Here is a 144,179-nt window from a genome sequence, read left to right as displayed (position 1 = left end):
GTTAGAAAAGCTTTGGGACCACATCAAGTAAATGCATGGATATTAAAAGAATGCAGAGAATAAATGGAAGAACCCATATGGGATATAATTAACAGCTCATTGAGAGGAAAAGTACCAAGGGAATGGAAAAGAGCTAACATAGTGCCAATATACAAAGGAGGAAATAAAATGGAACCATTAAATTATAAAACAGTATCACTAACAAGTGTTACATGCAAGCTTTGTGAAATAGTAATTAAAGACAGTTGGGTGCAATATCTAGATGAAAAGATAATTACAGAAAAGTAATTTTAATTCAGAAAAGGAGATACTGTGTCACAAATCTACTCAGCTTCTATATGACACTAACAGATGGAGTGTAAGAGAGGGACGGATGGGTTGATATGGTATACCTGGACCTCAAAAAAGTATTCAATAAAGTTCCTCACAAGTCTTATGTGGAAGATAGAGAATGGAGAAGGACTCAAGGGAGCAACAATGAGATGGATGGAGGATTATTTACAAGGGAGGGAAATAAGAACAGTAATCAGAGACACTAATTCAAGTTGGCACAAAGTGACAAGTGGGGTATCGCAAGGATCTGTGTTGGCACTGATTAAGTTTCAAATATATGTTAATGATAATTATGACAGAGGATCTAAATAGTTATATAAACCTGTTTGCTAATGATGCAAAAATAATGAAAATAATAAAGGATGAAAATGACTGCAAGGAGTTACAAAAGGATATTGACAAGATAAGTGCATGGAGCCAAAGAAGGAAAACAAAATCTAATGTCAGAAAATGCCACGTGTTGGAAATAGGAAAAAGTAAAATGAGACCTTCAGGGAATCATAAAATGGAAGGGGAAATAATAAAGAAAAGTAATGAAAAAAAAAGATTTGAGAGTAATGATTCAGGACACATTATCACCTGAAAGCCACATAAACTGGGTATTTGACTATGTACAGCTTGTTAACAAACATTAATGTGGCATTTAACTACTTAGAAAAAGAAATGATGAAGAAAATTATAACAAGCATGATACGTCCTAAATTAGAATACACAGCAGTAGTTTAGGCTCCACATTAAAAAAAAAAAGATGGTTGTGAGCAAATAATGTACACATGCTTAAAGAGAAACTGAATAAATATGGTTATGGAAACAGGACAAAATGAGCTGTGGCTCATGCTCTGTACAACACAACTAGGTAAATACACACACACACATTGTTCCTCAGAGTTCTCAACTAATGTCACTGCAGCCTCAGTGCAGAGGCATCTCAGTACACATTATGTTCTTACATATCAATCACAGACAATCCAATCCACCTTGGTGTAATCAACAAGTAAGGAATAGTGGTGAGTAGATATGGAAAATAAGGGAGAGAGAGAGAGAGAGAGAGAGAGAGAGAGAGAGAGAGAGAGAGAGAGAGAGAGAGAGAGAGAGAGAGAGAGAGAGAGAGAGAGAGAGAGAGAGAGAGAGAGAGAGAGAGAGAGAGAGAGAGAGAGAGAGAGAGAGAGAGAGAGAGAGAGAGAGAGAGAGAGAGAGAGAGAGAGAGAGAGAGAGAGAGAGAGAGAGAGAGAGAGAGAGAGAGAGAGAGAGAAACCATGAGGTTAGACTCCATGGAAGAGGGAACACCTAGACAGTGAGGATGGAGGTTTGGAGCTAAGTTAAGGTGCTGACCTTTGTTAGTGTGATTCATTGAATGAGGAGTGGATGGAGGACTTTTTGAAAGACAGGAAAATAAGAACAAAAGCTAAAGATTGAAAGTCACTCTTGAGAGAGGTCATCAGTGGAGTACCTCAGGGGTTAGTGGTGGCCCAAGTCATGTTTGCAGTGAACATCAACATGACTGAGGAAATAAAGTTACATGAATTTGCTGATGACACTAAACTATTGAGGAGGATGGAGAGAGACAAGGATTATAAGGCATTGCACCAAGACCTGGATAGGATATGGAAGTAGAGTTGCAGGTGATAAGTGAAATTCAACACCAAGAAGTGCAGTGTGATGGATTTTGGAAAGAGGAAAAATGGAATAACAGACAACTATGAAATTGGGCATGAGATTACTGGAAAAGAACAGAAAAGAATATAGATGAGGATGATAGACACAAGGAGAATTTGTGAATTTAAGAGTAGATTGGATAACAGTAGTCAATACAGAGATGGGAAAGCATAAGCACAGCTCCTTTCCTGCATGTCACAATTATGTGAATACACACACACATAAACCAGATGGAATGGCAGGACATGGGAGGAAGAGGACAGGAGATGCCTTAGAGAAAATCCAATGACATTTTGAATAATACCCCATCCCTAAACTCCAAGAGATTAGAAATGAGAGAGAGAGAGAGAGAGAGAGAGAGAGAGAGAGAGAGAGAGAGAGAGAGAGAGAGAGAGAGAGAGAGAGAGAGAGAGAGAGAGAGAGAGAGAGAGAGAGAGAGAGAGAGAGAGAGAGAGAGAGAGAGAGAGAGAGAGAGTTTCTAGGTGACAGATAGCCAGGTGTATGTTGGGCCTCCTTCAGATACAGGGGCAGGAAGGGGGAAAGAATGGTGTACAATCGGTGAACCTGGGCACCCCAAGGCAGCTCATTTTGTGCCTGTGGTCACCCGTTTTTTATGAGCTTTCTTTCCCTCACTAAATGTCTGGTATAAGATTATGAATATCTGGTTGATTTTGATATTGCAAGGTAGTAAATTCTTTAATGTTTATAGTTTCTTGTTGTCCATGATGTGTTAGACTGAATGTGACAGAGATATTAGTGAAATGCTGTACAATGCTTGCTTTCCACCAAACTTAGAAAATCTGCAATCAGATTATCTGCCAACCAATTAGAAGTGGTGGAAAGACAAAGTCCTTCCTGTGGGGAGGGCTTAGGCCATGATGTAGTCTCATTTTAGGGTAAATGGAGAATACAGTCAGCACCAAAAAAAAAAAAAGATCATAAAAACATTGTGCAATGTCAGGGACTGTTACATCATAAAAACTTTAGAGGCACATCACCAAGAACACAGCAGTTCTTTTCTTTCAATTCCTTTGTTGTTAGGTGAGGATTACATTCTATTTCACTTTATCAATGTTAAAGGTTCATTCAGCAATTTTCTTTCCTTGTCCAAGCCTTGCTGGTGCACAGCTCTCTCTAACTCCAGTAATGTTTTTTTTTTTTTGTTACTATTCATCAGTAATAGTGGTTTCGTAGCCATTGGTAGGTGACATGGAGAGATATACAACAGTAACTTGTGGAAGTTAACTCAGGAATGCATACACAAAAACATCTTGTCACTCAACTGTCATATTTATATTAAAACTGTTAATGTGTAAGGGTACCTAAGGCCCAGTACCCTAAGAGTACCATCTGTTTTGAGTTGCCAGATCAGATAATATCAGAGCTCTGCTCTCCTACACAACTGAATGAAAGTAAATGAATGGTACACATATGCTGACACTGATTTGGTCTTTTTTTTTGTAGTGACTGTAGCTTTCCTACATTTCTTGTTATAATTATGGCCTGATTTTTAAAAGTGGTGTTAGTAGTTACTAATACCAATGTAGATGATTCTTAGAACGTCTCATTTTTTTTAAACCGTGGTGTTCGTGTCAACTCATTGGAGACATCACATGTTCCTATAATAATTGTTGGTGTGTCCTACCCCTCCCCAACAAGAAACACCAATGATATTCACGATTCATATGCAATTGAAAGTTATGTTAAAAATGTGATAATATATCGATATACTTCTGTGCTAAAGGAAAATAGTACCCACCATCGTAAGGAAAAGATTAAGGGGTTTATAAATGTACACATTCAGGCGCCTTTACCCATGTGAGTTATGATTCATCACATTGAAAAAGTTGTCGATTTCTATCATCTCTCCAATGTTTACAGCATCTTTATGATAATTGCAAAAATTAAGTATTTTTATTGCATTAAACATTATGTTTTAGTTATTCTTGGTCAGAAAAATGTTATATGCTCCAACTGGGCTTTATCAAGCTTGAGCTAGCAAACATTACCTAGTAGAGAGAAAAATCTTATTTATTTAACTGTATATAGCACATCATGTTGAGAATGTGAAACTGGATCATCAAATAAAAACAAGGTAGGCCATATATACTACAGGTATAGGAAATTGTAGTTTACGTGGTAGCTGGCAAGTTGGTTATTATCACCAATTTCAATGTGAAGTCACTATGGTAGTATTATAGAGACCTTTCCCCTCATTCTTACTGAGTGTTTTAGTTCCATTCTTTCACAGACATATTTGAATAGTGTTTGGGGGTTACAGGAGAGGTGACATTTCCCCCCACTCCATTATGTTTTACATTTATTCAAATGTGTCTGTGAAAGAATGGAACTAAACCAACCAATAATAATAGTTGGAAAGGTCTCTCAAGTATTATCACCACTTTTTTCCAGATTGATTTTTATACTCTTGTCAATTAATTTCATAATCACAAGCACAAGACTCCATAACCTGATTCCAAACTAACTATAGTAGTTGGTAACTAAGAAACATTTCTTGTATGTTTTGAAAACTCTTGAAAACAACGATCTCATTGCATACATTTGCAGCATATCTAGAACTCCTTGATCTTGTGCATCAAGCTGAGGAGGTGAGGCTTCCCAGAGTTGTTACCGGAGACCAGCAAAATCTCTCTGAGGAGAAGCTCTCACCTGCCTGTACACTCCAACTACTTGAGATTTGAGAATGTACAGCCCCAACTACAAATAGAAAAATTATTGCCATGGCAACAGACTTCCATCCTCTACTCCACAACCTACTCAGCCATCCTCACCCACATCAGCTGTTTTACTGGACATTTGGGTTCAAGGTCACAATTGACAAGTTCATCACCAAAGCTCTGCATACATGCTATCCATGAAATTAGAAGATAAGGAGAGAGAGAGAGAGAGAGAGAGAGAGAGAGAGAGAGAGAGAGAGAGAGAGAGAGAGAGAGAGAGAGAGAGAGAGAGAGAGAGAGAGAGAGAGAGAGAGAGAGAGAGAGAGAGAGAGAGAGAGAGAGAGAGAGAGGAATGAAGGAAAAAGATCATTGTAACAGACAATACTAGGATTACGATGACTCAGAGAGAGAGAGAGAGAGAGAGAGAGAGAGAGAGAGAGAGAGAGAGAGAGAGAGAGAGAGAGAGAGAGAGAGAGAGAGAGAGAGAGAGAGAGAGAGAGAGAGAGGAATGAAGGAAGAAAGATCATTGTAACAGACAATACTAGGATTACGATGACTCAGAGAGAGAGAGAGAGAGAGAGAGAGAGAGAGAGAGAGAGAGAGAGAGAGAGAGAGAGAGAGAGAGAGAGAGAGAGAGAGAGAGAGAGAGAGAGAGAGAGAGAGAGGAGGAATGAAGGAAGAAAGATCATTGTAACATATAATAGGATTACAGAGAGAGAGAGAGAGAGAGAGAGAGAGAGAGAGAGAGAGAGAGAGAGAGAGAGAGAGAGAGAGAGAGAGAGGAGAGAGAGAGAGAGAGAGAGAGAGAGAGAGGAGAGGGAGAGAGAGAGAGAGAGAGAGAGAGAGAGAGAGAGAGAGAGAGAGAGAGAGAGAGAGAGGAAGGGGGGGAGACAGGCAGCAGCCAAAGACGTCAATAAAGTGGGTGGGGGAAGGCCAAGGGGCCTAGTTAGCTACCCTCCCACAACATAAAAACCTTGTAACTTTTGGTAAATGTGCACTGCAGTGTGCAGGCGAGAGCTTATCAGTTAATGTGACTGGGTTGCACTTACTGGATGTATGATTGCTTAGTGCTTACAACGGACTCTACAGACACAGTCCCTGACTTTATAGACAACCCTGATGAAGACTTGGAAGATGTGATAGGTGATGAAACTGGTCTTGCCATGGAATATGAAAGTGACGAGGAAGTGGACAATGACATAGATTATGAAGAGTGGCCCCTATGGAGAAATAGCAAGACATTAGTAATTATACCTTCAATTTCCTGATTAGTATGGTGCACAATATTGGAAAGCATATCAGATGTTACAAACAAGTCCCTTGCCATTTCTGAATCTACTGATCTCGTATCTCCTATCAAACATTCTACAACACTGGATATGTTCACAGTTGGTTTACCTTCCATACTACTGGCCCATGTTATGGACTTCTCTACATCTTTGTTTCTCAGTGGTTTCTCTATTATGATTTTATATTCCCATAGCTCACCTGGTAATACATAACTATCAAGCTTTCATCTTAACAACTGGTCAGTGAATTAACTAACCTGTTTCTTAGTAGTATCTCACTATTTCTATGTAGGAGCCACTTTTCAAAATTATTATGGAGTGGCTCCTACGGAGAAAGAGCAAGACATTAGTAAGAAACAGGTTAGTTAATTCACTGACCAATTGTTTAGAGATGTAGTCAGTAAATTCAGAAGAAATGGCATGGGACTTGTTAATAAAATCTTATATGATTTCCAATATTGTGCACCATATTAGTCCAAAAATTGAATGTACAATTAAAATAATAATAAACTCCTATCAGGGTAACAAATTGCACTGAAAAGCTTTTTTTTTTTTTTTATACATGTGGTTTATTATGCCAAAACAAATATAAAACACTTTTCTGGGAAGAGTTTGGTCACCCTGTATTTGGTGCAGTAATGTATGTGAATAGATTTTGATTTTTACATGCAAACCTAACTTTTGACAACATTGATACTAGACATCAGAGATGGCTACATGACTGGTTTGCTGCAGTAAGGGATCTTTTTGAAAATTTTAATGACCACACCTGTTCAGTGTTAGAGCCAGGTGACTTCTTGACTATTGATGAAACTTTATATTCTTGTAGAAATCAAATAAAATTCAGGCGTTTATGTGCGCAATGACTTAACCTGCTCTCGTGCCCACGCTCTTGAATCTTCCGAGTTTTCCACCATCTGGCTACGACTACAGAGTCATTCTCATACTAAATTTATCTGTGCTGTATACCTCTCTCCTAACTCCTCTGACTATAAGAAATTCTTTGACTACTTAACTTCCAAAGTGGAGCACATTCTGACCCTCTTCCCTTTTGCAGAGATCTCCATTCTTGGAGACTTCAATGTTCACCACCAGCTTTGGCTTTCCTCTCCCTTCACTGACCATCCTGGTGAACTAGCCTACAACTTTGCTATCCTCCATGACCTAGAGCAATTGGTGCAACACCCTACTCGTATTCCTGACCGTCTTGGAGATACGCCCAACATTCTTGACCTTTTCCTGACCTCTAATCCTTCTGCTTATGCTGTCACCCTTTCTTCTCCGTTGGGCTCCTCCGATCACAATCTCATATCTTTATCTTGTCCTATCACTCCAATCCCTCCTCAGGATCCCCCTAAGCGAAGGTGCCTCTGGCGTTTTGCCTCTGCTAGTTGGGGGGACCTGAGGCGGTATTTTGCTGATTTTCCTTGGAATGACTACTGCTTCCGTGTCAGAGACCCGTCTTTGTGTGCTGAGCGCATAACAGAGGTGATAGTGTCTGGCATGGAGGCGTACATTCCTCACTCTTTTTCTCGTCCTAAACCTTCTAAACCTTGGTTTAACACAGCTTGTTCTCGTGCTATACATGATAGAGAGGTGGCCCACAAAAGGTACTTAAGCCTTCCTTCACCAGAATCTCATGCACTTTATATTTCTGCCCGGAACCATGCCAAGTCTGTTCTCCAACTAGCCAAAAACTCCTTCATTAACAGAAAATGTCAAAACCTTTCAAGATCTAACTCCCCTCGTGATTTCTGGCATCTAGCCAAAAATATCTCCAATAACTTTGCTTCTTCTTCTTTCCCTCCTCTACTTCAACCAGATGGCACCACTGCTATCACATCTATTTCTAAAGCTGAACTCTTTGCTCAAACCTTTGCTAAAAACTCTACCTTGGACGATTCTGGGCTTGTTCCTCCCTCTCCTCCACCCTCTGACTACTTCATGCCTCGTATTAAAATTCTTCGTAATGATGTTTTCCATGCCCTCGCTGGCCTAAACCCTCAGAAGGCTTATGGACCTGATGGGGTCCCTCCTATTGTTCTCCGTAACTGTGCCTCCGTGCTTGCACCTTGCCTAGTCAAACTCTTTCAGCTCTGTCTGTCAACATCTACCTTTCCTTCTTGCTGGAAGTTTGCCTACATTCAACCTGTTCCTAAAAAGGGTGACCGCTCTAATCCCTCAAACTACCGTCCTATTGCTTTAATTTCCTGCCTATCTAAAGTTTTTGAATCTATCCTCAACAGGAAGATTCTTAAACATCTATCACTTCACAACCTTCTATCTGATCGCCAGTATGGGTTCCGTCAAGGCCGCTCGACTGGTGATCTTCTGGCTTTCCTTACTGAGTCTTGGTCATCCTCTTTTTAGAGACTTTGGTGAAACTTTTGCTGTTGCCTTGGACATATCAAAAGCCTTTGATAGAGTCTGGCACAAAGCTTTGATTTCCAAACTACCCTCCTACGGTTTCTATCCTTCTCTCTGTAACTTCATCTCAAGTTTCCTTTCTGACCGTTCTATTGCTGCTGTGGTAGACGGTCACTGTTCTTCTCCTAAATCTATTAACAGTGGTGTTCCTCAGGGTTCTGTCCTGTCACCCACTCTCTTCTTATTATTCATTAATGATCTTCTAAAACAAACTTCTTGTTCTATCCACTCCTATGCTGATGATACCACCCTGCACTTTTCCACGTCTTTTCATAGACGTCCAACCCTTCAGGAGGTAAACATATCACGCAGGGAAGCCACAGAACGCCTGACTTCTGATCTTTCTAAAATTTCTGATTGGGGCAGAGCAAACTTGGTATTGTTCAATGCCTCAAAAACTCAATTCCTCCATCTATCAACTCGACACAATCTTCCAGACAACTATCCCCTCTTCTTCAATGACACTCAACTATCCCCCTCTTCTACACTGAACATCCTCGGTCTGTCCTTTACTTATAATCTGAACTGGAAACTTCACATCTCATCTCTAGCTAAAACAGCTTCCATGAAGTTAGGTGTTCTGAGACGTCTCCGCCAGTTTTTCTCACCCCTGCAGCTGCTAACTCTGTACAAGGGCCTTATCCGTCCATGTATGGAGTATGCTTCACATGTCTGGGGGGGTTCCACTCATACTGCTGTTCTAGACAGGGTGGAATCAAAAGCTTTTCGTCTCATCAACTCCTCTCCTCTAACTGACTGTCTTCAGCCTCTCTCTCACCGCCGCAATGTTGCATCTCTAGCTGTCTTCTACCGCTATTTTCATGCTAACTGCTCTTCTGATCTTGCTAACTGCATGCCTCCCCTCCTTCCGCGGCCTCGCTGCACAAGACTTTCTTCTTTCTCTCACTCCTATTCTGTCCACCTCTCTAACGCAAGAGTTAACCAGTATTCTCAATCATTCATCCCTTTCTCTGGTAAACTCTGGAACTCCTTGCCTGCTTCTGTATTTCCACCTTCCTATGACTTGAATTCCTTCAAGAGGGAGGTTTCAAGACACTTATCCACCAATTTTTGACCACTGCTTTGACCCTTTTAGGGACTGGCATTTCAGTGGGCATTTTTTTTATTAGATTTTTGTTGCCCTTGGCCAGTATCCTTCCTACATAAAAAAAAAAAAAAAAATAAGAGCAAACCTAAACAATATGGTCTGTTGTATAAATTTGTGAATGCGGTAAGAATTCCAATCAACTTCAGGATGATAGTATACTCAGGTAAACCTTCTGGAGAGCCTGGACCTCACTACTTACATGGCTCACTTCCAACAGTGAAGGTTCTTGTAAGTCAGACAGACTGTGTACCAGCCTAGAATTGTCTGAGTGCCTTCAAACATAAGGTATTGTAGGTAAAGGTGCTGTAGATTGCATGAGATAAAGCATACCACCAGAGATAATGGCAGTCATTGGAAGGGAGGAGCTCATACCAGGTGTACCAGACCAAAGATAATGAGGAAATAACTGAATTATCATGCAGTACCCACCAACAGTAATGGTAAGAAAATAGTATTGCTTCTCAGTACAGTCCCCCCTATAATATTAGGAATTACCAAGAATGATGGTGCAAGAAAGCTAGCCATATATAAATTGTATGGTTTCACTAAGGGAGGAACTGACATGATAGATCAGAGAATAGATTTTTATATAGTGCACACTAAATCTTGCATATGGACAATGAATACTCTAGCATTATTTGCAAAGCTTGTTAGCCTGCATTGTTACATGGATATATAATATAGCCAGTGCAAATGTATATTTATTACACTTTTATTTGCTGACAGAAGCTATTAACATGTAATGCTTTATAATGTATATATAGTTTATGTAAACGTATATCTGTTATACTTTTCCAGCTTATCACAGCCAGGCAATATGATAATTTGTTTTTGTAAAACTAAGATTTGCTTTCTTGATAAAGTTATAAGTAAATGTATAAAGTCTGACATATATATATATATATATATATATATATATATATATATATATATATATATATATATATATATATATATATATATATATATATATATATATATATATATATATATATATAGATAGATAGAGAGAGAGAGAGAGAGAGAGAGAGAGAGAGAGAGAGAGAGAGAGAGAGAGAGAGAGAGAGAGAGAGAGAGAGAGAGAGAGAGAGAGAGAGAGAGAGAGAGAGAGAGAGAGAGAGAGAGAGAGAGAGAGAGAGAAAGCAATGTAATAAAAATTTTAAAAAGCACATTTGATTTACAGCAAACATCTATTTCAAACTTTATTTTGATATCTAAGTGGTTACAAATTAAAAAAACTACCTCTTCAAGCATCTGATATATACCGAACAAGATAGTGGTGGCAATAGCATAGTTGATGAGGTATACACTACCATGATTAATAAATGTTAGCTGCTCGCACAATAGAGATACGATCACATTAATGTTATTTCTAAGAAGTAGGGGAAATTATATTATTAACTCCATTTCATGGTAGCTAGTGCTTGACCCCTTGTTGCACGCAGATACTTATATGAACAGTAGGACTTTATAAACAAGTTGATTGTTAGTCCAAGTGCTAACATCATTTATATTGGTTAAAATTTCCTGAAGTTAAGCTAAAGCAGAAAATCCCAGTCAGATCCCATATATTGCCTAAAAACAAATAACAGAAGAACAAAAGTTTTAGTTATGAATTACCTGGTAATTACAAGATTCTACTATGCCACATAGTAATTAGTTGGTAATGTATGAGTAAATGAAGAATTCTTTCATAACCTTGTGACTTTAGACAAAAGCAGGGAAACTATCATGAAAATTACGGCAATGATGGAATTAGAGAAAAAAAAAACCACAAACCTTTCTTTCATTGCAGAGTTTCTTCATCTTGAATCCATAGAAGTTGGGTCGATGCTTCCTCTCCAGCTTGGCACTTTGATATCTCTCCTCCTTTAGGTCCCCATCATCACCCTCTGGTTCCTCATATAGGGGACTCAAGCTTCCAAAGTTTCCCTTTTTTTTCACAGGCTTGTGTAATGTTTCTTTTTTACTGGAAATATCAATTGCATCTTTCTTTAAAGATTCCACAGTCTTCTGAGATGAATCTTTCCCACCCTTATCCCCAGACCTAAAGGCACTCCTAGAGACAAAGTAGTTATAGTCTTCCTCAGCATCATCCTGCTGATCACTTCCCCACCTGGCTTGAGTCTCTTGATATTTGTCATTCCTGAATTGATGCCACTTCTCAAGAATATCTTCTTTGGAGAGTCCTGATAAACTCCTTGATGAATCAGAATGAGCTGGTTCAAGAAAGCTTCTATTATGTTTGGGGAGTTTTCCAGATGAGTTCGAATGAGCTGACTCAGGAAAGCCTGTATTATGTTTGGGGAATTTTCTAGAGGAACCATTATTATCTTTCTTCAATCTGTTTTCTTGTCTTCCTGCTGCAAGACGACCAAACGAGTTCCCTTGGTCAGTACTGTTCTCCAACTCTGATTTGGCTAGTGAAGAGATGACCAGTCTATGGTGGCAGTAATACTGGCGGAGTGAAGCCAGACATCTCCAGCCTTTGAGTTGCTGAGTTAGAGGAAGCATTCTTCAATTCTAAAAATAGAAGAGAAGGAAGTTGAAAAAGAAAGTTTTATTTATAAGTACTCGTAATGTAGTACCATAATCATTCCTAGCAAGACAGCAAGAAACTGAATATTCACCAAGTTAATTTTTTTTAAATAATAAATGTTCGTAAATAGAACAGATTTTTTAATAACTTACATATGTCAAATACAGGGTGCAACAAGTAAGTTTTCATCCTCAGAAAACTAAGACTGGGAAAATAAATTTTGTCTATAATCTGCCAAATAACATTCTTGTTTTATTATTTTTTTTATCCTAACATAATACGTTTTCTTTTTGGCACGTTCTCAAAATGTACGTGCTTGACAGGTACAACAAAAATGGAGAAGTTCAAGCACAAACACCCCTCCCTGCCCTATAAGATAGCAACCACTAAACTATCACCATGACAGTTGCTCTCCCTGTCTCCTTGCTCTTTGGTCACCACAATGTGAAAAAAAAGACCTGTAACTGACTCTACTCTTTGTAGTTTCAGTCAGTGGATCACACATCACCCACAGGCAGAAGTGAAGGAAGCTGAAGATGAGAAAGATAAATGATCAATCATTACACTACCGTCACTTCTTCCTCCAAACTGCCCAGAAAAACCCGGCAGACACTACCTGAATCACCTCAGGTTTCTACTTCAAGTCCAATGATAACTTCATTAGCCTCTGAAAAACCACAATCCCCCATCCACCAATGTCACTGACCTCACAGACCAAACTACTGAAGCCATAAATGATCACTTTGCCACCCTGTGTCAGTCTCCTGCCCTTAAACCTCAACTACCTGCCCCCTTATCTTCAAGCACCAAACAAAAATTCCTCAGTAGAAGAATGAGTCATTGCCAAGTGCCTAAAAAAATCTCAAATAAAAAAACTCAACCCCAACAGAATTACCCATCCCCCTTTCCTCCATCATTAATGCTTCCATGTGACAAGAAAAATTCCCTAAAAGTGGAAGACATCCTATATTTCCCCTACACCTAGTCATAAATCCAACCACTCTGAAGCAGCTCCACCCCATCACCTTCACACCCATCCCTCTGCCTTGTCTGTGAAGGATTTTTAGTGAGCTAATGATGACGGTCCACTTACATTTCTGGGCCCACAGCAATTTCACAATGGCAAATTCTCGTCCATTATTCAGTGCCTGATCAGCCTATACTAGACTATGTTTACAGACAATTATACCAAAGAAAGACAGGAGCAACTCTCTCCTTAATTAACTTTACCAAAGTCAATGATTTTATTATTCATATTATTATCCTACAGAAAGCAATGAGACTGGGTATGCAATTTCCTTCCCTTACCTCATGGTTGCTGGATGACAAGTAAAAAAACAAAAAATCAAGATGGGATGATGAGAGATGTGGTATGAGCAAATGAACAAGTGGTATAAATTATGGAATGGTAAAATGGATGAAAAGGAACATCTGAAGATGGTATGGCTATACTGAAATGATGAATACTGAAGAGTTTATAAAAAAACAAGTGTATGTGAACAATGTTAACAAAACCATTAGTAGGTTGGGGGTGAGGGGTGAGGTTAAAAATTGAGGTTAAAAATGTCATTTTATTTTATTTTATCTATGAGCATATGAACAAGTGGTATAAATTATGGAATGGGAGAATGAATGAAAAGGAACATCCTAAGATGGTATGGCTATACTGAAAAGATGAATACTGAAGAGTTTATAAAAAACAAAAGTGTATGTGAACAATGTTAACGAGACCATTAGTAGGTTGGGGGTGAGGGGTGAAGTTAAAAATTGAGGTAAAATCATTTTTTTCTGAGAAAATCATGGGCATAGGTACATCATCTGGTAACACTCTGAGAGAGTTTTACAGCAATACTCACAATAATAGTTGAATTATGGCCTGAAATATGACCCCTTGTGTGTTAGCCTTTTTTCTGTTTTGCATGGTTGGATTCAGGTATGTACTAGTCTTTCTATGCTGTGAAAAGTGTTAAAATTTTGATAAGGCTTAAAAGTATAGTGCTATTTGTTAACTTAGACTCACTAAGCCTGTGTGAAGATGGTAAGCAGACCAGAGAGAACTATAAGTCTCAGAACTCTAAAGAGAGTGGTGCATATAGCATTTCATCCACACTCTCCCCTTCTCTATAATACCTTTCATGCTACTGGCATATCAGTCATATCAAGGGCTCAAAAATGCCTAAATGCCAAGACAAAAGATACAACTTTCTCTTGCAAGAGATACACTGAAAAAAACAGAGACAGAAGAAATGAGTGACACATCTTGCATGTCACATCTCTATTGTCCACCATGACACACCCGTGCTCTGTGAATCTGTCTCACCTGTTCCCTCTACTTTTCAGGAGCATGATTCAAGATCTGACATACAAGCATCATTATTAGAAGAAATAGAAAGGAGCCTGACAGTGAAAAAGAAATATTTATAACAAGCCAAATGAGACTGAAAAACTTAATATATCTTAACATTATTTGTGCAAGAATGAGTGATAACTGCATCTCCTATCAACCAAATGCATTTAAAAAAACAGTAAGACTGCTGTGAATAACCTATGAAGCTCCAATATCCTTTAAATATAATACCCGAAGAGAGACAGAAGCATGAAGACCAGAAGCATGAAGCAAAAAAGTCCCTCTTTGAGTTCAGTGAGTCCTTCATGTTTATAACAAGAAAAATCTGTATATATTAATTTTTCTGGAGTTATTTGAAAGAATTTTGATTACTCAAAAAAATAATTCTCAATAAATCAAACCCAACATAAAAAAAAAAATTACAGTTACACCCAGCACCATATCATGAAAGACATTTATATACAATAAAAACTGTAGGAGATAGATGCATGCAAAAGTGACAGAAGTATAGGGGATTTTTGGACCACAAAACTTATCTAGATCTATCTAGTTTTTATTTCCCATAATATTTTAATCTCAATACAATCAATAATAATATTTTTCAAAAATAAACCAGACACTCCTTAAAGATGGAAATAGGAAAGAAAGGCCACTTGGAAGAAGTAAAGATGGGGTAAAGGAGTACATGTGAGAGATGTTAATAGAGAGAACCAAATGAGAATGTTTGAATGGGGAGAGGTGGCTATCCTCTTGAGTGATACTCAAGGAGAAAATAAGGCATCAGATAAATATATATTTAGGCACACTTTTGTGTTTGCCTACATATATCCTTTATCAGAAAACTGATAGGGGATAGTACAATAGATGAGACTGGTGTACAAACATGGTAAAAGATTTTTTTTTTTTTATGTAAAAAACACTGAGATGCCAGCCCCCGAATAGGGTCCAAAGTGGCATTAAAAAATTGAAGGATAAGTGTCTTTTTTTTTTTTGTAGGAAGGACACTGGCCAAGGGCAACAAAAATCTAATGAAAAAAAAAAAGCCCACTGAAATGCCAGTCCCATAAAAGGGTCAAAGCAGTGGTCAAAAATTGATGAATAAGGGTCTTGAAACCTCCCTCTTGAAGGAATTCAAGTCATAGGAAGGTGGAAATACAGAAGCAGGCAGGGAGTTCCAGAGTTTACCAGAGAAAGGGATGAATGATTGAGAATACTGGTTAACTCTTGCGTTAGAGAGGTGGACAGAATAGGGGTGAGAGAAAAAAGAAAGTCTTGTGCAGCGAGGCCGCGGAAGGAGGGGAGGCATGCAGTTAGCAAGATCAGAAGAGTAGTTAGCATGAAAATAGCGATTGAAGACAGCTAGATATGCAACATTGCAGCGGTGAGAGAGAGGCTGAAGACAGTCAGTTAAGAGGAGAGGAGTTGATGAGACGAAAAGCTTTTGATTCCACCCTGTCTAGAAGAGCAGTATGAGTGGAACCGCCCCCCGGACATGTGAAGCATACTCCGTACATGGACGGATAAGGCCCTTGTACAGAGTTAGCAGCTGGGGGGGGTGAGAAAAACTGGCGGAGACGTCCCAGAACACCTAACTTCATAGAAGCTGTTTTAGCTAGAGATGAGATGTGAAGTTTCCAGTTCAGATTATAAGTAAAGGACAGACCGAGGATGTTCAGTGTAGAAGAATGGGACAGTTGAGTGTCATTGAAGAAGAGGGGATAGTTGTCTAGAAGATTGTGTCGAGTTGATAGATGGAGGAATTGAGTTTTGGAGGCATTGAACAATACCAAGTTTGCTCTGCCCCAATCAGAAATTTTAGAAAGATCAGAAGTCAGGCGTTCTGTGGCTTCCCTGCATGATATGTTTACCTCCTGAAGGGTTGGACGTCTATGAAAAGACGTGGAAAAGTGCAGGGTGGTATCATCAGCATAGGAGTGGATAGGACAAGAAGTTTGGTTTAGAAGATCATTAATGAATAATAAGAAGAGAGTGGGTGATAGGACAGAACCCTGAGGAACACCACTGTTAATAGATTTAGGAGAAGAACAGTGACCGTCTACCACAGCAGCAATAGAACGGTCAGAAAGGAAACTTGAGATGAAGTTACAGAGAGAAGGATAGAAACCGTAGGAGGGTAGTTTGGAAATCAAAGCTTTGTGCCAGACTCTATCAAAGGCTTTTGATATGTCCAAGGCAACAGCAAAAGTTTCACCAAAGTCTCTAAAAGAGGATGACCAAGACTCAGTAAGGAAAGCCAGATCACCAGTAGAGCGGCCTTGACGGAACCCATACTGGCGATCAGATAGAAGGTTGTGAAGTGATAGATGTTTAAGAATCTTCCTGTTGAGGATAGATTCAAAAACTTTAGATAAGCAGGAAATTAAAGCAATAGGACGGTAGTTTGAGGGATTAGAGCGGTCACCCTTTTTAGGAACAGGTTGAATGCAGGCAAACTTCCAGCAAGAAGGAAAGGTAGATGTTGACAGACAGAGCTGAAAGAGTTTGACTAGGTAAGGTGCAAGCACGGAGGCACAGTTTCGGAGAACAATAGGAGGAACCCCATCAGGTCCATAAGCCTTCCGAGGGTTTAGACCAGTGAGGGCATATAAAACATCATTGCGAAGAATTTTAATACGTGGCATGAAGTAGTCAGAGGGTGGAGGAGAGGGAGAAACAAGCCCAGAATCGTCCAAGGTAGAGTTTTTAGCAAAGGTTTGAGCAAAGAGTTCAGCTTTAGAAATAGATGTGATAGCAGTGGTGCCATCTGGTTGAAGTAGAGGAGGGAAAGAAGAAGAAGCAAAGTTATTGGAGATATTTTTGGCTAGATGCCAGAAATCACGAGGGGAGTTAGATCTTGAAAGGTTTTGACATTTTCTGTTAATGAAGGAGTTTTTGGCTAGTTGGAGAACAGACTTGGCATGGTTCCAGGCAGAAATATAAAGTGCATGAGATTCTGGTGATGGAAGGCTTAAGTACCTTTTGTGGGCCACCTCTCTATCATGTATAGCACGAGAACAAGCTGTGTTAAACCAAGGTTTAGAAGGTTTAGGACGAGAAAAAGAGTGAGGAATGTACGCCTCCATGCCAGACACTATCACCTCTGTTATGCGCTCAGCACACAAAGACGGGTCTCTGACACGGAAGAAGTAGTCATTCCAAGGAAAATCAGCAAAATACCTCCTCAGGTCCCCCCAACTAGCAGAGGCAAAACGCCAGAGGCACCTTCGCTTAGGGGGATCCTGAGGAGGGATTGGAGTGATAGGACAAGATAAAGATATGAGATTGTGATCGGAGGAGCCCAACGGAGAAGAAAGGGTGACAGCATAAGCAGAAGGATTAGAGGTCAGGAAAAGGTCAAGAATGTTGGGCGTATCTCCAAGACGGTCAGGAATACGAGTAGGGTGTTGCACCAATTGCTCTAGGTCATGGAGGATAGCAAAGTTGTAGGCTAGTTCACCAGGATGGTCAGTGAAGGGAGAGGAAAGCCAAAGCTGGTGGTGAACATTGAAGTCTCCAAGAATGGAGATCTCTGCAAAAGGGAAGAGGGTCAGAATGTGCTCCACTTTGGAAGTTAAGTAGTCAAAGAATTTCTTATAGTCAGAGGAGTTAGGAGAGAGGTATACAGCACAGATAAATTTAGTATGAGAATGACTCTGTAGTCGTAGCCAGATGGTGGAAAACTCGGAAGATTCAAGAGCGTGGGCACGAGAGCAGGTTAAGTCATTGCGCACATAAACGCAGCATCCAGCTTTGGATCGAAAATGAGGATAGAGAAAGTAGGAGGGAACAGAAAAGGGGCTACTGTCAGTTGCCTCAGACACCTGAGTTTCAGTGAGGAAAAGATGATGAGGTTTAGAAGTGGAGAGGTGGTGTTCTACAGATTGAAAATTAGATCTTAGACCGCGAATGTTGCAGAAGTTAATGAAGAAAAAGTTGAGGGGGATGTCAAGACACTTAGGGTCGTCGACGGAAAGGCAGTCCGACCTGGGGACATTTATGGTCCCCTGCCCAGATGGGGACTCCGAGGCTGGTGTAGGAGTCGCCATGATTTTAAAATTTTTGAGTGAAGGGTGTGTGTGTTATTAGGTGCTTGTAGTTTTGTGTGGAGGAAGAGAGTTGTCTTTAGAGGGCAGGCTGTGACTACCCCCTTGTGTTGTGAGACACAAAGGGAAACGTTCAGTGAGGTCACAGCTGGATTTAATGATAAGTTCACAGCACCCCCTGAACAGTGCTTTAGACCTCACTGGGAGTAGAAGAAAGTGTTCTACAGATTGAAAATTAGATCTAAGACTGCAAATGTTGCAGAAGTTAATGAAGAAAAGTTGAGGAAGGTGTTAAGACACTTAGGATTGATACCAGAAGAGCTGTCTGACCTAGGGACATTTGTGGTCTCCTCCCCAGATGGGGACTCCAAGGCTGGTGTAGGAGTTGTCATGATAGTTTTTGAATTTTGAGTGAATGATGTGTGTGTGATTAGGTACTTGTAATTTTGTATGAAGGGAGACAGTTGTCTTTAGATGGCATATGTAAGTTTGTGTTAGCTGCTGGGGAGTTATTTTCTACATTATCATGAAAAAAAAGCATTTTCCAACACTACTTACCTATATGTGACATGACTAGATGCCATGAATATTCTAAAAGTGAACTACTTACCTATATGTGACACGACTAGATGCCATGAATATTCTAAAAGTGACAGAGTTATAATGACTTGATTAAAGGACAAAAGTAAATTTTGTCTGATTTGGGATCTATTACCTATATTTTTTTATTTTTTATGCAAGAAGAATTCACGCTACAAGCAAGAAAGAAGGCCCACTGAAGGTGCCAACCCCTTAAAAATACAGGCAAAAGGAATATCTAAAATCATGATAAGTGTCTTGAAACCTTCCTCTTCATAAAAAAATTCAAGTCATAGAAAGGAGGCATGGAGTTCCAGGGTTTACCAGTAAAAGGGATGAAACAATGAGAATATTGATCAACATTATGGAGGCAAAGAAAATAGGGATATGAGAAACTATAGAGCCTTGTGCAGCAAGGCCAAGGGAGGTAGGGAACACATGCAATTAGCAAGATCAGACAAGTACTTAGCATGAGTGGTGCTGAAAAATACCAAGAGATGCAACCTTACAGCAAGGAGAGAGGTTGAAGACAGTCAGTTAGAAAAGAGGAGTTGATGGTACAAAATGCTTTTGATTCCACACTGTCCAAGAGACCAACATGAGTGAAAGCCCCAGCACTCACGGAGTTGTGTGGTCTGTGTAGTTCCAGGCTGGTTGGGCACATGTCCTGCCAGTGTGAGTTGCCAATTTTGCATTTTCTCAGTGTTATCACATTGGGTGAGCAAGGATACTGCTTGCTCTCTCTCTCTCTCTCTCTCTCTCTCTCTCTCTCTCTCTCTCTCTCTCTCTCTCTCTCTCTCTCTCTCTCTCCAAACAAGAGATATGATCACTTTTACATCACTAGATGGGCAGTGTGTGTGTGTGTGTGTGTGTGTGTGTGTGTGTGTGTGTGTGTGTGTGTGTGTGTGTGTGTGTGTGTGTGTGTGTGTGTGTGTGTGTGTGTGTGCTTACCTAGTTGTTTACATAGTTGTGAAATACAGGACAAGAGCCACACTAGGCTACTGCCATCTCATCTCCATATTGGCTTTTATCTAGATTTTCTTTAAATTTATGAATTGTTTTTGCACACACAGTCTCATCCTCAAGTTCATTCCACACTGTTATACTTCTGTGTGGGAAGCTATGTTTCTTGATGTCTCTTCTGCGAACACTCCTTTTCACTTTTCTTCGATGTCTTCTTATGTCTCTCGTATCTGGTATCATGAGATCTTCTCTGTCCAACTTTTCCATTCCTTCCAATATTCTATATATTGCTATCAATTCACCTCTTTCCCTCCTTTTTTCTTGTGTAGTCAGGCCCAATCTCTTCAACCTTGCCTCACAACTATACTCTCTTAAGCTTGCAGGGATTTTAGCTGCAGCTCCCTGGATTCTTTCTAACTTTCTTGTATCCTTTTTCAAACTTGGTGACCACACTAATGCTGCGTACTCCAATCTCGGATGTATCATCGTTGTTATCAATTTTTATATCATATCTTCATCAATATAAGAGAATGCTATCTTGATGTTTCTCAGCAGATTATATGTTTCTCCTATAATTTTGTTTATGTGTTTCCCAAATGACAAATTATCAGTAATAATTACTCCTAGGCCTTTTTTCTTCTCATCTTACAGAGATTTCCTCATTCCCTAAGTAATAGTTGCCAACTGGTCTTCTCGCACTTTTTCCAAACCTCATCACACTACATTTTTTAGCATTAAGCTCCATGTTCCACCTTAATGACCATTCATTAATCTTAATTAAGACCTGATTTAAACCACTGCAGTCCTCTTCATTTCTTAGTTTCCTCATAATCTTAGCGTCATCAGCGAAAAGGTTCATTTAACTTTCTACACCTTCTGTCATATCATTTACATAAACTGTGAACATAATAGGTGCAAGTACCAAACCTTGTGGGACTCCACTTATTACCATTCTCCAGTTCAACCTGCTGTCTTTAATTACTGTACTCATTTCTCTGTTTGTCAAGTCAGTCATCTGCTTTAACAGTGATCCACTGAGTCCAATTTTTTCCAATTTCCATATTAGTCTTCTGTGCAGAACTTTATCAAGTGCTTTTCTCAGATCTAAGTATATGCAGTCGGCCCATCCATCTCTCTCTTTCACTATATCTATTACTCTTGAGTAGAAACATCAAATTCGTAACACAAGATCTTCCTTTTCTGAAACCAAACTGTTTCTCTGTTATCACCTTGTTGTCTTCTAGGTATTTCACCCATCTGTTCTTGATGATCTTTTCACAAATCTTTGCCACCACACTTGTGAGCGATACAGGTCTATAATTTAATGGATCTTCTTTACTTTCGGTCTTGTGAATTGGAGTAATATCTGCCCGTTTCCAATCTATGGGTACTCTACCTTTTACCAGGGTGGTGCTAATTATATTGTGCAGCGCTGAAACTAATTGTGAGCTACACTCTTTTAAAATCCAACTCGATACACCATCAGGACCATCCAGGTCTTCCAACATATTCTTTACTTCTTCTACTGATGTTTTAATCTCCTTTAGATCGGTCCCTTTTTCTAACACTGTCCTCTCACCTATGAAATAATTTTCCTTAGTAAACACAGAGTGGAAGTATCTGTTAAACACTTCAGCCATCTCTTTTGGGTCTTCCACTGTCTCTTCTCCAGCTTTTACCGTGCTTGTTTCATCTTTACTCTTTAATTTTCCACTGATGAATTTATAAAATAATTTTGGTTGGTCTGTACATTTCTCAACAACATTCTTTTGAAAAATTTTCTGCTCATCTCGGCGAGTTTTGACATATTCATTCCTCTTCCTTATATAATTGTTCCACAGGTCCAGTCTCTTGTTTTTCTTCCACTTGTTCCATGGCTTTTCTCTCTCCAATCTAGCTGTTGCACATCTCCTGTTGTACCAATCCTTTTTAAAAAGGTTCTCTGTTGATCTTCCGGGTACCCATTTCTCTACTCCCTTATTTTAAATGTCCAGGAAAGCTGTCCATTTCTCCTCTATGTCCTCCTTCTGAATAACCATTTTTCAATTCACTTCGCTGAAATACTTCCTAAGTTGTCCAAAGTTAGTCTTGCTGTAGTTTAGCCATTCTCTTCTGTGTTCCTCTTTTCTTATATTCAGGTTATTTTCCATAACTGTGAACTAAATCAGCACATGATCACTTTTTCCTATTGGGTTTATGTATTTAAGGTCTTCTACTATTTCTTGTTCCTTGATGAAAATTAGATCGAGCCTTGAAGGTGCTTCATTTCCCCTAAATCTTGTGTCATCTGTAACCCATTGTGTCAGGAAATCCAATAGCCAGGTCTAGTAGCTTGTTCCCCCATGATGACTCACTACCTTCTGTAGTCCAATTGTCCCAAGATACCTCTTTACAGTTAAAGTCCCCCATCATGAGTATATTGTCATTTTCCTCAAGTAGCTCTGCCAAACATATCCTTGTGTCCTCAAGCATTTTCTTAAATTCATCCTCTCTCCAAGAGTTGAAATAGGGGGGAACATAAGTCACCACAACATCATGGTATCTTCCAATATTCTGTCTTAAGCTTATTTTCAATACTTCTGCCTACTCCATCCCATATGTGGCAGATTCCACTAATGAATCCTTCCTAACTAGAAGCATCACACCTCCTCCCCGTTTATTCTTTCTATTTCTCTTCCAGAGGCTGTATTTTCCTTCAGTATTTAATATATCCCCTTCACTTGCCAGTTTAGTTTCAACAATTCCCATGATGTCTGGTTTCTCCTCTTTTAAATAGTCTTCTAGTTCCAACACTGCCGACATCAGTCCATTTATGTTCATGTATGCTACTTTTAGTCTTCCCTTTCCACATTTACTTCCCTCCTGTTCCACTTTCTCAACCTCATGTCTACGACCCTCCAAAAGAACAGTTTTTTCTCCACCTCTGATAGTTTTTTTATTTTTTTTCATTTGCTTCTTTTCTTAGTTCATTTATAGTATCTCTCTCTTCTCTGGTTCTATCTTTTTTATCCACACTTGTTTGTATTCTTCCACCTTGGCCAGTTTCCAGGATTTACTCAGTGTTTCTTCAGCTGCCACTTGTGACCTAAACCTTATTTTCATAGGACACTGTCCACCCTCAACATATCTACCCAATCTTTTAATTTCTTTGATCTCTCTAGTCAGCTCTTTTTCTTCTTGTAATATCTCCACTAATTTTTCCACACATCTCTTTTTCCTTCTTTTCTCTTTCAGTCCTCTGAGGTGTACACTCTTCCTTCAGGCCAAATACCATGACAGTTTTTTCTTATCCACAGTGTCTCTCACCAAGTTTTCTTTCTGTTTTATAACTTGAACAACTTCTTCTGTTAGCTTGGTGTCGTTTGCCTTGGTTTGTTCCTCCACAATTTTCCTAAAATCGATCTTTTCTTCCTCTTGTTCTTTCTTCCAATTTTCCTGTTTTGTTTAACTCTTCCACTTTGCCTTCATATTCCATTGATTTCTTTTCATATAACATTAGTTTTTTATGTAGATCGTTGTATGCACCTTTCCACAGCCCCCTCTCAGTGATCAAAGTTTCAACCATCTTCAGGATGGTCCCCGTTGGTGTAAACAACATAGTGGAGACTGAAGTAGCCCCCTCTTCAACACTCATTATAACAATTTAACTACTTTCTACAAAACACTTTTGGAGATAGGACAGCAAAGAGTAAAACCAGCGTGAACTCTCACCTCTGCATTTCCAATAGGGCAGCTCTCAGCGACGTAGAAGACTGGATTTTTAGAAGCACCTGTTTGCATTGACTTCTCTGTCCGCCATATTTGAGGTGTGTGTGTGTGTGGGTGTGTGTTGGTGGGTGTGTGTGTGTGTGTGTGTGTGTGTGTGTGTGTGTGTGTGTGTGTGTGTGTGTGTGTGTGTGTGTGTGTGTGTGTGTGTGTGTGTGTATGTGTGTGAGTGTGTGTGTGTATTTACCTAGTTGTGTTTTACAGGAAAAGAGCTATGCTCATGCTGTCCTGTCTCCATATCTATAAGCATCCAGCTTAACTTTAAATTCATGAATATTTTTTGCTTGTACCACTGTTTCATCTAAGTTGTTCTATATTTCTATGCTTCTATTTGGGAAACCATATTTCTTGACATCTCTTCTACTCGCTGTTTTTTTTCAATTTCACTCCATGTCCTCTTGTATCTCTAGAGTCCCACACAAATAAGTCTTCTTTGTCAACTTGATCCTTATCTTTTAAAGCTTTGTATATAGCAATCAGGTCTCCTCTTTCTCTTCTCTCTTGTAATGATGGAAGCTTCAATCTCCTTAATCTTTCTTCATAGGTTAAATCTCTCAAACTTGGTACCAATTTGGTTGTAGCTCTTTGGATCCTTTCTATTTTGCTTATTTCCTTTTTATTATGGGGTGACCAAACAATTGTGGCATATTCCAGTTTTGGTCGAATCACATATTCCATCAACTTTTTCATCATCTCTTCATTCATGTAAGCAAATGCCCCTTTCATCTTTCTTAGTAACTCATAGGTTTCCCCAACTATTTTGTTTACATCTTTTTTCTGGTGATAGGTTATCACTTATTGTAATTCACAAGTCTTTTTCTTCTTTGGTTTTCTTAATTTCCACTTCTCCCATGGTGTAGGAACTTGTCAATCTTCTTTTGCTTTTTCCTAATTCCATCACATTGCATTTTTTTGCATTGAATTCCATTTCCCATTTCTTACTCCATTCATATATCTTATTTAGATCTTTCTGTAATATTTCACAATCCATATTGTTTTCCATTCTTTTCAATAATTTTGCATCGTCTGCAAACAGACTCATATAACTGTCAACCTCATCCACCATATCACTGACATACACCAGAAACATTATGGGGGCTAAGACTGTCCCCTGTGGTACTCCACTTGTAACTCTACATCATTCAGATTTTTCTCCCTCTATTACTGTTCTCATTTCTCTATCCCTCAAGAAGTCTGTAATCCAGTTCAGTGTGTTTCCTTGCAAATTCCCAATATTTTGAATTTTCCATAGCAGTCTTTGGTGTGGTACCTTATCAAATGCTTTTTTTTAGGTCTAAATAAACACAGTCTGCCCAACCCTCTCTCTCTTGAATTATATCAATTGCTCTACTATAAAAGCTCACTAAATTCGTGACACAAGATCTTCCACTTCTGAAACCAAATTGTCTGTCAGTCAATGTATGTGTTTCTTCTAAATATTCCATCAGTTTTTAACTATTCTTTCCGCTATTTTTGCCACCACACTTGTTAGGGGACACTGGTCTGTAATTCAATGGATCTTCTTTATTACCTCCTTTAAAAATGGCCACAATATTGGCTCTCTTCCAGTCTAAAGGAATTTTTCCTTCCTTAAAAGAACATACTATGGTATTGTGTATACATTCTGCCAGATGTTCACATTCCTTAATTTAAGTATCCAGTTGGACACTCCATCTGGTCCTTGAGACTTACTTACATCCAAATCTTTCATAATCTTAATTTCACTTATGTCCACCTGTATCTCTCTCATCACATTGTCTCTGTGCCATGCTCTTTCTCCTTCAAATTTGCTTTATTTGGTAAATACTGACTGGAAGCACTTGTTCATTAATTCGGCTTGTAACTGTGTATCTTTGTATGTAGTGTCATCTTTCGTTAATTTATCTATTGTTTGCCTGTTTTTCATCTTCCCATTCACATATCTGAAGAATAACTTCGGCTCATCTTTGCATTTGTTAACTATATCTTTCTCATAATTCCTTTCTTCATCTCTCAGAATTCTGATATATTAATTTCTTGCCTTCTTGAAATCTTCCCATTTCTCACTTCCTCCTTTTTTTCTCCATCTATTCCATGCTGCTTCTTTTTCTTTCCTTACTGTTATACATCTCGTATTAAACCAGTCTTTTTTTCCTTTTCACTTCCTTTGTTTTGATCTTTGGTACATATCTACTGACCCCTTCATGATAAATTTCCATGAATATGTCCCACTTTTCCTGCGTACTGCTTGCCGTGAACAGTTGTTTCCATCTAGCCTCTGCAAAATATTACCTCAACCTGATAAAATCTCCTTTCCTGTAATTATATCTCCCATTCTTGTAAATTTCATTCCTATTTTCTATTGGATAACTGCCTATACTGAATTTAATTACCAGATGGTCACTTTTACCTAGTGGGCACTGAAAATTTATTCCTTCAATGATGTCCATTTCCTTTGTAGACACCAAGTCTAGCCTTGATGCCTCTTCATTACCCCAAAATCTTGTATTTTCTCCTGTCCACTGGGTCATAGTATTTGTCATTATTAAATTTAGAAGCATATATCCGTGGTCCACTCTTCCCAGCATACCTCCTTGCAATTAAAGTCACCCATAAGTGTTATATTGTTACTCTTTGCCAGTATTCTCTCCAAACAATTACTAGTATCTCTTAACAATAATTTATAATCCTCTTGTGTCCATGCATTTGTCTTTGGGGGTACATAAGCCACTGCAAAATCTCTTCTTTCTTCTCCTTTCCTTTTTTGTTTGAATTCTAATTACTTCCGCCATTCCTTCTCCTATTTCAACCTCTTCCACTGTTATACTCTTTTTTGTAAGTAACATGACTCCTCCCCCTTTCTTATTATTTCTATGTTTTATCCACACATTATAATTACTATTACCAATTCTTACATTTTCTGTTGTCTCATTTAGTTTAATTCAGTAATACCCATGATGTCGGGCTGCTCTATCTTAATGTAATTATTCAATTCTCGCAATGTTGATATTAAACTGTATCTTTCTCATAATTCCTTTCTTCATTTTTCAGCATTCTGATATATTCGTTTCTTGCCTTCTTGAAATCTTCCCATTTCTCACTTCCTCCTTTTTTTCTCCATCTATTCCATGCTGCTTCTTTTTCTTTTCTTGTTGTTATACATCTCATATTAAACCAGTCTTTTTTTCCTTTTCACTTCCTTTGTTTTGATCTTTGGTACATATCTACTGACCCCTTCATTATAAATTTCCATGAATATGTCCCACTTTTCCTGCGTACTGCTTGCCATGAACAGTTGTTTCCATTTAGCCTCTGCAAAATATTCCCTCAACCTGATAAAATCTGCTTTCCTGTAATTATATCTCCCATTCTTGTAAACTTCATTCCTATTTTCTCCTATATTTGTGTATACCATTGTCCACTTTATATTTTTCCATATATTATTTACATTTTATATTCTTTTTTTTTGTCAGATACCACTTCCCGAGCCTCTTGTCTTTTACCTTCCAATAGAACTTTTTTTCTCTTCCTCTGTCCTGTTCTCGTTTTTTTGTCTTTGCTTCTTTTATTATATTGCTTACCTTGAGTCTCTCCTCCTCATTCATGTCCCTCTTTATCCATACTTTCCTGTAGTATTCTCTGTCTTGTTCAGTTTCCACACATTCAATATCACTTCCATGGCTGTTGTTTGTGCCCTAAATTTTACTTTCAGTGGTTACTCTCCTTCTATATACTTCTCCAGTCTATGTATTTCCTCAATTTCACTTACCCAGTCCTCCCCTTCTCTCTGTATATTTTTTACAACGTCCTCTGCTACTTTTTTTTTTTTCTCTTTCCCTCTTGTATCTTACTGGGTCTGTTTCCTCTTTTAATTCATATATAACAATACATTTCTTTTTGTCCACTGTGTCCCTTACCATCGATTCCTTCTGTTTGATCACTCTCACAATTTCCTTACTTAAATCTGTCATTTCCTTCTTTTGTGCTTTTATGATTTCTGTAAAATTAACTTTTCCACCCTCTTTTGCCTTCCTCCAGATTTGATGTTCACTTTTCACCCTATCACTTAATTTTCCTGTTTTTTTAACAATATCATTGTTTTTCTTCATTTTTTTTTAGATCAGCGTATAGTGTTTTCAATTCTTTGTTTTCCTCTTTCAGGTCATGTTGTTTTTTTTCTAAATTTTTTACTCTTTCAGTGAGGTCACTGATCATCCCTTCCATCAAAGCCACTTTCCTTCCTTGCATTTTATCATGTAGTTCATTATCTTCCTCAAATCCTGGGAATGGTGACCCCGTTGGCAACACTCCACTCCCACCTATGGCGTCCGCCTTGCTAGAGCTTTTACTCATTTTATTACTTCTGTTATTACTTAAATTTTCCCTTATTTTTTTTATTTCTGGAGACAGGACAACTCTACTTGAGCACAGCTTCTACCTGGGAACACATTCTAGGCTCCTAATGGTGGCCATGGTCAAACAAAATCTTTCTCTGCTGGAGCTTGGATTGGTGCTTGTTTACTCGACAACGACAACGTGTGTGTGTGTGTGTGTGTGTGTGTGTGTGTGTGTGTGTGTGTGTGTGTGTGTGTGTGTGTGTGTGTGTGTGTGTAGTTGTATTTACCTAGTTGTAATTTACAGGGCCTGAGCTACACTCATGTGTTCCTGTCTGCATATCTACACTTGTCCAGTTTTTCCTTAAAATTGTGCACACTTGTTGCTAATACTACATCCTCACTGAGCTTGATCCAAACTTCTATATTTCATGGTGGGAACTTTATTCCTCTATGTTATTCAAGCATCTTCCTTTTCCTAGTTTTTTGCTGTGGCCTCGTGTGTATCTGGTATTTTCTACTTCTCTCTGCAGCAGTTTCTCATTATCAATTTCTTCCACTCTATTCCACAATTCATAAATCAATAGTAAATCTTCCCTTTCTTTTCTTTGTTCCAATGTTAGCAGGTTCATTTCCTTTAACCTGTCTTCATATGTTAATTCTTCCAGTTTTAGAACCATCTTCATTGCAATCCTTTTTATCCTTTCTAGTTTTTCGACATGTTTCTCCTTGTAGGGAGACCACACTGATTCAGCATATTCCAGCTTTGGTCTAATCATAGTGGTAATTAACTTTCTCATATCTTTATCCATGTAGAGGAATGCTGTTCCAATATTTCTCACCATTTTATATGTATCTCTGAAAATGTTTCCTACATGTTTCTCTGACTGTTGACTATCATATATTATCATTCCCAGATCTTTCTCTTCTTGTACTTTTATTATTTCTTCATTCCCCATTTTATAAGTCCATTCTGGTCTCTTAATTTTTTTCCCATTTCCATTACATGACATTTTTTCACATTAAATTCCATCTCCCATTCCTTACTCCAGTCCCAGATTTTATTCATGTCCTCTTGCAGAATTTCAGTCTTTGTTGTTTCTTATATGTTTTTGTAATCTTGTATCATCTGCAGACAAACTCATGTAACTCTTTACTTCTTCAGGCACATCATTTATGTAGATCAGGAAAAGTAATGGTGCTAGCACTGATCCTTGTGGTACTCCACTATCTACATTTCTCCATTTTGATTTTGCATCTTTTACTACCATTCTCGTTTCTCTTCCCTTTAAGTAACTTTTCATCCCCAATCAGAAATTTTAGAAAGATCAGAAGTCAAGCGTTCTGTGGCTTCCCTGCATGAAGTGTTTACCTCCTGAAGGGTTGGACGTCTATTAAAAGATGTGGAAAAGTGCAGGGTGGTATCATCAGCATAGGAGTGGATAGGACAAGAAGTTTGGTTTAGAAGATCATTAATGAATAATAAGAAGAGAGTGGGTGACAGGACAGAACCCTGAGGAACACCACTGTTAATAGATTTAGGAGAAGAACAATGACCATCTACCACTGCAGCAATAGAACAGTCAGAAAGGAAACTTGAGATGAAGTTACAGAGAGAAGGATAGAAGCTGTAGGAGGGTAGTTTAGAAATCAAAGCTTTGTGCCAGACTCTATCAAAAGCTTTTGATATGTCTAAGGCAACAGCAAAAGTTTCACCAAAATCTCTAAAAGAGGATGACCAAGATTCAGTAAGGAAAGCCAGAAGATCACCAGTAGAGCGGTCTTGACAGAACCCATACTGGCGATCAGATAGAATGCAGTGAAGTGATAGATGTTTAAGAATCTTCCTGTTGAGGATAGATTCAAAAACTTTAGATAGGCAGGAAATTAAAGCAATAGCACGGTAGTTTGAGGGATTAGAACGGTCACCCTTTTTAGGAACAGGCTAAATGTAGGCACCAGGGTGGTTAGTGAAGGAAGAGGAAAGCCAAAGCTGGTGGTGAACATTGAAGTCTCCAAGAATGAAGATTTCTGTAAAAGGGAAGAGAGTCAGAATATGCTCCACTTTGGAAGTTAAGTAGTCAAAGAATTTCTTATAGTCAGAGGAGTTAGGTGAGAGGTATACAACATAGATAAATTTAGTTTGAGTGACTCTGTAGTTGTAGCCAGATGGTGAAAAACTCGGAAGATTCAAGAGCGTGGGCACAAGAGCAGGTTAAGTTGTTGCACACATAAATGCAACATCCAGCTTTGGATTGAAAATAAGGATAGAGAAAGTAGGAGAGAACAAAAAAGGGGCTACTGTCAGTTGCCTCAGACACCTGAGTTTCAGTGAGGAAAAAAGATAAGGTTTAGTACAGGAGAGGTGGTGTTCTACAGATTGAAAATTAGATCTTAGACCATGAGTGTCGCAGAAGTTAATGAAGAAAAAGTTGAGGGGGGTGTCAAGACACTTAGGGCCATTGACAGAAGGGCAGTCCAACCTGGGGACATTTGTGGTCCCCTCCCCAGATGGGACTCCGAGACTGGTGTAGGAGTTGCCATGATAATTTTGAAATTTTGAGTGTATGTGTTATTAGGTGCTTGTAGTTTTGTGTGGACGAAGAGAGTTGTCTTTAGAGGGCAGACTGTGACTGCCCCCTTGTCTTGTGAGACACAAAGGGAAATGTTCAGTGAGGTCACAACTGGGTTTCATGATAAGTTCACAGCACCCCCTGATCCAGTGCTTTAGGCTACGTTTACACCAAGCGCGTCGCATCACGTCACGTCACGTCATGTGATTCAGCTGCATTTACACCAAGCGTATCACATCACGTTACATCAAGTTAGGTCTGTTGATGCATTTCAGATCTCAAGACCTGCCAGATCTCAAGGGGAATGGATACATCTACGCTCATTCCAATTATTCAAACTCTAGCCTGACAGTAACAAGAAGCAATAGGGCCACAGCAGAGGCTATGGGAGTTTGGGATATTTTGAAAGAATATTTTGTTTCCCCAGGTGGAGCTCTTGAGTGGCAAGACCAAGTGATACAGGCTAATTTTTAATTCATAGACTACTGTATAGTACATATTTTATTTCATAGCCTATGTTTAGTTCATTGTATAGTTTAGGTCATAGCCTATTGTATTGTTCATGTTACATTTCATAGTTTTATATGTTAGTTAATATTGTATTTCATAGCCTGTTATTGAGTTCATAATACAGTAGCTATACAGTAGGGCATAGGCCTACTATGGTTGGTTGTATGGTGAATAAAAACTGTTGTCTTACCTGGATATTTCATTTCATCAACAATCTCTCTCCACAGTCTAGCAACGGCATAACGATCTCAGTGGCTGCGGTCTGTGGGATCGTATATAGCAGGGCACTCTCGAACTAAGCTGATAAGGAGTTCCACATCCATATTCACACCACAACTGACACCCTGTGACTGGCTTGAAAAATAGAACCAGCTCTATCTTTGACTTGACGCGACGCAACATGACGTGACGTGACGTGACTGGACATAACTAGTGTAAATGCATTTTTCAAATATCCATACAAATCAGTGTTAAACTGGGGTGGCAATTCATGACTTGACGTGACATGATGTGATGTGACGTGACGCGACGCGACACGCTTCGTGTAAATGCAGCCTTAGACCTCACTGGGAGTAATTATTGTTTCGGCAGGTGCCTACTGCCTCCTCCTCCTGATAAGACTGCAAGAAAAGTCCAGCCAGCCCAGGACCACATGGACCACACAACTCCATGAATGCCAAACCCCCATGTATGTGAACTGTACTGCACTCATGGACAGGTAGAGCCCCTGTACTGAGCAGTATTATTGGAGTTTATGCCCAGTCACTCACCTCACTTTTTTGACCAGTTTTTATGATAACTGACACTTTTGCAATACATATTTCTTATATAGTCTTTCTGTCACAAGCTAATAGTTTTTGAGCTAGGAATTTTTCTATTATTATTTGGTCCATGTGGAAGGGCTGTCATGGTGGACCAGTGCAGCTCACATCTCTTCACAGTCAACACTGCTGCCACCTCCTGATCTTCTTCAACAGTAATATTGAATGCTCCAATCACATTTGATTTATTATTTGATACCAATCATGTGTGATCACCTCCTATGCCGCGTAAGCATAAATGCCACCCTATGTGGAGGCAGATTTGAAATATCAGTTATATGAAGGCCAAACTCTGTGTGGAGTGCACTCCTACTCCACATGATATAGGCCAATTAAGCTATCCTACAAGGATAATGTGTCCTCATTGAAATTTCTAAGAAATCATGGGTCCTACCAGCCCATCCCTTATCTCCAGCCGACGACTCCGGCAATAATGAAAACTAATAAATTATGCATGTCACTAGGTTAGGTTTGGTTGGGTTAGGTTAGATTAGTTAAGTTTGGTTAGGTTACTTAGGTTAAGTTAGATTTGGTCAAGTTTAATGTTTTCTTGACAATTTTATTTTTTCTGGATTGTTTTTATGATTCATTTGATTCAGGCCTCATTCTTTCAGAATTCCTTTGTTTTCCAATCCTCCCTATCTGTGGGTTGAGGGGAAGGGAAGGAACAGGAAAACTAGGCATTTTCAATGGAAATGGGCCTCAAATTCGTGTGAATCATATAAAAACAATCAAGCATAAGGAAGGACTGGTATAAAGTAAAAATTTACCAAGTCAGCAGCTAAGGGGATGAAAAAACTGTTGGAGACAGATGAGAATGCCTGACTCACTGTTTTAGCAAGAAACAAGATGTGAAGTTTTCAGTGTAGATTATTAGTAAAGGGCAGACAAAGGATGTTCAGTGTAGAAGAGTGGTACAGTTGTGTGTCATTAAAGAAGAGAGGATAGTTACCAGCAAGACTGAGTCTAGTTGATAGATGGAGGAACTGGGTTTTTGAGGCAATGAACAACACACAGTTTGCTTTGCGGTTGTAGTGCAGTTTAACACAATACACCCATAGCACTTCCTATCACACTCAAGTTGTAGATCACATCATATCGAGCATTTCTAACGGTTACACAATGTGGTGCAAATAACAAGCAACGTGCAAATGAATTTTCAAAACTTATCTCAATTTCCTCGCTCTCGTCCTTCCTCTCAACCCTGCACTGGCTCAATCAGTACTGTGTGTGTGTGTGTGTGTGTGTGTGTGTGTGTGTGTGTGTGTGTGTGTGTGTGTGTGTGTGTGTGTGTGTGTGTGTGTGTGTGTGTGTTAGTATGTTGGTATGTGGGTATTGTGACCTCATTACATAGCCACAGCAACTAGTTCCGTGGCAGATATTTTATTCACCATTGTATTATTAAATTATATTTTTGTTGCACTGGAAGCAAATTAGTTGCCACATTAATATATAATCAAATAAGGCTTTATCCATGACACATTTGTACTGCACAGTGCCACTAATTCAAATACCTTGTGTAGTTTTTAATTAGTCCATGTGTAGTCCTCTACAAGGGTATAAGAGGCAACATGGGAGCTGCCATGTCAATTCTACGTTCATCATGGTGTCAGACAAGTGTATGGATTGCAATATGGGTCTACTTGACTTTTTCCTGCACTACAGTGGGAAATCCAAGGGTCTGTACATCCAAATTTTGAGTACTTCCAAATCATTCTTGTTAGTGTGATGTACTGGCGTAATAGTAGGTTAGATTAGATTAGATTAGATTAGGGGGTCCAGCAGGCAAAGCCTCCTGGCTAGTTTAGGTTAGGTAATGTTAAATTCAGTTAGGTTTGGTAATGTTTGGTTAAGTTAGGCTACATTAGAATCCTTAAGGGCAGTCCAGGGTGGGCAAAGCCCCCCAGCTAGCTTAAGTTAGGTTAGGTTAGTAACTTAAAGGGGGATCTAGGTGGGGGGGGGCTTTTTCCATTTACTGTTTTCAAAATATACCGTTTCTCGTCCTTAGACTTTTCCATATAAAAAATGCCTCATTTGGCTTTTTCCATTCAAAAACCCCACTTTCCCACAAGGTCCCCAAGCTTGTTGAGGAAAGGGGAAGAGAAAATTAAGATAGGGTTTATTATGTTAAACTGTAATTTTACCTGCTCTGCTACTAAAGTCTTTCCTACATCACTGTATAAATCTTTTCATTCGAAATGTTTTGATGTTGAACATAGCTGGCAAATCTAGAAATAAATGTGGCATCAAAAATTTTAAATGTTTCAGAGGTAAATGGGTTGATGCCATCAGTTGGGAATTATATTAGGTGGTAGGACAGTTCAACCGTTGTGATATTAGAAATGGAATTCGCAACATTATTTTAGTGGGAAAAAAAAAAATATGGCATGATAACAAGTCACAAAGTAATATTTAAAAAGTTCTCTGATAATAATAATCTCCATACGAAAACATGAAATATTATGAAGTAAGACGGCTGGATGGTGGTACAGCCCACCCAGATAAGCAGAGTTGATCCAAATTAAGTTGTTATACTATTCTTCCTTACCTAGAGACGCACCTCATTTACTTATTTAGATATAGATACTGTAGAACTGCAATACCAATATTTACCTTCAGAATCCTCGCCAAGAAAGGTGGACTTACTCCACAATGTTGATTTTGATCTTGATCTTGATACTACAATTCTTAATCTTGATTTTGATGCTACATGTGGTTCTGAATCACTCCTGAACCAGCATACCTGTAGAAGACAAACTGAAAAAAAAAAAGAGAGAAACGAACAGTATCCTTTACACTAATTGTGAAACAGTTTCACAGCCTTAATCATCCCTTCATTTGTCTCTCTACACAGTCCCAGCAGCACCACCATCCATTCATTACTTTCCTGTCTTCTACGCTCTTTCATTCCTATCATGCTCACACTCAATCAGAATTACTTGCATCATCTCTCTCCTGTCTCTCACATACCTCTCACACTCCAGCACCACATGCTCCACTGTCTCATCCTCTCCCATGTCACACATCTGGCACACCTTACTGCAGGACTCAGACCATCTGTAATTCCTTGCGTTCACATTCATTGCTCTAGCCTGGAAGAGAATATCACCACTCTAGAGTGCTCTTTTGTTCCATCTCATTCTTCCATTCAATCAGTCCCACACACTTCACTTCTCTGTCTATCTCACTCTTACATTTTTTTCACATCCCATTTAGTTCCTCCTCTGCCTCCTCTTGTCACAACTCATTCACACTCATTTTGATTCCTCCCAGCCATTCTCATCTCCCACACAATTTGTAATCCATTCCTATCTATCATTTTCATGCATCTCTTCCTCCATTTGCTTCCACTTTCTTGCTATTCTTGTATCATCCATTTTTCAAGCCAAATCTTGTACCTAAGTGTCACTTTTGTAAGTCTTTCCCTAAACATGCTCCATCCTATATCACCTCTCAAAGCTTCCACTGTTGTGTATCTAAGTGCATTCAGTGTCATTCTAAATACCTTACTCTGCCCTACTCTTAACTTATCAATTTCACTTTTGTTCCATGCAATCGCATCCATACCTCTCAGGAGGAGGCAGTAGACACCTGCCGAAATGATAATTACTCCCTAAAGCACTGTTCAGGGGGTGCTGTGAACTTATCATTAAAACCAGCTGTGACCTCACTGAACGTTCCCCTTTGTGTCACAGCCTGCCCTCTAAAGACAACTCTCTTCCTCTACACAAAACTACAAGCACCTAATAACACACACACTCTTCACTCAAAAATTTCAAAATCATCATGGCGACTCCTACACCAGCCTTGAAGTTCCCATCTGGAGAGGGGACCATAAATGTCTTTCTGTCAACGAATCTAAGTGTCTTGACACCCCCTTCAACTTTTTCTTCATTAACTTCTGCAACATTCGTGGTCTAAGATCTAATTTTCAATCTGTAGAACACCACCTCTCCTCTTCTAAACCTCATCTTCTTTTCCTCACTAAAACTCAGGTGTCTGAGGCAACTGACAGTAGCCCCTTTTCTGTTCCCTCCTACTTTCTCTATCCTCATTTTTTATCCAAAGCTGGATGTTGCGCTTATGTGCACAATGACTTAACCTGCTCTTGTGCCCACACTCTTGAATCTTCTGAGTTTTCCACCATCTGGCTACGACTACAGAGTCACTCTCAAACTAAATTTATCTGTGCTGTATACCTTTCACCTAACTCCTCTGACTATAAGAAATTCTTTGACTACTTAACTTCCAAAGTGGAGCATATTCTGACCCTCTTCCCTTTTGCAGAGGTCTCCATTCTTGGAGACTTCAATATTCACCACCAGCTTTGGCTTTCCTCTCCCTTCACTGACCATCCTGGTGAACTAGCCTTCAACTTTGCTATCCTCCATGACCTAGAGCAATTGGTGCAACAACCTACCTGTTTTCCTGACCGTCTTGGAGATACGCCCAACATTCTTGACCTTTTCCTGACCTCTAATCCTTCTGCTTATGCTGTCACCCTTTCTTCTCCGTTGGGCTCCTCCGATCACAATCTCATATCTTTATCTTGTCCTATAGCTCCAATCCCTCCTCAGCATCCCCCTAAGCGAAGGTGCCTCTGGCATTTTGCCTCTACTATTTGGGGGGACCTGAGGAGGCATTTTGCTGATTTTCCTTGGAATGACTACTGCTTCCGTGTCAGAGACCCGTCTTTGTGTGCTGAGCGCATAACAGAGGTGATAGTGTCTGGCATGGAGGCATACATTCCTCACTCTTTTTCTTGACCTAAACCTTCCAAACCTTGGTTTAACACAGCTTGCTCTCATGCTATATGTGATAGAGAGGTGGCCCACAAAAGGTACTTAAGCCTTCCATCACCAGAATCTCATGCACTTTATATTTCTGCCCGGAACCATGCCAAGTCTGTTCTCCAACTAGCCAAAAACTCCTTCATTAATAGAAAGTGTCAAAACCTTTCAAGATCTAACTCCCCTCGTGACTTCTGGCATCTAGCTAAAAATATCTCCAATAACTTTGCTTCTTCTTCTTTCCCTCCTTTATTTCAACCAGATGGGACCACTGCTATCACATCTATTTCTAAAGCTGAACTCTTCGCTCAAACCTTTGCTAAAAACTCTACTTTGGACGATTCTGGGCTTGTTCCTCCCTCTCCTCCACCCTCTGACTACTTCATGCTACCTATTAAAATTCTTCACAGTGATGTTTTCCATCCCCTCGCTGGCCTAAACCCTTGGAAGGCTTATGGACCTGATGGGGTCCCTGTTACTGTATGTAAAGCGTATGTACCACACGTCATTATTCCTCGGCATTTATAAGTGAAATGTTCAATAGTTTTCTGTTTGCATGAAAACGTGTAATATGTGTAAGTATCAGTATTTAATGCTATATTAAGCACCGAAGCCGATGCTCACTTGTTAGTAGTGTGGGGTTAACCTGCTAGTCGCCTGCGGGCATCACTCACGGCCAAGTCGCGCTCAGACAAAGACGGGCAGGATGGTGACCGAGGTAAATACTTTAATTTTGTAGTAAAAACTGATTGTCATAGTGCTAAGTCAATTGCATGTATTATTAATGAATATTGTAATATGTTGAAAGTGTTTAATATCAGTGTATAATGTTATTTTGTAAGAAATTGAGACCGAGAACTTGTTCGCAGTTTTTACGGTCATGCCTACCTCATCAATAAACGTCAGAGAGAGAACTGCCTTTCCTCGACCCTACGATGATGGGTGTGATCAGTAAAACAGATCACCTGAGAGCCAATTGATGCCCAGCCGGTGCGGCTACAATAAGAACTCGACCTACAAGTAAGAAATTGGCTCCATGTGAAACCGTAGCAAGAGTGAGTCACAGGACGAGGGGACGCTGACGTAAGCCTAAAGATTGAACTCTGAGGCCCCGGGGTCAGCTCTACCCTTCACGACAACCACTCCCTTCTACCCACTGTGCCTCGCCACCATTTTGTAGAAACCATGGTCACAGGCAAGAAAATATAATAGTATGTATGTGCACTGAATTGAGTAGTCTAAGTGAAAATTACCCACAATTAGCTAGTATTAAGAGTGATAATTTTAAATTGCTCTTTCAGTGTCTCAGTATTAACACAATTAAGTTGTTAGATATGTCTGATACTGAGGAAATTAATGCCGTAGATGGCCTTAGGGAAGGTGAGGATGAGCAAGTGTACAGGGATCAAACTTGTATTGAAGAAGTTAGTGTCAGGGAGCGAGTGCCGACCGACAAAGGAAGAGAATATCAAGTCAGTGTAACCAAAGGAAGAGCAGAGTCCTGTAAGCGTAAATGGAGCAGTGTTACCAGCAAAATTAAGAAAGGATTAAAAATTGTAATTAGCCCCTTTGAATTAGAGCCCATGTCAAGTGAAGTAATAGAGGCATTTCATCAGTATTATGTGGAATATACAAAACTGGTGGAACTAGAGCCAGAAAAGTCAGAGGAGCTAAATGAAGAGCTGGAACACAATCAACAAGTTCACCATGAAATATTAGAAAGTATAGAATGTAAAAGAAAGGAGTTAAAGAATGACAGAGGATCAATTTGTTCTAGCAAACGGTCTAGACATTCTAGAGTCTCATCTACTTCATCACGTTCATCAGCACAAAGAAAGCAAGAAGCAGCAGCAAAGGTAGCCAGACTTAGAAAGGAAAGGGAATATCATGATAGTTTAGCAGAGGCAGAAGTTAGGTTAGCTAAGACAAAAGCAGAGGCAGAAGCAATGTTCTCAAAGAAAAAGAAAGAGAGAGATTTAGCAGTTGCTAGTGCAGAACTTAATGCTCTTAGCTTAGTTGAAGAAGAAGTAAAAATGCTTCCAGGTAATGATGAAAGTGTAGAGAAGCAAAGTTATCTTCAACAATACATAGAGTCACAAAATGAAATGAAAGCACAAGCAATTGCAAATCAACAAAGTGACAATGCCATGCCTCACAAATATGTTACATTCCATGACCCACAGGAACCTTCTTCTTGCAATAGAGATAATGAATTGATGACAAATGAAGTACATGGACAAATATTTAGTGAACGTCAGGTAATAAATCTCAATCCTACAGCTCAGAGTCTTGTACCAAGCTCTCGTAGACACACTCATAATGTTAACATGCCTAATAATGTGAGACAGAATCATCAATCCTTTTCCCATCCTGGGGGAACCTTTGCAATCAACATACCTGATCCCAAGTGGAGCCTCCCTCCAATAGAGCCTAACACTTTTGATGGAGAACCCATGGAATTTCCAAGTTGGTTGAAAAACTTTGAAACTTATGTAGAGTCTAAAACTTCTATTGGTAAAGAGAGACTTGCCTACTTAGACAGGTATACAACTGGTGAGGCAAAGGATGCCATTAAAATGTTAATGCACTTTAACTCTGATGCTGACTATGTGCAAGCAAAGAAAATTCTTAGTGATAGATTTGGAAACAAAAGCATCATAGCTGATGCTTACACAAAAAAGTTAATGAATTGGCTACTAATCTCTCCGCACAATGGTCCAGCATTAACAGCATTCTCAGATTTTTTGAAGTGCTGTTTAGCTGCAATGAAACACACTTCTTATTTGTCATTTCTGAATGACCCTAGAGAGCAGAGAAAGGTGCTAGCAAAACTCCCTGAACATATTGTTCATGACTGGAGAAAGCAAGCGATGATATATCTTGATACTAACAGTAATTACAACACTTCTAGTAGCAATGAAGAGCACCACCCACCCTTTGAAATGTTATGTGAATTTGTCCAGAAAGAAGCAAAAGGAGCAAGCAATCTATTTCTTTCCTGGAATTCAGTAAGTAGGGAAGTAAATGACTGGATCAAAACTCAAACAAGGGCAACCAATTGGAAACCAAGGGAATCAAACATCATGACAAAGAATAGAGGGAGTAGAACTTTCATGGCTAAAGCAATTGAGGAAAAACCAATGTGGTCATTCCAAAGTAAAGTAAATGTACAAGCCAACAAACAGTATCCCAAGGACCAGGAAAGGAAAGGACGATTCTGTCACTACTGTACAAAGGATCATGATTTAGATGATTGCAAGGAATTTGCCAAACTTGATGGTAATACTAGGTACAAATTTGCTAAAGAAAAATGGTTATGTACAGGGTGTCTAAAAATGGGTCACAAAGGAAAGGATTGTAGAAGAAGGAAAGTTTGTAAAGTATGTCAGAGATACCATCCCACAGCTCTTCACAATGATGATGTGACAAGAACTGAGAGCCAAAGGGTGCCAACACAAGCAACTCAGCCAAAAGATGATAAATCCACAGTAGTACCCAATAAGGTCAAAGTTACAGAATCAGTGACACATGACATGCACACCATGATAGTTCCTGTATGGTTACATCATGTTAGTAATGAAGAGAATAAAGTTTTAGTGTATGCCCTGCTGGATGAGCAGTCTGATGCTTCATTCATCAAGGAAAGCACTCTGAATAAATTGGGAGTTAGTGGACCATCAGTGTCACTCAATATCCACACAATAAGTGGGAAACAAATCACTGATTCTATCAAAATTCATGGACTTAAAGTAAGAGGTTATAATGAAGAAGTGGAAATATCAGTCCCTTCAGCATATTCAAACGAAAACATTTCAGCTGGACGGAGTCAGATACCAAGGCCCGAGACTGCTTGTGACTGGCCCCACTTAAAGGCAATCTCTGACAAACTAATGAAATATGACCCAAACATTGACATAGGACTTCTCATTGGTCTTGATTGTGCAGAAGCCATTATGGCAGAAGAGCAAATAGCAGGTGATAGCAAGAAGCATCCCTATGCCCGTAGGACAGAGCTAGGTTGGGGGATCATTGGTAAAATCTCACCCCATTCAAGTCCATTGGAGGATACAGTGGTAGTCTACAGAACAGTGACACAAGAAGTAGAAATCAATGAAGAAAAGAGGGTTAATTTCTTAGTGGTTCCTACTAAAACCAAAGAGATGATTAATCCTTCTCAAGTGAGAGATATGTTTGAACTTGACTTCAGTGATAGAAAGTCAGCTGACGCTCCATTATCATATGAAGATAAAAGGTTTATGAGTAAGATGAAAGAAGGAGTACATCAGCTGAAGGATGGCCATTATGAGTTGCCCCTTCCTCTTAAAGATGATAACGTCAAGCTTCCAAACAACAAACTATTAGCAGAGCAGAGACTCAAGAAGTTAAGAGCTAAACTTGAGAAGGATAATCAACACAAAGGTGATTACAAAGTGTTCATGGATGATATGATTACAAAAGGTTATGCAGAGGTTGTACCGACAAAGGATTTAGTCAGGAATGATGGTAAGGTCTGGTACATTCCACATCATGGAGTCTATCATCCGAGAAAGCCAAAGAAGTTGAGAGTTGTCTTTGACTGTAGTGCAAACTACAGGAACCAGTCATTAAACAGTCACCTGTTACAAGGCCCAGACCTTACCAACAAACTTATTGGAGTGTTGTGTAGGTTTAGGCAAGAAAGCATTGCACTTGTATGTGATATAGAAGCAATGTACCATCAAGTGAAGGTCAACCCAGAACACAGAGACATGTTAAGATTCCTTTGGTGGGAAAATGGTAACCTTAATAATAAGATAGCTGAATACAGGATGACAGCTCACCTGTTTGGAGCTACTTCATCTCCAAGTGTAGCCAACTTTGCTCTTAAGAAAGCTGCAGATGACTACGGGTGTGGATCTGATGCAGCCAAGTTTGTAAGAAACAATTTTTATGTTTATGATGGTTTGAAGTCAGTAGCTACAATGGATGAAGCTGTCACTCTTATTCAGCAGAGCAAAGAATTATGTTACAAGGGAGGTTTTAACCTTCATAAGTTCTTGTCAAACAACAAAGATGTATTAGCTGCAATTTCTCCTCATGAGAGAGCAGATGGAATTAAAAGTTTGGATTTTAGTAAGAATGAAGACACACTGCCTATAGAAAGAACTTTGGGGGTTGAGTAGTGCATAGAATCTGACACATTTCAATTTAGAATAAAGCTGAAAGACAAGCCACTCACCAGGAGAGGCATTCTGTCAACAGTGAGCTCTATATATGATCCATTAGGTCTAGTGTCACCTCTCATACTGACTGGAAAGCAAATTTTACAAGAATTATGTAAGAATGCAGTTGATTGGGATGATGAGGTGCCAGATTATGTCAAACCTAAATGGTTAAAATGGAAAGAAGAGCTACACAAACTAGATCAGTTAAAGGTACCTAGATGCTACAAACCTGATGACTTTGGGGAAGTAGAAAAGGTTGAACTCCATCACTTTTCAGATGCCTGTCAAGAGGGATATGACCAATGCTCATATATTAGATTAATTAGCAAGACTGGCCAAATTCATTGTGCATTAGTAATGGCAAAGTCACGTGTCACACCTCTAAAAACCATGACAATTCCCAGACTAGAACTAGCAGCAGCAGTGGTGTCAGTTCGAATCCATAAACTCTTGAAGGGAGAACTTGAGTATAATAATGTGGAAGAAGTATTTTGGACAGACAGCAAAGTAGTCCTTGGTTACATTGCAAATGAAGCAAAGAGATTCCATGTATATGTTGCAAATAGAGTAGAAACAATAAGAGATCACACTTCACCAGATCAGTGGAAATTTGTAGAGACACAGTATAACCCAGCAGATCATGCATCTAGAGGCATGACAGCAGATGAATTGTGTAATAGCAAGATATGGTGGAATGGCCCAGAATTCCTTTGGCAACATAGCAAAATGGATAGCCATTCCCAGTACAAGGTCATAAATGAGAATGATCCAGAAGTGAAGAAAGTTGTATGCCATGCTGTAGGTACACAACAGCCCACAGATATACTAGAAAGACTTGAGTATTTTCCTGATTGGTTTAAAGCAAAGAGGGCAGTTGCTGTATGCCTCAAGCTTCTGAACAGCTTCAGAGGAAAAGGTGATGGCACTACTAAAGTCAAGGGAAACACATATAAACCAGTAAATGTAGCAGAAGTGTCAGAAGCTGAAAATGTAATTATAAAACAACTGCAATCAAAGGCATTCCAAAAGGAGATAAATGTACTGAAATCATCTGCTAACCATAATTCTTTAATTAAAGGAGACAATGGCAAGGGAACAAAGGTGATAGACAAGACCAGTTCCCTCTATAAGTTAGATCCCTTCATTGACAAAAATGGTATCATGAGAGTAGGAGGAAGATTGACGCTTTCTAATCTGACAGATGAATCCAAACATCCAGTCATCCTCCCCAAAACATCTCACATAACCCAGCTGATAATATGCCACCATCACAAAGGGACAAATCATCAAGGCAGGGGCATAACTTTAAATGAAATCAGGTCATGTGGATACTGGATAGTAGGAGGATCATCCCTAGTATCAAGGCACATTTCAAAGTGCATTATCTGTCGTAAAGTTAGAAGTGCAACACAGGGACAGAAGATGGCAGACCTGCCTATTGACAGACTAGAACCATCACCTCCTTTTACATACTCAGCAGTAGATTTCTTTAGCCCTTTCTATATCAAAGAGGGGCGTAAAGAGCTTAAAAGATATGGAGTGCTCTTTACTTGCATGGCATGTAGAGCAGTGCACATAGAGACAGCCAACAGCATGGATACAAGTTCCTTCCTAAGTGCATACCGTCGCTTTGTAGGAAGAAGAGGGCCCGTAAGACAGTTGAGATGTGACCAAGGAACTAACTTTGTAGGAGCCAAATCAGAGTATGAGAAATGCTTAAAAGAATTAAATAACAATAAAGTCAGACAAGAACTCATGAAAGATCAGTGTGACTGGATTGTCTTTAACATGAATGTACCCAATTCCAGTCACATGGGAGGTGTTTGGGAGAGGCAGATACGCACAGTGAGAAATGTACTTTCTGTGTTGCTTGATCAGCATGGTACCCAGTTAGATGACCAAGATCTGAGAACCTTCGTAGTTGAAGCAGAAAATATAGTTAATGGTCGTCCCCTAACTGTGGACGATCTTAACTCCCTAGAAAGTCCTACACCGTTGACACCCAGTAATTTGTTAACTATGAAAACAAAGGTAGTACTGCCTCCTCCAAGCATTTTCATTAAGAAGGACCTGTACTGCATAAAGAGATGACGCAGAGCACAATAACTGGCCAACCAGTTCTGGTCCAGGTGGAAAAAGGAGTATGTGCAATTCCTACAACTTAGAAATAAGTGGACAACACCAAAGAGGAATCTCAGTGTAAATGACATAGTTATCATCAAAGATCAGAATTTAGCAAGGAACCAGTGGAAACTGGGAAGAGTAACAGAAGTATCTCCTGATCATGATGGCCTAGTAAGAAAGGTTAAGGTCCTGGTTCCAGACTGTAATCTCGACAACCAGGGAAGACACATAAGGGCAAACAGGACCATCATAGAGAGGCCAATACATAGTCTAGTATTGCTGTTAGAAGGTAATGCATAATAATAGACCGGAGCATCCCTGCCAAGGAGCCAATGTAACAAAACATATTATGTGCTAATCCTAGTTTTAAGGTACATACTAATCTTAATTTAAGGTAAATTGTTACACAATTTAGGGGAGCCATGTTACTGTGTGTAAAGCGTATGTACCTCATGTGATTATTCCTCGGCATATATAAGTGAAATGTTCAACAAATTACTGGGTGTCAACAGTGTAGGACTTTCTGGGGAGTTAAGATGATCCACAGTTAGGGGACGACCATTAACTATATTTTCCGGTTCAACTAAGAAGGTTCTCAGATCTTGGTCATCTAACTGGGTACTATGCTGATCAAGTAACACAGAGAGTACATTTCTCACTGTGCATATCTGCCTCTCCCAAACACCTCTCATGTGACTGGAATTGGGTACGTTCATGTTAAAAACAATCCAGTCACACTGATCTTTCATGAGTTCTTGTCTGACTTTATTGTTATTTAATTCTTTCAAGCATTTCTCATACTCTGATTTGGCTCCTACAAAGTTAGTTCCTTGGTCACATCTCAACTGTCTTACAGGCCCTCTTCTTCCTAAAAAGCGACGGTATGCACTTAGGAAGGAACTTGTATCCATGCTGTTGGCTGTCTCTATGTGCACAGCTCTACATGCCATGCAAGTAAAGAGCACTCCATATCTTTTAAGCTCTTTACACCCCTCTTTGACATAGAAAGGGCCAAATAAATCTACTGCTGAGTATGTAAAAGGAGGTGATGGTTCTAGTCTGTCAATAGGCAGGTCTGCCATCTTCTGTCCCTGTGTTGTACTTCTAACTTTACGACAGATAATGCACTTTGAAATGTGCCTTGATACTAGGGATGATCCTCCTACTATCCAGTATCCACATGACCTGATTTCATTTAAAGTTATGCCCCTGCCTTGATGATTTGTCCTTTTGTGATGGTGGCATATTATCAACTGGGTTATGTGTGATGTTTTGGGGAGGATGACTGGATGTTTGGATTCATCTGTCAGATTTGAAAGCCTCAATCTTCTTCCTACTCTCATGATACCATTTTTGTCAATGAAGGGAGTCTAACTTATAGAGGGAACTGGTCTTGTCTATCACTTTTGTTCCCTTGCCATTGTTTCCTTTAATTAAAAAATTATGGTTAGCAGATGATTTCAGTACATTTATCTCCTTTTGGAATGCCTTTGATTGCAGTTGTTTTATAATTACATTTTCAGCTTCTGACACTTCTGCTACATTTACTGGCTCATATGTGTTTCCCTTTACTTTAGTAGTGCCATCACCTTTTCTTCTGAAGCTGTTCAGAAGCTTGAGGCATACAGCAACTGCCCTCTTTGCTTGAAACCAATCAGAAAAATACTCAAGTCTTTCTAGTAGATCTGTGGGCTGTTGTGTACCTACAGCATGGCATACAACTTTCTTCACTTCTGGATCATTCTCATTTATGACCTTGTACTGGGAATGGCTATCCATTTTGCTATGTTGCCAAAGGAATTCTGGGCCGTTCCACCAGATCTTGCTATTACACAATTCATCCGCTGTCATGCCTCTAGATGCATGATCTGCTGGGTTATACTGTGTCTCTACAAATTTCCACTGATTAGGTGAAGTGTGATCTCTTATTGTTTCTACTCTATTTGCAACATATACATGAAATCTCTTTGCTTCATTTGCAATGTAACCAAGGACTACTTTGCTGTCTGTCCAAAATACTTCTTCCACATTATTATACTCAAGTTCTCCCTTCAAGAGTTTATGGATTCTAATTGACACCACTGCTGCTGCTAGTTCTAGTCTGGGAATTGTCATGGTTTTTAGAGGTGTGACATGTGATTTTGCCATTACTAATGCACAATGAATTTGGCCAGTCTTGCTAATTAATCTAATATATGAGCACTGGCCATATCCCTCTTGACAAGCATCTGAAAAGTGATGGAGTTCAACCTCTTCTACTTCCCCAAAGTCATTGGGTTTGTAGCATCTAGGTACCTTTAACTGATCTAGTTTGTGCAGCTCATCTTTCCATTTTATCCATTTAGGTTTGACATAATCTGGCACCTCATCATTCCATTCAACTGCATTCTTACATAATTCTTGTAAAATTTGCTTTCCAGTCAGTATGAGAGGTGACACTAGACCTAATGGATCATATATAGAGCTCACTGTTGACAGAATGCCTCTCCTGGTGAGTGGCTTGTCTTTCAATTTTATTCTAAATTGAAATGTGTCAGATTCTATGCACCACTCAACCCCCAAAGTTCTTTCTATAGGCAGTGTGTCTTCATTCTTACTAAAATCCAAACTTTTAATTCCATCTGCTCTCTCATGAGGAGAAATTGCAGCTAATACATCTTTGTTGTTTGACAAGAACTTATGAAGGTTAAAACCTCCCTTGTAACATAATTCTTTGCTCTGCTGAATAAGAGTGACAGCTTCATCCATTGTAGCTACTGACTTCAAACCATCATCAACATAAAAGTTGTTTCTTACAAACTTGGCTGCATCAGATCCACACCTGTAGTCATCTGCAGCTTTCTTAAGAGCAAAGTTGGCTACACTTGGAGATGATGTAGGTCCAAACAGGTGAGCTGTCATCCTGTATTCAGCTATCTCATTATTAAGGTCACCATTTTCCCACCAAAGGAATCTTAACATGTCTCTGTGTTCTGGGTTGACCTTCACTTGATGGTACATTGCTTCTATATCACATACAAGTGCAATGCTTTCTTGCCTAAACCTACACAACACTCCAATAAGTTTGTTGGTAAGGTCTGGGCCTTGTAACAGGTGACTGTTTAATGACTGGTTCCTGTAGTTTGCACTACAGTCAAAGACAACTCTCAACTTCTTTGGCTTTCTCGGATGATAGACTCCATGATGTGGAATGTACCAGACCTTACCATCATTCCTGACTAAATCCTTTGTCGGTACAACCTCTGCATAACCTTTTGTAATCATATCATCCATGAACACTTTGTAATCACCTTTGTGTTGATTATCCTTCTCAAGTTTAGCTCTTAACTTCTTAAGTCTCTGCTCTGCTAATAGTTTGTTGTTTGGAAGCTTGACGTTATCATCTTTAAGAGGAAGGGGCAACTCATAATGGCCATCTTTTAGCTGATGTACTCCTTCTTTCATCTTACTCATAAACCTTTTATCTTCATATGATAATGGAGTGTCAGCTGACTTTCTATCACTGAAGTCAAGTTCAAACATATCTCTCACTTGAGAGGGATTAATCATCTCTTTGGTTTTAGTAGGAACCACTAAGAAATTAACCCTCTTTTCTTCATTGATTTCTATTTCTTGTGTCACTGTTCTGTAGACTACCACTGTATCCTCCAATGGAATTGAATGGTGTGAGATTCTACCAATGATCCCCCAACCTAGCTCTGTCCTACGAGCATAGGGATGCTTCTTGCTATCACCTGCTATTTGCTCTTCTGCCATAATGGCTTCTGCACAATCAAGACCAATGAGGAGTCCTATGTCAACGTTTGGGTCATATTTCATTAGTTTGTCAGAGATTGCCAGTTTGTCAGTGAGGCCAGTCACAAGCAGTCTTGGGCCTTGGTATCTGACTCTGTCCAGCTGAAATGTTTTCTGTTGAATATGCTGAAGGGATTGATATTTCCACTTCTTCATTATAACCTCTTACTTTAAGTCCATGAATTTTGATAGAATCAGTGATTTGTTTTCCACTTATTGTGTGGATATTGAGTGACACTGATGGTCCACTAACTCCCAACTTATTCAGAGTGCTTTCCTTGATGAATGAAGCATCAGACTGCTCATCCAGCAGGGCATACACTAAAACTTTATTCTCTTCATTACTAACATGATGTAACCATACAGGAAGTATCGTGGTGTGCATGTCATGTGTCACTGATTCTGTAACTTTGACCTTATTTGCTACTACTGTGGGGTTTATCATCTTTAGGCTGACTTGCTTGTGCTGGCACCTTTTGGCTCTCTTGGGTCATTCAGAAATGACAAATAAGAAGTGTGTTTCATTGCAGCTAAACAGCACTTCAAAAAATCTGAGAATGCTGTTAATGCTGGACCATTATGTGGAGAGATTGGTAGCCAATTCATTAACTTTTTTGTGTAAGCATCAGCTATGATGCTTTTGTTTCCAAATCTATCACTAAGAATTTTCTTTGCTTGCACATAGTCAGCATCAAAGTTAAAGTGCATTAACATTTTAATGGCATCCTTTGCCTTACCAGTTGTATACCTGTCTAAGTAGGCAAGTCTCTCTCTACCAATAGAAGTTTTAGACTCTACATAAGTTTCAAAGTTTTTCAACCAACTTGGAAATTCCATGGGTTCTCCATCAAAGGTGTTAGGTTCTATTGGAGGGAGACTCCACTTGGGATCAGGTATGTTGATTGCAAAGGTTCCCCCAGGATGGGAAAAGGATTGATGATTCTGTCTCATATTATTAATCATTTGGCATGTTAACATTATGAGTGTGACCATGAGAGCTTGGTACAAGACTTTGAGCTGTAGGGTTGAGATTTATTACCTGAGGTTCACTAAATATTTGTCCATGTACTTCATTTGTCATCAATTCATTATCTCTATTGCAAGAAGAAGGTTCCTGTGGGTCATGGAATGTAACATATTTGTGAGGCATGGCATTGTCACTTTGTTGATTTGCATTTGCTTGTGCTTTCATTTCATTTTGTGACTCTATGTATTGTTGAAGATAACTTTGCTTCTCTACACTTTCATCATTACCTGGAAGCATTTTTACTTCTTCTTCAACTAAGCTAAGAGCATTAAGTTCTGCACTAGCAACTGCTAAATCTCTCTCTTTCTTTTTCTTTGAGAACATTGCTTCTGCCTCTGCTTTTGTCTTAGCTAACCTAACTTCTGCCTCTGCTAAACTATCATGATATTCCATTTCCTTTCTAAGTCTGGCTACCTTTGCTGCTGCTTCTTGCTTTCTTTGTGCTGATGAACGTGATGAAGTAGATGAGACTCTAGAATGCCTACACCGTTTGCTAGAACAAATTGATCCTTTGTCATTCTTTAACTCTTTTCTTTTACATTCTATACTTTCTAATACTTCATGGTGAACTCGTTGATTGTGTTCCAGCTCTTCATTTAGCTCCTCTGACTTTTCTGGCTCTAGTTCCACTAGTTTTGTGTATTCCACATAATACTGATGAAATGCCTCTATTACTTCACTTGACATGGGCTCTAATTCAAAGGGGCTAATTACAATTTTTAATCCTTTCTTAATTTTGCTGGTAACACTGCTCCATTTATGCTTACAGGACTCTGCTCTTCCTTTGGTTACACTGACTTGATATTCTCTTCTTTTGTCGGTCAGCACTCACTCCCTGACACTAACTTCTTCATTACAAGTTTGATCCCTGTCCACTTGCTCACCCTCACCTTCTCTAAGGCCATCTACGGCATTAATTTCCCCAGTATCAGACATATCTAACAACTTAATTGTGTCAATACTGAGACACTGAAAGAGGAATTAAAATTACCACTCTAATACTAGCTAATTGTGGGTAATTTTCACTTAGGCTACTCAATTCAGTGCACATACATACTATTATACTTTCTTGCCTGTGACCATGGGTTCTACAAAATGGTGGCGAGGCACAGCGGGTAGAAGGGAGTGGTTGTCGTCAAGGGTAGAGCTGACCCCAGGGCCTCAGAGGTCAACCTATAGGCTTACGTCAGCGTCCCCTTGTCCTGTGACTCACTCTTGCTACGGTTTCACATGGAGCCAATTTCTTGCTTGTACGTCGAGTTCTTACTGTAGCCGCACCGGCTGGGCATCAATTGGCTCTCAGGTGATTTGTTTTACTGATCACACCCATCATCGTAGGGTCGAGGAAAGGCAGTTCTCCCTGACACGTTTATTGATGAGGTAGGCATGACCGTAAGAACTGCGAACAAGTTCTCGGTCTCAATTTCTTACAAAATAACATTATACACTGATATTAAACACTTTCAACATATTACAATATTCATTAATAATACATGCAATTAACTTGGCACTATGACAATCAGTTTTTACTACAAAATTAAAGTATTTACCTTGGTCACCATCCTGCCCGTCTTTGTCTGAGCGCAACTTGGCCGTGAGTGATGCCCGCAGGCGACCAGCAGGTTAACCCCACACTACTAACAAGTGAGCATCGGCTTCGGTGCTTAATATAGCATTGAATACTGATACTTACACATATTACACGTTTTCATGCAAATAGAAAACTATTGAACATTTCACTTATAAATGCCGAGGAATAATGATGTGAGGTACATACGCTTTACATACAGTAACACTGTTCCTAAAAAGGGTGACCGTTCTAATCCCTCAAACTACCGTCCTATTGCTTCAATTTTCTGCCTATCTAAAGTTTCTGAATCTATCCTCAACAGGAAGATTCTTAAACATCTATCATTTCACAGCCTTCTATCTGATTGCTAGTATGGGTTCCATCAAGGCTGCTCTACTGGTGATATTCTGGCTTTCCTTACTGAGTCTTGGTCATCCTCTTTTAGAGATTTTGGTGAAACTTTTGTTGTTGCCTTAGACATATCAAAAGCTTTTGATAGAGTCTGGCACAAAGCTTTGATTTCTAAACTACCCTCCTACAGCTTCTATCCTTCTCTCTTTAACTTCATCTCAAGTGTCCTTTCTGACTGTTCTATTGCTGCTGTGGTAGATGTTCATTGTTCCTCAGGGTTCTGTCCTGTCACCCACTCTCTTCTTATTATTCATTAATGATCTTTTAAACCAAACTTCTTGTCCTATCCACTCCTACGCTGATGATACCACCCTGCACTTTTCCACGTCTTTTCATAGATGTCCAACCCTTCAGGAGGTAAACATTTCACACAGGGAAGCCACAGAACGCTTGACTTCTGATCTTTCTAAAAATTTCTGATTGGGGCAGAGCAAACTTGGTATTGTTCAATGCCTCAAAAACTCAATTCCTCCATGTATCAACTCGACACAACCTTCCAGACAACTATCCCCTCTTCTTCAATGACACTGAACTGTCCCCCTCTTCTACACTGAACATCCTCGGTCTGTCCTTTACTTATAATCTGAACTGGAAGCTTCACATCTCATCTCTAGCTAAAACAGCTTCTATGAAGTTAGGTGTTCTGAGACGTCTCTGCCAGTTTTTCACACTGCTCTTCTAGACAAGGTGGAATCAAAAGCTTTTCGTCTCATCAACTCTTTTCTTCTAACTGACTGTCTTCAGCCTCTCTCTCACCACCGCAATGTTGCATCTCTAGCTGTCTTCTACCGCTATTTTCATGCTAACTGCTCTTCTGATCTTGCTAACTGCATGCCTCCCCTCCTTCCACAGTCTTGCTGCACAAGACTTTCTTCTTTCTCTCACCCCTATTCTGTCCACCTCTCTAACGCAAGAGCTAACCAGTGTTCTCAATCATTCATCCCCTTCTCTGGTAAACTCTGGAACTCCCTGCCTGCTTCTGACTTTCCACCTTTGTATGACTTGAATTCCTTCAAGAGGCAGGTTTCAAGACACTTATTCATCAATTTTTGACTACTGCCTTGACCCTTTTATGGGACTGGCATTTCAGTGAGCATTTTTTTTGTTGGATTTTTGTTGCCGTTGGCCAGTGTATTTTCTACATAAAAAAAAAGAATAATAAAATAAAAAATACCGTACATTATGCTCGGCAAAGCAACATTCTTCCATACTTCTCTCGGCAAGTCAAATTTACTCACTCTCATTCTAGCTATGCTTCCCAATCAACCTAACCATTGCTTCAATAAGCTTATCTTTAAATTCTTTGCATTTTCACACCTATTTATTCTCATCCACATCCCTAAGTACCTGTATTCTTGTACCTGTTTTAACTCATTCTCTCTAGTTCTCCCTGTTACATTACTTTCATCCTCTGACCTATTCACAATCATTACCTTACTTTTCTCACTGCTAAACCTAACTCCAAAGTCTTTTCCATACCCATCTACAACATCTAGCAAACTTTGGAGCTCATTTGCCAATTCACTCATAAGCACTACATCATTTGTATAAAAAAGCACACATATCTTATCATTCTCCACATTTACTTCTGAGCCAGACATTTGTATCAGCAATTCCTGTAGATGAAAAAGAAAAGTGGCAAAGAGAAAACAGACACCACCTTTCACACCACTAATTCCTACACCTAGCACACCACATTTTCTCCAGGAACTCCTTCACAGCTTCAATCATCCTTTCATTCATCTCCCCACACAATCCCAGCAGCACCATCATCCATTTCTATCAAGCAAGAGACCAAGAAAATGGAAGATGGCATGCTGTTTGTCCAGGGTGGTGGAAACCAGCTACAGGAAAATGGAGTGGATGCCAGTGTGAAAGAAATGATGAATGCAGTGATGTCTGCAGAGAAGAAGAGATATGTAGCAGTGGTAGGAATCCTGAGATGACCATGAGAAAGTATGGAGTACAAGAGGCTGAGAAAAACAACAAATGAGAGGCTGTGTGAAGAAATAATGAAGATAAAGATGAAGTGGATGGCTGAGAATAGCAGGGACGTGAACTTCCTAGTCCTGGACCAGACCTTGGATGAGAATTGGTTCTACACCAGGAATGGAGTTCATCTTAATGCAGATGGCAATGCAAGGATGGGAGTGAGACTGCAAGAGTGGGTGAAGGCACGGATGGTGTGCTGTGTAGACCTGATGTGAAGAAGAATGACTGAGGATGCAAGGAATGGAAGAAAAGTCAACAACCAGGGAAGAAAAGGCATCATATCTGGATGTGTGAATGTAAGAGGATGGGGTACTGAGAAATTTGAGGATGTGTGTAAGGAACTAAATGAATGGCATTTTGATGTAGTCAGAATGACTGAGACACATTTGAAGGATGATGTGAAATTGGATGGCAGTGAGTATGTGATGACTGGAAAAAAAAAAAAACAGAAAGTTCAGGAAAGAGTAGGAGGAGGAGTAGCCTTTTTGTATAGGAAGGACAGGAACTTCAGAAAAGTTAGATGTAGGAAACTGTTCATGAGTGAGGATATTTTAGCAATAAAGGTAGAGTGGACAGGTGAGAATGGGAAGTATGAAAGATTGGTGGTAATTGTGGTTTACATGACAGTTTAGGATGAGAGCAGCAAAGTATGGTATATTGAGGAAGATCGTAAGAGAATAAATGCAGGAGAGAGAATGATGATTATGGGAGACATGAATGCACACAGGTATCTTAGGTGAGCAAATAAATAAGAACAATGAGATGCTTGATGAGTTTGTGAATGAGATGGATGTGGAAAACTTGAATGAGATCCTGGCAGAAGGATGAGTGACTTGGTGTGCTAGGAATCAAGAGTCTGCAATTGACTATGCTAGTGAATGGAAAAATGCATGAGATTGTGGACTGCATGTGGATCAATGAGTATGGAATGACTGACATTGTCTCGAACCATAACATGCTGGTGCTAAAATGTAAGTTGTATGAAAGAGAGGGAAGGAATGCAAAGGGTAAGGAGAGAAAGTGGAGATTGAGAAATGTAAAATGGGAGAATTTCCAGGTAGACATGAGTGAGAGAAGTTGGAAGGATGGAAGCCTGAATGGTGTGGATGAACTGAATGATAGATTTGTAGATCATGTAAGGAATGCAGCAGCCAGCCAGATAGAGTACATAAGAACGAATACCAGAAAGCATACATGTAAGCTGTGGTGGAGTGATGAGATTAGGAATGCTAAGAAGGGAAAAAGAGACTCAGTAGGGTGTGCAGGCAATTGAGAAGAAAATATGAGGGTAAAGAGGCTGAAAATGATTACCAGAACCCATGGACAGCATATGTGAGCCAGCAGTGAGTGATGAAACAAAAGATAATGAATGCTAAAGTTGGGTGTGGGAGAAGTGTGATTCAGTTCTTAAGAGAGAAAGGCATTGAAGGTGGCCGAGAATGGTGCATATTCCCGAGGGGTGAGGGGATGCCTGAAAGTGAGAATGTGGAGAACCTGAAGGTGAATGGAGTAGTTGTGACAGATAAGTAAGAAATGAGAAGGGCAATAAAAGAGTTTTGGGAAGAGATTGGTGGTGTAGGCAAGGTACCTGATATAAGAGAAGGATGTGCGACACTGGAGAGGGAAGATCCAGATGAGTTAAATGAAATAATCAGCAGGAAGGAGATGGAGAAATGTGTGAAAAAGCAGAAAGATGGGAAGGCAGTAGGACCAGATGAGATACCTTATAAGATGTACAAAAATGGAGGGGAAGTTGTGATTGATAGGATGACTGAGTTATGTACAAGAATAGAGGGGAAGTTGTGACTGATAGGATGACTTGAGTTATTTAACCAAGTGTGGGAGGAGGAGAGAGTGCCAAGAATGTGGAATGAATGCAGGGTGATTCTGCTGTATAAGGGAGGATACAAGAATAAGAATGAGCTGAAAAATTATAGGCTGATTGCATTAGTGAACACAGTATGTAAAGTCTTTGGTACAGTGTTGAATGAGAGATTGTGTACATGGACTGAGAGAGCTAGAGTGTTAGGTGAGGAACAGAATGGGTTTCAGGTGGACAGGAAAGCAGAGGATAACATGTTTGTGGTGAATGAAATGACTGAGAGAAAGATGAAGGATGGTAGTAAATTGTACTTAGATTTTATAGATATAGAGAAACCTTATGATAAAGTGAATAGAGAAATGCTAGCTAGAGACTTAGAAAAGGTTGAGTTGAGTATAATGATAGTTAACATAGTGCAAAGTATATATGTGGACACAAAAGCTAGATACAGACTAGGAGATATAGAAATAGATTTGTGTTGGATTGCATTGCATTGCGTTGTGTTGCATTGATAGGAAAGTGGGGGTGAACGAAAGTAGAATAGAGTAGTGAGGAAGCTACTTGAAGAATAAATATGAAAGAAAGTAGAAGATAACAGTGCATGGGCCATCCATGCTGCTGTTTTTATGTAATATATTTATATTTTTCTTCTTTTTACTTGCTCTTCTTTTATCTTCCTCCTAATCCCTCATTTCTGCAGAAAATGAATCTTAATGCTTTATTCATTATCCTTTGCATATTTGATTTTTGTGCCTTGCTTCCTGCTATTAGTGGAATGGCTGGGTATTCCAATAATGGAATTACAAGAATTTTTATCAACATTGTTTTTAATTTTATTGTTAAGTTTCTAAACTGCCACAAATTAGCTATTATTGCCTTTGTTTTATTAATTTTATTTTGTGTATAAGCAAGTAGGCTGGTGTTTTTTTAGTTTAAGTCCTAGTATTTTCCCCTCTTTACATCTAATTATATTTCCAATTATTGTAAGGTCTTTGACCTTATATTGAGCAATTGGTATTACTTTGAACTTCTCTTCACAAGTTTGGATCTTCTATTTTTTTTAAATCTGTTTATATGTTCTACTTCTCTTTCTGCTTGTAGCTTAATCATATTTTTTTTACTTACTTGCTGTTATTATTACTTGTGTTATGTCATCTGCATGTATAATATTGAAACATCCAGGACCCAGATTTGGTGTCATTAGTGTATAGAGTGACAAGACACTTCCTTGAGGAACTCCACTTTGCAGGTTTATGACTTTACTTTTTGCATTGTTGATAGTAATGTTAACTTCTCATTGGTCTAAGAACGAGCAGAGTATTTTGTGTGTTATAGGAGGAATTTGCAGTTGCAGAATTTTATATTTTAGGCCATCATGCCAGACCTTATCAAAAGCTTTACTTACATCTCTGATAATGATGTAACTCTGATTTTCATTACTTAGCACTTTTGCTATTGATTCATAAATCATTGCAACAGCAGTATTCGTACTTTTATTTTTACAAAAGCCATTCTGCCTGTCCTTTATGATGTCATGCTGTATTAAATGGCTATTGAGTCTGGTAGTTATTATTTTTTTCTAGGATCTTCCTGGGCACTTCAAGGAGAGAGATTGGTCTGAATTCTTTAGGTTTTTAGGGTCTTTATCAGGTTTGGGGATCATGTGTACTGCAGTTGTTTTGAATGGTTTAGGGAAGTACCCCTGCTGAGAGTCAAGCATTGTATATATCCACAAGTCTTGCAATTGTGGTTGGTATGCATTGCTCTAGTATAGTTTCTGATATCTTGGTTACTCCTGGAGCTTTATTATTTATTTTCTTTAATTATTCTTGTAATTTCAAAAGGCCAGTACATTACAAATCCCTTTAAAATATTTACTTTCAATGCCTCTGGGTAGGCTGTCTGTTGTGAGATCATCTGGCCATCCTGTCTTGTTGTTTGTGAATAGAATTAATTCATCTACTATCTCTTCCTCTGATCTCCATAAATAAGTTTGTCCAGTTTTGTGATGATGATACTTCTCTTGGCTCGAAGTTCTGGCGGCATGATGATAGAAAATCCATGTGCTTCAAGTTCACTCATGATACTGGCAATAAAGATGAGGTTGATGTTGTACTGAGGAGAAATACAACAAATCCATCATTGGCATCAAAAACTTTGGTCACATCAACTTCCTTCTTACAGAGTATTTCTAATAATTTAAACTTTTTAGTTTTCTCTTTTGCATTAGGACATTTTATTTCTATTCTTGTCATGGCTGATCATGGGTATTGCACTGTAATATGAGTAAATGAGTAAATCCTATAAGGGGACAAAGCCCAACTGGCAACCACAGCTAGAGATAGTAAAAAGAAGCCTACCTAGGCAGCTCAGTTTAGTATTCCAGGAGCTGACAACCATCACAAATACCCTGTGCTGTGTTCTATTCCTGTCCAAGTTTTTGCCCAATCTTAATCCAGAGAGTTTAAGGCAGCCATCTAATGGCCCCCATCAAGCAAGTCTTGGGGTTCATCTTCACCAAACTCTGGAGGACATTAAGGGTGAAAAGAGAAAAATAGTAGGAGAAAAAGGGGTGCCTGGGCAGGACTCAAAAAGGTGGGAGTCCCCAGTACACAGGGCTTAGTGCCTGAGCAGGACCCAGATACTCTACACATGCAAAAGGTGCCTTTCATGGCAAAGGTGCCTTTCCTTTCTGCCTTTGTTCGGTAAGGTGCACACTCAAAACCCTGACTGGGCACCGCCATCATTTAAAATGGCTGCCTAAGCATCTTACCTCAAAGGCTGGGTGGAGGCTGCCTTAATGGAGCAAAGGCACCTTAGGAACCTCCATTGTGAAGGTGAGTGGGATGCTTCTGGCTTCTAATTACATTAAATACTATCTTAATACTCGGTCCTGGAATGAATTTGTCTATTTCAGATGTAATCATTGGATGAAAAGATCTTCATAATCTAAAAATATATGGAGGGAATTATGAATTATGAGACACATTACGGAGATGGGGTGTTGTTTCTTGGATAGAAATATATAACTATAAAAAAGGATAATTATTGGTTAAATATGCATCAATAGTACAACAATGATTGAAAAAGAAGTAGATTGTATAATTTATACTTATAAGAAATGATTAAGGTGACATTAGCCGTAATAATGTACCCACAAATTAAGCCACACTTTGACACTGGTAAATTTTTACAAGTGCACCTGTCTCACAGCAGTACTTCTCACAATTTTCATTGGTTAGATCTCATTATTCTATGCATTTTAAATCCATATACATGTATTGCAAACTGCTAGAAATGCCACTAACAATTTTTGAAAAGTTAGTGAGCTTTTGGCAGCCATGGTAGATTTAGGTGTGTTTTGAATGAATTTGATAACCATTTTTATTGTAAATCAGTAGCCTAACCTAACCTAACCTAACCAAACCTAACCTAACTTAACCTAACCTAACTAACCTAGCCGAACCTAACCTAATCTAACCTAATCTAATCTAACCTATCCTAACCTAACCTAACTGAACTTAACTTATCATACCCTACTGTAACTCTCTCAGCCACTCCTGTGGCAGACATGAGCTGTCAAAAACTCACTAACTTTTAAAAAATTGCTAGTAGTGTTTCTAGCAGTTTGCAATGCACATATATGGAGTTCAAAATGCATAGAGTAATGAGATCTAACGAATGAGAAGTGTGAGGAGTACTACTGTTAAATGGGCAACAAAGTAGAATAATACCAACACTTTCAAAATTGGGGCTGACATTGACTTGGGTCAATGTCAGCACTGGGACATTTTGATTAGGAGTAGATGCCAACAGACTTGGAACATTTTTTTATTATAATTACCTCTTACATGGACATGAAGGAAGTAAAAAAGAATATTACTGTACTAAATCTGGCAGATAGATTTTGTTGTGTGGATGACTGTAGCTATAATAATGAACTAATTAAGCCACAATTTGACTCTTGGGGAGCATTATCTTTGGTCACATTGGTCAGTCCCTCAATGAGTAATATATATATATATATATATATATATATATATATATATATATATATATATATATATATATATATATATATATATATATATATATATATATATATATATATATATATATATATATATATTGTAGTTGCACTAATTAATTTCTTCCTTGTTAGGTTAGGTAAGGTTTAAGGTTAAAAGTCTGGTTAGTTTAAAATGATGGTGAATCCTACTAATCATTAGGTATATCAACTTCTCACTAAGCTATGAAATCTTTGCATACATGTACAACATGTATGTTGGAGTTAGGTGTTGTGTGTTAGCAGGTTATACTAGGACATACTGGGTACCCAGTTTTCATCCTTAGCGTTAGTTGTACTTATTTACAAAATAATCCTTAAATTTGTCCCTTTATTTGAGTAAAAGCAACATTGAAATGATATTATTTATTTCAGATCAAAACAGAGGGATCAGTCAACCAACTCCTGGAAATGGAAGCACTGTTTGTGGATCTTGTTATGTTTGTGTGTTTTGTTGTTGATACACTCACCTGAAAGGTACATAAAAGGCTGTCACGAGGTGATTATATGCTGCTGCCTGTGCCTGACCCATTCTCGTCCGATGACAGTTTATCCATGGGAATAAAAGTGCACAAACCTCTTTTGCATCTATTGTTGAAGTGGCATGGCCAGGGAACAATAAACATTTGAATCCCTAAAACTATCAACACTGGAAATGCATGTACAAACAAAAGAGAAAACACCTTTGTGACATTATTGGGATTTGATTCTATTACATACAAAACTAATGCTACATAATGAATATTACAAAATAACTAATGGTGTATAATAGATCTTGCTGCCCATCAGTTGCGATGCGAGAGAAGATATAGAGATCCATTAGATCCTCTACACACTGGCGTTGAGGAATTGTTGCAGGATTACAGATTTCCTTGAAATGGGATCATAAGTCTGTGTGAGGAACTAGAGTCCTATATTGGAAGACCAACAAGACAGTCTCATGCCATTCCCACACATACACAAGTCTTGGTGACATTGCAATTTTTAGTAAGTGGATCCTTCCAAAACATGATTGATGACACCACAGGATTGACCCAAGCTAGTGTCAGTCATGTGGTTGATCAAATCATAGGTGTGCTCTTTAACAAGGCAAGAACAGAGATAAAAATGCCAAGAAATAGGAAAGAAGTCAATAGGGCAGTAGAAAAGTTTCATATAATAAGTGGATTCCCAAGGGTCATTGGTACTATTGATGGGACACACATTCCCATTAAGGTACCATATGTAAGTGAACACCTCTTTGTTAATAGAAAAGGATACCACTCCCTCAACCTGCAAGTAGTAGCTAATACAGACCATCTGATCACTAGCTACTGTGTGAAGTACCCTGGCAGCACCCATGACTCCTATATATGGAACAATTGTCCACTAAAACATTGCTTCCAAGCTGGAATTTATGGAGACACCCATCTCTTGGGTAAGTATTGCATAATCTTACCATTTATCCTTACATACATCTGGTTCCATGATTATTTCAATAAGTACTGTATAACACTTGGTATTTTGATAGAGAAGTGGGCAATTTCATTCATTTGGTACATTCATATTGTACAATGTCTTCATCACCTCCATGTGTGTAACTAAGGTGCTTGAATCCTTAGGCTATTTTGATTTCATGATCTAATGTATAGTGCCTTACCCTGATTTGTGTGAGTTGTTGAGGTAATTAAATTATTTTTAATTCATGATCTGAAATAAATACCAAGTAGTAACCTGTTTATAAGGGAGCAATACAAGTTATCCATGTTTTTTATTGCAGGTGATAGTGGCCATCCCTTTACACCTTTTCTCCTCACCCCATTTCCAACCCAAAGAACTGTGGAGAAGAAAGGTACAACAGAAGCCATGCCAAGATCTGAAACATTGTTGAACAGACATTTGGAATACTTAAGTCTTGATTCTGGTGTCTGCATCAGTCAGGCGGGTCACTACAATATGAACCAAAAAAAATGCTCCAAGATAGCTGGCACTTGCATATTATTGCATAATCGTTGTGTAAATTGACGAATACCTGTTCCTGAGCTATTTGAGGAGTAGGAGGAAGATGATGTCCATCATGTATATACTGAAGAAGATCCACAACCAGGAATGCATGCCAACAGCCAATACATAAGGAATGAAACTGTCACCAATTTATTCCTTTAAGTATATGAATACTGTGTGTGTGTGTGTGTGTGTGTGTGTGTGTGTGTATTTACCTAGTTGTGTTTCACAGGAAAAGAGCTATGCTCGTGCTGTCCTGTCTCCATATCTATAAGCATCCAGCTTAACTTTAAATTCATGAATATTTGTTGCTTGTACCACTGTTTCATCTTAGTTGTTCCATATTTATATGCTTCTATTTGGGAAACTGAATTTTTCTATATCTCTTCTACTTGCTGTTTTCCTCAATTTCATTCCATGTCCTCTTGTATCTCTTGAGTCCCACACAAATAAGTCTTCTTTGTCAACTTGATCCTTATCCTTTAAAGCTCTGTATATAGCAATCAGGTCCCCTCTTTCTCTTCTATCTTGTAATGGTGGAGGCTTAAGTCTCATTAATCTTTCTTGTGTGTGTGTGTGTGTGTGTGTGTGTGTGTGTGTGTGTGTGTGTGTGTGTGTGTGTGTGTGTGTGTGTGTGTGTGTGTGTGTGTGTGTGTGTGTGTGTGTGTGTGTGTGTGTGTGTGTGTGTGTGTGTGTGTGTGTGTGTGTGTGTATGTGTGTGTATAGTACAGGGTCCGAGCCAAAGCTCAATTAGTCCTGTCTCCATACTCGAATTTATCTAATCTCTCTTTGAACATGTGCACACTCTTTGCCGCAACCACTTCTTCTATTAAGTTATTCCATATTTCAACCATTCGATGCGGAAAGCTGTATTTTTTAATATCTCCCAAACAATGACTCTTCTTTAATTTCTTCATATGTCCCCTTGTACGTCTATCTCCTTCCTCCACTTTTACAACTAGGTCATCTCTGTCTATCTTCTCCATGTTGTTTATTAATTTGAACATTGTTATCAGGTCTCCTCTTTCCCTTCTTTCTTGCAGTGTTGGTAATCCAATTTCTTCCAGTCTTTCCTTGTAACTTAGGTCTTCCAATTCAGGTATCATTTTCGTAGCTGTTCTTTGTATCCTTTACAATTTCCTTATATCTTTCTTCTCGTGTGGAGACCATACCACTGCTGCGTATTCCAGTTTGGGGCATATCATGTGTGTTATAATTTTCTTCATCATTTCTTTGTCTAGGTAATTAAATGCCACCCTGATATTTGCTAGCAAATTATATGTAGAGCCAAATATTCCATTGATGTGTTTTTCTGGTGATAGCGTGTCTTGAATTACTACTCCCAAGTCTTTTTCTTCTTTGCTCTTTGGTATTGTGATTCCTCCCATCTTATACTCCCATGAAGGTCTCCTTTTACTTCTTCCCATCTCCATTACATGGCACTTCTTTATATTAAATTCTAATTCCCATCGTTTACTCCATTCATAAATTCTATCAATATCGCTCTGTAGTTCCTCACAATCCTCTTGGTTCTTTATTACTTTCATCAACTTTGCATCATCTGCAAACATGTTAATGTAGCTATTTAAACCCACCGTCATATCATTTGTATAGACCTGAAACATTATAGGTGCTAACACAGACCCTTGTGGTACTCCGCTTGTTACTTCGCACCAACTTGATTTATTATCTCTGATTACTGTACTCATTTCCCTACCTTGGAGATAATCCTTCATCCACTTAAGTATTTTTCCTTTTAGCCCTCCTCGATGTTCCAGTTTCCATATGAGACTTTCATGTGGAACTGTATCAAAAGCTTTTTTCAGATCTAAATAGACTGCATCAACCCAACCATCTCTCTCTTGTAGTTTATCTATTACTCTTGTATAAAAGCTCAGTAAGTTTGTTACGCAAGATCTCTCTTTCCTGAAACCAAATTGTTTTTCTGTTATTATATTTTCTTGTTCAAGATATTGCACCCATCTGTTTTTAATGACTATTTCACAGAGTTTACTTACAATACTCGTGAGTGAGACTGGTCTGTAATTCAGTGGCTCCATTTTATTACCTCCTTTGTATAACGGTACAATATTTGCTCTCTTCCATTCCTTTGGTACTTTTCCCTCCTTCAAAGAACTGTTAATTATCTCCCATATTGGTTCTTCCAATTCCTCTCTACATTCTTTCAATATCCATCCATTTATTTTGTCTGGTCCCATCGCCTTCCTAGTATCTAGCTCTTCCAGTAGTCTTTTAATTTCTTTTCTTTCCACTTGTATGTTTTCTATTCCTTTCTGTTGTTCCTCATCTCCCAGTGATGCAAAGACAGTTTCTCTTGTAAATACAGACTTAAAGCTTTTATTCAGTATCTCAGCCATCTCTTGTGTGGTTTCATAAATTTCTCCATTTTTCTTCAGCTTTGTAATGGTATCTCTATGCTTTATTTTTCCATTTACATATCCATAGAAAAGTTTGGGTTCTTCTTTACACTTTCCAACTACATCTCTTTCAAAATTTCTTTCTTCTTCTCTTCTTATTTTAACATAATCATTTCTAGCTGTCCTGTATTCTTCTCTATTTATCTCATTCCATTGTTTCCTCATTTTTTTCCATGCCCTCTCCTTCTTTTTTGCCTCTGCACACTTTGCATTAAACCACACTTTCTTATTTTCTTTTACCTTATATCTTGGCACATATCTTTCAACACCTTCTCTAAACTTGCTTAAAAACACTTCATATTTTTTCTGCACCTCTATACCTCTTAATAAATTACTCCAATCAAGCTCTCCGTAGAATTTCTTTAACCCTGTAAAGTCTGCCTTAGCATAATTTTTTCTCTCATTTTTATATTCCTCATTGAATTTTGGCACTTCTTCTTTGATCTCTATCTCCATCTTCACATGATCATTTTTTCCCACTGGACACAAATATTCTATACTTGGTTCATTTTCTGGCTTTTTTGTAAAAACCAAGTCTAGTAGTGATGGTTCATCTTCCCCTCTGTACCTAGTATTTTCTTTCACCCATTGATCCATCGTGTTTACCATCATAGTCTGTAAAAATTCTTCACTCCATGTACTGGCAATCCCTGTCACCTCCATCACCCCCCAGTTTATCTCCTTGCTTTTAAAATCTCCTACTAGTAACACCTTGTTTCTTATCTTTAGCATGTCATCTATACTTTTTATGAACTCGCTTTGCATGTGCTTATAATCATCAGTCCCGCAAGTGTTGGTCTTTGGAGGCATGTACGCAACAATAATTTTTCTGCTTTCTTGTCCTTGGATCTTGATCTCCACACTCAATGTTTCTGACCTCCCTTTACCATATTCCATTGTTTCTATCAAGATGTTTTTTCTTACTAGAATCATCACTCCTCCTCCTCCCATATTCTTTCTGTCTCTTCTCCATGTGTTATATCCTTCTTCTTCAAATTCAACATTAATCTCCCTTGTTAGTTTTGTTTCTGTAATGCATGCCACTTCTGGTTTCTTTTCATGTAAATATTAGTGACTGCTCTTTATACTTTTTCAAATTTTATAATATTCCTCTTTGTATGGGGAGACCACACCACTGCTGCATATTCCAATCTTGGTCTTATCATGGAAATCAACAACTTTTTTATCATTCCTTCATCCAAATACGAGAATGCCATTTTTACTCTTTTTAACAAATTCATCATCTCCAGTAATTTTATCTATGTGTCTGTCTTGAGTCAAACTTTTAGTAACTGTTACTCCCAAATCCACTTCCTCATTTGACTTCTTTAACTTCACACTATCCATCTCATAATGATATTGTATTCTTTTCTTACCCTTACCAAACTCCATTACTTTACATTTACTTAAATTGAATTCCATTTGCCAAGATTTACTCCATCTATTTATCTTATTTATGTACCATACAGTCATTTATATTTTCTACCCTTCTCATCAACTTAGCATCATCCACAAATAAGTTCATTTAACTATTTCTTCATGTATGTCACTCACATATATTACAAACATTATCAGTCTCAATACTGACCCCTGTGGGACACCACTAGTTACTTTCAACCAAGATGAATTTTGGTCTTGTATTACAGTTCTCATCTCTCTATCATCCAAATAATCCTCCATTCACTCCAGCAGTCTTCTTCCAATTTTCCAATATTTTTTTTTTAATCTTCCATAACAATCTTCGGTGTGGTACTTTGTCAAACAGTTTCTTCAAGTCTAAGTAGACACCATCCACCCATCTGTCTCTCTCCTGCACAATATCAACTACCCTTGAATAAAAGGACAATAAGTTCATGGAGCATGATCTTCCCCTCCTAAACCCAAATTGACAATTTTCCCAAACTTTATCTGTTTTCAAATGTTCCATCCATCTTTCCTTTATTGTTCTTTCACATAGTTTTCCTCCAACACTAGTCAAGGACTAGTGGGTTTTCCTTATTTCCTCCTTTAAATATTGGTGTAATATTTGCTCTCTTCCAATTTTTTGGTACTCTTCCCTGTGATAGTGATGTCACCACTAGACTTAATTTTATCAGCAGTTGGTCTCTACATTCCTTTAATATCTAGTATGATACTCCATCTGGACCAGTTGCTTTATTTACATCAAATTCTTCCATCATCTTAAGTATTTCTTCATAACTGACTGGGATTGTATTTAGTATATTCCTCACCAACTTATCCCTTCCAGCATCAAACTCCCCTTCCACAGTAAATACCAATCTGAAACTATTGTTTATAACCTCTATCATGTCCTGTGTGTGTATTTACCTAGTTGTGTTTTACAGGAAAAGAGCTATGCTCATGCTGTCCTGTCTCCATATCTATAAGCATCCAGCTTAACTTCAAATTCATGAATATTTGTTGCTTGTACCACTGTTTCATCTAAGTTGTTCCATATTTCTATGCTGTGTGTGTGTGTGTGTGTGTGTGTGTGTGTTACTGGTGAATTCCTCTCCCTATAGTTGAAATATGATTAAATTCATATGTTTGTGATAAGGCCTGATAACCTGAAAACTTGATCAGCAAGCCAATATCTAAGTGTGCACCATGTGCTAATTTATAGAGCTGACTTGGTGGTGTAACATCTCAAAATACACAGAGAAACATGGTAGCAGTATTCTTGGTCCCCTACCACAGGTGATGGAAGTAATATTGGTAACAGTAATAGAAGCAGTAGCAATACTTGTAGCAGAACTATTAGCATTAGTAGTAATGGTGGTGGAAATAGCAGTATTATTAATTAGGTACTTGGCATTGCTATGGGTATGTACTTAATGAGGAATCAATTAGCTGTTACTCAAGTAACTTCCTAAATACATTGATGGTTTCTGTCCCAGTATTTAATAATGTCCTACAAAATATTTTAACTGCTATAACCCTTGATACTAGGAGCTTAGCTGAGCTTCATCTACCTGTGGGTTGTACCAATAACACCTGTCTCTAACTCTACCATATATTATAGTCAATTTATCTTGGCAAAATTTCCCTTCCTGATTGGGTGCCCTATCCTCACATCAGAGGCTAACACTTGCATAATAATAATGAAAATAGTGGGTAGCCAATTTGGAATGTTATCTTGTCCAACTTTGAATGTTAAATCACATAGGGTTGCAGTTGGGAGCTGGAACAAACTAACCCATTTTTCAGCTAATTTTATATATCATTAAGAGACAACAATGGTAAATATATAAAAAAAAATACACCCATAAAAAAAAAAAAAAAAAAAAAAATACATATATATATATATATATATATATATATATATATATATATATATATATATATATATATATATATATATATATATATATATATATATATATATATATATATATATATATATATATATATATATATATATATATATATATATATATATATATATATATATATATATATATATATATATTTTTTTTTTTTTATGTTGGAAGGATACTGGCCAAGGGCAACAAAAATCTAATAAAAAAAATGCCCACTGAAATGCCAGTCCCTTAAAAGAGTCAAAGCAGTGGTCAAAAATTGGTGGATAAGTGTCTTGAAACCTCCCTCTTGAAGGAATTCAAGTCATAGGAAGGTGGAAATACAGAAGCAGGCAAGGAGTTCCAGAGTTTACCAGAGAAAGGGATGAATGATTGAGAATACTGGTTAACTCTTGCATTAGAGGGGTGAGAGAAAGAAGAAAGTCTTGTGCAGCGAGGCCACGGAAGGAGGGGAGGCATGCAGTTAGCAAGATCAGAAGAGCAGTTGGCATGAAAATAGCGGTAGAAGACAGCTAGATATGCAACATTGCGGCAGTGAGAGAGGGGCTGAAGACAGTCAGTTAGAGGAGAGGAGCTGATGAGACGAAAAGCTTTTGATTCCACCCTGTCTAGAAGAGCAGTATGAGTGGAACCCCCCCCCAGACATGTGAAGCATACTCCATACATGGACGGATAAGGCCCTTGTACAGAGTTAGCAGCTGGGGGGATGAGAGAAACTGGCGGAGACATCTCAGAACACCTAACTTCATAGAAGCTGTTTTAGCTAGAGATGAGATGTGAAGTTTCCAGTTCAGATTATAAGTAAAGGACAGACCGAGGATGTTCAGTGTAGAAGAGGGGGACAGTTGAGTGTCATTGAAGAAGAGGGGATAGTTGTCTGGAAGATTGTGTCTAGTTGATAGATGGAGGAATTGAGTTTTTGAGGCATTGAACAATACCAAGTTTGCTCTGCTCCAATCAGAAATTTTAGAAAGATTCAGAAGTCAGGCGTTCTGTGGCTTCCCTGCGTGATATGTTTACCTCCTGAAGGGTTGGACGTCTATGAAAAGACGTGGAAAAGTGCAGGGTGGTATCATCAGCATAGGAGTGGATAGGACAAGAAGTTTGGTTTAGAAGATCATCAATGAATAATAAGAAGAGAGTGGGTGATAGGACAGAACCCTGAGGAACACCACTGTTAATAGATTTAGGAGAAGAACAGTGACCGTCTACCACAGCAGCAATAGAACGGTCAGAAAGGAAACTTGAGATGAAGTTACAGAGAGAAGGATAGAAACCGTAGGAGGGTAGTTTTGAAATCAAAGCTTTGTGCCAGACTCTATCAAAGGCTTTTGATATGTCCAAGGCAACAGCAAAAGTTTCACCAAAGTCTCTAAAAGAGGATGACCAAGACTCAGTAAGGAAAGCCAGAAGATCACCAGTAGAGCGGCCTTGACGGAACCCATACTGGCGATCAGATAGAAGGTTGTGAAGTGATAGATGTTTAAGAATCTTCCTGTTGAGGATAGATTCAAAAACTTTAGATAAGCAGGAAATTAAATCAATAGGACGGTAGTTTGAGGGATTAGAGCGGTCACCCTTTTTAGGAACAGGTTGAATGTAGGCAAACTTCCAGCAAGAAGGAAAGGTAGATGTTGACAGACAGAGCTGAAAGAGTTTGACCAGGCAAGGTGCAAGCACGGAGGTACAGTTTCAGAGAACAATAGGAGGGACCCCATCAGGTCCATAAGCCTTCCGAGGGTTTAGGCCAGCGAGCGCATGGAAAACATCATTACGAAGAATTTTAATACGTGGCATGAAGTAGTCAGAGGGTGGAGGAGAGGGAGGAACAAGCTCAGAATCGTCCAAGGTAGAATTTTTAGCAAAGGTTTGAGCAAAGAGTTCAGCTTTAGAAATAGATGTGATAGCAGTGGTGCCATCTGGTTGAAGTAGAGGAGGGAAAGAAGAAGAAGCAAAGTTATTGGAGATATTTTTGGCTAGATGCCAGAAATCACGAGGGGAGTTAGATCTTGAAAGGTTTTGACATTTTCTGTTAATGAAGGAGTTTTTGGCTAGTTGGAGAACAGACTTGGCATGGTTCCAGGCAGAAATATAAAGTGCATGAGACTCTGGTGATGGAAGGCTTAAGTACCTTTTGTGGGCCACGTCTCTATCATGTATAGCACGAGAACAAGCTGTGTTAAACCAAGGTTTAGAAGGTTTAGGACGAGAAAAAGAGTGAGGAATGTACGCCTCCATGCCAGACACTATCACCTCTGTTATGCGCTCAACACACAAAGACGGGTCTCTGACACGGAAGCAGTAATCATTCCAAGGAAAATCAGCAAAATACCTCCTCAGGTCCCCCCAACTAGCAGAGGCAAAACGCCAGAGGCACCTTCGCTTAGGGGGATCCTGAGGAGGGATTGGAGTGATAGGACAAGATAAAGATATGAGATTGTGATCGGAGGAGCCCAACGGAGAAGAAAGGGTGACAGCATAAGCATAAGGATTAGAGGTCAGGAAAAGGTCAAGAATGTTGGGCGTATCTCCAAGACGGTCAGGAATACGAGTAGGGTGTTGCACCAATTGCTCTAGGTCATGGAGGATAGCAAAGTTGTAGGCTAGTTCACCAGGATGGTCAGTGAAGGGAGAGGAAAGCCAAAGCTGGTGGTGAACATTGAAGTCTCCAAGAATGGAGATCTCTGCAAAAGGGAAGAGGGTCAGAATGTGCTCCACTTTGGAAGTTAAGTAGTCAAAGAATTTCTTATAGTCAGAGGAGTTAGGAGAGAGGTATACAGCACAGATAAATTTAGTATGAGAATGACTCTGTAGTCGTAGCCAGATGGTGGAAAACTCGGAAGATTCAAGAGCGTGGGCACGAGAGCAGGTTAAGTCATTGCGCACATAAACGCAGCATCCAGCTTTGGATCGAAAATGAGGATAGGGAAAGTAGGAGGGAACAGAAAAGGGGCTACTGTCAGTTGCCTCAGACACCTGAGTTTCAGTGAGGAAAAGAAGATGAGGTTTAGAAGAGGAGAGGTGGTGTTCTACAGATTGAAAATTAGATCTTAGACCGCGAATGTTGCAGAAGTTAATGAAGAAAAAATTGAAGGGAGTGTCAAGACACTTAGGGTCGTTGACGGAAAGGCAGTCCGACCTGGGGACATTTATGGTCCCCTCCCCAGATGGGGACTCCGAGGCTGGTGTAGGAGTCGCCATGATTTTAAAATTTTTTGAGTGAAGGGTGTGTGTGTTATTAGGTGCTTGTAGTTTTGTGTGGAGGAAGAGAGTTGTCTTTAGAGGGCAGGCTGTGACTACCCCCTTGTGTTGTGAGACACAAAGGGAAACGTTCAGTGAGGTCACAGCTGGGTTTAATGATAAGTTCACAGCACCCCCTGAACAGTGCTTTAGACCTCACTGGGAGTAATTATCGTTTCGGCAGGTGTCTACTGCCTCCTCCTATATATATATATATATATATATATATATATATATATATATATATATATATATATATATATATATATATATATATATATATATATATATATATTATACAGTAAAATCCCTCTCATCCAGCATTCGAGTATCCGGCAGCTTCAAGTATCAGGCACATTTTTCCCCGAGCCTTAAAATCAATAAAAAATCAATGTGTACTCATAAAATCGATTAAAATTCCCGCACGAGGCATACTTTGTCCCTTCGCCACCAGAGCGCCCTGCTTCGCGCCACCCGCGGCCCACTGCACTGTGTTTACTCAGTGACTCAGTCCTGCGTGTGCACTGTTTATCGCCTGACGCCTTCATCATGCCTAAAGTTGTAGAAAAGAGGAAGCGTGTTGTGCTTACACTTAAGCAGAAGGTAGACATTTGTCGATGATTAGAGAGAGGTGAAAGCAGACAGCAACTAATGGCGGAATATGGTGTGGGCTCATCAACTATTTATGACATTAAATCCCAAACGAAAAAGCTGCGGGATTACATGAAAGCCACTGACACCCCAAAAGCAGCGGAAAATCGTCAGAGACTGCACTATCATCGTGGTGAAATGATGGACAAAGTGTTATATGAGTGGTTCAGCTTGAAAAGATCAGAAGGAGTCACAATTACAGGCCCAATGCTCCAAGAGAAAGGGCGTGATTTAGCTTAGAAGATGGGCGAGGAAGGGGCATGCCAGTTTTCTGATGACTGGCTCCACAGGTTCAAGGTTCGTCACGGCATAAGGAAGCTGGACATCTCGGGAGGATCAAAATCTGCCAACTTACCCTCGGCTGAAGAGTTTGTCGACAGGTAAGAGAGAGAGAGAGAGAGAGAGAGAGAGAGAGAGAGAGAGAGAGAGAGAGAGCCAACCTAATTTCTTTATCTAAACCTCATTCTGTTTTTATTTCTTATAGGTTTGCGAAGATAGTTGAGGAGCATCACCTGATGTCTGAGCAGATTTACAATGCCGACGAGACTGGCCTGTTCTACCGCTGTCTGCCAAGAACCACACTTGCAAGCGAGTCAGAGGGAGACGTGAAGGGATTCAAACAGAGCAAGGACAGGCTGACAGTTTTGTGCTGTACTAACATGGCTGGTACGCACAAAGTCAAGTTGTTCATGGTTGGCAAGCACAAGAAGCCACGCTGTTTTAAGAACGTGAATTACCTGCCTGTCGATTATCGCAACTAATGAAGTGCTTGGATGACAGCTGAAATTTTCCTTGACTGGTTCAAGCATTGCTTTGTGCCATCTGTCAAGGAAAATCTGAAGAAAAATGGTCTCCCAGAGGACAGTAAGGTAGTTTTATTATTAGATAATTGTAGAGCTCATCCACCAGCAGAGGAACTTGTTGTGGGAAATATTTTTGCTGTATATCTACCCCCTAATGTCACAAGTGTTATTCAACCCATGGATCAGGGAGTCATTCAAAATTTTAAGATGAACTATCATAAGAGTTTCCTTAGCAAACTTGTTAATTATGAGGACGGCACAATCCCCGAGTTCCAAAAACAGTTTAATGTTAAGGATGCGATATTCATGGCTTCACTTACTTGGCTAGATGTTAAAAAGCAAACATTGATGCGATGTTGGTGCAAATTGTACCCTTTGATGATGTGTGATGATGAGGATGATGAGGAGTTTGAAGGGTTTGTAGGTGGCATGAAAAATTCGGTGGTGAGCGAGCTGAAAGAAATGGGATGAAATGTGCAACTTAAAGTGACAGATGAAGCGTTAAAGAAATGGGTGGACGTGGACGAAAATCAGGCCGTAACATTCACTCTCACAGATGAGGAACTTATCAACGCTGTAGTAGAAGATCATTTAGAGAAAATTAGTGATGATAGTGATGATGATGATGATGATAATGAGCCTAAAGTAACTTGGGAACAGGCTGCGAAACACATAGCTGGCTTTGTCAGGTTTGCTGAGCAGTGCACATACATGTCAACCCGAGATGTTATGACCCTTCACTGCATTGAGAACGAGTTTTTGCTGCAAAGAAGGAGCTGCAAACAAGGAGACATTAGAAACTATTTTAAAGTAGCTTGTAAGGGAAAAGAAGTGGGGCAAACAAGTACAGAATCTGATGATGTTGATGACCCGGAGGGTGTTGAATGAGGTGTGGGGAGTGAAAAAGTGTCACAAACACTCGTACATTTTCATATCTTTATTGTATGCTATACATGTTGGCTAATATTGAATAAAGCAAATAAGTGTATACGTACTTTATTTTTGTAACCCATCAACTTATTTATAAGAGGAAAGTATTTAAGAGAATGTTAGTACAGTAGTATTGTGTGTTGGTGAGTGTGAGGTGGCAGCGTGGGTGGCGACGCACAGCACGGCGATCAGCTGATCTTTGTTATGGTGAGATGCATGTTGTGTAGGGTGGTGATTGTGGACATAATTTCACTTCTATTCAAGTATCCGGCAACTTCTGGTATCCAGCATGTTGGCGGTCCCATTGATGCCAGATAAGAGGGATTTTACTGTACTTCCTTTCAGTGTTTTCTTTTTTTAATACATGTGGAGCTTCAGTTAGCAAAATCACTGATGAGCCATGACGGACTCAGAAGAAGGCTGGCCACTGCGGTCAGTCCTGCCAGACATCAGTGTGTCTGTGTGCTTTGGGTCCATCTCGGCGCATTGCCATCTCGGCCCATCGTCATCTCGGCCCATTACCAACTCGGCCAATAACCAACTCGGTCCACTGCATACCAACTCGGCCCATTGTTAACAAAAAGTAGCTTGGACAGAGAAACAACGAAAGTTATTAAAATACTTTTATTCATGGCATATATAAAAACAAATTATGTGAATAAAAATACAAGTTGATGTAGATTTAAAAAAAGATCAAAGTATAAAAGTAAAAAAGAATGGTAAAAATTTTTAAAACAATGGTTAAAAAAAAAAAAAAAACTAGTGTACACTGCGATGTGGTAAGATATGGCTCTAAGGAGATTTTTTGCTGACCAGTGTTGTATTCTTCTCAGAGTTTTACAAGTTGTCCATGTTGGTTTTTGTATTTTGTACTTTGTTTACGTAAAACTTTTCCATCAGACAGGACATGCACTTGTAGTGTAACCAGTCTGGCTTCCTTGTGTAATAGGTTAATAAGCAAATAAAAACTAAGCTGTCCTTTTCTTGGTTTTACATTTAACCGGTGGTTCCATCCTTCCACATCGTTATTTGTGCGTATGCTTTGTCCAAAAGCACACCACGTAGAAGGAAGCCAAATAGTCAGTCGATCCATGTACAGGTAGTCGCCGACTTATGGCATATGCAACTTACGACAGACTGACTTTATGACGACAACAATATGATAATATTTAATTTTTGTATTATAGCTATTTGGCTAAGATATGTTGAGCGTGCGTATGATAATTTTTCCCGCTGCTGGCAGTGCACTCTTTTGAAAGATTATCTGCTAGTCTGCAGCTTCAGTGTGTGTGTGTGTGTGTGTGTGTGTGTGTGTGTGTGTGTGTGTATGTGTCGTTACTGTCGCGTATGTCTATGTGAGTACTTTTGATGGATTTGATAAAGAGAATGAACTAGAAATGATTCGTGACAAAATTGTGAAACTAGCTAAAGATCTGTTGTTAGAATGTGAAGTGGAAGAAATGGAGGAATTGCTAGACAAAGAATCGGAAGAACTAACAAATGAAGATCTGATTGAGCTGGGAGAAGAAAAAGTAGCAGAAGAAGAAAGGAGGGAAGCAACAGCAGAAAAGGAGGAGGAAGAGGAACCACAAAGAATGTTCACCACAAAAGGCTTAGCAGAAGGTTTATTGCAGTTGAATAAACTTTTGCTCATTTTGAAGGAATGGATCCAAATATTGAAAGATTTTCAAGAATTGAACGAATGGTTCTAGATGCTTTTCGTCCATACCGGGAAATTTATGAAGAGAAAAAAAAAAAAAAACGAACCATTCAGACAAAACTCAACATGTTTATGAAAAAAAAAAACATCTTCTCCGTCTACCAGTACCCCCAGCGATTACCCTGACAATCTCCAGCCAACCACCAGCAGACAATAATTTCTATTAATTAAATATTAAAATTAGTTTTGTCCGAAAGTGTAAAATGATTCGTAATCTTGTAATGTATTTTGTATTTTTATGTTTTGCAAATAAATCAAATGTAATAACCAATTATGTATTTGATTCAAACCTATAAATAAATTAAAAATAATACTGTTCGAGTTACGACAAGATCGTCTTACAACAGCTCTGTCAGAACCTAATGTCGTCGTAAGTTGGCGACTACCTGTATTCCTTTTATAATTCAAAAGATAAAAAAAGTACTTGACATCCATTTATTTTTCTGTAAAATCTTACGAATAGTTCTTCAATATGCTCAGCTGGTACGTAGGGTAATGACAAAACTTTTCTGAGGTATTTGTGCATACTGGCATCACTTGTGTAGCCAGTCACTTGTAAGCCAAATTCTTGTATCTTTCTTCACACCGCCTAACCCCAATGAAAGCTGCAACCATTCATAGGTACATGAAGCATGATTTCTGCAACTGCACGCCAGACACTTTGTTCAAAATCGATGGTTAGAGCTTCAACTTTTAGTTCACCCAGAAAGTCTTTAATCTTGCCAAACACTTTCTTGTAATCCTTGCGCCTCTTTCCTGACATCATTACAAACAACAGCGGCACTTGTTTAAAAGCTATAGATAAGCCTTAGAGCTCTGAAACTTTCACACGATGTTGCCAGAACATAGCTTGATTTTTTGAGGCGGGAAACTCAAAAACGTATTTTGGGTCGAAAACATCAATATAAAGCCTGGGTACCCCCCTTAAGGTTGTTATCACAATGTACAAATGTATGAATGCTGAATAATTGTGTGAATGGGCGTTGTACAACTTTAAAAGTAGCATCGGCATACCAATGCTTTGCCCTCCTGAGCAGGGACAGTTGGTCCTGTGTGGAAAACATCAAATGTCATCTATCACCAACAGTAATATCGTATTGCAGGAAGTTTTCAGGAATGTGTGTTTCACTTAACCCAAAACTCAAATCTAATGGTTCTGCAGGACGTGCAGCCCTCTGCTTACGATTTCCTTGATTGGCAAGGTTTTGTGGCGCAGGTAACGAGAGTAGAGGCTTATTGGGGTCTGCTTCATCACACAAGACCTCATCAACAATATCTGCAGCAGACCAAAACTCATCTTCCATGGCCTTTTTCTTGATCGTAGACGAAATTTTGCTTGCAATTAATGGGCAGGCCTCTGGAGGATGGCAATGTTGATTGGTACCTCTTTCATATATGCTGTCCATTTATTTTATTTTAGCCTCACATGTTACTCTTTTATTCCTCACAACATATCTCCAGTGAGCTGCAACACTTGTTTTCCGTTTTATTGCATATGAATAGCCCAAACTGTCAATTAACTTGTTACTTCCTCTTTGAGATGATTGTAACACTTTCTCGAGTAATTTCGTCCTCGAGAACCGTATGTATATCTGTGAGTAAGGGATCTTCTACATAAATAGGACCTGTTTCACATTCATTTTCAGTGTCCATGCTTACGTCAGTTACATTTTCTATTGGCATAACACATTCCACGAGAGTAGCTTCATTTTCAGTATCCATGCTATGTATGCTCATGTCAGTCGCATTTTCTATAGGCATTGCACATTCCACAGGACTACCAACAGTTTCATTTTCGTTCTCCTTGCATTGGTTACACACCCAATCTATGTCTTGTCTTAATTTTACAGCTTTCCTGTACTCCATCCTTGTCATTCCTTCACATAGTAGTGCTTCCTATTGGAATTTAAACATTTGCTTTAGTTTCCCCATGAAATTTAAAAGTTTCTCGCTATCTTCCAATAACAGGTGTATTATGTATTATTCATTCATTAGAATATTATTTAACAAACCAAGTAAAAAAAGTCTGTACCTGTAAAGGACGCACTATTTGCCGACAGACCAAACAGTGATCAGATCGCAGCCCTGCTGGATGAGCCATTACCCATAGAGTAAGTAACTTGTGACTAGTATGTTGTACTTTGATAAACTGTCACCTGTTTATAATATTTTCCTTGAAGTTGAAAAACAAATGAAAAGAAATTTTATCGGTCACTTTTTTGCTTAAAGAAAAAAAAAAAAAAATCTACAAAACTAATCAGCGAATTTCAGCAAAAATTGGGGATTTGCTTTTGTAGGTACTAAAGTACATACACACCAAAAATCATGAGGATCGGACAAATATGAATGTCACTTCTAAGAGTAACAGGCATCCCTTTCCCTTAAACAATTTAACATGCAAAAGACATATTACATGATATTATTAACACCACCAGCTTTATTATCCTTAAGCTTGCACTTCAGTTCCTCAGCTTCAGTTACTTTTTTATTTAATGGAACATCAGCATGAAGATTAATATTAATTCCAAGGTGTTCATTACTATCATCTACTTCAGCTAGACACTTAAAATTATCTTTACTCTGTGACCAGAATTGATATATCAGATTTTTCTTTTATCAATTGCAAAAATTTGCATTTCTCAGCTTTGAAATAAAATTTTTTTTCTTTTATTTGGACTCTCAATTTTCTTTTTGTATTTCTTAGTCTTCCTGGTCAAGTCATTATAGGAGGTCTTGGTTTTCAAAGCATTGTTTTTATGTTTCACCTCTTGTCTACTCACATGAGATTGCTTGTCATAAGTTACCATTGCTCTATTGTTAGATTTCTTTGTGAATTTCTTACCTTTCCTAGGGAACATTTTCAAGGCTGGGTCAATAGGTTATTCAACTCATTAAAAGATTTAAGATTGGCATTTTCAATTACACTTAGGACATAGTCACAATTTATTTTTTAAATATATTCATCTGCTTTACTCTCATTTGCCTAGTTTGATGTTTTCCTCACAAAGATTAATCTTTTCTATTCTTCCCATTCTCAGTGCAACAAAGTAATTTTCCTCTTTATTCTGGAAATTCTTAAAGGTAAGGGATATACCACTATAGACATCTAAGAAAAGTAGGTCAAAATCATACACCTTAAATATTTGCACCATGGTTAAAAGTACAGGCGATCCAATGATAGTCTGCAACAATAATGAAAATTGCAGTTGCCTTACCATCATCTAGTCTCCCATTAAATATACACACCATATCATTCTTGCATATATCCAATAACTTTTTGCCATAACCATTAACATTACTTGTCACATGAATACCTCTCTATTGGGATGTTACACTTCAACAGATTATAATTATTTATCATGTCCAATATCATTCTTGACTGATCATCACCTGAGATATACTCACTAACATGGTCAGTGTCAGAAACAACACTTATGTGAGCATTAAAATCTCCACACATTACAAGGTGATAGTCATCAACATAATAATCCAACAAAAAATCATCCAATACCTCTAAAAGCTCTACACTTGAATATCTAGAATTACTTGGTGGGATAAAGACAGATGTAATAATGTGTTTCCCTAACCTTAAACATGACTTGTCAAGGATAAGAGATAGGAAAGAATCTGAAGTCCCACAAATAGGTTTCAAATAATGCTTCAATTAATTTTTCACAGCAATCATAATGCCACCTACCTTATATAAACTGATTTTGTTTCTTACATGATAGTAAACTTCAAAGCCAGTGCTAGCGAACAAATCCTTCACATTCTGCATATCAATGTCATCACATCTAATTTCACTAAAACACGAATCATGACTTAAATCAATAAAATTTCACAATTTGTTCTTGAGACCACAGACATTTCATGACATTAAAGAAATATCTTTACAAATCACTGAAACATTACACTTGTTACTATTAACTCATAGTTTATCTCGAGAAACAGGTTTTCTTGGTCGTATTCCTGACCATCTTGGAGATACGCCCAACATTCTTGACCTTTTCGTGACCTCTAATCCTTCTGCTTATGCTTGTCACCCTTTTTTCTCTGTTGGGCTCCTCTGATCACAATCTTATATCTGTATCTTGTCCTATTGCTCCAATCCCTCCTCAGGATCCTCCTAAGCGAAGGTGCCTCTGGCGTTTTGCCTCTACTAGTTGGAGGGACCTGAGGAGATATTTTGCTGATTTTCCTTGGAATGATTACTGCTTCCGTGTCAGTGACCCGTCTTTGTGTGCTGAGCGCATAACAGAGGTGATAGTGTCTGGCATGGAGGCATACATTCCTCACTCTTTCTCGTCCTAAACCTTCTAAACCTTGGTTTAACACAGATTGTTCTCGTGTTATACATGATAGAGAGGTGGCCCACAAAAGTTACTTAAGCCTTCCATCACCAGAATCTCATGCACTTTATATTTCTGCCCAGAACCATGCCAAGTCCGTTCTCCAACTAGCCAAAAACTCCTTCATTAACAGAAAGTGTCAAAACCTTTCAAGATCTAACTCCCCTCATGACTTCTGGCATCTAGCCAAAAAATATCTCCAATAACTTTGCTTCTTCTTCTTTCCTTCCTTTATTTCAACCAGATGGCACCACTGCTATCACATCTGTTTCTAAAGCTGAACTCTTTGCTCAAACCTTTGCTAAAAACTCTAACTTGGACGATTCTGGGCTTGTTCCTCCCTCTGACTACTTCATGCCACCTATTAAAATTCTTTGCAATGATGTTTTCCATGCCCTTGCTGGCCTAAACCCTTGGAAGGCTTATGGACCTGATGGGGTCCCTCCTATTGTTCTCCGAAACTGTTCCTCCATGCTTACACCTTGCCTAGTCAAACTCTTTCAGTATGGGTTCCATCAAGGCTGCTCTACTGGTGATCTTCTGGCTTGCCTTACTGAATCTTGGTCATCCTCTTTTAGAGATTTTGGTGAAACTTTTGCTGTTGCCTTGGATATATCAAAAGCTTTTGATAGAGTCTGGCACAAAGCTTTGACTTCCAAACTACCCTCCTACGGCTTCTCTCCTTCTCTCTGTAACTTCATCTCAAGTTTCCTTTCTGACCGTTCTATTGCTGCTGTGGTCACTGCTCTTCTCCTAAATCTATTAACAGTGGTTTTCCTCAGGGTTCTGTCCTGTCACCCACTCTCTTCTTATTATTCATTAATGATCTTCTAAACCAAACTTCTTGTCCTATCCACTCCTACGCTGATGGTACCACCCTGCACTTTTCCACTTCTTTTCATAGACATCCAACCCTTCAGGAGGTAAACATTTCATGCAGGGAAGCCACAGAACGCTTGACTTCTGATCTTTCTAAAATTTCTGATTGGGGCAGAGCAAACTTAGTATTGTTCAATGCCTCAAAACTCAATTTCTCCACGTATCAACTCGACACAACCTTCCAGACAACTATCCCCTCTTCTTCAATGACACTCAACTGTCCCCCTCTTCTACACTGAACATCCTTGGTCTGTCCTTTACTTATAATCTGAACTGGAAACTTCACATCTCATCTCTAGCTAAAACAGCTATGAAGTTAGGCGTTCTGAGACGTCTTCGCCAGCTTTTCTCACCCCCCCCCCCAGCTGCTAACTCTGTACAAGGGCTTTATCCGTCCATGTATGGAGTATGCTTCACATGTCTGGGGGGGTTCCACTCATACTGCTCTTCTAGATAGGGTGGAATCAAAAGCTATTCATCTCATCAACTACTCTCCTCTAACTGACTGTCTTCAGCCTCTCTCTCACCGCCGCAATGTTGCATCTCTAGCTGTCTTCTACCGCTATTTTCATGCTAACTGCTCTTCTGATCTTGCTAACTGCATGCCTCCCCTCCTCCCAAAGCCTCGCTGCACAAGACTTTCTTCTTTCTCTCACCCCTATTCTGTCCACCTCTCTAACGCAAGAGTTAACCAGTATTCTCAATCATTCATCCCTTTCTCTGGTAAACTCTGGAACTCCCTGCCCTGCCTGCTTCTGTATTTCCACCTACCTAAGACTTGAATTCCTTCAAGAGGGAGGTTTCAAGACCCTTCTTCATCAATTTTTGACTACTGCTTTGAACCTTTTAAGGGACTGGCATTTCAGTGGGCATTTTTTTTATTGGATTTTTGTTGCCCTTGGCCAGTGTCCTTCCTACATAAAAAAAAAAAAAGAACATGGTTGTACTCCACACATGTCCTATACAGTATTTTTCCACACTATGATCCATTTGTAGTCATTTCTAGTCCAGTGTCACTATACCCGCTTTGCTCAGGTCATCTAGAGTTTTGTTGATCTCTATGGCCCGGTTCAGATTGTTTGTCAACCAAGCCACAATTCTGCTGTTCCTTGTTGTAACATTCTTCACGCCAACTTTTTCCTTCACCATATGCCTCATCACAGATCATACGGGTGTCAGGTCTTCATTGATGGACACAGCTTTTTTCCTCAGTTCACCTTTTTTATGCAGTAGCGCATTTCTCTTCTTTTTCAACAAAATCTCACAATGAATGGGTGTTCATGGTCTCAAGGTTTTCCCAATTGGTGAACCATTGAGATATCATCAGCTTGTAAACTGACACCCATGCTCGAAGCAAGCTTGATCACTCTCTTCCAGTGCCTCCTCACTTTCTTCACTTTCCTCCTCCATTCCATAAATGCATGGATTATCACTTCTCTGGTATTGCTCAATCTGTCGCATTCATACTTCATTTGCAGGGCTTGCCATTGTAACAAGAAGCTATCAACTGTTTGACTTTTCACTTCAGTTATCCTGTCCATGGCTGTAGTCATGGTAACACTGATACAGTAATTACCTTGGCTATTTCAGGTAACAAGATGTCCATTAAGTCTTTTGCCATCTTCGTCATGTCCTTCTTCTTGGTGATGGAGATGGTTTTCAGCTCTTCCTTTACTTTCTCACCAACACTTCCATGTCTGTAGAGAGCACTTCAGCCATGGCAAAGGAATAGGGAACAAAAATGGGAGCTCAAACAGGCACATCTGCTTGCCATGGCAGCCAGAGAGAGAGAGAGAGAGAGAGAGAGAGAGAGGAGAGAGAGAGAGAGAGAGAGAGAGAGAGAGAGAGAAAACACACACGCTATGCCTGTAGAGAGAGAGAGAGAGAGAGAGAGAGAGAGAGAGAGAGAGAGAGAGAGAGAGAGAGAGAGAGAGAGAGAGAGAGAGAGAGAGAGAGAGAAAACACACACGCTATGCCTGTAGAGAGAGAGAGAGAGAGAGAGAGAGAGAGAGAGAGAGAGAGAGAGAGAGAGAGAGAGAGAGAGAGAGAGAGAGAGAGAGAGAGAGAGAGAGAGAGAGAGAGAGAGAGAGAGAGAAAACACACACACTATGCCTGTAGAGAGAGAGAGAGAGAGAGAGAGAGAGAGAGAGAGAGAGAGAGAGAGAGAGAGAGAGAGAGAGAGAGAGAGAGAGAGAGAGAGAAAACACACACTATGCCTGTAGAGAGAGAGAGAGAGAGAGAGAGAGAGAGAGAGAGAGAGAGAGAGAGAGAGAGAGAGAGAGAGAGAGAGAGAGAGAGAGAGAGAGAGAGAGAGAGAGAGAGAGAGAGAGAGAGAGAGAGAGAGAGAGAGAGAGAGAGAGAGAGAGAGAGAGAGAGAGAGAGAGAGAGAGAGAGAGAGAGAGAGAGAGAGAGAGAAAAACACTCACTATGCCTGTAGAGAGAGAGAGAGAGAGAGAGAGAGAGAGAGAGAGAGAGAGAGAGAGAGAGAGAGAGAGAGAGAGAGAGAGAGAGAGAGAGAGAGAGAGAGAGAGAGAGAGAGAGAGAGAGAGAGAGAGAGACACACACACACACACACACACTATGCCTGTAGAGAGAGAGAGAGAGAGAGAGAGAGAGAGAGAGAGAGAGAGAGAGAGAGAGAGAGAGAGAGAGAGAGAGAGAGAATGCATAACTGGCAACTTACACCTGCTGGCTGGACGTGGGTCCAGCCAGCCCAGCACAACACAGACTGTTCATTGTTCCTCCGATGTAGACTTGCTGGGGTGTTTTGGCTGTTGGTAGGTGTAACTAATTTTTTCCCCCCTTCTTTACAACAACCTCAACCAAAATTATTATTTCATTTTATTTTTCTGCCCTATGTTTGATGAAATAAGACAATTTGCATAGAAAATGTATTTAATGAATGGTACATTACAGATCACTTATGAAGTCACACACACACACACACACAACACACGCACACACACACAAACCTTTACTTATTCCACACAGAGTATAAGTAGGCATTCATATGTCAGCTAGCTATCACTGTTTTTCTTTTTTATATGCAATATCTTCAATCATCATTCTGACAGGTATGTAACAATAATTTATACATTCTTCATTATACTGATGCCATTTCTTGACACAATAGCAACACATTTCACACAAGACTTCAATGAATACTTGCTTTCTTTCTTTCTAAGTGATACATATAGGTATGTGTGTGTAGTTACCAATTTAGTTTCACCTAGTTGTTGTGTACAGGGTGTCCCATGAGTTAAGGTACATACTTCAGGATTTGATAGTTTGAGTAATTCAAAGTTGAGAATACTATACACATATGCTGTGTTTTACTTCATTTTGTGAGAAATTGATATATAAGTTGTGTGTTGTAGGAGACGCTTGCCTGGATGGGCTTCCACCTCCTTCCTTCCCTCCTCAGCTCACTACACACTCAAGTGGTACTGCATGGCATTAAGTGATCATTTTTTGTGCACAATCTATGCAGTCAAATCCTTACGGGAAATAGCAAATGGCATGTTAAATTTTTGTATGTGTCAGTGAAGAAAATGTACAGGTAACACAGCAATACAGTGTTGTTAAGTGCTACTTTTCAAAACATACATGGCAACTCACTGCAACTGTCACTCCCTCAACACTCAACAATCAACAGTTGATGTCTTGACACCTAAGTGACAACTCTCCTTAATCAGCAGACTGCCAAAGTGCACCTCTTGCTATGGTGAAGATGCCTTTCACATTCAGTAACAATAAGTATTTGGACAAAATATTCATGTGATGATATTCATGACATGATATTCACTCTGTGATGGGAATACCTGGTTGCAGCAGCAGAATACAGGCACAGGTAACACAAGACATAAGACAACCAGATAACAGTGTGTCAGCATCTCCCTGAAAGAGGATGTTTTTCTGGTACTTCTGCAGTAGCTGAGCATGTTGGACCAGCTCAAGGTGGCATCATCCAGGTGACAATACAAAACCCCACCATCAGTACAAGAATACAAATACAAATACTGAAAGGGGCAAAATTCACAGAACATAGCAAAATTTGAAATCACTTAAATTTAATCTGTCATTTGTTGTTTCTTGTAAGGCTCTGAATGCATAGATCATACACAATAAATGATCACTTAATGCTGCGCGGTGCCACTCAAGTATGTAGTGAGCCAAGGAGGGAAAGAAGGAGGTAGAAACCCACCCAGGTGAGCACCTCCTGCAACACACAACTTATGTGTTAATTTCTTGCAAAATAAAGCAAAATGCAGCAAATGTGTATAGAGTATTTTTGACTTAGAATTACTTGAACTATGTATCTTAACTTGCAAGACACCCTGTATAAAGCATGAACTTCAACAATGTCTCCTTATCGATATCTGTAAGTCTTTCCTTGGGCTGATATATATCAGAGAAAATAAAATAATGCATGGAGCAGTATTCAGGTGCCAGCTTAGGTAATGACATGTATATCACACATGAGTCACAACGCTACAAATATATTGCAAATGTTGACAATCTTGGAATCAAGATGGTGCATACACCCTTCATATCTCAGTTTTATGTTGCACAAGATAGACTCAAAATCTTGCCCACATTTTCTTCGCCAAACATTGTAAAATTTGTATTTTCTAATGTAATTAAGCAATATATATATATATATATATATATATATATATATATATATATATATATATATATATATATATATATATATATATATATATATATATATATATATATATATATATATATATATATATATATATATATTTTTTTTTATTTTTTATTTTTTCATAAAATAAACATTACATGACAAGATCATCTCACGGGAAACACAATGAACTGAATTCATATATGTCCACAATATAACTTTTCAATGCATGAAAAAGTTGTGAAAATAGCTAACAATAATATATTTTTAAACATCCCATCCACTATGCTTCTACTGAAGTAATGCTACCCAGGATCCCTCTGCTTAACATTCTTCCCTTATAATTCTAACATGGATCATGCATCAACTTTGGTGCCATTTCTTCCAATGATGAGTAAAATCCCTTTTTACTATTTGTCATTTTGATAATTAAACAAGTTTTCTTTTTTCTATTATACAGAAAGTTAATGCTATCTAGTCTTATGTATTCATATATTTAATCACATTTACATTTTTTTTTTCTAACTAGCAACATAAGAACATCTGATCTGCATTTTAATCTGTCAAGTTAAGAATTTCTCACAGACTTTTTTGCAGTGTTCACATTATAATATTTCACTTGATTTACTGACATTTGCTTAAAGTACAATGCTTTATTTATCATATCTATTTGCCAGGTTGACATCCTGTGCAAATGATGGGTAGGAAAGACCACACATCCACATACATACACTCACCAATGAGCATTCCTTCACATTTTATCCTCTAGGAGAAAGAGGACCAATCCTCCCTGACCACACTGCCTGAATGAATGTCTGTTACACAGCAACATTTACTATTTTTTGACGTATGTTATCTAATCCCCTTTTAGTTTGTGTTCCCAATTAAAAATCACTCAGTTTTCTAAGCTACATGTATTTTTCTCTTTCTTTTGCCAAATACCATTTATTCTTTCAATTTGTTTCTATCACTTGATATGAACAGATAATTTTTTTGTTTTTATTAAATTACTATACAGTTATCAACCACTTTTTTTTTATTCATAAACTAAATTTCAGACTTCACAGCACAAACAGTTTTAGATTTAATGTTTTTCAAATATAATTTTTTAGTGTTTGTCTTAGTCAACCTTTGGCTCATGTCTTTTATTTCATAGACTCTCCCTTTCACTCACAGAGCTGACCCCATTCACCCCCATGCTTGGGTACGGCAGTAGTGCAACACCAACTTTCCATCGGAACCAAAGCACTCATACAAGTTTCTTACCACTTGGTCAGGTGCTGGTGCAAAGCTCTGGTTCACATACACAAACTGAGGAAAACAGGAAGTAGCAAGAGTCAGATGGATAAACACAGAATAGAAGTCTTTCTGTGAAAAGATTAAATTAGGGATATCATAAAGAGCATTGACAAAAGGGAAGCATTTACTCAATATGTAATATGTATTCAGATGAATTTTACAGATACATGGAAAATATTGGTTTTTAGAGCTGCATAATATATGTACAAAGTCTAAAAAGATATGGAAAGGTACTCCAGACTTGGAGTATCCAACGCCTTATTTAAGAAAAAAAAATTACAATATAGGTTAGTATGTTTTAACCCTCTCACACACTGGATGCATATATGTGTCAAAATGTCTTGATGCAAAACTGCACTAATCCACAAGTGCATCAAAAAATTTATTTATATTCATTAAAAAAATGTTCTGGTGAAAATGTGTCAATTTTTGGCAAGTCAAAGATGAGCATAAGTTTCATAAAAGTAATGAATTAGCAATACTGAGACTTCCCAGAATAGGCCACCCAGAAGATAATTTGTCAGCTTCAGCCAGTGACCCTAGCTGTCTGCACACTGTCTCCATTTTCTGTCGGATATTGCCTATATATAAGATAAATGGAGTTGCCATACACATTGCCTATGTTATCTACATAACTTTTGATTGTGCAAGGTGAATTACTTGTGTAGTAATGCAGAACCTTGTTCCATATTTTCAGGAAAAATCTTACAGAGGAAAGAAAACTAAACATGTCAAACAGGAAGAGATCCAGTGAGACTGAGATTGAAAGGGATCACGAATAGGCAGAGACTAAAGACAGTGAAATTTACACTGATGCAGGAGACAGTGATAGCGAAGTATTGTGGAGGGAAAACTTGCCAGTACCCCTTGTCACCACCACCAACCCATCCAGTCAGGACAGCTACACAAATAACTTTCTCACTTGACCATTCTTCCCTCATTGCACAAGGATTATCTCCCTTCCCCTTGCTTTCCATGTGCCCCTTCTGACTCACTACCCACTACACAGACCTCAGCCATTCTTCCTCATTTGAGATGAATGGTGATCTCAGTTTTCCTTTATTTTCTTGAGATTTAATTGACATATCACAATGACAATAGTACCATTGTAAAGCTCATAAAAAGATGATTTAGGTGATGTGTAGCATGTAGAATGCTTGCAGGAAAAGTTTTGAGCTACAAGATTGTGAACATTTTCTGGTTTCTTGTTCATTTTTGTAGGAAAAAATTAGTGAAATTAATTTTGTGAATTTTTTTTATATGATCATCATACAGATAATTTTCTTGTGAATCGAGTGATATATAATATGCGCTTACTTCTGAGATTTTTAGGGAAGATATCTGTTTCTAAATCAAAGTTTTGCAAGGCATATGGAGAGGCCAGAAATCCCTGCCAACTGAAGTGACACTGGAAAGAAAACTTATGAAACTTACTGGTCTACAAGAGAGTTAAGTACACGCTTTACTAACCCCCTTCATTGAAAGAAAAATAAACAGACAAATATTATATATATATATATATATATATATATATATATATATATATATATATATATATATATATATATATATATATATATATATATATATATATATATATATATATACTCGTACAGTCAACCCTCAGACCCGCTTTTTTAAACATTGTAGTTAGTTTCACTAACCCCACAGTTGGGTTCATTAAACACTGGATGCAAGCCCCAATGTTAAGTTAGTAAATACTAAGCTTTGCTCATAGGTAAGCAGCTCTGGTTCCATCAGCAACAAAGAAAAGTTGTTGAATTTTGTTATTTCTCATTTACTAGATCAACTTTTGCATTTTCCTGCCACCTATAGCTAAAGGAAGAGGTGATCTATCCATATATGCCTTCAGGATTATCACATAATATATAATAGTGAGGAAATCTGTGATTGTATAGTGATGTTTGAAGCAATCAGGAGAGTGGCTTGATCAGAGGTGAGCGTGGGAAATATTTTGGCTGGTAATATACGCTCATGTCTCAATACTTTGGTCCTTGCTTTAATGGATTTTGGAAGCAGTGGACAAAATCTGGAGCAGCAGACTCAATTTGAAAGTCCCGTGTGCTACAGATGGAGTTGTGGTAACACTGGACATGAACCGTTTGTTGCAAGCTGTCAGTTTGTTTACATCAGTGTAACAAGGCATGTAACTCATTGTTTCATGGTTTTTGTTCTTTTTATTGTTGTGTTTGAATTATCATCATTTTCTATAACCATACTATCTGGAGAGAAAGTAGAAAAGACAGCCAGTAAGTGACCTTGATGCAATGCTCTCTCTCTCTCTCTCTCTGTATTTATCTTGTTATATTTACCTAGTTATAATTTACAGGGCCTGAGCTATGCTCGTGTGGTCCCGTCTCCATAACTGTATGTCCAGTTTTTCCTTAAAGTTGTGCACACTTGTTGCTGATACTACATCCTCACTTAGCTTGTTCCAAACTTCTATATTTCTCTGTGGAAAACTTTATTTCTCTATGTTATTCAAGCATCTTCCTTTTCTTAGTTTTTTGCTGTGGCCTTGTGTGTATCTGGTATTTTCTACTTCTCTCTGCAGCAGTTTTTCATTATCAATTTCTTCCACTCTATTCCACAATTTATAAATCAAAAGTAAGTCTCCCCTTTCTCTTCTTTGTTCCAATGTTAGCAGGTTCATTTCCTTTAACCTGTCTTCATATGTTAATTCTTCCAGTTTTAGAACCATCTTCATTGCCATCTATTGTATCCTTTCTAGTTTTTTGACATGTTTCTTCTTGTATGGAGAACACTAATTCAGCATATTCCAGCTTTGGTCTAATCATAGTGGTAATTATCTTTCTCATATCTTTATCCATGTAGTGGAATGCTGTTCCAATATTTCTCACCATTTTATATGTATTTCTCAATATCTTTTCTACGTGCTTCTCCGACTGTTGACTATCCTGTATTGTCACTCCCATATCTTTCTCTTTTTGTATTTTTATTATTTCTTCATTTCCCATTTTATATATCCATTTTGGTCTCTTAGTCCTCTTGTAGAATTTCAGTCTTTGTTGTTTCTTATATGTTTTTGTAATTTTGGATCATCTGCAAACTCTTGTAACTCTTTACTCCTTCAGGCACATCATTTATGTAGTCAGGAAAAGTAATGGTGCCAGCAATGAGCCTTGTTTTTTTTTTTTTTTTTTTTATGTAGGAGGGACACTGGCCAAGGGCAACAAAAATCCAATAAAAAAAATAAATAAAAAAATGCCCACTGAAATGCCAGTCCCATAAAAGGGTCCAGAGTAGTAGTAAAAAATTGAAGGATAAGTGTCTTGAAACCTCCCTCTTGAAAGAATTCAAGTCATAGGAAGGTGGAAATAGAGAAGCAGGCAGGGAGTTCCAGAGTTTACCAGAGAAAGGGATGAATAATTGAGAATACCGGTTAACCCTTGCCTTAGAGAGGTGGACAGAATAGGGATGAGAGAAAGAAGAAAGTCTTGTGCAGCGAGGCCGCGGGAGGATGGGAGGCATGCAGTTAGCAAGATCAGAAGAGCAGTTAGCATGAAAATAGCGGTAGAAGACAGCTAGAGATGCAACAATGCAGCGGTGAGAGAGAGGCTGAAGACAGCCAGTTAGAGGAGAGGAGTTGATGAGACGAAAAGCTTTTGATTCCACCCTATCTAGACGAGCAGTATGAGTGGAACCCCCTCAGACATGTGAAGCATACTCCATACATGGACGGATAAGGCCCTTGTACAAAGTTAGCAGCTACGGGGGTGAGAAAAACTGGCGGAGACGTCTCAGAAGGCCTAACTTCCTAGAAGCTGTTTTAGCTAGAGATGAGATGTCAAGTTTCCAGTTCAGATTATAAGTAAAGGACAGACCGAGGATGTTCAGTGTAGAAGGGTGGGACAGTTCAGTGTCATTGAAGAAGAGAGGATAGTTGTCTGGAAGGTGGTGTGTCGAGTTGATAGATGGAGGAATTGAGTTTTTGAGGCATTGAACAATACCGAGTTTGTTCTGCCCCAGTCAGAAATTTAAGAAAGATCATAAGTCAAGTGTTCTGTGGCTTCCCTGCATGAAATGTTTATCTCCTGAAGGGCTGGATGTCTATGAAAAGACGTGGAAAAGTGCAGGGTGGTATCATCAGCGTAGGAGTGGATAGGACAAGAAGTTTGGTCCTGTGGGTGACAGGACAGAACCCTGAGGAACACCACTGTTAATAGATTTAAGAGAAGAACAGTGAACGTCTACCATAGCAACAACAGAACAGTCAGAAAGGAAACTTGAGATGAAGTTACAGAGAGAAGGATAGAAGCCGTAGGAGGGTAGTTTGGAAATCAAAGCTTTGTGCCAGACTCTATCAAAAGCTTTTGATATGTCCAAGGCAACAGCAAAAGTTTCACCAAAATCTCTAAAAGAGGATCACCAAGACTCAGTAAGGAAAGCCAGAAGATCACCAGTAGAGCGGCCTTGACAGAACCCATACTGGCGATCAGATAGAAGGTTGTGAAGTGATACAGTAAAATCCCTCTCATCCGGCATTCGAGTATCCGGCAGCTTCAAGTATCCGGCACATTTTTCCCCGAGCCTTAAAATCAATAAAAAATCAATGTGTACTCATAAAATCGATTAAAATTCCCGCACGAGGCATACTTTGTCCCCTCGCCACCAGAGTGCACTGCTTTGCGCCACCCGCGACCCACTGCACTATGTTTACTCAGTGACTCAGTCCCGTGTGTGCACTGTTTATCGCCTGACGCCTTCATCATGCCTAAAGTTGTAGAAAAGAGGAAGCGTGTTGTGCTTACACTTAAGAAGCTGATCAGATCAGCTGCTAATTAAGATCAGCTGATCTTTGTTATGGTAAGATGCGTGAGTGTAGGGTGGTGATTGTGGACATAATTTCGCTTCTATTTAAGTATCCGGCAATATTCAAGTATCCGGCATGTCGGTGGTCCCGTTGATGCCGGATAAGAGGGATTTTACTGTAGATGTTTAAGAATCTTCCTGTTGAGGATAGATTAAAAAACTTTAGATAGGCAGGAAATGAAAGCAATAGGACGGTAGTTTGAGGGATTAGAACAGACACCCTTTTTAGGAACAGGCTGAATGTAGGCAAACTTCCAGCAAGAAGGAAAGGTAGACGTTTACAGACGGAGCTGAAAGAGTTTGACTAGGCAAGGTGCAAGCACAGAGGCACAGCTTCGGAGAAAAATAGGAGGGACCCCATCAGGTCCATAAGCCTTCCGAGGGTTTAGGTCAGCAAGGACATGGAAAACATCATTGCGAAGAATTTTAATAGGTAGCATGAAGTAGTTAGAGGGTGAAGAGGGAGGAACAAGCCCAGAATTGTCCAAGGTAGAGTTTTTAGCAAATGTTTGAGTGAAGAGTTTAGCTTTAGAAATAGATGTGATAGCAGTGGTGCCATCTGGTTGAAATAAAGGAGGGAAAGAAGAAGAAGCAAAGTTATTAGAGATATTTTTGGCTAGATGCCAGAAGTTATGAGGGGAGTTAGATCTTGAAAGGTTTTGACACTCTGTTAATGAATGAGTTTTTGGCTAGTTGGAGAACAGACTTGGCATGGTTCTGGGCAGAAATATAACGTGCATGAGATTCTGGTGATGGAAGTCTTAAATACCTTTTGTGGGCCACCTCTCTATCATGTATAGCACAAGAACAAGGTGTGTTAAACCAAGGTTTGGAAGGTTTAGGTCGAGAAAAAGAGTGAGGAATGTATGCCTCCATGCCAGACACTATCACCTCTGTTATGCGCTCAGCACACAAAGATGGGTCTCTGACACGGAAGCAGTAGTCATTCCAAGAAAAATCAGCAAAATACCTCCTCTGGTCCCCCAAACTAGCAGAGGGAAAACGCCAGAGGCACCTTCGCTTAGGGGGATCCTGAGGAGGGATTGGAGCAATAGGACAGGATACAGATATGAGATTGTGATTGGAGGAGCCCAATGGAGAAGAAAGGGTAACAGCATAAGCAGAAGGATTAGAGGTCAGGAAAAGGTCAAGAATGTTGGGCATACCTCCAAGATGGTCAAGAATATGAGTAGGATGATGCACCAATTGCTCTAGGTCGTGGAGGATAGCAAAGTTGAAGGCTAGTTCACCAGGATGGTCAGTGAAGGGAGAGGAAAGCCAAAGCTGGTGGTGAACATTGAAGTCTCCAAGAATGGAGATCTCTGCAAAAGGGAAGAGGGTCAGAATGTGCTCCACTTTGGAAGTTAAGTAGGTAAAGAATTTCTTATAGTCAGAGGAGTTAGGTGAGAGGTATATAGCACATATAAATTTAGTTTGAGAGTGACTCTGTAGTCATAGCCGGATGGTGGAAAACTCAGAAGATTCAAGAGCGTGGGCATGAGAGCTGGTTAAGTCATTACGCACATAAACACAACATTCAGCTTTGGATTGAAAATGAAGATAGAGAAAGTAGGAGCGAACAGAAAAGGGGATACTGTCAGTTGCCTCAGACACCTAAGTTTCAGTGAGGAAAAGGAGATGAGGTTTAGAAGAGGAGAAGTGGTGTTCTACAGATTGAAAATTAGATCTTAGACTGTGAATGTTGTAGAAGTTAATGAAGAAAAAGTTGAAGGGGGGTGTTAAGATACTTAGGGTCATCGACAGAGTGGTACTCCACTAACTACTTTTCTCCATTTCAATTTTGCATTTTTTTACTATAATTTCTCTTCTCTTTAAGTAACTTTCCATCCAGATTTTTTTATTTATCCACTTAATCCTCCTATATTTTCTAGCTTCCATAATAGCCTGTTGTGGGGAACTTTGTCAAAAGCTTATTTTAGATCTAAATACATAAAGTCTACCCATTCATCTGTCTTCTGTGTTATATCAGTCACTCTCAAATAGCTCATCAAATTTGTCACACAAGATTACTTTTGTCTAAAGCCATAGAAATTTTGTCCACTGCTTCTTTATCACTTTCTCACAGATATTACATATTAAGTTGGTCATTGATACTGGTCTATGGTTTAGTGGTTCTTCCTTCTTTCCACTTTTATAAATTGGCACTATGTCTGCTCTCTTCCATTCCTTAAACACTCTTCCAGTTGATACTGGGCACTTTATTATGTCATATACTGGTTCAATCGATTGTTTCATGCACTCTTAAAATGAAACCTGATACTCCATCCTGTCCTGTTACTTTTTTTTCTTCCAGTTCCTCCATCATTTTATAAGCTTCTTTGATTACTGTAATTTCCCACATTTGCTTCTTTGAATTCTGATTCTTCTGTGAAAACTTGTTGAAACTTTTTGTTTAGCAGTTCACTCATGTCTTTTGGGTCTTCATATGTTTAATTTCCATCCTTCAGCCTTTCTAGTTTTTCTTTTAGTTTAATTTTTACATTTATGAATTTGTTGAACAGTTTTGGTTCGTCTTTTCACTTTTCAACTATATCTTTTTCATGTAATTTCTCTTCCTCTCTCCTTATTTTCACATATTCATTTCTTACTATCTTAAAATCTTTATTTTTTTGTTTTTATTTCTTTTTATTCTTATCCATGCTTTATCTCCTTTTTTCTTTGCAGTTGTGCATCTTGCATTGAACTATGTCTATTTTCCTTTCCTTTTCTTTAGGTTTGTATAGTGGGACAGTGTGTGTGTGTGTTTGTATTTACCTAGTTGTGCTTTATGGGAAAAGAGCTATGCTTGTGCTGTCCCATCTCCATATCTTTTAAACATGTGTGTGTGTGTGTGTGTGTGTGTGTGTGTGTGTGTGTGTGTGTGTGTGTGTGTGTGTGTGCGTGAACTTATCTGAGAGAGAGAGAGAGAGAGAGAGAGAGAGAGAGAGAGAGAGAGAGAGAGAGAGAGAGAGAGAGAGAGAGAGAGAGAGAGAGAGAGAGAGAGAGAGAGAGAGAGAGAGAGAGAGAGAGAGAGAGAGAGCTGAGCCACTGGCCACTGTCAAGGTCACCCACTGGCCACCACACAGCCACAATTCATCTCTCTCTCTCTCTCTCTCTCTCTCCCCATATATATTTATTATATCAAACTGCACAGCTACATCATCATCTTCATTCATCTCATCCATCATCAATGAGTACCTATACTGATTTTTCTTATTAACAGAGACAATAAATATGCATTTTAAGGGTAGCATCCATATAAGGCAGATATTTAGCACTTCACAGGTGCCTTTGGAACATAACCCCATGAAAACTGGAGGTTCACTGTACTGTATTTATTCCTCTGTCTTTCATAATGTGATTGTTGATATTAGCCACTCCTAACATAACCTAACGCTTAGTGTTGGTACCTACAGACAATCGCCTTCCTTGGACTGATGTTCTCCTCTTTTAGTTCGTAGTACCAAGATATGTGTAGTTAATAGTGAGCTTTTCTCACTGAACATATGTGTGGAGATGTGCGAGTTATTCCTTTGTGTAAAGGATTAAAAGAAACATGAAAATCTATCTACATACCTTGAAAATTGAAAATGCATGCACCTTTGTCGAGGGCAACAGAATCGCTGTCCAGGAGGCAAGTCAGAGGTTTTATAATATAATGGAACCTTGGTTACCAAATGCCTCCCTTTTAGAACAAATTGTTTTTTGAACAAAACTTTGAACTTCTAATTACTTCGGTTGCTGTACCACAATTTGGTTCTTGAACAAAGTTGCTTGATTTCAAATATTAAGACAGAACAAAAGTTGCTGCTCATTACTCATTTATAGTAATAAGAGCTCAGGTGGCTCTCTTGATGACCCCCAGTGCCATCACTACTGCACAACTGCATTTTCTTAGTAGCTTTTCCCTGCAGCAAGATGTCTAAGTGTTATGATCACCTTCATTTTGGTGGTAAGTGAGTTGCTCCTCTTTGTGTCACTCTGTAAGGCTTCCCTCACTAGAATGGTGACAAAGGGAATACCTGCATGGTCTAAACAGTATCTTCAGATGAGTTCTGTGTCACAAGTTCATTCAATACATCCTTTCTGGAAAAATAATATCTGAGCTTGAGATGTTGTGAAGCAGCCATCTTAGCAGTAGGAGCTTCTGTTAGGAGCATCTGTTATAAGAAGCTAAGACAAGGTGGATGGGTGTCTTGGAACAGATTAATCCATTTTACATTGATTCCTATGGGAAAATTAGCTTTGGTTTTTTAACACTTCAGATTTCGAACGCCATTCAAAAACGAATTAAGTTTGAGAATTGAGCTTCCATTGTACTTGGGAGTTATAATAGTAGTACTGATACATTTTTTACCCTCATGATGACTGTGCTTGCTCTAGAAACAATATCAGTCAAAAAACAACCCCCAATAACCATACTAAACCTAACAATCTAGCTAAACTTAAAAAATTGCTATCAGCATTTTAAATAATTAGTGGTGGATATATATGAGATTCAAATTACTCAGAATGAGAAACTCTTTCTGATAAGGGAAAGAAAAGCCATGTTGAACGAGTAAAATAATACTGAGACTTGTCAAGTCATGGTGGAGGCTGGCCAGCAAACTATAACTCTTGGGCTGCAAACACAGTCTCCCAAATGCACCCAAACATGGCATTTCAAACACTGAAATCTATTAACTTATAGGATGTATACATTTTTTTCTGTACTGTAACACTTTGGTACATTTTAATATTTTCAATATAACTTTCAGTTACATAGGATTAGTAGATATCACTAGAGTTTGCTGTTGGGGAAGGGAAGCTCACATCAACATTTCCAGTATGATTTCTTGGGGTTTGGTTGACCTAACCCAAAGCATGAAGCTAGAACAGTGTTTAAAAAATCTAAAACAGCTACATTAGTATAAGTAAAGACAAACACCATGTTTAAAAAATCAGGTCTCGCCATTTATGAGGTTAAGTAACAGACCTCCATAAATGTTGAAAATCAGCAAATAACTGGTGTGCTTGAAAAAAAAAAAAAAAAAATACAGTGATGTGCCCCCTTAAAAATAAACAAACTTGCCCCCTCTATGGCCTTGTTTGAGTGAAGAAAATTCCTATGTAGGACATGTCTTTGCAAACATCGTTTGATGTCTAATAAAAGAAAGTAATATTGTTAATGTAAGTTGTAATGGTGAGCATGTGCCTCAAATCATTATTTATCTATAATCATAAGTGAAATGTTCAATACCTTCCTATTTGCATGAAAACATATGTAATATATGCAAGTATCAGTAATCAATGTTATATAAAGCCTTGAGCTGATGCTCACTTGCTAGTAGAGTGCTGTTTACCCACTCACTGCTCACAGGCGTTGCTCACTTGGTGGAGGTGGCCACACACAGACGTGCAAGGAAATGACCAAGGTAATATCTTAATTTTGTAGTAGAAACTGAATGTCATAGTGTCAAGTTCATTACATGTGAATACTGTAATATGATGAAAATATATTATACCTGCATATAATGCTATTTTATAAGAAAATGAGACCAAGAACTTGTTCGCATTTCTTATGCTCATGCCTACCTCATCAATAAATGTTGGGAGGGAGAATTCCCTTTCCTCAACCCTACGATGATGGGTGTGATCAGTAAAACAGGTCACCTGAGTGCTAATGAAGGCTTGCCAGTGTGGCTACAGTAAGAACTCACCACCAAGAGTAAAAACTCAATCCCACAAGCAAGAAATTGGCTCCATGTGAGATCATAGCAGCAGTGAGTCATGGGACGAAGGAGAGCTGACATAAGCCTATCGGTTGACCTCTGATGCCCTGGGGTCAGCACTTCTACCCTTGACGACAACCACTCCCTTCTACCCACAGTGCCTCGCCACCATTTTGTAGAACCCATGGTCACAGGCAAGAAAGTATATTAGTATAGATATACACTGAATTGAGTAGCCCAAGTGAGAAAAATTTACCCAAATCAGTTAGTATTAGAGTGGTAAATTTAATTGTTCTTTCAGTGTAACTTTACTCAGTATTTATACAATCAAGTTGTTATATATATCTGATACTGAGGAAATGAATGCTGTAGGTGGCCTTAGGGAAGGTGAGGAGGAGCAAGTGGCCAAGGGTCACGGTAATAATGAAGAAATTAGTGTCAAGAGACGAGTGCTGACCGATATAGGAAGGGAATATCAAGAGGAAGAGCAGAGTCCTGTAAGCATAAATGGAGCAGTGTTGCCAGCAGAATTAAGAAAACACTAAAAACTGTAATTAGCCCTTTTGACTTAGAGCCAATGACAAATGAAGAAGTAGAGGCATTTCATCAGTATTGTGTGGAATACATAAAACTGGTGGAACTAAAGTCAGAAAGGTCAGAGGAGCTAAAGGATGAGCTGGAACATAAGCAACAAGTTCACCATGAAATATTAGAAAGTATAGAATGTAAAAAGAGTTAAAAAGTGACAAAGGATCAATTTGTTCTAGCAAATGGTCTAGACATTCTAGAGTCTTATCTGCTTCATCATGTTCATCAGTACAAAGAAAGAAAGCAAGCAGCAGCAGCAAAGATAGCCAGACTTAGAAAGGAAATGGAATATCATGATAATTTAGCAGAGGCAGAAGCACTGTTAGCCAGAAACTAGGCAATGTTATCAAAGAAAATAAAAGAAAGAACTTAACTCTTAAATGCGGGTGAAGCACCAGTGTGCTGCTTACAGAAAGGGTGGGTGATGTGAGGACATTTTATCTCCTTCAATCAAATACAGGAAGGTGATAATTGTTATGAGCATGAACTTTTTCTTTTTACAAAGGAAGGACACTGGCCAAGGACAAAAAAAAAAATAAAAATAAAAAATAAATAAATAAATAAATAAATAAAAAATAAATAAATAAAAAATACAAAAGTTCACTGAGATCCCAGTCTCCAAATAGGGTCCCTTTTGAAGAAATTAAAGTCACTGGAAGGTGGATATACAGAAGCAGGCAGGGAGTTCCAGAGTTTACCAGAGAAAGGGATGAATGATTGAGAATACTGATTAACTCTTGCATTAGAGAGATGGACAGAATAGGGATGAGAGAAAGAAGAAAGTCTTAGGCAGAGAGCCTGCAGGAGGAGGGGTGGCATGCAGTTAGCAAGATCAGAAGACAGGTTAGCATGAAAATAGCAGTAGAAAATAGCTAGAGATGCAACACTGTGGTGATGAGAAAGAGGAGAGGAGAGGAGTTGATGAGACGATGTCAAAACAGCGGTACAAGTAGAACACCCCTCAAGACATATAAAGCATACTCCATACATGGATGGATAAGGCCCGTGTACAGAGTTAGCAGCTGGGGGGGGGTGAGAAAAACAGGCAGAAACATCTCAGAATGCCTAACTTCATAGAAGCTGTTTTAGCTAGAGATGAAATATGAAGTTTCCAGTTTAGAGTATAAGGAAAGGACAGACCGAGGATGTTCAGTGTAGAAGAGAGAGACAGTTGAGTGTCATTGAAGAAGAGGGGATAGTTCTCTGGAAGGTTGTGTCGAGTTGATAGATGGAGGAATTGAGTTTTTGAGGCATTGAACAATACTAAGTTTGCTCTGTTCCAATCAGAAATTTTTGAGAGATCAGAAGTCAGGCATTCTGTGGCTTCCATGCATGAACTGTTTACTTTTTATAGGGTTGGATGTCTACGAAAAGATGTGGAAAAGTGCAGGGTGGCATCATCAGTGTAGGAATGGATAGGACAAGAGGTTTGGTTTAGATCATTGATGAATAATAGGAAGAGAGTGGGTGACAGGACAGAACCATGAGGGACACCACTGTTAATAGATTTAGGAGAACAGTGACTGTCTACCACAGCAGCAACAGAATGGCCAGAAAGGTAACTTGTGATGAAGTTACAGAGAGAAGGATAGAAGCCATATGAGGGTAGTTTGGAAATCAAAGCTTTGTGCCAGACTTTATCAAAAGCTTTTGATATGTCCAAGGCAACAGCAAAAGTTTCACCAAAATCTCTAAAAATGACCAAGACTCAATAAGGAAAGCCAGAAGATCACCAGTAGAGTGGCCTTGGTGGAACTCATACTGGCAATCAGACAGAAGGTTGTGAAGTGATAGATGTTTAAGAATCTTTTTGTTGAGGATAGATTAAAAAACCTTAGATAGGAAGGAAATTAAAGGAATAGGACAGTAGTTTGAGAGATTAGAACGGTCACTCTTTTTAGGAACAGGCTGAATGTAGGCAAACTTCCAGCAAGAAGGAAAGGTAGATGTTGACGGACAGAGTTGGAAGAGTTTGATTAGGCAAGAAGCAGCATGGAGGCGCAGTTTCGGAGAACAATAGGAGGGATTCCATCAGGTCCATAAGCCTTCAGAGGGTTTAGGCCAGTGAGGGCATGGAAAACATCTTTGTGAAGAATTTTAACAAGTACCATGAAGTAGTAAGAGGGTGGAGGAGAGGGAGGAACAAGCCCTGAATTTTCAAGGTAGAGTTTTTAGCAAAGGTTTGAGTGAAGAGTTCAGTTTTAGAGATAGATGTGATAGCAGTTGTGCCATCTGGTTGAAATAAAGGAGGGAAAGAAGAAGCAAAGTTACTGGAGAAGTCTTTGGCTAGGTGCCAGAAGTCACAAAGGAGTTAGATGTTGAAAGATTTTGACACTTTCTATTAATGAAGGAGTTTTGGCTAGTTGGAGAATAGACTTGGCATGGTTCTGGGCAGAAATATTAAGTGCACGAGATTCTGTGATGGAAGGCTCAAGTACCTTTTGTGGGCCATCTCTCTTTCATGTATAGCATGAGAAAAAGCTGTGTTAAACCAAGGTTTGGAAGGTTTAGGTTGAGAAAAAGAGTGAGGAATGTACACCTCCATGCCAGACACTATCACCTCTGTTATGTGCTCAGCACACAGAGACATGCCCCTGTCATAGAAGCAGTAGTCATTCCAAGGAAAATCAGCAAAATACTTCCTCAGGTCCTCCCAACTAGAAGAGGCAGAACACCAGAGATACCTCTACTTAGGGGGATCTGGAGGAGGGATTGGAGCGATAAGACAAGATGCAGATATGAGATTGTGATTGAAAGAGCCCAATGGAGAAGAGAGGGTGACAGCTGTCATGTTATTTGCCAAGTTTATCTTGAAATGGAACACGTTTTCTTAGTGTCCCTCGTGTTCTGTTTTCCTTGTGTACATATCTTTATTCTTAGTTATAAGTTCGTAGAAGGTTTATTTACTCATTTTGTATCACGTAGTATTATTCTCTTCATAATTTAAGTTCTTTATATATATGTATATGTAAGGGAAAAGGTGTGTTTGAGGTGCAATGTGTTGAGGCGAGAGGTGATACATGTCTGCCTCTTGTATCTGAGTCAGCAGAGTTTCAGGATGCATAAAAGCCCTGAGGGGGGAACAAGGGGTGGCGTTCTCATGGGATAAATTTGGGTGGTGTTGTGGTGATTGAGCTGGTGTGTGGAGGTATTGGTGATGTGGTGGCATAACCCTGATATCCAGGATCAGGTTGGTGAGTTTCTTGTGATACCAAGAGCTCTTGTTCGCTGATATTTGGCTGGTGAGGTGTGTCGGTGATGTAATGCTGAGAGGTAGCATCGGGGTGAGAGGCAGCCATTTTGTGGTTGGGGTTATAATGGTGTTGTGGGATTATTGGTGTCTTTTGGGGGTGGTTTTACGGTGTTATAGGTGAGCTACGGCAGTGATGATGATGTCTTGTGGGGTCTGAGGAGATGAAATATGGGAATAATTGTTTGAGGATGCGGTGACAACATCTGGGGAAATTCCTACAGCTGGGGAAAATATTCCAGTGGCCTGTGAAGGAGTAAAAGGGTTTTTAATGCTTTGTGAAGTGACGAGAATGTTGTACATTGATGTGAATAACCTTTAAGCAATAAGGGAGGCTATACAAGAGCCTGAGTAAAGGGAAATGTATTGTGATTGAGTGTGGGAATTACCCTGTGTTAGTGTACGATAGAAATTTGTTCCCTAATTTCCTTTAATATGTATTACCCTAATTCGTTTGTAAGTTAACATTATTATTAATATATTCTGTTATTAAATAGAATAATTGTTTTCTGACCCAACACTGATCTGGCATTGAGGTGATTCCTAGCGTGCTGTGCCAAGGTAAGGGTTCTAGGAGTGGGTTTAATAGCTGGTGATTTTGGATAGGTCAGGTAGGTACTTAAGACCTTTAAAAATCCAGAGCTTTAAAACTTTCTGGGATCAGTGTACTGTCCACTTTCTTGGAATGTTAACCAGGACTGTGAAACAGCATAAGCAGAAGGATTAGAGGTCAGGAAAAGGTCAAGGATGTTGGGTGTATCTCCAAGATGGTCAGAAATACGAGTAGGGTGTTGCACTAATTGTTCTAGGTCGTGGAGGATAGCAAAGTTGAAGGCTAGTTCACCATGATGGTCAGTGAAGGGGAAGGAAAGCCAAAGCTGATGGTGAGCATTGAAGTCTAAAAGAATAGAGATCTCCGCAAAAGGGACGAGTCAGAATGTGCTCCACTTAGGAAGTTAAGAAGTCAAAGGATTTCTTAGTCAGAGAAGTTAGGTAAAATGTATACAGCACAGATAAATTTAGTTTGAGAGTGACTCTGTAGTTGTAGCCAGATGGTGGAACTAATAAGATTCAAGAGCGTGGGCATGAGAGCAGGTTAAGGTGTTGCGCACATAAACACAACATCCAGCTTTAGATTGAAAATGCAGATAGAGAAAGTAGAAGGGAACAGTAAAGGAGCTACTTTCAGTTGTCTGAGACACCTGTGTTTCAGTGAGGAAAAGAAGATGAGGTTTAGTAGAGGAGAGGTGTTGTTCTAAAGATTGAAAATTAGATCTAAGACTACGAATGTTGCAGAAGTTAATGAAGAAAAAGTTGAGGTGGGTGTCAAGACACTTAGGATTGATACCAGAAGAGTAGTCCGACCTGGGGACATTTGTGGTCTGCTCCCCAGATGGGGACTCCGAGGCTGGTATAGGAATCACCGCAATAATTTTGAATTTTGAGTGAAGGATGTGTGTGTGTGTAATTAGGTGCTTGTAGTTTTGTGTGAAGGAAGAGAGCTGACTTTAGAGGGCAGGCTGTGACTGCTCCCTTGTACTGTGAGACACAAAAGGAAACATTCAGTGAGGTCACAGCTGGGTTTAATGATAAGTTCACAGCACCCCCTGATCCAGTGCTTTAGACCTCACTGGGAGTAATTATCATTTCAGCAGGTGCCTACTGCCTACTGGCAACACTTACAAACTTGCTGGCTTGCACCAGCCTAGTTTCAGTACACCTAAATTCTCCAAAATGGATGGAATGTTATTCAACTTGTCCTGATGTGTGAAGGGAAGGAAGCCATGTGTATGTCCACTTGCTTCAGCAACTTTCCCTCTAAGGATGTATACAAGTACGAATAGTGATGAATAATGTACTATAGTAATAAACATTACTACATAAGTGATATATTTATTGTATTTATATGGTAATTATAACAAGATGTAATGTTATCAAGCCTATTGAGTTTATCATTTTTTATTTTTTTTATTTTCATATCTCCAGCCAAAATGTAAGGAAAGTAAGTTTTTTTCCTGTTCTTCATTTTCCCAAAAAACATGTAAGGAAAGTTACATTTCAATATAATGTAAAGAGGACTTTTTTTTTTACTGTACTTCTCATTTCAACCCAAAAAAGGCATGGAAATATGTTATAACAATATATGTATGTATTAGGAAGGAGACAGGGCAGCACTGGTGAACAGTGAGGGGGACGAAGCTGCACGCATGTCAGCTGTAGCCACAGCCATAACCAGTCAAATGAACACACACCAGATCATCCAGGGAGATAGGATATTGTTGTTCAACCTCTACTCATGGCTAAACTACAGCACCTAGAATTCTGGCAATAACACTGTTGTAAAAGAAGGGTTGGTGCTTCTTTTTGTTTTGGTTTTATAGCTCTACATTATATATATGAGGAAAATGATAGTGGGAAAATCAACCAGTTTCTTCTTAAAAACCCCCCCACCCAGAGACAATGACTCGTGGCAACTCACTCAACCTTTAAGGGTTAATGCTCTTAATTTAGTTGAAGAAGTGAACATTCTTCCAGATGATGATGAAAGTGTAGAGAAGCAAAGTTATTTTCAACAGTATATAGTCACAAAATGAGATAAAGGTACAGGCAATTGCATATCAACAAAGTGAGAATGCAATGCCTCACAAATACATTACATTCCATGACCTAAAGGAACCTACCTCTTGTGATAGAGATAATGAACTGATGAAAAATGAAGTATATAGACAAATAATTAGTGAGCCTCAAATAATGAATCTCAACTCTACAGCTTAAAGTTTTGTACCATGTTTCTGTAGACACACTCATGATGTCAACATGCCTAATGATTATATTAGACAGACATGTCAACTTTCTTCCTATCCTGTGGGAAATCTTGCAATTAATGTAGAGCTCGTTCCCTACTTGATGAAGCAGTTTTCCTATCTATATTTCTAACAAAACTGACATCTGTCATCCTTTTTTCATGGCAGCTGTCATTGACTAGAGCTGCCTCTGACATGTATTTTAGGCCTGCCTTCTTCATCTCCCCCTCCACATTTCCCTTCCAATCCCTCTTCCCCATCCCCATGCATCTCATACCTCCTTCACCCCCCTCCTCTCTCTCTCTCTCTCTCTCTCTCTCTCTCTCTCTCTTTTTTTTTTTATGTAGGAAGGACACTGGCCAAGAGCAACTAAAATCCCCCCCCAAAAAAAGAAAAAAAAAAAAAAAAAGCCCACTGAAATGCCAGTCCCATAAAAGGGTCAAAGCAGTGGTCCAAAATTGATGAATAAGTGTCTTGAAACCTCCCTCTTGAAGGAATTCAAGTCATAGGAAGGTGGAAATACAGAAGCAGGCAGGGAGTTCCAGAGTTTACCAGAGAAAGGGATGAATGATTGAGAGTACTGGTTAACTCTTGCGTTAGAGAGGTGGACATAATAGGGGTGAGAGAAAGAAGAAAGTCTTGTGCAGCGAGGCTGCAGGAGGATGGGAGGCATGCAGTTAGCAAGATCAGAAGAGCAATTAGCATGAAAATAGCGGTAGAAGACAGCTAGAGATGCAACATTGCGACGTTGAGAAAGAGGCTGAAGACAGTCAGTCAGACGAGAAGAGTTCATGAGACAAAAAGCTTTTGATTCCACCCTGTCTAGAAGAGCAGTATGAGTGGAACCCCCCAGACATGTGAAGCATACTCCATACATAGACGGATAAGGCCCTTGTACAGAGTTAGCAGGTGGGGAGGTGAGAAAAACTGGCAGAGACGTCTCAAAACGCCTAACTTCATAGAAGCTGTTTTAGCTAGAGATGAGATGTGAAGTTTCCAGTTCAGATTATAAGTAAAGGGCAGATGTTCAGTGTAAAAGAGGGGGACAGTTGAGTGTCATTGAAGAAGAGGGGATAGTTGTCTGGAAGGTTGTGTCGAGTTGATACATGGAGGAATTGAGTTTTTGAGGCACTGAACAATACCAAGTTTGCTCTGCCCCAATCAGAAATTTTAGAAAGATCAGAAGTCAAGCGTTCTGTGGCTTCCCTGTGTGATTTGTTTACCTCCTGAAGGGTTGGACGTCTACGAAAAGATGTGGAAAAGTGCAGGGTGGTATCATCAGTGTAGGAGTGGATAGGACAAGAAGTTTGGTTTAGAAGATCATCAATGAATAATAAGAAGAGAGTGGGTGACTGGACAGAACCCTGAGGAACACCACTGTTAATAGATTTAGGAGAAGAACAGTGACCGTCTACCACAGCAGCAATAGAACGGTCAGAAAGGAAACCTGAGATGAAGTTACAGAGAGAAGGATAGAAGCTGTAGGAAGGTAGTTTGGAAATCAAAGCTTTGTGCCAGACTCTATCAAAAGCTTTTGATATGTCCAAGGCAACAGCAAAAGTTTCACCAAAATCTCTAAAAGAGGATCACCAAGACTCAGTAAGGAAAGCCAGATCACCAGTAGAGCGGCCTTGACGGAACCCATACTGGCGATCAGATAGAAGGTTGTGAAGTGATAGATGTTTAACAATCTTCCTGTTGAGGATAGATTAAAAAACTTTAGATAGGCAGGAAATTAAAGCAATAGGACAGTAGTTTGAGGGATTAGAATGGTCACCCTTTTTAGGACAGGTTGAATGTAGGCAAACTTCCAGCAAGAAGGAAAGGTAGATGTTGACAGACAGAGCTGAAAGAGTTTGACTAGGCAAGGTGTAAGCACGGAGGCACAGTTTCAGAGAACAATAGGAGGGATCCCATCAGGTCCATAAGCCTTCTGAGGATTTAGGCCAGCGAGGGCATGGAAAACATCATTGTGAAGAATTTTAATAGGTGGCATGAAGTAGTCAGAGGGTGGAGGAGAGGGAGGAACAAGCCCAGAATCGTCCAAGGTAGAGTTTTTAGCAAAAGGTTTGAGTGAAGAGTTCAGCTTTAGAAATAGATGTGATAGCAGTGGTGTCATCTGGTTGAAATAAAGGAGGGAAAGAAGAAGCAAAGTTATTGGAGATATTTTTGGCTAGATGCCAGAAGTCATGAGGGGAGTTAGATCTTGAAAGGTTTTGACACTTTCTGTTAATGGAGTTTTTGGCTAGTTGGAGAACAGACTTGGCATGGCTTCGGGCAGAAATATAAAGTGCATGAGATTCTGGTGATGGAAGGCTTAAGTACCTTTTGTGGGCCACCTCTCTATCATGTATAGCACGAGAACAAGCTTTGTTAAACCAAGGTTTAGAAGGTTTAGGACGAGAAAATGAGTGAGGAATGTACGCCTCCATGCCAGACACTATCACCTCTGTTATGTGCTCAGCACACAAAGAAGGGGCTCTGACATGGAAGCAGTAGTCATTCCAAGGAAAATCAGCAAAATACCTCCTCAGGTCCCCCCAACTAGCAGAGGCAAAATGCCAGAGGCACCTTCGCTTAGGTGGATCCTGAGGAGGGATTGGAGCGATAGGACAAGATTCAGATATGAGATTATGATCGGAGGAGCCCAACGGAGAAGAAAGGGTGACAGCATAAGCAGAAGGATTAGAGGTCAGGAAAAGGTCAAGAATGTTGGGCATATCTCCAAGTTGGTCAGGAATACGAGTAGGGTGTTGCACCAATTGCTCTAGGTTGTGGAGGATAGCAAAGTTGTAGGCTAGTTCACCAGAATGGTCAGTGAAGGGAGAGGAAAGCCAAAGCTGGTGGTGAACATTGAAGTCTCCAAGAATGGAGATCTCTGCAAAAGGGAAGAGAGTCAGAATGTGCTTCACTTTGGAAGTTAAGTAGTCAAAGAATTTCTTATAGTAAGAGGAGTTAGGTGAGAGGTATACAGCACAGATAAATTTAGTTTGAGAGTGACTCTGTAGTCGTAGCCAGATGGTGGAAAATTCGGAAGATTCAAGACCGTGGGCACGAGAGCAGGTTAAGTCACTGCGCACATAAACGCAGCATCCAGCTTTGGATAAAAAATGAGGATAGAGAAAGAAGGAATGAACAGAAAAGGGGCTACTGTCAGTTGCCTCAGACACCTGAGTTTCAGTGAGGAAAAGATGAGGTTTAAAAGAGGAGAGGTGGTGTTCTACAGATTGAAAATTAGATCTTAGACTGCGAATGTTACAGAAGTTAATGAAGAAAAAGTTGAGGGGGGTGTCAAGACACTTAGGGTTGTCAACAGAAAGGCAGTCTGATCTGGGGACATTTATGGTCCCCTCCCCAGATGGGGACTCCGAGGCTGGTGTAGGAGTCGCCATTATGATTTTAAAATTTTTGAGTGAAGGATGTGTGTGTTATTGGGTGCTTGTAGTTTTGTGTGGAGGAAGAGAGTTGTCTTTAGAGGGCAGGCTGTGACTGGCCCCTTGTGTTGTGAGACACAAAGGGAAACATTGTGAGGTCACAGCTGGGTTTAATAAGTTCACAGCACCCCCTGAACAGTGCTTTAGACCTCACTGGGAGTAATTATCATTTTGGAAGGTGTCTACTGCCTCCTCCTGGAGGAAGGAAGGAAGGAATCTGATACCATAGAAATAAAAATAAGAATAAAACTCTCTCTCTCTCTCTCTGTGACAATTAAACTTATTTCATGGAAATAAAAAATAAAAACCTCATCATCTATGAGTACTTTCTAATGACAGTCCAGTCACTAATCAAAGGTCAGTATAATGTAATCTAAGTTGTTGCTTTCACTTACAAGATGTAGGACCACATCTTGCATAACCTTTATTCCCACTCCACCCTGACCTCTCTCTCTCTCTCTCTCTCTCTCTCTCTCTCTCTCTCTCTCTCTCTCTCTCTCTCTCTCTCTCTCTCTCTTTTTATTTATACAGAATAAATTAATTGTTTACAGAGTTCAATGTAGTGCATATTCAATGTAGTGCATATTACATACAAGTACAATGTTTTACAGGCTAAAGGAAACATGATTAGTGTGTCCTATCTTAAAACCAAACTCTGATGCCTGGTGTTCTCATGATGGCAGCCACGTGTTCACCAGCTCCTTGAAGCTCTGTGCTGTCATGTTGTCCAGGCATGGCTGTGAGGCAAGCAGTCCATTCCACCAGGTTACATAAGTATTGGTGGTGCCACGTTCTGCAGCGGGGCTGTAACAGTTCGGCGGGAGTTTGGGAGAATGATCTTGTGTCCACCTGTGCACACCGAAGGGGCTGCCTGAGAGGCTGGAGGTGATAAACCCACTGCTGATGTATCTTGAACATCACCGTGAGGCCTGCCACATCACGGTGGTGCTGAAGACTGCAGAGTCCTGGATGTTGCTGCGCGCTGCTGCTGTCCCTGATCAACCTCTCTGCACGGCCCTGGACCTTGTCGAGGAGGCCAAGGTGTTTGCGTGCTGCGCCGCCCCACGCAAGGCATGCGTACTCCAGGGATGAGTAAACCTGTGCCTTATAGAGAGTCTGAAGCCCCTTGCCGTCAAGCAGCCATGATATCCTTCTCAGGGATGCCAGCTTGCCTAAGCCTCTCTGGCGAGTCGCTCAATGTGGGATTTGAAGGTCAGATTCCTGTTGTAGGTGACCCCCAAAATTTCCACTTCCTCCTGGGATGCCAGTGCCTTTCCTTCAAAGACCAGGGGCAGGGGCTCCCCGACCTGGAGACAGTGAGCAGCTGAGCCTTGTTAGGGACAAATTTCACCTGCCACTTATTGCCCCAGGCTACAGTGTGGTTCGGAGTGTTGTTGAGTTCAGCTGTGGAGCGAGCCTCTTCCCCTGCCTCGTAGCTGTGCGTCAGGGTGATGTCGTCTGCATAGGCCTGTGCACTGGATATTAAGTTTAATAGTTCATTTAAATAAATGTTCCATAGCAGAGGGCCTAAGCAGCTTCCCTGGGGAACACCTGCTTTGATTGGGTGTACTTCCGACTCTCTGCCGTTGAGCACAACTTTCAGATGTCTCTCCCTCAGGTAGTCGGTGAAGAGCTGGAGAAGAGGCCCCTCGACACCTGCAGCACAGTCTTTTGATGAGAGCTTCATGCCACACCTTGTCAAAAGCTCCCTCGATGTCGAGTACCACAGTGACAGTGGCACCACTTCGCGGTTAGCAGCAGGTGCAGGTCAGCGGCCAATCTGCCTTGTCAGAACCTGTACTGTCTGGTGCACAGCAAGTGATGGCGCTCAAGGTGCTCCATCATTCTCGTAGCCACGATGCTTTCCAACACCTTACTGAGCACGGGCAGCAGAGACACAGGGCAGTAGTTTTTCACCTCACTTTTAGAATTTTTCCTATGGATCGGAATAACCTTGCTGATTTTCCAGGCTCTCTCTCTCTCTCTCTCTCTCTCTCTCCAGAAGTTAATCCATAGGCTCAAGGGAATGATGATCTCTTACCACCCTCCACCTGTACTACATGTGATGTGTGTGAGTGTGTGTGTGTGTTATAATGTAAAAATTGTCTTAAACGTTTGAGAGAGAGAGAGAGAGAGAGAGAGAGAGAGAGAGAGAGAGAGAGAGAGAGAGAGAGAGAGAGAGAGAGAGAGAGAGAGAGAGAGAGAGAGAGAGAGAGAGAGAGAGAGAGAGAGAGAGAGAGAGAGAGAGAGAGAGAGAGAGAGAGAGAGAGAGAGAGAGAGAGAGAGAGAGAGAGAGAGAGAGAGAGAGGAGAATGACAAACACAGGATGGAAAGGATACATGTCTACTGGGAGCTGTTTGGAACTGAGGAGGCTAGAGAAGCCAGGAGGCTAGAAGTCAAGAAGAAGTAAATGAGGTTACTTGAGGCAGAGAAGGAGGCAAAGATGTATGAGAGGGAAGAGGCTGAGAAGAATAGGATGTTTGAGTTTGGAGAAGACGAGGAGTGAATGAGGATACAGTAGAAAGCCAGATGGTGAGGAATTTGAAACTGATACCCAAGTTTGATGAGAAGGTGACAGAGTGGTTCAGGAGATCTGAAAAGGCCTCAGAATTTGATTGGCCTTAGTAGAGATGGATTGGCCTGGTGGCTAATATGTTTAAGGGAAAGGCTCTTGAAGCCTTTGATGTCTGTGAAGGATTTGGAGGATTATGAAGAGTTTAAGGCTGTCATTCTGAGGGCTTATGAGCTGCGACCAGATGCTTATAGAATGCAGTTCTGTGGAGGAAAGGAGAGGCTGAGTGACTCTTATCTCGAATGTGCTTGCTATTTTGAGGAGACATTTGAAAAGTGGATAGCTAGCAAGTAGGCCACCTCCTACCTCGAGTTAAAAGAGCTTATGGTAATGGAGCAATTTGTAAACATGGCCAAGAAGGAGTTGTTACTGCTGCTCAGGGAGAAAAGATTTAAAGGCCTATAAGAGGCAGCTATGAGGGCAGATGACCACATGTTGGCACATCGGCCTGTGCCACATCGGGTTGGTGGTATGTCTGGTGGGACCAGTGATGTTTCATCTGGTGGTGTGGCTGGTGCCAGTTTGTCTGGAGGTCCCTGGTATAGTATTGGCTTTGGCAATAAGTCTGGGCGAGTAAGCCCCATGGGAAATATCTCCATCCAGCCCATGAAGGAGACAGTCTGAGAGCATGCAACACAGCACTCCCAGTTATAGTATGCAGCCCATGTGCCATTATTGCAAAAACACTGGGCACTTTAACCTCTTCAATGTGATGACACCTATGTGGGCATCATGGTTGGATTCTATTTTAGTTGTTATTGAACGACCCTGTATACTGCCTAGACTTGTCTTGACAGTCTTCGTATTATGTCCTTGAGGTTCTATTGCTCCTCCTACCCTCCTTGTTTCCACCAGTCATGTAAATGAGCTACCCCATATCCCAACCTCTATCCAGAATGAGGAAGTCTCATTGGCAGAGACTTGCATCATAGTTTCCCTCCCTATGGTCCTTCCCTTATCTTCCATATCCCCCTATCCTTCTCTTTATCTTATACCCCTTTCCACCAGGGAGGAGAGACAGAGAAGGGGTACTGTTCCCCTCTTTCCTTGTTCATTTCTTGCCCTCTTACCCTCCTTTCCATCTCTTCTCCCTACATTCTCTCTCTCTCTCTCTCTCTCTCTCTCTCTCTCTCTCTCTCTCTCTACCCAGGAAGGGGAGCCAGTACAGCGGTACAGTTCCCCCCTCCTCCCTGATTCATTCCTTGCTATTCATTCCTATGATGATAGGTGTGATCAGAAAAACAGATTACCTGAGTGCTAATGAAGGCCTGCTGGTGCAGCTAAAAATATAATAACAAATATTATGATGTGGCCTCTTGCTTGGTCCTTCCTAATCCTCAGTATCACCAACTTGACTTCCAATCCTACATTTATGTGTATATACATATATACATATATATATATATATATATATATATATATATATATATATATATATATATATATATATATATATATATATATATATATAAAGAGAGAGAGAGAGAGAGAGAGAGAGAGAGAGAGAGAGAGAGAGAGAGAGAGAGAGAGAGAGAGAGAGAGAGAGAGAGAGAGAGAGAGAGAGAGAGAGAGAGAGAGAGAGAGAGAGAGAGAGAGAGAGAGAGAGGGTAGAAACAGAAGGGCAGCATTAAATGTATGACACCAGGATCTCATCAAGAATACTGTTCAAGTGTAGGAGTAGCAACTTGCTACCAAATGATGGCAAGAGGTTCAGAGGAGTAGAGGAAAAGTGTGACATGTGGAGCAGAGTGTGAAGACCTGAGAGACTATGCTGTTGTACTCAGAAAGGATGGAAATCCCCAAAATTACAAAGGCTGTATATGGAAAATGAGGATTGGATTATCATCTCTTTAACAGACTGTTATCAATCTCTCATCACTGCAGCCATGCAAATTTTGTTATATTCCATTATTATTTCCATGGTTACTTCTCTGCTGACTACATGATTCCCCCATCCCTCCTGCCTACACAAGACCTGCTCATTCTCATTCTTATTCTGTCCACCTTACTTCAAGGAACAGTTAACCAATATCTTTACTTTTTCTCCCTTTTTAATAGTAAACTCTATAGTAAATTCTACACTTCTTTCAGTTCATTTCATTCTCCCTCTCCTCCTGATATAGTCAAGAAATCTCCTATCACTCCTTTAGCATTGTGAAAGATCATTAACACCTTACCACACATACATATTACTCACTAAAACACCGCCAGAGATGAGTTATACAATGGGTGACACAGTAGCATTATATCAAATGGCCATGACAGCAGCATACAGAGCAAGGTCTATATAGGTGTACCCATACAGAGTAATATGTGAGGTGTTTTATTGTTTTATTGAGACTGTACCCTTGAACAGTCTTTAGACATGCTAAGTTACCTATTTCTGGGCTGCAGGAATAAAATCCCTATTTTCTCCATATATTCTACAGTTTACTATATGAGAACTAACCATTTAAGAAATGTTTGTGGGCTACTCCTACTATCACAGAGGATTTTTTTTTTTGTATTAGTAGAGAAAAACATGAGGACACAGAGACAGACAAGATTTGTGCTCAACAACAAAGATATGGAACACAAAATGACACATGAAAGACACAGATAAAAGAGGGACACACACACACATATGAAAAGGTGAGGCACACACAGAAGTGTACACCAGTGAATAGGTAGGATACAAAGGGCACACAAATGGATGGATAAGTGCATATACAAAATATACAAATCAGGGCATACCAAGGAGTCATTCTGGTCCATCTTGAGATACTTTCGGATGAAGTCAGCTACCCAGCCAACTCTCTTCTCTCCCTCCACTGCCCACTTTTTCTTCTTCATAATTGGTGCATCTCCTGTTGCCTTCAGCAGCACGTCAACTGGAATGGAATCAGGTCTGGTCATCTAGTTTTGAATGGTAAAATAAACAAGTACAGTGGGATCTCTCATCTAATAAGTTTGCATATGATGAATTCACTTCTAGTGACATTATTGGACTTCTACCCATATTCATGTCTAACAACGAGTTTCAAATCTAACAAAATAATTCCAGGCACATGGTTCAAAGCAGCCACCTCTTAGGTGAGTGCACAACCTCGTTACATTGAAACTATTTTGTATCGACTATTTAGGTGTGGCCCCTTGGGTATTTGGCTTTTCTCTGCCTTGCCAAATCTACATGCGCCGCACTTATGATACATACCCAACAGAGCCATCCTGAATTTCTGCTTAATGAACTGCCCACCCAGAGCCAATGTAGGAAGGCTGGGTAGATTGCCTGTGTATATAATGCAATTAAGTTACTGCAAATGTTACAGTTGTTGGAGAGAGAGAGAGAGAGAGAGAGAGAGAGAGAGAGAGAGAGAGAGAGAGAGAGAGAGAGAGAGAGAGAGAGAGAGAGAGAGAGAGAGAGAGAGAGAGAAATATTACCTGTGCCACATACATAGGTAATAAAGACATCAACATTATTAGAAGGAGGGAACAAGGACAGTAACTAGTTTACTGTCAAGAGACAGAGGCATAAGATCACAGTGTTGGATGTTAGACATTATGCACTGTTTGACTTAATGCCACATGTCAAGGCTGGCTGAAATGGTTAAGGCCTGCCCACAGGTAAGAGTGAGCAGCTACTCAGAGTTTTATTTCAAAATGTGTCATAAGCTGACAGCAAAGATCAAAACACAATAGTGATTCTCCTTTATACATCTAATAACACTGTGCAAGAGCTTGAGCCACTTAATTGCTCCCTGTAATTATACACCTTAGAGAACAATCGTGATTATATACTCACACACACCTCTCAGTTAGTAGGCAACAAAGCCTCCAAAGTTCCTACCTCCAAGACTGTCAAGAGACTCATTCCTCTGACAGTTAATTAAAAGAAATGGAAATACCTGTGATGCTACGTGCCTTTGCTCTCAAGGTTAAATGTTGCCTTCTATCAGAGTGAGATGCAATTCTAGTTTGTCCCTTTCAGGAAGAATCTTCTTCTGCAGCATTATTATCCTGTTTCTATATGGGGTCACTGTTTTCAATGAGTCTCTTCTATCTAACCCTGTCCTCTGCCACTTCAATGTCCAAGTTCTTCTCCCTGCCGTCTGCCACAATACATCTTCCATCTCTTCATGGGTCTTCCTCTCTTCCTCCTGCTGCCTGCTTCCATGCCCATTATCTGCCTTTCACAACTCCCTTCCTCTCTTCTCATAACATGAACAAACCATCTCAACTGCACCTTCTTACTCAAACTTCATTCATAATTCTATCATTCCTTGTCACTCCACTCATCCACCTCAGCATTTCTGCCACTTCCATTTTCTTTTCATTGCTTTTCTTCACTGGCACAGTCTCTAGACCATACCTCATAGCTTGTCTCACCACTGTTCTATAAACTTTCCCTTTTAGCTTCACTGGCATTCTTTTGTCACAGAGGACTCCTTGACATATCATGCCAGTTTTACCATCCTGCATGTATCCTCCTAGTAACTTCCACCTCTTTGATTCCATCTGCTACAGCCATTTCTGATATTTGAAGTCCCTCATGCTGTTCAGAGACTGACTATCTAGGGTCATGCTCCTCATGTTTCTGTTCCTGCCTTGATCCCGGTCTGTCATCACTATACAATCCATCTTACTTCTACTTACTCGCAATCCCTGCCTTTCCAGTGCTATACACCACTCCTCCATTCTCTCCTCCACTTTTTGATTCACCAACTAGCACCACATCATCTGCATACATAATATCCCATGGAACTCCTCTTCTTACCCCCTCTGTCAATACATCAAACACTACATTAAAAAGGAAAGGGCTGACAGCTGAGCCTTGATGCAGCCCAACCCTCACATCAAAACTCTCAGTCATGCCTGCTACAGTTTTAACCCTTGTTTTCACATTTCTGTACATCTCCATAATCAGCTTTACATACTTCTCTGACACCATTTTCCTCCTCAAGCATCTCTATATTTCTTGCCTCGGGATTCAAGTATATGCTTTCTCATAATCTATAAATAGTATTGCCTGCTTCTCCCTGTATTTTTCCATAATCTGTTCAGTAAGAAAAGAGGTCACTATGTGAGATATTTAGCAACAGCAATGGTTAAGATACGATATACAGACATAAGGAAGAGGTTCCATGTGTTTATTAAGGAAGCCACCAAACTGTACCCACCTCCATCGCCCTGAGAATCTCCACACCACACCAGTAAAGCATAACAGTATAATTTTTGAGGTCCCTCGTTAGGTTAGGTTATGCTAGGTTAGGTTAGATTAACTTAGGTTATGCTAGGTCAGGTTAGATTAGGTTAGGTTAACGTCCAATTGTCCATTCTTCGAATTGGGGGGGGGCCCACGGGGTGCAGCCCCACCGGCTAGGTTAGGTTATGCTAGGTTAGATTAATGTCCAAGCAGGAGGGGTCTAAGGGCTAGAATAGGTTAAGGAAATTCGAAATATTAAGGTAAATTTCCTTAGATTTTTTAACACCCTTATTTCACTTACAGTAAAATTCCTCTTATCCGGCATCAACGGGACCGCCGACATGCCGGATACTTGAATATTGCCGGATACTTGAATAGAAGTGAAATTATGTCCACAATCACCACCCTACACTCACGCATCTTACCATAACAAAGATCAGCTGATCTGATCAGCTGCTTAAGTGTAAGCGCAACACGCTTCCTCTTTTCTACAACTTTACGCATGATGAAGGCGTCAGGTGATAAACAGTGCACACGTGGGACTGAGTCACTGAGTAAACACAGTGCAGTGGGCCGCAGGTGGCGCGAAGCAGTGCACTCTGGTGGCGAGGGGACAAAGTATGCCTTGCGCGGGAATTTTAATCGATTTTATGAGTACACATTGATTTTTTATTGATTTTAAAGCTCGGGGAAAAATGTGCCGGATACTTGAAGCTGCCGGATACTCGAATGCCGGATGAGAGGGATTTTACTGTATTTTTCATCCCCCCCAAAAACCCCTGATTCCCCACAGGCCTCCATTCCTGGAGGCTTGTTTGAGGGGTTAGGGTGGGGTTTGGGGGTGGAATGAGTGGGGGATGGACTTCTTAACAAGAAATACCGAGTAGTGACATGTGATAGTAGAGTGTGAGGCAAGTGTGATATGAGGACTGGAGAAGGGTTATATGGAGAGATGAAAAAGATAGAGCATGTGGTCAAATGCACTGATTATTTCAATGCTAGAATATTTGTTATCATATTTTTGCTTAAAACCCAAGAGGCAACTGAAGGAGAAGACAACCTAAGAAGCAATACAATGAGAGAGAGAGAGAGAGAGAGAGAGAGAGAGAGAGAGAGAGAGAGAGAGAGAGAGAGAGAGAGAGAGAGTACTTACTGAGTGACTTGACAGACACATGCTTGTGCACTGGGGCCTGAAGCCTTTCAAGTGCCCACATTGCCCTTACCGCTCCGCTCAGCAGAACAACCTCAATAGACACAAAAAATGTTCACTGGCAAACACCAGGACCTGTCAGTGTAGAGGTTATTGGTGACTCAGTGCACCAACAGGGAAGTCCCCATCAGGAGCAGCCAGAAGAGGTTATTGGTGATTAATTAATTATTGGTCACTTAATTATTGGTAATTAAGTGACCAACAACCACACTTACTTTTCTTGGTAGGCTGGACCTTGCTCCCCTGTTCTTGCTTGGTCTCCTGAGGCGGTGGCTGTCCATCCACACCAAGAGCGGGAGGTTCCTGGATTTGTCCCTCTTCTTCCATCTTCTCTTGTTTACATTGAATGACGAACGCTTTTGTAACGGTGCATATTGTTCGTTCTACATTTCTTCCACATAGATTTTTTTTTCCGCTATTTCTCTATTCATCAAGCATTGCCAGTAGTGTTGGTGAGGTGTGATCCGGTTACCTCTTAAGTGATCATTTGACAAACTTTATTTCTGTACAGGTAGTTACGATGGCAAAATATTTTCATTTATATGATTTTTTTTTTTAGATTGTCACATAAAGCTTGCTCAAATGTAGGTAAAGGAGTTTCGGTATTATTATACAAGTGTACTCTTCTCACGGCAAAAAAAAAAAAAATAAATAAATAAATAAATAAATAAAAATAAAAAGTTCTCAGTGAAGTATTTGCCTCACATGTAACACAGTGGTGTGTATCTTTACCGCCTCAGATTGTTCGTTCCTGAGATATTAAATTCGATCAGAATTATCGTTAAAGTTGGTTAGGTTAGATTTAGTTAGGTTTAATTAGGTAAGGTTAGGTTAGGTTAGGTTTAACTTTTTTTTTATGAATTTTTGCTTATTTACGAGTGAGTGTGGAGGGGGGAGTATATAAACATAGGTGGACATTAGCATAAAAAAAAAAAAAATCTCTATAATTTATCGGTTATCCAACAATTATTTTTCCTGCTTTATCAATTCGTCAGTGTCGTCAATACTTTTGGTTCCAAACTAGCAATAGTCGATAATTTTAGTTTTTGGAACATGAGCATGTTGAAATTTTAAACTTTCAAAATTAAATGTAGATATTATTGCTTAAACAGTAGTTTTCATTAGTGAAGAAACAGGATAAAGATTGAAGTTTTTTCTAAGATTTTTCTAAGTTTTCTAAGATAAAGATAAAAAAAAAAAATGTATTTATCGATTTTTTATTTAAACTACAGTAATTCGTTAAAATATAGCGTTCGTCATGGAAAATGTGCGTTATGGCGACTGAAGAACCTATGGGGAAAAAAAAATTACTTCCATGGAATCAGAAAACAATATAAAAATTCCACAATAAAAGAAAAAATCAAAATAAGCACATTTGTACTACTGCATTTGAAATAACAAATATATACAGTACCCTCCTGAGTTTCATGCCTACTCCTAAATTCTTATTATCCCGAGTTTCGCGCATCTTATTTGGTTCTTATAATGACTGAGATTTTAAGCTCCTCGGTACTCCGCCCACTTGACCAGTGAAGAACGTACCAGTGGTGTAGCCTGGTGTGCTGTCCAACGAAAATGTGTCCTATGTACAGTTCACTGGTGATGTGTCCCTCACAGAGACTGCAGCAGCCTTAATCATTCGCTTCTTGAAGTTTATGGCATTTAGAAGTGAACAGCTGGTTTTCCAGGCCTTATGATATCAGTTGAATAAAAGTAAACATATAAGGCTGATTCTTTTTTTTTTTTTTTTCAGATCGAAGGAAAGACAGGCAGACACATTGGTTATTCTTGTTTAGTGGTTGCTATATTTAAAGAGCAGGCATATAGTAATATGCTGTAGTCTGGCTAAGACATTCCAGTTCAAAATGATGCCTGATGTTGGTCAAATATGAGTGGTAAAACTTGCTGCATGGTACTGTACATATGGCACTTATGAAATGTCAAAGCGTCTCTTTACTGCGGCATTTTAAGGTATTATAATGAAGTATGGTCTATTATTAGCGGTTATGAAGCAAGAAAAAACTGATGTAGGTAGCACATCTAGCAGCTGTTCAGGTCACAGGTCATTCACAGAGGCGAGAGCGAGGTCCTTTGCCCTGTTTCTCAGATTCTGCCATGTTAAGGGGAACGCTCTCTCTGTGTATCGCTTCTTCAGACCTGTCCTATTTTATCACCTGTGCAAATGCAACCCACTCTGCAGCGTATTTTAGCGTGTATCCGTCATGACATCACATTGCATTATGGCATTGTACTGTAACGCTCCTTTTTATTATTTCTGTGTTTCTTTGAGTCTCCCCAATAATTGTTTTCTTTTGTAGCTTGCGGTGAAGAGGAGGATAATAGCGGTAATTAAAGGTTTAGTGATTATATGAAAAAGTATATTTATAAGGTATGTATTCGTGGGAGTGATTTAGAAGTCTTGAAACATTTGTTATAAATAGTCTTTACTTATTTCAACTGTGGTTTTCTCTAATCAGTGGTAATACGAATAATAGGATTACATCATGTTGCGTCAGCCTACCAGTAACTCATAAGGTGTCATTCCCTAGCTTATAAAATATGTTAGTAATTTAGAATTCAATTATTAACTTCAACTAATGTCCAGCCTATATGCTCACCTTGCTAGCCAATTATTCCTGCATTTTTATTTAAACTCACGGTTCAGTAAAATTATTTGTGAAAGAAGAGAGAGAGAGAACTAGCTAAGGTTCCAATAACTTCAGAGGCCTGGGGGTGGGTGTTGAGGGGGAGAGCACAGAATGGCGTCTCCCTTCCCTCTGGCAACAGGTGGGTCTCGTAGCTCTGAAATATTTGATTTTTCTTTTATTTAGAAGTGAATATTACTGTGTTCATGTTTATTATTCATGTCTCTAGTGAAGATATAGTGACTGTACGTGTTGACACAGAATGGCGTCTCCCTTCCCTCTGGCAACAGATAAAATAGCCGGTGTTGGTCCCACGTGGAGACAGGCCACAGAGTCTTGGGAAAGTGTTAGCCATGTAATGTTTCTTTAGTCAAATATAGTCTACTGTGAATGTGTTGTGAGCAATATTATTGCCGTAGAGAAGTGATGGATGAAGGCTGTGACGCTATTTAGGGATATAATGGTGCCCAGAATCAATGGTACTCTTGAGGAGTTATAAAAGTAATTATTTTCTTGTGTATTCGTAGTGTTAAGTAACGGAGTATAAGTGTATATGCCATACCAGAATTTCAAGTGCCTTTTTTTTTTTTTTTTTTTTTTTTTTTTTTTTAGATTAACCACTTGATAAAGTGTCATAGTGGGTCAGTCAACCCAAAGAATCCCATCAGTATTATTCATTTAATTATTTTTGCTATTTTTATATTTTTCGTTCCTCATAATAAAGCCACACTGTAGGTACTGTGTGATAATTAACCTCTCCCTACCCTCTGGCCATGACGATGAAGGTGAGAACCATTACCAATCAAAAATGTTTTTTTTTTTCTTGTGTGTGTGCGTGCTTCACCTCTTCTCTCTTCCTCTTCTTTTTTCTTCTTCACTGTGAAGATCTTTGCCTCGTCTCATTAGAGCTCTGATCGGACCGGTGAGGAGGAGGGAGGAGGGGGGAACTGGAGGGGGGGTGGCATTACACTGGTGGCATAGCGGTGGGATTCGCTGTAGTCTTGGCCAGTCGTATTGGGAGAGACAGAGTACTGACAGTTGGGTAATATTGGGTCAAGTAATGTTCAAAGTGGCTGTTGTAGGTCATAGCCAGGTACCACGTAGATTTGATGTGGAAGTGGAGAATTCAGAAGTAAGGATATATCGTGCAGGAGGAGCAAGAGCTAGGAATTTCTTTAATGACGAGAGATTGAATCACGTCTTGGCATGGAGACATGACCTCACTTTCCTCTGGTTAGGAAGCAACGACATCAATCCTAATACACAGCCTCGTGAATTAACAGATACAATTCTGAACGTTGGCAAAGAAATTGAACGAAATTGCGGTTCGAAGGTTATTTTGGTAGAAATAGAAAATAGACAGTATCCATCTAGCAGACCAGTAATTCCGAATGAACGCTATAAAAAGATAAAACGTGCAGTGAATGCCGCTTTGCTTAAAAGTAAACAGTTCTTATGTATCAATTTTAACAGTTTTGTGTTTACCCTTGGAAGAGATGGAGTACATTTCGAAACCAGTGCCAAGGCTCAAATTCAACAAAAGTTGGCTATGAATATTAGCAAAGCCAAAGCTCGTCTATTTGGCCCTGTACACTAAAGTTCAACATGGATCGCATAGAGTCACTAATAGATATGGAGGAGAATGAAGAATACGGTGGAGTTAGATGGGAAAATCCAGAGCAGGGAGAATCAGAGGTCAATGCCAATCAGGTAATGATAGATACAATGAAGTTTATGGTGGCTAAACTTGAAAATATGTCAATGAGAATTGATGGATTGGAGGACTCGCTGAGTAGGGCAGTTCCCCCAGAGGGAGGAGGTACTCCAGCCGTTCTTTCAAACAGTCAGTTGCAAGTTCAAACCTCACTCCCTAGTCATTCCATGCCATTAGCCCCAGTCATGACAAGTACCCCTGTGAAGTCAACCTCAGAGGTTAGAGTCAAGCCGAGTGACATTAAGATCTTAGAGTTGGACGAATTGCAACGTTTAAACTCAGCGGCACGGTTACAAATGTTTTTCGAGTCGGTTGAGCGGTGCGCAAGTAATTCAGACGCTAGACTGGAAGTGGCTAAGTCGCGAGTTGATGGGGACTTGGCGGTTACGATTCACACAGCGCAAAGACAAGGAGAAGTAAAGGTATGGGAGGACTGTAAGACATACCTAACCAAAGAGTTTGGCGTGGACCTGAATTTTGATCAAGCTTGGAGACAGAGTGACTCTTTTCACTATGATTGGCTAGAAAACCCTCAGTCCTTTGTTCACAAGTTCAAATGTCACTATGCAGCTATCCGAGGGACATTTCATGGTGAAATTCTACCTGATCGAGACAAGCTTCTCAAACGTAAGTTATTGCAGGGATTCCCCAAAAGCAGTAAAGATCTTCTTGAGACGTTCATGGATGACAATATTCCCTTGAACAAATTCCTTGGATATGTAGAAAATGAACGGATCTTGCTAATGCAAAAACATGCGTCAGTCAATTCAGTTCCTAATCATCCTGGGGAGGATACCTCTCGTTCTTGCTCTCGCAGTAACTCGCAGAGTTTAGCCAGCATCCAATCAGATATTTCCTCTCCCCAGTCTGAAAATAATTTGTCAAAAATTGCTGCTAAACTAGATCAGTTGCAACAACAAATAAGTAGGTCATGTGTCTCCAAAGCACCTTCGTCACCTCGCAAATTCTGTGCATTTTGCCAAACTGAAACTCATTCCATGAGAGATTGTTGGAGGAAACCAGAAAGGGGACACTGTTTCGATTGTAGGAGGTACGGCTGCCGTCGGGGTAATCCCACATGCCCGGGAAAAACCCCACGGACACCTTCAGTTCCCCAGAAAAATGATGGGAGAACAAGTGCCCTTCCCAAGAAATCCCAGTCAGTCCATAACACACAATTGACAGAAGGAACACCCAACGTATCAGTCGGTGATTCTACTCAATGACTAGGCCGAGAAGATCTATCACCTGTAGTCAACCTCATAGTTAGTGGTAAACTCTGTTCTGCGTTACTCGACACAGGTAGTTGTGTAACCCTAATCTGGTGAAGTACGGTACGTAGGCTGAGTCTTGAAGTAGATAAATCCAGGTGTTTGCCATCATTAACAGCGGTAAATGGAGATCCGTTAAAAGTTCTTGGGATGGTAAAAGTTGAAATTCATGTGGGAGATCAAGAAGTGTGCAAACAGTGGATTTCAGTAGTGCCAGATTCATACCTCCAAAGAGATTTGTTGCTAGGTTGTGATGTTATTCAGTGTTCAAGCTTAACTTGGAATCCGCGGGAGAAGATGATGCTTTGGGGAGGAACCTCATATTCTGTTTCTCATGTCCGTAAGACTCGAGTTTGTGTAGGAAGGGTTTGCCAATCTCTTCCCATGAGCGTTCAATGTGAAGAGAAGAGCCGAGTTCAGCTCAAAGATATGGTTCATCTGAAGCCCCACCAGGGTAAAGTAATTCAAGTTGAGGTTGATGAACACTCGGGATCGAGTCTGTTGGTATATCCTCAATCTCGACATTCTTCTCAAACCTGCCCGTTGTTAGTAGAAGTCAGTGAAACCCAAACCATTCCCGTACTTGTAGACAATTTGTCCAAGGTACATAAGTTCCTAAAGACAGGTACAGTATTGGCCTATTATGAGAAATATTCCGGTCCAGTCGAGGATACATCCTCACAAGTGTGCCACACCCGTATTGAGAATGAGTTGGAACCTCAGAATGATGTGGTAGAAGGAAATGGTACCCGAGCAGAATTGGGCTCACCTCGCGAATGATCAACAAAAACAATTGTCCAATGTAGTGTTATCACATGAGAAGCTGTTCATGTTAGAAAAGAAGGACATAGGCACCATCTCGGGTGAACCTGCCCACATTGCCGTGTCCGACCCAAATCCTTGCCAATCTCCTATGTACCGTTATCCTGAACATGCTAAGATGTTAGTATCTCAAATGCTAGTGGAGATGGAGGAGAGAGGTGTGATTGAACCTTCGAGTGCAGCATGGCTGTCTCCAATTGTCCTCGTGAACAAACCTGATGGGAGTAAGAGAATGTGTTTGGATTTTAGACAGGTGAACGAACGGCTAGCTGCGGATCTTTACCCATTACCTCGGCTTGAGGATTTGGTCAATGTCGCGGCAGGTCACCAGTACTATGCCACACTAGATTTAAAGGATGCATACTTCCAGATAGTCTTGGATGAGGAAAGCCGAGATCTAACAACTTTCTCTGATGGAATATCACTGTATCATTTCCGTCGGTTACCGTTCGGACTGAGTTGCGCACCCGCAATCTTTTCTCGCAAGATGGCCGAAATCTTGACGCCTTTGTTGCGTGAGGGATGGGTCAAAAACTATCTAGACGATATCATTCTATGGGCCGAGAACTTCGACCAGCTAATGGAAAGATTGGGTAGACTGTTCGCCTTGTTAGAGGAGAAAGGTATCAAGCTGAATCTGACTAAGTGCGACTTGGTGAAGCAGGAGGTGAAATTTCTAGGTCACCGAGTTTCTAAGGATGGAAAAACTCCTGATCAGAAAAATCTAGAAGCAATTAGAGAACAAGCTCCACCTAAAAATGTCAAGCAAGTTAGGAGATTTATTGGCATATGTGGGTTTTATCGGAAATTTGTACCCAATTTTTCAAAGATAGCCATGCCTCTCACAAATCTCATGAAAGGGGATGTAAAGTTCAGTTGGACGGATGAATGTCAGGTTGCATTCGAGGCTCTCAAAACAAAACTTATGTCAACGCCCATTTTGGCTAGTTATCAACCTGAACTTCCTCTGGTCTTAGTCACAGATGCTAGCGATGAGTGCGTAGGAGCGGTACTGCACCAAGTTCAACCTGATAAAAGTGTCCGACCTCTAGGTTACTATTCTAAGAAGATCAGTAAGTGCGAGCAGAAGTATTCAGTCACCGACAAAGAAGCGTTAGCTGTCGTGTTAGCTTGCCGTCATTTCCACCATTACCTTTGGGGAACCAACTTTGAGATTCAAACCGACCACCAACCGCTCACTACTATCTTCCGTAGGCGGACTAAGTCGCCCAGAGTAACTAGGTGGATGCTGGAAATGTGCGAGTATCACTTTCGCGTAAAGTATGTAAAGGGAAAAGATAATGTAGTGGCTGATCAGTTGTCGCGTCCTGTTAGGCTTATCACACATCAACCCAACGTTGCCTGGTTAGGCCTAACCCGAGAGGAATTCATTAAAGGACAGCGCGAAGATCCAACTTGGAATGAACTCTTAGACTACTTGAAGGGTGGGGTGTTGCCAGGGCGAAAGATTGCTAAAGCAACCCTTGATCAGTTTGAAGTTCTGGATGGTGTGTTGCACTATGTTAGAGAGACCAAAGATGGCAGTCTAAATTACACTGTAGTAGTACCCCGACACCTAGTCAGAAAGGCACTAGAAGTTGCTCATGATCAATCAGGACATTTTGGGCAGTTCAAATCCATCAAGCAGGCAGAAGGGTTGTTTTATTGGCCTACTATTAAGTCGGATGTAATACAGTATCTTAAAGAGTGTCTAAACTGCCAAAAATTCAAACACAACCGAGGAATGTCACAGCCATACCGAGAGTTACCTATAGTGTCACAGCCATTGGAGAGGATTGCCATTGATCTCACTGACATGACCAACGGACAGGAAGGTCAAAGGTATATCCTCACCATCATAGATCACTTCTCTAGGTATGTAAAATTTTATCCTCTAAAAACAAAACATGCTCAGGGTATAGTAGCTAAGCTTTCCCAATACATCTCTGACTTTGGCCGGCCACTCTCCATCCTGTGTGACAATGCCTTGGAGTTCACGGGACGAGAACTAAGAACCTGGGCTGGTCTTCATGGGATAGAACTGCTCTACACCACTCCCTATCACCCCCAGTCAAACGGACTCATCGAGAGAATGCACCGGACCCTGAAGACCGTGGTGTCCCAAATGTGCAAGGGTTACCCTTTAAGGTGGCCCGCCCTTCTCAGTGAATGTCAGTCACACATGAATCTGGCAGTACATAGCAGCACGGGGGTCTCTCCATATGTAGCATTCTTCGCAAGACAGCCACCTCGTTTCGTCACGGCGCCTCTCCTGACAGTGCAGTCTGAAGATAGTGACGTTCAGCAACTTGAGCGCATGATTAAAGACGCTAGTGTGACGTCACAGAGGAGGTACCGTGCAGTGGCGAACAGAAAACGACGTGATGAAAAGGTCTCAGTTGGGTCCTTGGTGTGGGTGAAATCAGAAACTCCGTTGCCTGGTACCTCTACCAAATTGAATGCTAAGTGGAAAGGACCATATCGAGTGAGTGAGGTAATCAGGGATGGTCAACTGTATGTAGTGGAAGACCCCTATTCTGGGAAGTTAGTACAAAGAGCAGCAGAAAAGGTGAAACCGTATGTGAGCTGGAGTGAAATTATTCCGGAGTTGGAGGAGAACTATTCAGACGGATGTGTTGAGGAGGAGGAGGAGGAGGATCAAGACCTCCCTCCCCGCCGCCGTCGACCTCCCAGATGTCTTATTGAGGAGTGCTAATGTGATGCACGAACTCAGGAGTGAGGAGAAGTGAACAGTGTTATAATGTATAGGATGTGAGGGTTAGGAATGAAGTGAGTTAAGAGCAGGAAATCCTCATCCGTCACAAGTGTTCGAAGGTCAGTGACACTGTCTCAGCCACAAATAGAGTGGGGCATTTCGGGAAAGTCGTCCCCAAATTCTCGTCGTGTCAAAACAGTTCATACCAGATGGTAGCTTATGTGTTTCAGTTCGGGGAAGTGTACCCCATTCTTGTGGGCTTTAGTTCGAGAAGTGAGGTTTCCAGGGAACGTCGTACTTGGTTACTTCCTCCTCAAGTTACAGTCATCACCTCTAACGGGTCCTAAGTTTCCCTTGAGGACGTATTACCCCAGTCTTCGTTGTAGTAAGAGGAATGATTTGTGTGAATGTTGGCGAATGTGTCGAATGCTGCGAATGTAATAGATTATTCCTTTTCTATGAGACGGGGAATAAAGAGAGTGACAGAGTTAGTCAGGTGACTTCTCCATAGATTACCCGTAGAGCAGAGGGTAACTGGGGTCCAAGTTCTCTTTTCCTGTAAGTATTCTGTATGTGGAAGGTGTTGGTACAATTTCCTACGGGAAGAAATGTACGAGTCAGGTGACTCAAGGGTAAGTGGTTGAGTCAGTGTCAGCTATTTAGTAGACCTTATGTATGGATAGGATAGGGAAAGTGTATAGGTAGGATTTTGCATGTATTCTTCACCGTGAGTTTAACTCTGGGAGAATGGGCGTGTGTAACGCTCCTTTTTATTATTTCTGTGTTTCTTTGAGTCTCCCCAATAATTGTTTTCTTTTGTAGCTTGCGGTGAAGAGGAGGATAATAGCGGTAATTAAAGGTTTAGTGATTATATGAAAAAGTATATTTATAAGGCGTGTATTCGTGGGAGTGATTTAGAAGTCTTGAAACATTTGTTATAAATAGTCTTTACTTATTTCAACTGTGGTTTTCTCTAATCAGTGGTAATACGAATAATAGGATTACATCATGTTGCGTCAGCCTACCAGTAACTCATAAGGTGTCATTCCCTAGCTTATAAAATATGTTAGTAATTTAGAATTCAATTATTAACTTCAACTAATGTCCAGCCTATATGCTCACCTTGCTAGCCAATTATTCCTGCATTTTTATTTAAACTCACGGTTCAGTAAAATTATTTGTGAAAGAAGAGAGAGAGAGAACTAGCTAAGGTTCCAATAACTTCAGAGGCCTGGGGGTGGGTGTTGAGGGGGAGAGCACAGAATGGCATCTCCCTTCCCTCTGGCAACAGGTGGGTCTCGTAGCTCTGAAATATTTGATTTTTTTTTTATTTAGAAGTGAATATTACTGTGTTCATGTTTATTATTCATGTCTCTAGTGAAGATATAGTGACTGTACGTGTTGACACAGAATGGCGTCTCCCTTCCCTCTGGCAACAGATAAAATAGCCGGTGTTGGTCCCACGTGGAGACAGGCCACAGAGTCTTGGGAAAGTGTTAGCCATGTAATGTTTCTTTAGTCAAATATAGTCTACTGTGAATGTGTTGTGAGCAATATTATTGCCGTAGAGAAGTGATGGATGAAGGCTATGACGCTATTTAGGGATATAACGGTGCCCAGAATCAATGGTACTCTTGAGGAGTTATAAAAGTAATTATTTTCATGTGTATTCGTAGTGTTAAGTAACGGAGTATAAGTGTATATGCCATACCAGAATTTCAAGTGCCTTTTTTTTTTTTTTTTTTTTTTTTCTAGATTAACCACTCGATAAAGTGTCATAGTGGGTCAGTCAACCCAAAGAATCCCATCAGTATTATTCATTTAATTATTTTTGCTATTTTTATATTTTTCGTTCCTCATAATAAAGCCACACTGTAGGTACTGTGTGATAATTAACCTCTCCCTACCCTCTGGCCATGACGATGAAGGCGAGAACCATTACCAATCAAAAATGTTTTTTTTTTCTTGTGTGTGTGCGTGCTTCACCTCTTCTCTCTTCCTCTTCTTTTTTCTTCTTCACCGTGAAGATCTTTGCCTCGTCTCATTAGAGCTCTGATCGGACCGGTGAGGAGGAGGGAGGAGGGGGGAACTGGAGGGGGGGTGGCATTACAGTACCAAAACACAATGATATGCTGAAAGTCGTGACCCAACACTGGAAAGCCATTCAGATACCTTTACCTGCCCATTCACAATGCTGCACGCTGCTAGAAGGCTTGACTGCTCCACATTCATAGTAAGTAAATGTTACTAATCACTTTGTTACCGCCGAGTGGGTGAAGGAACAAGTGTATGCTCAATAACATGTTCTGTGTTATGAGAGTTAAAGTTAACTAGTATATTAAGTTCTGGTGCTACAAAAGTTAAATAAATGAGGGGAGTATAATCGCCAGCTGTGTCACCTCACAAGGTCCTGTGAGGCTGGTGGTGAGACTAATATGGGCAACACTAAGGAAACTGAGTTAATTAGAGTAGAGATTAAGGAAACTGAATTCATTATAGTAGTTAATTGCAGTGGTGAAGTTGTGTGAGAGGAACTAGCTGTGGAGAGCTTAATTGTAGAGAGGTAGTAAGGGTCATGTTTAAGTGGTGAAGTTGATGACATGGTGCATAGGGTAGATAAGACACAGAGGGATCTCTGTAGAGGAATGGGTCACCTGGGAACTATTGCTGACCTAAGGGTAAGATGGACAGGCATGAGGTGCCAAGGTCCATCAGGAGCGAGGAACAGAGGGACAGATCCCTTTGTACCGCCACCGAGTTCGGGTGTGACTACTCCAGGAAAGGTCAGACCACTACAATACAGATGCAGGTGTTGCTTGGTGACAGGCCTCTTTAAGGCCCCAAACACTTGAGTTCCACATCTGTATTACGAGGAGTCAATTCCCCTAATTAGCATAATCCATGATTAGTGATGCATTATATTGATACAGTATTTAATGATTAGTACTGCTGCGCATGTCTTATGTTTATTATGTATGTCTTCAGGTTTGACCGAATGCAATAAAAGATTCACGTCACCATGTGGGTCTAAAATCCTTTAGCTGCCTTCGGGCAGCTACACACTCAATTCGAAGCAATTCATGCTACACAATTTTAATAATAGTTTTCACTCATGACTGACTTGTATGTAGATAATTCTGTATGTTCAAGATTTTATTGATAACAATACACACACCTCAGCTAGTTTTCACCTAACATGTTTGCCCGTGAGTGGCTGTGGCTTTTCCTCTGCCCCACTGCCTGCCCATGATTCTCGCAAGCCCTTAGAGAGCTTGCAGCCTGGGGTAGTTTTAAGGTTCCAAAGCTCCTCGGAGACCTGCATCAGAAATGTGTCGGAAAATGCTTGTTTCTGAGGTACTTGCAAAGAATTGAAGAAGACACCTAAGTATAGATCACATTTACTTATTGTCGGCATCACACGTATACATACAGTAAACCCCAATAATTTGGATCTCTCTCTCTCTCTCTCTCTCTCTGTTCTACGTAGTGCTCTCCCCCCTCCCTTTTCATCTTCCTGTGTGTTTCAATAGCCTGCAGGCACTGTATACATAAAAGCTCATTTGTGTAAATATTGCATCATCCAAGAAAAAATAACCCTCTTGAATATTTCGGCAGGTCAAATTTATATAGTGTTTTTTTTTTTCTTTTTTAGTTCCTCGCAAGTGCCTCGGAAATAGGTGTTACTGTATGTAAAGCGTATGAACCTCATGTGATTATTCCTCGGCATATATAAGTGAAATGTTAAATAGTTTTCTATTTGCATGAAAACGTGTAATATGTATGAGTATCAGTATTTAATGCTATATTAAGCACCGAAGCCGATGCTCACTTGTTAGTAGTGTGGGGTTAACCTGCTAGTGGCCTGCGGGCATCACTCACGGCCAAGTCGCGCTCAGACAAAGACAGGCAGGATGGTGACCGAGGTAAATACTTTAATTTTGTAGTAAAAACTGATTGTCATAGTGCCAAGTCAATTGCATGTATTGTTAATGAATACTGTAATATGTTGAAAGTGTTTAATATCAGTGTATAATGTTATTTTGTAAGAAATTGAGACCGAGAACTTGTTTGCAGTTCTTACGGTCATGCCTACCTCATCAATAAACGTGTCAGGGAGAACTGCCTTTCCTTGACCCTACGATGATGGGTGTGATCAGTAAAACAGATCACCTGAGAGCCAATTGATGCCCAGCCGGTGCGGCTACAGTAAGAACTCGGCCTACAAGCAAGAAATTGGCTCCATGTGAAACCGTAGCAAGAGTGAGTCACAGGACGAGGGGACGCTGACGTAAGCCTATAGGTTGACCTCTGAGGCCCCGGGGTCAGCTCTACCCTTGACGACAACCACTCCCTTCTACCCACTGTGCCTCGCCACCATTTTGTAGAACCCATGGTCACAGGCAAGAAAATATAATAGTATGTATGTGCACTGAATTGAGTAGCCTAAGTCAAAATTACCCACAATTAGCTAGTATTAAGAGTGATAATTTAATTGCTCTTTCAGTGTCTCAGTATTGACACAATTAAGTTGTTAGATATGTCTGATACTGAGGAAATTAATGCCGTAGATGGCCTTAGGGAAGGTGAGGGTGAGCAAGTGGACAGGGATCAAACTTGTATTGAAGAAGTTAGTGTCAGGGAGCGAGTGCCAACCGACAAAGGAAGAGAATATCAAGTCAGTGTAACCAAAGGAAGAGCAGAGTCCTGTAAGCGTAAATGGAGCAGTGTTACCAGCAAAATTAAGAAAGGATTAAAAATTGTAATTAGCCCCTTTGAATTAGAGCCCATGTCAAGTGAAGTAATAGAGGCATTTCATCAGTATTATGTGGAATACACAAAGCTGGTGGAACTAGAGCCAGAAAAGTCAGAGGAGCTAAATGAAGAGCTGGAACACAATCAACAAGTTCATCATGAAATATTAGAAAGTATAGAATGTAAAAGAAAGGAGTTAAAGAATGACAGAGGATCAATTTGTTCTAGCAAACGGTCTAGGCATTCTAGAGTCTCATCTACTTCATCACGTTCATCAGCAGCACAAAGAAAGCAAGAAGTAGCAGCAAAGGTAGCCAGACTTAGAAAGGAAATGGAATATCATGATAGTTTAGCAGAGGCAGAAGTTATGTTAGCTAAGACAAAAGCAGAGGCAGAAGCAATGTTCTCAAAGAAAAAGAAAGAGAGAGATTTAGCAGTTGCTAGTGCAGAACTTAATGCTCTTAGCTTAGTTGAAGAAGAAGTAGAAATGCTTCCAGGTAATGATGAAAGTGTAGAGAAGCAAAGTTATCTTCAACAATACATAGAGTCACAAAATGAAATGAAAGCACAAGCAATTGCAAATCAACAAAGTGACAATGCCATGCCTCACAAATATGTTACATTCCATGACCCACAGAAACCTTCTTCTTGCAATAGAGATAATGAATTGATGACAAATGAAGTACATGGACAAATATTTAGTGAACCTCAGGTAATAAATCTCAACCCTACAGCTCAAAGTCTTGTACCAAGCTCTCGTAGACACACTCATAATGTCAACATGCCTAATAATGTGAATAATGTGAGACAGAATCATCAATCCTTTTCCCATCCTGGGGGAACCTTTGCAATCAACATACCTGATCCCAAGTGGAGCCTCCCTCCAATAGAGCCTAACACTTTTGATGGAGAACCCATGGAATTTCCAATTTGGTTGAAAAACTTTGAAACTTATGTAGAGTCTAAAAGTTCTATTGGTAAAGAGAGACTTGCCTACTTAGAGAGGTATACAACTGGTGAGGCAAAGGATGCCATTAAAATGTTAATGCACTTTAACTCTGATGCTGACTATGTGCAAGCAAAGAAAATTCTTAGTGATAGATTTGGAAACAAAAGCATCATAGCTGATGCTTACACAAATAAGTTAATGAATTGGCTACCAATCTCTCCGCATAATGGTCCAGCATTAACAGCATTCTCAGATTTTTTGAAGTGCTGTTTAGCTGCAATGAAACACACTTCTTATTTGTCATTTCTGAATGACCCTAGAGAGCAGAGAAAGGTGCTAACAAAACTCCCTGAACATGTTGTTCATGACTGGAGAAAGCAAGCGATGATATATCTTGATACTAACAGTAATAACAACACTTCTAGTAGCAATGAAGAGCACCACCCACCCTTTGAAATGTTATGTGAATTTGTCCAGAAAGAAGCAAAAGGAGCAAGCAATCCATTTCTTTCCTGGAATTCAGTAAGTAGGGAAGTAAATGATTGGATCAAAACTCAAACAAGGGCAACCAATTGGAAACCAAGGGAATCAAACATCATGACAAAGAATAGAGGGAGTAGAACTTTCATGGCTAAAGCAATTGAGGAAAAACCAATGTGGTCATTCCAAAGTAAAGTAAATGTACAAGCCAACAAACAGTATCCCAAGGACCAGGAAAGGAAAGGACGATTCTGTCACTACTGTACAAAAGATCATGATTTAGATGATTGCAAGGAATTTGCCAAACTTGATGGTAATACTAAGTACAAATTTGCTAAAGAAAAACGGTTATGTACAGGGTGTCTAAAAATGGGTCACAAAGGAAAGGATTGTAGAAGAAGGAAAGTTTGTAAAGTATGTCAGAGATACCATCCCACAGCTCTTCACAATGATGACATGACAAGAACTGAGAGCCAAAGGGTGCCAGCACAAGCAACTCAGCCTAAAGATGATAAACCCACAGTAGTAGCAAATAAGGTCAAAGTTACAGAATCAGTGACACATGACATGCACACCATGATAGTTCCTGTATGGTTACATCATGTTAGTAACGAAGAGAATAAAGTTTTAGTGTATGCCCTGCTGGATGACCAGTCTGATGCTTCATTCATCAAGGAAAGCACTCTGAATAAATTGGGAGTTAGTGGACCATCAGTGTCACTCAATATCCACACAATAAGTGGAAAACAAATCACTGATTCTATCAAAATTCATGGACTTAAAGTAAGAGGTTATAATGAAGAAGTGGAAATATCAATCCCTTCAGCATATTCAACAGAAAACATTTCAGCTGGACGGAGTCAGATACCAAGGCCCGAGACTGCTTGCGACTGGCCGCACTTAAAGGCAATCTCTGACAAACTAATGAAATATGACCCAAACATTGACATAGGATTTCTCATTGGTCTTGATTGTGCAGAAGCCATTATGGCAGAAGAGCAAATAGCAGGTAATAGCAAGAAGCATCCCTATGCTCGTAGGACAGAGCTAGGTTGGGGGATCATTGGTAAAATCTCACCCCATTCAAGTCCATTGAAGGATACAGTGGTAGTCTACAGAACAGTGACACAAGAAGTAGAAATCAATGAAGAAAAGAGGGTTAATTTCTTAGTGGTTCCTACTAAAACCAAAGAGATGATTAATCCTTCTCAAGTGAGAGATATGTTTGAACTTGACTTCAGTGATAGAAAGTCAGCTGACACTCCATTATCATATGAAGATAAAAGGTTTATGAGTAAGATGAAAGAAGGAGTACATCAGCTGAAGGATGGCCATTATGAGTTGCCCCTTCCTCTTAAAGATGATAACGTCAAACTTCCAAATAACAAACTATTAGCAGAGCAGAGACTCAAGAAGTTAAGAGCTAAACTTGAGAAGGATAATCAACACAAAGGTGATTACAAAGTGTTCATGGATGATATGATTACAAAAGGTTATGCAGAGGTTGTACCGATAAAGGATTTTGTTAGGAATGATGGTAAGGTCTGGTACATTCCACATCATGGAGTCTATCATCCGAGAAAGCCAAAGAAGTTAAGAGTTGTATTTGACTGTAGTGCAAATTACAGGAACCAGTCATTAAACAGTCACCTGTTACAAGGCCCAGACCTTACCAACAAACTTATTGGAGTGTTGTGTAGGTTTAGGCAAGAAAGGATTGCACTTGTGTGTGATATAGAAGCAATGTACCATCAAGTGAAGGTCAACCCAGAACACAGAGACATGTTAAGATTCCTTTGGTGGGAAAAGGGTGACCTTAATAATGAGATAGCTGAATACAGGATGACAGCTCACCTGTTTGGAGCTACATCATCTCCAAGTGTAGCCAACTTTGCTCTTAAGAAAGCTGCAGATGACTATGGGTGTGGATCTGATGCAGCCAAGTTTGTAAGAAACAACTTTTATGTTGATGATGGTTTGAAGTCAGTAGCTACAATGGATGAAGCTGTCACTCCTATTCAGCAGAGCAAAGAATTATGTTGCAAGGGAGGTTTTAACCTTCATAAGTTCTTGTCAAACAACAAAGCCGTATTAGCTGCAATTTCTCCTCATGAGAGAGCAGATGGAATTAAAAGTTTGGATTTTAGTAAGAATGAAGACACACTGCCTATAGAAAGAACTTTGGGAGTTGAGTGGTGCATAGAATCTGACACATTTCAATTTAGAATAAAGCTGAAAGACAAGCCACTCACCAGGAGAGGCATTCTGTTAACAGTGAGCTCTATATATGATCCATTAGGTCTAGTGTCACCTCTCATACTGACTGGAAAGCAAATTTTACAAGAATTATGTAAGAATGCAGTTGATTGGGATGATGAGGTGCCAGATTATGTCAAACCTAAATGGATAAAATGGAAGGATGAGCTGCACAAACTAGATCAGTTAAAGGTACCTAGATGCTACAAACCTGATGACTTTGGGGAAGTAGAAAAGGTTGAACTCCATCACTTTTCAGATGCCTGTCAAGAGGGATATGGCCAGTGCTCATATATTAGATTAATTAGCAAGACTGGCCGAATTCATTGTGCATTAGTAATGGCAAAGTAACGTGTCACACCTCTAAAAAACATGACAATTCCCAGACTAGAGCTAGCAGCAGCAGTGGTGTCAGTTAGAATCCATAAACTCTTGAAGGGAGAACTTGAGTATAATAATGTGGAAGAAGTATTTTGGACAGACAGCAAAGTAGTCCTTGGTTACATTGCAAATGAAGCAAAGAGATTCCATGTATATGTTGCAAATAGAGTAGAAACAATAAGAGATCACACTTCACCAGATCAGTGGAAATTTGTAGAGACGCAGTATAACCCAGCAGATCATGCATCTAGAGGCATGACAGCAGATGAATTGTGTAATAGCAAGATCTGGTGGAATGGCCCAGAATTCCTTTGGCAACATAGCAAAATGGATAGCCATTCCCAGTACAAGGTCATAAATAAGAATGATCCAGAAGTGAAGAAAGTTGTATGCCATGCTGTAGGTACACAACAGCCCACAGATATACTAGAAAGACTTGAGTATTTTTCTGATTGGTTTAAAGCAAAGAGGGCAGTTGCTGTATGCCTCAAGCTTCTGAACAGCTTCAGAGGAAAAGGTGATGGCACTACTAAAGTAAAGGGAAACACATATAAGCCAGTAAATGTAGCAGAAGTGTCAGAAGCTGAAAATGTAATTATAAAACAACTGCAATCAAAGGCATTCCAGAAGGAGATAAATGTACTGAAATCATCTGATAACCATAATTCTTTAATTAAAGGAGACAATGGCAAGGGAACAAAAGTGATAGACAAGACCAGTTCCCTCTATAAGTTAGATCCCTTCATTGACAAAAATGGTATCATGAGAGTAGGAGGAAGATTGAGGCTTTCTAATCTGACAGATGAATCCAAACATCCAGTCATCCTCCCCAAAACATCTCACATAACCCAGCTGATAATATGCCACCACCACAAAAGGACAAATCATCAAGGCAGGGGCATAACTTTAAATGAAATCAGGTCATGTGGATACTGGATAGTAGGAGGATCATCCCTAGTATCAAGGCACATTTCAAAGTGCATTATCTGTCGTAAAGTTAGAAGTACAACACAGGGACAGAAGATGGCAGACCTGCTTATTGACAGACTAGAACCATCACCTCCTTTTACATACTCAGCAGTAGATTTCTTTGGCCCTTTCCATATCAAAGAGAGGCGTAAAGAGCTTAAAAGATATGGAGTGCTCTTTATTTGCATGGCATGTAGAGCTGTGCACAAAGAGACAGCCAACAGCATGGATACAAGTTCCTTCCTAAGTGCATACCGTCGCTTTGTAGGACGAAGAGGGCCCGTAAGACAGTTGAGGTGTGACCAAGGAACTAACTTTGTAGGAGCCAAATCAGAGTATGAGAAATGCTTGAAAGAATTAAATAACAATAAAGTCAGACAAGAACTCATGAAAGATCAGTGTGACTGGATTGTTTTTACATGAATGTACCCAATTCCAGTCACATGGGAGGTGTTTGGGAGAGGCAGATATGCACAGTGATAAATGTACTCTCTGTGTTGCTTGATCAGCATGGTACCCAGTTAGATGACCAAGATCTGAGAACCTTCCTAGTTGAAGCAGAAAATACAGTTAATGGTCGTCCCCTAACTGTGGACCATCTTAACTCCCCAGAAAATCCTACACCGTTGACACCCAGTAATTTGTTAACTATGAAAACAAAGGTAGTACTGCCTCCTCCAAGCATTTTCATTAAGAAGGACCTGTACAGCATAAAGAGATGGCGCAGAGCACAATACCTGGCCAACCAGTTCTGGTCCAGGTGGAAAAAGGAGTATGTGCAATTCCTACAACTTAGAAATAAGTGGACAACACCAAAGAGGAATCTCAGTGTAAATGACATAGTTATCATCAAAGATCAGAATGTAGCAAGGAACCAGTGGAAACTGGGAAGAGTAACAGAAGTATCTCCTGATCATGATGGCCTAGTAAGAACGGTTAAGGTCCTGATTTCAGACTGTAATCTCGACAACCAGGGAAGACACATAAGGGCAAACAGGACCATCATAGAGAGGCCAATACATAGTCTAGTATTGCTGTTAGAAGGTAATGCATAATAATAGACCGGAGCATCCCCGCCAAGGAGCCAGTGTAACAAAACATATTATGTGCTAATCCTAGTTTTAAGGTACATACTAATTTTAATTTAAGGTAAATTGTTACACAATTTAGGGGAGCCATGTTACTGTATGTAAAGCGTATGTACCTCATGTGATTATTCCTCGGCATATATAAGTGAAATGTTAAATAGTTTTCTATTTTCATGAAAACGTGTAATATGTGTGAGTATCAGTATTTAATGCTATATTAAGCACCGAAGCCGATGCTCACTTGTTAGTAGTGTGGGGTTAACCTGCTAGTGGCCTGCGGGCATCACTCACGGCCAAGTCGCGCTCAGACAAAGACGGGCAGGATGGTGACCGAGGTAAATACTTTAATTTTGTAGTAAAAACTGATTGTCATAGTGCCAAGTCAATTGCATGTATTGTTAATGAATATTGTAATATGTTGAAAGTGTTTAATATCAGTGTATAATGTTATTTTGTAAGAAATTGAGACCGAGATCTTGTTTGCAGTTCTTACGGTCATGCCTACCTCATCAATAAACGTGTCAGGGAGAACTGCCTTTCCTCGACCCTACGATGATGGGTGTGATCAGTAAAACAGATCACCTGAGAGCCAATTGATGCCCAGCCGGTGCGGCTACAATAGGCATTTTCAAGCAGGTCTCCTGGGAACTTTGGAATTGTCTCGTTAGTTTAATGGTAAAGGGCACCATTCCCCTCATTGTCATGGTGTGATAGTGAACACTTAATCATGAACTGTGTTGCAAGGTACCCTGGAAGTACACACAACTCATTTATTTGGGCAAACTACAATCTCCGAAGAAAATTAGAGCAAGGAGAATATGGTGATAATGTGCTTCTAGGAATGCATGGTTTAGCAGAAAGCTTAAGAAAGTACTATAATGATAAAACTGCATAATACGTAGATAAAAGTAAAATTTATTATAGCACTTGCAAGTATCATCTGTCTCACTGTGAAAAACATAGTGTCATAATATTTACATATAGAAAGCAAACTTAACTTGGATAACAGTTAATCAGTTAGTTACATAAAAATATAACAATGTATTGATGAACTGTAGGATTGTTATGATGAAAAAAAAAAAAAAAGTTATTTGTTCTAACACCTTATGAAATGGGGAAAACCAAATACTAAGTCAAACAGTATTACTTTTAAAGTGATAGCATTTACTGATAAAGATGATAAAATATGATCAAATGACAATATTTACTGTACAATAAAAATATATTCTTTGTATCATACAAAACTACAATCTTTATTTTGCCCTAGATAAGTAAGATATCTGCATGGAATGCATGCCAGAGGTACAGAATACAATAGTAAAAAAAAAAAAAAAAAAAAAAAAAAAAAAAAAAAAAAAAAAAAAAGGTTTCTAGGATCCTTGTAACAGATTTATGCTTCATCCAAAACGTGAGTTATCACAGTCTGTGAGATCATAGAAAAATATATGTAAGAAGACACACTATCCTACATAATCTTTAAACGACTTTTTTTTTATCACAATCATCTCTTTATAATGATGGTGATAATGACTATATTTCATCAATATTTAGGTGTGTGTACTACACTAAATGACTTAAGTAAAACCTGAGCAGAGGTAGTTCATTAGTTATTCTTGCAGACAAGTCAATGAAATATCTGAAGGCCATCACACATCATATTGTACATCACAAAGCCTAAACAATTCTAAATAATGGTAAATATAAATCATATTATGAATAAAATTACAAAATAAGATAAAATGTGGTTATGCCTTACACTTAAATATTTAAATAAATAATGGCTATTTCTTAAGACTAAAGTTAATGCTAATTATACTAAATTTTAATTATAAATAACTCTTGATTTTAGCTACTTATCTATAAAATATACATAAAAAGGCTACAAGAAACTTGCTTAAGTGTTATTTTGCTTAGCCTACCGCAGCCCAACAAAAGTATCAAATGTGTTGCTAAAGCAGTCAAGTGTTGCTCAACTGGTCCAAAGAATTGCACTTCATACAAAATATTCTGATGTATGTTTGCATTTGCAACATCTGCAATGCTACCTCCTCTCTATTATACCTCTGCTATTCCATTTGAACTCTCTGTTGCCTTGGTGGTGACAGTGTTTCCTGGTGAGATTCCTCAACTGTGTCTCTGAGGGAACTTCAGGGGAAGGCACACAGAAAGCCCCAAAAGAGAGAGTAGCAGGGCTGTGGACCATTAAACCTTCTTCCTCCTCTAGCACAAGCTCAACAGAAGGTGGAAGTTCACTTGGCCCTGAGACATGTAAAAATATATACTTAAGAAAATAACAAATCATACATTTATGAACAATTGTGACACTGGGAGCAAAAGACAAGAGGTGTTACTGTATGTAAAGCGTATGTACCTCACGGCATTATTCCTCGGCATTTATAAGTGAAATGTTCAATAGTTTTCTATTTGCATGAAAACGTGTAATATGTGTAAGTATCAGTATTTAATGCTATATTAAGCACCGAAGCCGATGCTCACTTGTTAGTAGTGTGGGGTTAACCTGCTAGTCGCCTGCGGGCATCACTCACGGCCAAGTCGCGCTCAGACAAAGACGGGCAGGATGGTGACCGAGGTAAATACTTTAATTTTGTAGTAAAAACTGATTGTCATAATGCTAAGTCAATTGCATGTATTGTTAATGAATATTGTAATATGTTGAAAGTGTTTAATATCAGTGTATAATGTTATTTTGTAAGAAATTGAGACCGAGAACTTGTTCGCAGTTCTTACGGTCATGCCTACCTCATCAATAAATGTCAGAGAGAGAACTGCCTTTCCTCGACCCTACGATGATGGGTGTGATCAGTAAAACAGATCACCTGAGAGCCAATTGATGCCCAGCCGGTGCGGCTACAGTAAGAACTCGGCCTACAAGCAAGAAATTGGCTCCATGTGAAACCGTAGCAAGAGTGAGTCACAGGACGAGGGGACACTGACATAAGCCTAAAGGTTGACCTCTGAGGCCCCGGGGTCAGCTCTACCCTTGACGACAACCACTCCCTTCTACCCACTGTGCCTCGCCACCATTTTGTAGAACCCATGGTCACAGGCAAGAAAGTATAATAGTATGTATGTGCACTGAATTGAGTAGCCTAAGTGAAAATTACCCACAATTAGCTAGTATTAAGAGTGGTAATTTTAATTGCTCTTTCAGTGTCTCAGTATTGACACAATTAAGTTGTTAGATATGTCTGATACTGGGGAAATTAATGCCGTAGATGGCCTTAGGGAAGGTGAGGGTGAGCAAGTGGACAGGGATCAAACTTGTATTGAAGAAGTTAGTGTCAGGGAGCGAGTGCCAACCGATAAAGGAAGAGAATATCAAGTCAGTGTAACCAAAGGAAGAGCAGAGTCCTGTAAGCGTAAATGGAGCAGTGTTACCAGCAAAATTAAGAAAGGATTAAAAATTGTAATTAGCCCCTTTGAATTAGAGCCCATGTCAAGTGAAGTAATAGAGGCATTTCATCAGTATTATGTGGAATACACAAAGCTGGTGGAACTAGAGCCAGAAAGGTCAGAGGAGCTAAATGAAGAGCTGGAACACAATCAACAAGTTCACCATGAAATATTAGAAAGTATAGAATGTAAAAGAAAGGAGTTAAAGAATGACAGAGGATCAATTTGTTCTAGCAAACGGTCTAGACATTCTAGAGTCTCATCTACTTCATCACGTTCATCAGCACAAAGAAAGCAAGAAGTAGCAGCAAAGGTAGCCAGACTTAGAAAGGAAATGGAATATCATGATAATTTAGAAGAGGCAGAAGTTAGGTTAGCTAAGACAAAAGCAGAGGCAGAAGTTATGTTAGCTATGACAAAAGCAGATGCAGAAGTTATGTTAGCAAGAGACCAGGCAATGTTTGCAAAGAAAAGGAAAGAGAAAGACTTAGCAGTTGCTAGTGCAGAACTTAATGCTCTTGGCTTAGTTGAAGAAGAAGTAAAAATGCTTCCAGGTAATGATGAAAGTGTAGAGAAGCAAAGTTATCTTCAACAATACATAGAGTCACAAAATGAAATGAAGGCACAAGCAATTGCAAATCAACAAAGTGACAATGCCATGCCTCACAAATATGTTACATTCCATGACCCACAGAAACCTTCTTCTTGCAATAGAGATAATGAATTGATGACAAATGAAGTACATGGACAAATATTTAATGAACCTCAGGTAATAAATCTCAACCCTACAGCTCAAAGTCTTGTACCAAGCCCTTGTAGACACACTCATAATTTCAACATGCCTAATAATGTGAATAATGTGAGACAGAATCATCAATCCTTTTCCCATCCTGGGGGAACCTTTGCAATCAACATACCTGATCCCAAGTGGAGCCTCCCTCCAATAGAGCCTAACACTTTTGATGGAGAACCCATGGAATTTCCAAGTTGGTTGAAAAACTTTGAAACTTATGTAGAGTCTAAAAGTTCTATTGGTAAAGAGAGACTTGCCTACTTAGAGAGGTATACAACTGGTGAGGCAAAGGATGCCATTAAAATGTTAATGCACTTTAACTCTGATGCTGACTATGTGCAAGCAAAGAAAATTCTTAGTGATAGATTTGGAAACAAAAGCATCATAGCTGATGCTTACACGAATAAGTTAATGAATTGGCTACCAATCTCTCCGCATAATGGTCCAGCATTAACAGCATTCTCAGATTTTTTGAAGTGCTGTTTAGCTGCAATGAAACACACTTCTTATTTGTCATTTCTGAATGACCCTAGAGAGCAGAGAACGGTGCTAGCAAAACTCCCTGAACATGTTGTTCATGACTGGAGAAAGCAAGCAATGATATATCTTGATACTAACAGTAATAACACTTCTAGTAGCAATGAAGAGCACCACCCACCCTTTGAAATGTTATGTGAATTTGTCCAGAACGAAGCAAAAGGAGCAAGCAATCCATTTCTTTCCTGGAATTCAGTAAGTAGGGAAGTAAATGACTGGATCAAAACTCAAACATGGGCAACCAATTGGAAACCAAGGGAATCAAACATCATGACAAAGAATAGAGGGAGTAGAACTTTCATGGCTAAATCAACTGAGGAAAAACCAATGTGGTCATTCCAAAGTAAAGTAAATGTACAAGCCAACAAACAGTATCCCAAGGACCAGGAAAGGAAAGGACGATTCTGTCACTACTGTACAAAGGATCATGATTTAGATGATTGCAAGGAATTTGCCAAACTTGATGGTAATACTAGGTACAAATTTGCTAAAGAAAAACGGTTATGTACAGGGTGTCTAAAAATGGGTCACAAAGGAAAGGATTGTAGAAGAAGGAAAGTTTGTAAAGTATGTCAGAGATACCATCCCACAGCTCTTCACAATGATGATATGACAGGAACTGAAAGCCAAAGGGTGCCAGCACAAGCAACTCAGCCTAAAGATGATGAACCCACAGTAGTAGCAAATAAGGTCAAAGTTACAGAATCAGTGACACATGACATGCACACCATGATAGTTCCTGTATGGTTACATCATGTTGGTAACGAAGAGAATAAATTTTTAGTGTATGCCCTGCTGGATGACCAGTCTGATGCTTCATTCATCAAGGAAAGCACTCTGAATAAATTGGGAGTTAGTGGACCATCAGTGTCACTCAATATCCACACAATAAGTGGAAAACAAATCACTGATTCTATCAAAATTCATGGACTTAAAGTAAGAGGTTGTAATGAAGAAGTGGAAATATCAATCCCTTCAGCATATTCAACAGAAAACATTTCAGCTGGACGGAGTCAGATACCAAGGCCCGAGACTGCTTGCGACTGGCCCCACTTAAAGGCAATCTCTGACAAACTAATGAAATATGACCCAAACATTGACATAGGACTTCTCATTGGTCTTGATTGTGCAGAAGCCATTATGGCAGAAGAGCAAATAGCAGGTGATAGCAAGAAGCATCCCTATGCTCGTAGGACAGAGCTAGGTTGGGGGATCATTGGTAGAATCTCACCCCATTCAAGTCCATTGGAGGATACAGTGGTAGTCTACAGAACAGTGACACAAGAAGTAGAAATCAATGAAGAAAAGAGGGTTAATTTCTTAGTGGTTCCTACTAAAACCAAAGAGATGATTAATCCTTCTCAAGTGAGAGATATATTTGAACTTGACTTCAGTGATAGAAAGTCAGCTGACACTCCATTATCATATGAAGATAAAAGGTTTATGAGTAAGATGAAAGAAGGAGTACATCAGCTGAAGGATGGCCATTATGAGTTGCCCCTTCCTTTTAAAGATGATAACGTCAAGCTTCCAAACAACAAACTATTAGCAGAGCAGAGACTCAAGAAGTTAAGAGCTAAACTTGAGAAGGATAATCAACACAAAGGTGATTACAAAGTGTTCATGGATGATATGATTACAAAGGGTTATGCAGAGGTTGTACCGACAAAGGATTTAGTTAGGAATGATGGCAAGGTCTGGTACATTCCACATCATGGAGTCTATCATCCAAGAAAGCCAAAGAAGTTGAGAGTTGTCTTTGACTGTAGTGCAAACTACAGGAACCAATCATTAAACAGTCACCTGTTACAACAGGTGACCTTACCAGTCACCTTACCAACAAACTTATTGGAGTGTTGTGTAGGTTTAGGCAAGAAAGGATTGCACTTGTGTGTGATATAGAAGCAATGTACCATCAAGTGAAGGTCAACCCAGAACACAGAGACATGTTAAGATTCCTTTGGTGGGAAAATGGTGACCTTAATAATGAGATAGCTGAATACAGGATGACAGATCACCTGTTTGGAGCTACTTCATCTCCAAGTGTAGCCAACTTTGCTCTTCAGAAAGCTGCAGATGACTACGGGTGTGGATCTGATGCAGCCAAGTTTGTAAGAAACAACTTTTATGTTGATGATGGTTTGAAGTCAGTAGCTACAATGGATGAAGCTGTCACTCTTATTCAGCAGAGCAAAAAATTATGTTACAAGGGAGGTTTTAACCTTCATAAGTTCTTGTCAAACAACAAAGATGTATTAGCTGCAATTTCTCCTCATGAGAGAGCAGATGGAATTAAAAGTTTGGATTTTAGTAAGAATGAAGACACACTGCCTATAGAAAGAACTTTGGGAGTTGAGTGGTGCATAGAATCTGACACATTTCAATTTAGAATAAAGCTGAAAGACAAGCCACTCACCAGGAGAGGCATTCTGTCAACAGTGAGCTCTATATATGATCCATTAGGTCTAGTGTCACCTCTCATACTGACTGGAAAGCAAATTTTACAAGAATTATGTAAGAATGCAGTTGATTGGGATGATGAGGTGCCAGATTATGTCAAACCTAAATGGATAAAATGGAAGGATGAGCTGCATAAACTAGATCAGTTAAAGGTACCTAGATGCTACAAACCTGATGACTTTGGGGAAGTAGAAAAGGTTGAACTCCATCACTTTTCAGATGCCTGTCAAGAGGGATATGGCCAGTGCTCATATATTAGATTAATTAGCAAGACTGGCCAAATTCATTGTGCATTAGTAATGGCAAAGTCACGTGTCACACCTCTAAAAACCATGACGATTCCCAGACTAGAACTAGCAGCAGCAGTGGTGTCAGTTAGAATCCATAAACTCTTGAAGGGAGAACTTGAGTATAATAATGTGGAAGAAGTATTTTGGACAGACAGCAAAGTAGTCCTTGGTTACACTGCAAATGAAGCAAAGAGATTCCATGTATATGTTGCAAATAGAGTAGAAACAATAAGAGATCACACTTCACCAGATCAGTGGAAATTTGTAGAGACGCAGTATAACCCAGCCGATCATGCATCTAGAGGCATGACAGCAGATGAATTTTGCAATAGCAGGATCTGGTGGAATGGCCCAGAATTCCTTTGGCAACATAGCAAAATGGATAGCCATTCCCAGTACAAGGTCATAAATGAGAATGATCCAGAAGTGAAGAAAGTTGTATGCCATGCTGTAGGTACACAACAGCCCACAGATATACTAGAAAGACTTGAGTATTTTTCTGATTAGTTTAAAGCAAAGAGGGCAGTTGCTGTATGCCTCAAGCTTCTGAACAGCTTCAGAGGAAAAGGTGATGGCACTACTAAAGTAAAGGGAAACACATATAAGCCAGTAAATGTAGCAGAAGTGTCAGAAGCTGAAAATGTAATTATAAAACAACTGCAATCAAAGGCATTCCAAAAGGAGATAAATGTACTGAAATCATCTGCTAACCATAATTCTTTAATTAAAGGAGACAATGGCAAGGGAACAAAAGTGATAGACAAGACCAGTTCCCTCTATAAGTTAGATCCCTTCATTGACAAAAATGGTATCATGAGAGTAGGAGGATCATCCCTAGTATCAAGGCACATTTCAAAGTGCATTATCTGTCGTAAAGTTAGAAGTACAACACAGGGACAGAAGATGGTAGACCTGCCTATTGACAGACTAGAACCATCACCTCCTTTTACATACTCAGCAGTAGATTTCTTTGGCCCTTTCTATGTCAAAGAGGGGAGTAAAGAGCTTAAAAGATATGGAGTGCTCTTTACTTGCATGGCATGTAGAGCTTTGCACAGAGAGACAGCCAACAGCATGGATACAAGTTCCTTCCTAAGTGCATACCGTCGCTTTGTAGGACGAAGAGGGCCCGTAAGACAGTTGAGATGTGACCAAGGAACTAACTTTGTAGGAGCCAAATCAGAGTATGAGAAATGCTTAAAAGAATTAAATAACAATAAAGTCAGACAAGAACTCATGAAAGATCAGTGTGACTGGATTGTTTTTAACATGAATGTACCCAATTCCAGTCACATGGGAGGTGTTTGGGAGAGGCAGATACGCACAGTGAGAAATGTACTCTCTGTGTTGCTTGATCAGCATGGTACCCAGTTAGATGACCAAGATCTGAGAACCTTCCTAGTTGAAGCAGAAAATATAGTTAATGGTCGTCCCCTAACTGTGGACCATCTTAACTCCCCAGAAAGTCTTACATTGTTGACACCCAGTAATTTGTTAACTATGAAAACAAAGGTAGTACTGCCTCCTCCAAGCATTTTCATTAAGAAGGACCTGTACTGCATAAAGAGATGGCGCAGAGCACAATACCTGGCCAACCAGTTCTGGTCCAGGTGGAAAAAGGAGTATGTGCAATTCCTACAACTTAGAAATAAGTGGACAACACCAAAGAGGAATCTCAGTGTAAATGACATAGTTATCATCAAAGATCAGAATTTAGCAAGGAACCAGTGGAAACTGGGAAGAGTAACAGAAGTATCTCATGAGCATGATGGCCTAGTAAGAAAGGTTAAGGTCCTGGTTTCAGACTGTAATCTCGACAACCAGGGAAGACACATAAGGGCAAACAGGACCATCATAGAGAGGCCAATACATAGTCTAGTATTGCTGTTAGAAGGTAATGCATAATAATAGACCAGAGCATCCTCGCCAAGGAGCCACTGTAACAAAGCATATTATGTGCTAATCCTAGTTTTAAGGTACATACTAATCTTAATTTAAGGTAAATTGTTACACAATTTAGGGGAGC

The 144,179-nt window shown here is 39.6% G+C and overlaps 2 protein-coding genes and 1 long non-coding RNA gene across 9 annotated transcripts in view; all 3 read right to left on the bottom strand.

Annotated features, from left to right (window-relative positions):
• Nucleotides 1-34,701, bottom strand: part of LOC135104935 (pentatricopeptide repeat-containing protein 1, mitochondrial-like) — a 125,067-nt gene extending 90,366 nt beyond the window's left edge. For 3 of the 4 annotated variants that reach the window (XM_064012723.1, XM_064012724.1, XM_064012725.1), the window contains exons 1-2: nucleotides 34,558-34,701; nucleotides 11,271-12,014 (exon numbers count right to left, since the gene is read on the bottom strand). In XM_064012723.1, the coding sequence (XP_063868793.1) occupies nucleotides 11,271-12,005 (735 nt within the window). In that variant the 5' untranslated portion in view covers nucleotides 12,006-12,014; nucleotides 34,558-34,701. The remainder of the gene's footprint in view (nucleotides 1-11,270; nucleotides 12,015-34,557) is intronic. The other variant, XM_064012726.1, reaches the window with a different exon arrangement.
• Nucleotides 34,702-48,860: 14,159 nt separating this feature from the next.
• LOC135104937 (uncharacterized) lies at nucleotides 48,861-60,442 on the bottom strand. The gene is made up of 3 exons (XR_010270612.1): nucleotides 59,216-60,442; nucleotides 57,453-57,572; nucleotides 48,861-56,794 (listed from the first exon to the last, which is right to left on the bottom strand). It is a non-coding gene; the product is annotated as an uncharacterized LOC135104937 (long non-coding RNA).
• Nucleotides 60,443-81,935: 21,493 nt separating this feature from the next.
• On the bottom strand, nucleotides 81,936-115,387 carry LOC135104934 (autophagy protein 12-like). Of its 4 annotated transcripts, XR_010270611.1 has the most exons (5): nucleotides 114,832-115,358; nucleotides 111,418-111,492; nucleotides 110,958-111,094; nucleotides 91,032-91,187; nucleotides 84,888-85,023 (listed from the first exon to the last, which is right to left on the bottom strand). XR_010270611.1 is itself a non-coding variant. In XM_064012720.1 (4 exons), exons 1-4 carry the CDS (start codon nucleotides 114,941-114,943, stop codon nucleotides 84,901-84,903), a joined length of 447 nt encoding a protein of 148 aa, XP_063868790.1. In that variant the 5' UTR covers nucleotides 114,944-115,126; the 3' UTR covers nucleotides 81,936-84,900. The 4 variants fall into 4 exon arrangements, 3 of the variants coding, with proteins under 3 accessions (XP_063868790.1, XP_063868792.1, XP_063868791.1); XM_064012720.1 differs by lacking the exon at nucleotides 91,032-91,187 and having other exon boundaries at nucleotides 81,936-85,023; nucleotides 114,832-115,126; XM_064012721.1 differs by lacking the exons at nucleotides 84,888-85,023; nucleotides 91,032-91,187 and adding an exon at nucleotides 102,601-105,096 and having other exon boundaries at nucleotides 114,832-115,387.
• Between the last annotated feature and the right edge of the window lie 28,792 nt (nucleotides 115,388-144,179).

Source organism: Scylla paramamosain, chromosome 11, assembly GCF_035594125.1.
Source record: "Scylla paramamosain isolate STU-SP2022 chromosome 11, ASM3559412v1, whole genome shotgun sequence".
Lineage (NCBI taxonomy): Eukaryota > Metazoa > Arthropoda > Malacostraca > Decapoda > Portunidae > Scylla > Scylla paramamosain.
Note: the sequence above shows the minus strand (reverse complement) of the source record. Positions and strands in the feature narration are given on the sequence as shown.

Excerpts from the sequence above, each read along its gene's own strand:
- LOC135104934 (XM_064012720.1), bottom strand. The coding sequence starts at position 114,943 with ATGGAAGAAGAGGGACAAATCCAGGAACCTCCCGCTCTTGGTGTGGAT. Across the intron at positions 111,493-114,831 it reads GGTCCAGCCTACCAAGAAAA|GCAATCTACCCAGCCTTCCT; the intron begins GTAAGTGTGGTT and ends TTATATACACAG. Across the intron at positions 111,095-111,417 it reads ATTCAGGATGGCTCTGTTGG|TTGACGTGCTGCTGAAGGCA; the intron begins GTATGTATCATA and ends ATTCCATTCCAG.